Genomic DNA, 144,179 nt, shown 5'->3' with positions numbered 1-144,179 from the left:
CTTATAGTTTTAGCTTTTATATTTATGTGTGGGATTCATCTTCAGTTTTGTGTATGCCGTGAGGTACTGGTTGAGGCTCATTTTATTACATGTCGTTATCCACTTATTCTTGCACCATTTGTTGAAAACACTATTGTTTCCCAGATTGAATGACCTTGACCCTTTGACAAAATTCAACTTATCACATAAGTGTGGATCTATTTCTGGACTTTCTGTTCTGTTCTTACTCCATACTTTCCTATTTATTTCCTAGCTTTATTCTTCTTAAAGATTGTTTTGACAAGCTTAAGATCTTTGCATTTCCATATAGATTTTACAATTATCTTGTCAATTTATTTTTCTTTTTTAAGCTCTTTATTGGAATATAATTGGTTTACACTCTTGTGCCAGCTTTTGAGGTACACCAAAGTGAATCAGCTGTATTTATACACATATCCCCATATCCCCTCCCTCCCGCAACTCCCTCCCACCCTCCCCACCCCAGCCCTCTAAAGCATCACCCATCATGGAGTTGATCTCCCTTTGTTATGCAGCAGCTTCCCACTAGCTATCTGTTTTACAGTTGGTAGTGTGTATATGTCTACACTACTCTCTCACTTTGTCCCAGCTTCCCCTTCACCACCACCCCCAACCCCATGTCCTCAAGTCCATTCTCTGCATCTGCATCCTTATTCTTGTCCTGTCACTGGGTTCATCAGTACCTTTTTTTTTTTTTTTTTTTTAGATTCCATATATATGAGTTAGCATACAGTATTTGTTTTTCTCTTTCTGGCTTACTTCATTCTGTATGACAGACTCTAGGTCCACCCACCTCATTACATATAGCTCCATTTCACTCCTTTTTATGGCTGAGTAGTATTCCATTGTATATATATGTACCACATCTTCTTTATCCATTCATCTGTTGATGGGCATTTAGGTTGTTTCCATGTCCTGGCTATTGTAAATAGTGCTGCAATGAACATTACAGTACATGTTTCTTTTTGGATTATGGTTTTCTCTGGGTATATGCCCAGTAGTGGGATTACTGGGTCATTTGGTAATTCTATTTTTAGTTTTTTAAGGAACCTTCAAACTGTTTTCCATAGTGACTGTACCAACTCACATTCCCACCAACAGTGCAGGAGAGTTCCCTTTTCTCCACACCCTCTCCAACATTCATTGTTTCTAGATTTTTTGATGATGGCCATTCTGACTGGTGTGAGGTGATGCCTCATTGTGGCTTTGACTTGCATTTCTCTAATGATTAGTGATGTTGAGCTCTTGTCAATTTCTAATACATTAAAATGCATGCTGAAGCTCATGAAGCTTAATACCAAAAAAGCAAATAACCCAATCCACAAATGGGCAGAAGACCTAAATAGACATTTCTCCAAAGAAGACATACAGATGGCCAACAAACACATGAAAAGATGCTCAACATCACTAATCATCAGAGAAATGCAAGTCAAAGCCACAATGAGGTATCACCTCACACCGATCAGAATGGCCATCATCACAAAGTCTGGAAACAACAAATGTTGGAGAGGGTGTGGAGAAAAGGGAACTCTCCTGCACTGTTGGTGGGACTGTAAGTTGGTACAGCCACTATGGAAAACAATTTGGAGGTTCCTTTAAAAACTACAAATAGAACTACCATATGATCCAGTCATCCCACTCCTGGGCATATACCCAAAGAAAACCATAATCCCAAAAGAAACTTGTACCATAATGTTTATTGCAGCACTATTTACAATAGCCAGGACATGGAAGCAACCTAAATGCCCATCAACAAATGAATGGATACAGAAGATGTGGCATATATATACAATGGAATATTACTCAGCTATAAAAAGGGATGAGATGGAGCTACATGTAATGAGGTGGATAGAACTACAATCTGTCATACAGAGTGAAGTAAGTCAGAAAGAGAAGGCCAAATATTGTATGCTAACTCACATATACGGAATCTAAAAATGGTACTGATGAACTCAGTGACAAGAACAAGGATGCAGATACAGAGAATGGACTGGAGAACTCGAGGTATGGGAGGGGGCGGGGGGTGAAGGGGAAGCTGAGACGAAGCGAGAGAGTAGCACAGACATATATATACTACCAACTGTAAAATAGTCAGTGGGAAGTTGTTGTATAACAAAGGGAGTCCAACTCGAGGATGGAAGATGCCTTAGAGGACTGGGGCAGGGAGGGTGGGGGGGACTCGAGGGGGGGGCGTCAAGGAAGGGAGGGAATACGGGGATGTGTGTATAAAAACAGATGATTGAACTTGGTATACCCCCCAAAAAATAAAAAAATAATAATAATAAAATGCGTGCTGAGATTATATTGAATCTTTACACTACTTTGGAGAGAACCGACATTTTAACAATGTTGGGTCTTCCAATCAATAAATATGGTATCTCTTTCCATTTATAGGCAAGGCTGAATCTCTATTTACCTGAGAGAAGCAACACTATTTTTTAAAAGCAGATTAACTGAGACATAACTGATACTCAAAAAACCCTGCACAAGAACGGACCTGAGGACCTGGGGTTGGCAGGGGTTGAAGGGGAAGCTGGGACAAAGTGAGAGAGTAGCACTGACACAGATACACTACCAACTGTAAAACAGACAGCTAGTGGGAAGCTGCTGCATAACACAGGGAGATCAACTCCATGATGGGTGATGCCTTAGAGGGCCGGGATAGGGAGGGTGGCAGGGAGTCGCGGGAGGGAGGGGATATGGGGATATGTGTATAAATACAGCTGATTCACTTGGTGTACCTCAAAAACTGGCACAAGAGTGTAAAGCAATTATATTCCAATAAAGAGCTTTTAAAAAAAAAACCCTGCACATATTTAATGCTGCAATTTGATGAGTCTGGACATATGCATACACCCATGATACCACATTAGAATCTATAAAAGGAAAGAATGTTGTCAGAAAAATCTTATTCCAAGGTTAAAGGTGCTTTCTATTCTATTCTACCCTATTCAAAAACTTTCCAGCCCCTGTATTATTTTAGTCAGAGATTATCTCAAATAATAGTAATAATTCCAAATAGGAAGAAAATGTGTCCCCCAAAATGTAAATAGAGGAAATATATAAGAGCTAATCAAGTAGGATGGACACTACTGGGTTAAAATATATTTTGGTTTATTTGCTGTAAATATACATTTGCAGCTGATGAGGGGATGGTCACATAGTCTACCTGAAAGTAGGGGAAATCAGTCACACCATTGGAGGGCCTGAAGTGTTGGGACAACATAAGCGAAAAAAAAAAAAAGAAAAGAAAGTAGATGCTGGTGGGAAGATAATGGAAAGTGCCCTAATGATGGCACAAGATGGCCTCTCTAGTCAACAACAGCCAAGTGTGATCCGTTAGAGAAAAAGCGGCCGCTGGCGTGCTCTGTGCTGTCCTGCACTCTACTGTCCCAATTCAGCTCCTGTGACAGCACGAAGACTGAGAAGTGAGAGATGACTAGTCCTGTAATAGAAAAGGGAAAACCCTTAGCTCCTTGCTAAGGGTGTGGCCTCGGTGGTCCTTTCTACAGGAGTAACACCCAGCAAGGGTCACGTCTGTGTGGCCAAATTAATTCGATCCATGAGGCATTAATGAAATTTTGAATGTGATCTAGATATATCCTTCCCTTTGTGAATAAAAGATGCTTTAAAGATAACCAAACCAAATTGTAAAACTACTCTACGGTGTAGTAGGAACAATGTTGGCTAGGAACAGGAGCTTACAGGACAAAATGTCAATCTTTAATAATTTACAAATCATCCTAATTCTCTAAACATATGAATGGAACTATTAAATTACCCAGTACTCACCAGAGGTACACCAGCATCAACAATATAGTCTACATTTTAAATATCTGTTATGGTGCAGTGGTTAAGAATCTGCCTACTAACGCAGGGGACACGGGTTCAAGCCCTGGTCCGGGAAGATCCCACATGCCGCGGAGCAGCTAAGCCCATGCGCCACAACTACTGAGCCCTCGTGCTACGACTACTGAAGCCCACGCACCTAGAGCCCATGCTCTGCAACAAAAGAAGCCACTACAACGAGAAACCCGCGCACCACAATGAAGAGTAGCCCCCGATTGCCGCAACTAGAGAAAGCCCGTGTGCAGGAACAAAGACCCAATGCAGCCCAAAATTTTTTTTAAATAAATAAACAAACAAATATCTGTTATGTCAATCAACTCAAATTAGAATCATTACAAAATCAGAACAAATTCCCAAGAGAAGTGTGTAGGGGTGTGTGTGTGTGTGTGTGTGTGTGTGTGTGTGTGTATGTGTGTGTGTGTGTGTTGGAGGTGGAGGTGAGGGTCAGAGAAACGTCAGCTGTCCCAGAGCCCCATTCCCCAGTTAGATGTTCTTCAGCACTGCACTCTTTTCATTTTTCCCATAAAAGAAGGACTGGACCGACAATACCTCAAAGAAATGTCTCCAGGCCTAGAGAAATATGTGCTACTGCGTTAAAAGAACCACGAAAGGGTCGGGCTCGGCTCTGCACATGGCTGGCTTACTCATGCTCTGTCCACGGCCCCTCCCTGGCACAGCTGTGGAGCAGGCAAAAATTATCTTTAGATTCTCCTACTTCCCCGTCTGGGCCACGGTCCTCCCTCCGGGTCCATTCACGGTGCTCGATGTCTCACGCTGTCCTGGGTAGCACTACACCCGGGCCCGCCCTCCTTGAAGTAAGGCCTTGTCCTTAAAAGGCTGTTTCTCCCTCTCCTTCTACTTCATCCCAACCCTCTAATCAAGTTAAAGTTAAAATTCCCATCTCCTCACTAATCAGCTGGGAGGAAAGTAATGTTGTAAGTGAATTCACACTGGCACGTGAGTGACTAATATTTTTCATTCCTCCCCTGTGCACAGGCATTCCAAACGTCTGTTAACGTGTTCCTTAGAAGGAGAGCTCAATCTGAGAAAACGAGGAGCAGTCTGGACTTCCCCAAACCATCCCCGCACCACCAGACTGAGAAAACGAGGAGCAGTCTGGACTTCCGCAAACCATCCCCGCACCACCAGACTGGCAGAGTTCTGTCACCCCTGATAGAGGCAAAGTCACTGCCCCCACTGACTCCTGAGCAAAAGGCTGGTGGAAAACTGTGGCAGATGGATAGATTTTGAAAACCTATCAAAACGTGTAATGTAAACCTAAAAGATGAGATGTAATTCTAACAGTTTCCTCTTCTCAGTGTAAAATAAAACTGAATGATCAATAAGCGTGCCAAGAGCATTCAGTGGGGAAAGGAAAGCCTTTTCAACAAATGGTGTTTGCAAACTGAATAACCACATGCAAAAAAGAATGAAACTGGCCGAGAGGCACAAGAAAAGCTGCTCCACATCACTCATTATTAGAGAAATGCAAATCACAACGACAATGAGGTACCACCACACACCGGTTACAATGGGCATCATCAGAAAATCGACAAACAGTAAATGCTGGAGAGGGTGTGGAGAAAAGGGAACGCTCTTGCACTGTTGGTGGGAATGTAAACTGATACAGCCACTATGGAGAACAGTATGGAGGTTCCTTGCAAAACTAAAAATAGAGTTACCATATGACCCAGCAATCCCACTGCTGGGCATGTACCCAGAGAACACCATAATTCAAAAAGACACATGCACTCCAATGTTCACTGCAGCACTATTAACAATAGCCAGGACATGGAAGCAACCTAAATGTCCACCAACAGATGAATGGGTAAGAAAGATGTGGTACATGTACACAATGGAATATTACTCAGCTGTAAAATGCAGTGAAACTGGGACATTTGTAGAGACGTGGATGGACCTAGAGTCTGTCATACAAAGTGAAGTGAGTCAGAGAAAAATAAATACCGTATATTAACATATATATGCAGAATATAGAAAAATGGTACAAATCAACCGGTTTGCAAGACAGAACTAGAGACACAGGTGAGGAGAACAAACGTATGGAAATCAAGTGGGGAAAGCGGGGAGGATTGGGGGGGAATGAATTGGGAGATTGGGATACCAAATAGTACACTCTACATATATGCAGTTTATTGTCTGTTAACTGTATCTCAATAAAAGTTCTTAAAAAAAAAAAAGAATGAAACTGGACCCATACCTTACACCATACATAAAAATTAACTCAAAATGGACCAAAGACCTAAACCTGAGAGCTAAAAACTATAAACCTCTGAGAAGAAAACATGGGACAAAAGCTTCACGACACTGGGTTTGGCAATGAACTCTTAGGAATGATATGAAAACCCAGACGACAGAAGAAAAATAAATAAACTGGACCTTGTCAAAATTCAAAATTTTTCTGTATCAAAGGACACTGTTAACAGAGTGAAAAGGCAACCTACAGAATGGAAGAAAATATTTGCAAATCATATATCTAAGAGACTAATATCCAGAGACTTCCCTGGTGGTGCAGTGGTTAAGAATCCGCCTGCCAATGCAGGGGACACGGGTTCGAGCCCTGGTCTGGGAAGATCCCACATGCTGCAGAGCAACTAAGCCCGTGCGCCACAACTACTGAGCCTGTGCTCTAGAGCCCGCAAGCCATACTACTGAGCCCACATGCCTAGAGCCCGTGCTCCGCAACAAGAGAAGCCACCACAATGAGAAGCCTGTGTACCACAACAAAGAGTAGCCCCTGCTTGCCACAACTAGAGAAAGCCCACACACAGCAATGAGGACCCAACACAGCCAAAAAAAAAAAAAGAGAGAGAGATTAATACCCAGACGATATAAAGAACTCTTAACAACTCAACAAAAGAAAAACAAATGACCCAATTTGAAAATAGGCAAAGGATTTGAATACATTTCTCCAAAGAAGATATACAAATGGCCATAGTTTTGTGAAAAGATGCTTTACATCATTAATTATGAGGGAAATGCAAATTGAAAGCACAACGAGATACCACTTCATACCCATTAGGAAGGTACTATAAATGAAAACAGGGGGGCTGCCCTGGTGGTGCAGCGGTTAAGCACCTGCCTGCCAATGCAGGGGACACGGGTTCCATCCCTGGTCTGGGAAGATCCCACATGCCTCAGAGCAACGAAGCCTGTGCACCACAATGACTGAGCCTGCGCTCTAGAGCCTGTGAGCCACAACTGTTGAGCCCATGTGACGCAACTACTGAAGCCCGCGTGCCAAGAGCCCGTGCTCCGCAACAAGAGAAGCCACCACAATGAGGAGCCTGTGCACCACAATGAAGAGTAGCCCCCACTCACCACAAGAGAAAGCCCATACGCAGCAATGAAGACCCAACACAGTAAATAAACAAAAGACAAAAAAGAAAAAAAGAAAAAAGAAAACAGAAGATAAGTGTCAGAGAGGATATGGAGAATTTAGAATTCTTGTGCATTGCTGGAATGTAAAATGGTGTCGCCGCTGTGAAAAACAATATGATGGTTCCTCAACAATTAAAAACAATTACCAAACGATCTAGGATACGCTCCAAAGAACTGAACACGGGGACCCAAACAGGTATTTGTACACCCTTGTTCACAGCAGCACTATTCACAACAGCCAAAAGGTGGCAGCAGCCTGTGTCCGTTGGCAGATGAGTGGATAGACAAGACGTGGCACAGATACACAATGGAATACTATTCAGCCTTGAAAAGGAAATTCTGACACGCCACAACATGGAGGAAACTTGAAGACATTATGCCAAGTGGCATAAGAAAGAAGCTAGTCACAAAAGGACACATATTGTATGATTTCACTTACCTGAGGTACCTAGAGGCACCCACACGGGACAGAAACTCATAGACACGAAAAGCAGAGCAATGTGTGCCCGGGACTCGGGGCGGGGGGGGGAGGGGACGGGAAGTCCGTGTTTAACGGGAATAGAGTTTCAGTTTGGGATAATGGAAAACTTCCGGAAATGGACAGCAACGAATATGGACATGCTTTAATGCCGCTGAAGTGCACACTCAAAAAGCGTTAAAATGGTACATTTTCTTCTCTGTTTTACCCCAATTAAAAAAAAAAACTGTATCAGCTGTACCTGACAAGGTCAACTTTCTAATCTAAAACTGTGTTTCCAATATTTTTAATACGTAAAACTAATAAAAGGTGATACAATTCTTCCATTTTGACTCTGGAACATAGAACAACAAAAACATCCACGTCTCCCTGGAACCAGTTTACTAGCAAATTGCTTGGCAGGACTGGGCGGGGATGGGGCCTCGCAGGCAGAGGCCCGGAAGCGCCGTCTGCCCCTGAGAACCATCAGCCCCGCCGCTGACGTGCTGGCCCAGAAGGGGAGTCCTGGGCTTGCAGAGCCATCTGTGCGTGTGCCGCCCAGCACACGTGTGAGCAGGGCCTTTCCCCTCTCGGAGCACCTGCACCAGCGCCCGTCCTCCCCTCGCGGGGGTGGAAAACCCAACTCAGCGCACACGACAACGATGCCCTCCGCGACCAAACCTGAGTCGGACTCCCCTCCACCAGGCCTCGACCTCTGCCCTCGTCCTCGCTGGGATCAGGTTCCTCATCCACCACCTCTGATGTGTGTGTCCTTGACCTGCCTGCAGCAAGAATCCTGTTCAGTCGGTGTAGCAAGTCTCCCTACCCCTGATGGGGCCTCTTGGTCATTTTCCATGCCCCGACCCTGCCCCCTCGCTGCCTGGCCGGAATCCCCAGCTGTCTATTGTGTTTGGAGTTGAGCCTCATCTCCCTCCCTTACTGCCATGCTCTGACTTACAATAGTCTCGGAAAAGTTTGAACAAGCATCAGAATAATTTTTTCCTTAACACACATCAGCAGGAATCCTGGAAGTTTAAAAAAATTGTAGCACCTCAAAACCAATATCCCCACGGGGGGGGGGGGGGGGGCCACAGTTCCTAGCAAAGTAACCAATAATGTAGCCAATCACCGAAGCGCGTTCTGGTACATAAAACCCAACAGTGGTTGAGCCCATAGGTTCATAACCTTCTAAAAGCGAAAAAATGTCATGCTCACATCTGAGCTCTCTTGGGAGCATGGAAAAGAAGTCACTCATGGGGATGTAAAAAGCAGCGCCTAGGGCCTGAAATCCTGCTGCCGGCGCGCCACCGTCCAGACCCTTTACCAGGTCCAGCGGTCCGCCGCGGCCCAGGCCCAACACGTCCCCCCGCTGCTCTCGCTGTGACATAGGCATCAGCCCCCCCGCCCCGCCCTGCAGCATCCCGAGACCCAGGCCTGGGTGGCCCAGGGCCGGGGCGTCCGGCAGGGTGGGCAGCCCCGTCTGGGAAGCAGGACGGGCTGCAGGCAGCACGGGCCGCGGGCGCAAGGCGAGCCTGCCCGCCCGGAGGGGAAGGCGCCCGGGCCGCGGGCGCGCGCCTGCCTGCGTGACGCCCTGGGGGGCTGTCCCTCGGGGGGGAGCGGGCGGCAGCCCCTCCGAACTGCTTCAGGCCCGTGAAGGGCTGGGAACGGCCCGAGGACGCGGGAGGCGGAGGCCCGCGTCCGCGGGTGCAGAGCCTGCAGAGCCGAGCCGCTGGCGCTCCGCTCCGCGAGGACGGCGTCCCGGTGCCTGGTCGGGCGTCCCCGGGGCGCCGGCTCCCGCAGACGAATACCTACTTTGGGAGGGAGTTCTGACTAGGGATCAGCTACCTGTTAACCACCTAAACGTGTACAACCCTGCTGGTTCCCACTCTGCCCCCGCCTCCCCATCAAATTCTAATGTAATATTTTTCCTGTTTTAAAAAAAATAGTTTTCATTGGTCACAAGAATATATCTTTAAATAAATCCTCTATTTAAAAAAATAAAATAATTCAGACGTGTACTTGTGTTTCTACTCTATTAAGCAATGACATTTTTCTAAAGTAGGACAAGAACCATCTCTATACTTATCGGCAGCAAACACCACGCCAAGACAGCGAGTCAGCCAAAGCCAGGACGTTACGCGATGTGCTACATGACTTCCGTTTTTGGACCAGGAGGTAGCATGACAGTGATTTTAACTCCATGACACTGCATAAAAATGCATTTCAAAACCGAGAACTCTTCTTCTCAGTCATCTATGTTACATCATGTGATTCTTTATTCACAATTAAGTATTTAATGTTATCTGCCTTTATATATCTAATGGGCTTTTCCCCATCGAATGGTATTTTCAGATGAATAGTAATTCAATCAAATGTTCCCCTCTGTTTAAGAAAGAAAGAAAGAAAGAAAGAAGCCAGAGCTTGTTATGGGCTAAATAGAGCTTAATTATATTAGTTTGTTTATAAAATATATTAAGTAAAGAGCTGAAGGGAACATATTTTGGAAAAGCCTATTCCCAGTGACTTCAATGTCTTCTCATTAACTTTTTTTTTACTCAAGCCCTTAGTTTTCTCTTATGAATTAATTAACTGAAAACCAGATCTGGTTCTAATTCCCAAACCTAGCTCTAATTCAGAATAAGCTTTTAGTCACAGGACTTCAGACACAAAGGCTGCCTTACCCGCTGCCTGTGCCCAGGACAGAGGAAAACCTAGGTCAGGAAAGCATAAGAGAGAGCAACGGGACGTCAAGTGATCTAGTCAGGCATCACTAGGGTATGTGTTTCATAATGAAGTTCTAGGAGGAAAATTGCATCTTAAATTCATTTGTCTCTGACTCTGAGTTTTGCTAAAACTAGCATTAGCTAAACAATTTCCCTGGAAATTTTGCATCAAAATTGATGGCTCCTATGTCATACGAGACAAAGAAAGACTGTGGAAATGTTCCAGATTAGAGAGACATGATAACTTGACCCTATAGTAAAGAAAAAAATGCGTTAAGCTTTTGCATAGCAAAGGAAACCATAAACAGAACAAAAAGACAAGCCACAGACTGGGAGAAAATACTGGCAAACAATGTGACGGACAAGGGCTTAATTTCCAAAATGTGTCAACAGTTTATACAACTTAATATCAAAAAAAACAAACAACCCAATCAAAAAATGAGCAGAAGACCTAGACACTTCTCCAGAGAAGACATACAGAGGGACAATAAGCACATGAAAAGATGATCAACTTTGCCAATTTTTAGGGAAATGCAAATCAAAACTATAATGAGGTATCACCTCACACCAGTCAGAATGGCCATCATCAAAAAGTCTACAGATAATAAACGCTACAGAGGATGTGGAGAAAAGGGAACCCTCCTGCACTGTTGGGGGGAATGTAAATTGGTGCAGCCACTGTGGAAAAGAGTATGGAGGTTCCTTAAAAAACGAGAGTTACGATACGATCCAGCAATTCACTTTTGGGCATATATCCAGACAAAACTCTAATTTGAAAAGATATATGCACCCCAGTGTTCACAGCAGTGCTATTTACAATAGCCAGGACATGGAAGCAGCCTAAGTGTCCATCAACAGATGAGTGGATAAAGAAGATGTGGTATATTTATACATATATATGTGTGTGTATATATATATTATGTGTGTGTGTATGTATATATATATATATACATATATATATATATATATATATATAATGGAATATCATCCATAAAAAAAGAATGAAATAATGCCATCTGCAGCTACATGGATGGACCTAGAGACTATCAAACTAAGTGAAGTAAGTCTGAGAAGAAAAGACAAATACCATATGATATCACTTATATGTGGAATCTAAAATATGATACAAATGAACTTATTTACAAAACAGAAACAGACTCACAGACATAAAAAAACAAACTTATGGATACCAAAGTGGAAAGCTGGGGGAGAGGAGGGATAAATTAGGAGTTTGGGATTGGCAGATGCAAGCTACTGTGTATAAAATAGATAAACAACAAGGTCCTACTGTATAGCACAGGAAATTATATGCAATATCTTGTGATAAACGATAATGGAAGAGAATTTTAAAATGCTTTAAAGGACAATGTTAGACCAACGCATACAACTAGAATACAGATAATGGAACAGATATAAGTATTACATCAGTAATAAGTTTACCTTAGTTGCTGACTGTACTGGATTAGTAAAAGAGTATTAGCATTAGGAAAAGAGTAGGAAGTACACACGGAAGCATTTAGAAGTAAAGAGCTATGTTATACACAACTTACCCTCAACTGTGTGCGTGCGTGTGCGCGTGTGCGTGGGGAGGGAGACAGGGTGGGCACAGTGATAAAGTAAGCGGGTGACCTAGATGGGCTGGTAGAGTATCTATGAGTTTTCTCTGCGGTATTCTTATGCTTGCAATACTTTTATAAATTTGAAATTATTTCCAAATAAAAAGTTAAAAACTATCAATGAGGCGTAAGTGTAGTATGGTTTGGGGACAGGGACAACGTTGGCTGGCTAAGTTTTCAAGGCTCCTTCAAGACGTATCACTCTTGCAAACTGAGAACCAGAAGGTGCTTTCTTCAGAGGATTACTATAAAAATGATACAGCCCACTGAAATCTCTTAGAATCATACCTGTTGTTTAATGTAGGTTTTTCGTTCTTGTATCAGTCAGGGTTCTCCCGAGAAACAGAACCAGTAGGAGAGGATGAGATTTTAAGGAACTGGCTCACGTGACGCGGGGGCTGGCAGGTCTGAAGTCTACCTTCAGGGACAGTGGATACCGCATCTGGCGTGTGAGCTGCAGGGCGGTGGGCTGGGGACTCAGCCGGGCTTTCTGTGCTACCGTCCTGGGCAGAAGGCCTTCAGCTAATTAGGTGAGGCCCATTCACAGTGTGGAGAGTCATCTGCTTGACTCCATGTCCACTGATTGAAGAGTTAACCCTTCAGAAACATCCTGACTGGTGTGTGACCAGACGACCGGCCACCACAGCCTAGCCAAGCTGGTGCGTGAAATTCACCACCGCAGCTCTGGAAACGGGGTGTTCAGTGATCAGCATGGTTTAAGCTCCTGGGAAAATGGAGACAAAGCACAGAGTGGACCCCGTCTTCAAGAAGAGTAAACGGTGGGGACAAACCTGTACGGAGTCCCCCAATAACATCTGTAGAATAATTAAAACGTGACAGAATGAAAGCCTCCGTGCGAAGGCACAGAGCACAGGGACTCGAAGCAGGTGAGAAGGGCCTGGGGCGGGGCTCAGAGCCCACGGAGGCCGGACGCAGGGGCGAGACGGTTTTGACTGGGGGAAGGGAGGTTCTTCCAGATGAACTCAATTAACTCTTTTCTCTTCCCAGTCTTTTTACTTTGGGTGAGTTTTTAAACAAAGGAACAAAACAAACCCTCAGTGGGCAGCATTCCGTGCTAGGTCTATGCCTCCTCAATGAGCGCCCCCACGTAATACCTCCAGCAGATTTACAACCGAGCTCTCATACTCTGAAGGGCAACAGAATTCAACGTTTGGTTTACAGTTTTCTAATTGTCTTGATTATTTAAAGATGTGGGAAACTTCTGCTTGCCTTTAATTCACAATTCAATTTTTAAAATTCAGTATTTTTTACTCCATGAAAGTTTTCAGACCTTTGAAACTTTATTATGGAACTTTTATTTGATGAATTTGCTGTGGTTTTCCTAATAGAAAATCCAAGCATAATTTTAAAAGAGAATCGAATCACTATATCTAATTACTTAAAGAGTTTAAGTACTGACATTATTTCAGTTAACTTAAATACAACTTTTAAAAATAATGACTCTCAGATGGACAGGAAGCTGCCATTAGAACAGCTGGAGTTGAAAGACTCTTATGTCATTAAGGAACCCCTTTTTAAAATTTCAGCTTAATAATCCATATTAACTTTCCAAATTAACTTTGTAAACGCAGTCATAAAATATCAGGAAAAATTTCAGAGTGGCCTTTGACTCCTTTCTTTGTTATTAACACAAATAGCTCTTCCACAACAGAAACAAAGTTCTGTGTCTCTACAGGAGACATCAAACCCTCATGAAAATCTGCAGCTGCTTAATAAGCCAACGGGCTCATGGTGAAGTCTTCTTACATCACTCTTGCCTGTGCAGAGAGCAAACCCTTGCCCTACCCCGTGCCTTGCATGTATTATCCATAAGCATTTAGTCCTCCAATAATCATTTGTTACGTGCCTACTGGGTGTGAAACTTTACCTAAATGTTTGTTGAACTGAAATGAGTTAAGTACGTAGATCCACCAAGGCCAGGGGACCGTACAAAGCTCCGCAGGGAACCTTCCGGGACGCCTCAGAGGGCGGTGGGGAAGCATCCCCACGGCGGGGTGCCCTTTCAGGGGCAGGCCTAGACGTCACAGTGGCCAGGTTTAAGATGGCTGGATCTGTCAGATACCGGGGCTGCATCTGACCCTGTAAAATACTCTCTCAAAATCCTCTCTCCCTAAGTTTTCTGATCCATTTTCCCTTGTTCTCCTTTCTCTGCTCCTCTTTCCGCCCAGCCCCTGTCAAGGCGAGGGCAGACCTCCCTGGACAGACTCCCATCCTCTCACTGCACACATTCTCCCAGGGTGCAGTCGTCTGTACCATCACGTCACATCCTCTAGGCGCGAGAGGCGGGCTGATGGCTCCCAGGCCCCCCTCAGCTCAGGCCTCTCCTCTGCAACGCCCGTCCAGTGGTGCTGGGACCTCACCTTTCAGGTATCTCTTAAATGTCTCAGATGCACCATGGCCAAGGCAGACTTCATCACGCCCCTCCCCGACTCTTCTACCAGCTGCCACCATCCCTTTCCCGCCCACCATGGCCAGATCCACCCAGCGACTCTTCTCACCCTCTCACAGCCCAGCACCACACGTACCTCGTCAGCCACGCAATATTTCTTGAACCTGTCTAATCCTTTCTATCCCATGCCTTAGTGCAGGGCCTCACACGCCCTGTCTGGATCACTTCCATTACCTGACACTGTTCTTCCTGATTCCGGTTACAAGCCTTGCAATCAAGCCTCTACACCAAAGGACCCTTCCAACATGTAATTGCTTTCAGTGGTTCTGTACCACTACTGAGATTAAGGCCTAAAAAAACAGGGAGGGGGGGAGAGACTGAGAGAGAGAGAGAGAGAGAGAGAGAGAGAGAGAGAGTGTGTGTGTGTGTGTGTGTGTGTGTGTGTGTAATATAAGCATATAAGCACTGGATCTCCAGAGACAGGCCCCACCTACTTTCAAGGCAGAAGAGTAGGTTGAGGTGAACAGAGTCTGGAGTTTGAATGCCTGAATTCAAATTTCAGGTTCATAATTTATGAGTTACGTGACCTTGGGAAAGTGACTTCGTGTGTGACGCCTCCGTGTCTGTAGTAGTCACCTAGTGCTGCATACCAAATGACCTCAAGACTTAGTAGCTTCAAACAGCAAACACTTATTATCCCAGAGGCGTCGGGTGGGGGACGTCGGGAGCTGGGGAGCAACCGCGCTAGGTGGGTAGTTTTGGCTCAAGATTTCTCGTCAGGCTGCGGTCGAGGCTGGGGCTTCAGTTATTTGAAGGCTTGACGAGGCCAGACGGCCTTTCCCAGACGGCCCCCTCACACGGCAGGCGGCAGGAGGCTCTTGGCAGGAGGGCTCTGTGTCTCGCCACGTGGGCCTCTCCACAAGGCCGCCTCAGTGTCCCCATCATATGGCGACCGGCTTCCTCCCGAGGGAACGAGAAAGCATCGGGGGCCATAACGCCTCTTCCGACCGTGTCTCGGGAGTCACACGTCATCCCTGCTGCCAAATTTTATTAGTTGGAAGCAGGGCATCAGCCAGCCCACACCCAAGGGGAGAGGCATTGGGGTCTACTTACAGGGAAGCATGTCAAAGAATCTGTGGGTGTATTTTAATACCATCACCATGTCCTCTTCTGCAGATTGGAGGTACTAGTACATAGAGTTACATGAGAATTAAATGAGCTAACACACGTTCAGGGTTTAGAATGGTGCCCGGCACGTGGTAAGATCTCAGTAAGTACCAGCTGCTGCTATCATTCCCAGGTCTGCATGCCACCAGCCCTCCCTCATCAACTCCCCTCACAAATCCTGTCTCCCGGCGTTTCAGGGTTACCTGTCATTCCCGGAATAAGTCACGCAAACACCTTCGTGCCCTGGCCCTCTGCTCTATCTTCCTGGAAGACTCCCCCATTCCGTATTTTTCCTCCAACCCTTAGCGGGCCCTTCTCCAGCCACCCTCCCAGCACCTCTTAGGTGGGCGAGGTCCCCTGCGGCGAGCACCGCAGGGTCCCTCCGCCAGGCACGCACCGCGCACACCTGCTGCCTGCTGCTCCAGCTCACGGTGGCGCCTGTGTGCCCCGGGGAGGTGTCCCCTCGGGCAGGTCGCCCCTGACGTTCCCAGCAGAACCAGGAGCTCCCTCCCAGGAGACGCTCGGAACCGCAGGCACCCGTCTGCTGTCTGTCATCACGCCGCCGCTGTCTGTGTCACCCACTCACCCTAAGAGGGACTCTGTCAGCCGCGAGCACAGTGCCCAGAACACAGTGGGAGGGCAAGAGAGAATCTGTTGAACAAGTGGATACGTGCCTGAAACTTCAGAGAATATTCTTCATGTACAGAAGGAAGAAGAATCACAGAAAAATCAACAAAATGGGTCAAGCACCTCATAAATCTCACGAGGCAAGCTCTGGCCAAATAAGGTCACACAGCACTGTTCACTGGGGATGCTTGCAATTCTGTTTTCTCAGAATCTACGTCTGCCTTCATCACTAATTAATATAAGCTGAGCTTAAAAGTATACATTTATATAACATCACTATGTTTATAAACTACAAATAACCCTAAGAACTTTGACAGAAAACGTCCCCGATATTCAATACATTTTCATAATCTCTTGTTTAAACGTTTATTTCATCATGAATGCCTTTAAATGTAGTTAACACAAAGCACCCAGAGATGTGTAAGAAGGTCGCCTATAAACACACGGATGGCCAAAAATGGCATATGACTCAGATCAAATAAATATTTCTAAAAACAGGCAGAAAGTAAGTCTTAACCTGAAATCTATTTTTCAACAGCAACTCACACACAAACAGGCAAACTGAGAGATGACTTTGTGACTTAGCATTAAAGTATGGTACACTCGGTAACCCAGGAACGAACGGAGCGGAACATGCAGGTGCTGATGTACTGCTTGTGGGGTTAGAAGTCGATGCCCTCGGCCTCCTGTCAGAGGAAATACACACCGAAATAAATGCCCCAACGTCTCACTGAAGCCCCACCAAAGCTTTAGTTTGAACTTGACCTACTGTACTCTGTGAATGTTCCTGTTCCTCTAAGATTAGATGTCTTTCCATTTTTTTAAAGATGTGTTTTTGAAAAGCATTTGTGGTAGCTTTCAAGAGCCAAAGTGAAGCTTAATAATGTTGGACTAACAGGCAGTGGAGTATTTCTGAATGAAGCACCCTGTCTGGTGTCCCCTCAAATCACGCTAGCTACGTATTCTCTCTACTTTAAGGCAGGCTCTGGATGGGAGACTTAGGGGACTGTCACACGTTAGCGTTTCCGCTAAGCCGTCCCCGTGTAAAATAAAGGAACGCTCGTGCATGTGCGGCTGTGCGCTGCCAGGTGCCTTCACGGCTGCGGCTGGTACAAGACATCATCTTAGCGGTTCAGGAGCAGCTTCTATGCCCCCATGCCACCGACACCAACACTGCAGTACTTCCTTCTCTGAATAACTAAGGAAATAGAAGCCGTGGCCTCTAAGCTACGGAATCTGAAAGCAAACTTGAAAGACAAGGACCCACGAGCCTCCTGCTGTAGATACTGTTATGAAGGCGAAATAGGAGGGACGAGGGCAGGGCACAACCTTTAAAAGAATGAAATAGCCATTGAGAATATGACATCAACTGGCTAGGACCAACTAGGTCCAAGATGGCAGAAGATTCGACTTCCAGGGACCTTGAGCCTCATTATACACTCATTGTAATATATTAGCATATGCTAAATGACACACCCACAGGTGCCTGACAGTTCCGTGGCTGACCATAAAAGGCCAAAAAGTGGGTGGTGGCCCAATTCCTGGAAGTCCCCGCCCCTCCCCTGAAACAGCTGGAATAGCTTCCCCACTCATTAGCCTATGAAATTACCACGCCCGTAAAAACTAACCCCCCCATATTTCAGGGCCTCTCGCCTTCTGAGACGGCCGGCCTGCACTCTGTCTATGGAGTGTGTGTCTCTCTAGGTAAATCTGCCTCTTACCTGTCACCATGCAGCTCACTGAATTCCTTCCGCACTAAGACAAAGAACCTGAACTTCAGTTTAAAAGACAGTGGGTTCAAGTCTCAATCTGAGTTGTGTGGTTTCAAAGGGACACTGTGACCAGAAAAGCACCTCAGAAGCAGAAGGAATCTTAGACGTACGGGAGCCTCGTGACCCAGATTTTTCATTGCAAGCGCAATTTCAAATATTCTGCTGCTTTCAGATCATGAGTCATAGGTCATCTGGGCCACCACCTTAATTTTACAGGCAAAGAAACCGAGGATAAATAATTTGCCAAAGATCCCACAAGTCGTTAGTGCCAGATGGAAACGCTCAACCGTTCATTCCTCACTGTCCCTCTAACCAACCCCCAGGACAAAAGTCAAGGTCTCTTGCAATTTAGTTCTAGCCTTTTCTCACTATGCAACACTGAATATGCTTTTTACGAGTTGCATCATTACAAGACAATCTGAACTAAAAAAGGAAGGTTCAGATGAGGAAACATTTCCTCCTTTAACAAGAATGAAGGGTTTTAAGTTGGGGATTAGGAACTAAGAAGAGGCTGTTTCAATTAAACCGAAAACCTTTCAGCAACCAGTTCAAGTATGAACTAAGGAACAGCTAGCAAAATATCTAAATGTGTGACCTTTCTATTAGTTAGAAAACTTAACACACGTTATAAGGCACAAAAACAGATGCCCAGAATTGAGTCAATAAAAACCACAGAATAAAATGAAGAAGGGAGAAGCTAAACCTGGAAGGAGACAAGTGGGCAACACATATTCAGGGAGGTATGTTTAGACGTGGTGATTATTCACTACTGACTAAAATGAACTTTTTTAAATTTATTGGCTGTGTTGGGTCTTCACTGCTGTTGGGCGGGCTTTCTCTAGTTGCAGAAAGCAGGGGCTACTCCTCTTTCCGGTGCGCAGGCTTCTCATTGCAGTGGCTTCTCTTGTGGAGCACTGGCTCTAGGCGTGCGGGCTTCAGTAATTGCAGCACATGGGCTCAGTAGTTGAGGCTTGCCGGCTCTAGAGCACAGGCTCAGTAGTTGTGGTGCACGGGCTTAGCTGCTCCGTGGCATGTGGGATCTTCCCGGGCCAGGGCTCGAACCCATGTCCCCTGAATTGGCAGGCGGATTCTTAACCACTGCACCACCAGGGAAACCCTAAAATGAACTGTAGACTTTGGGGTTTAGAAATTTTGTCGCTCTTAATCAAAGAGTGAAAAGGGAAAGCGAGTCAGACGTAATAATTCTGGCTCTGGGAAACAATGCAGCAGGGTTTCCTGCCTCAGTACAAGGGAACAACCAAGGAAGGCAGAAGAGCTGCCAGCCTCAGATGATCCACAGGGTGACAGGTTTTGAAATCATTTAAAATGCTACTTATTTCTTTTAAAAAATAACCTTTTTTTCTCTCTATAAGTGTACTTATTATGCTTCTGTAGAAACTATACTTTGTAGAAAATTTGAAAAACAGAGAGAAAATAAAAAGAAGAAAAGCATAGGCATGTCCAGGTAACCTCTACTAATGCTTGCCTATGTTTTTCATTTTTTTTTAATCCTGATAGTATTTTTTTTATTGGAGTATAATTGCTTTACACTGTTGTGCCAGTTTCTGCTGTGCAACAAGGTGAAGCAGCTGTATTTATACATATATCCCCATATCTCTTTCCTGTTGAGCCTCCCTCCCACCCTCCCTATCCCACCCCTCTAAGTCATCACCCATCATCGAGTTGATCTCCCTGTGTTATGCAGCAGCTTCCCACTAGCTATGTTACAGTTGGTAGTGTATATATGTCTATGCTACTCTCTCACTTCGTCCCAGCTTCCTCTTCGCCCCATCCCCCAACCCCATGTCCTCCAGTCCATTCTCTGCATCTGCATCCTTATTCTTGCCCTGTCACTGGGTTCATCAGTACCATTTTTTTAGATTCCATATATATGAGTTAGCATACAGTATTTGTTTTTCTCCTTCTGGCTTACTTCGCTCTGCATGACAGACTCTAGGTTCATCCACCTCACTACGTTTTTCATTATTTTTCTCCAAATGCAGCAACATTTTATATGCGATAATACCACGTTTATAGATTTTTAACCTCCTCTTCAATTCAGTAAAGTACTATGAACATTTTCTTTTGTCGTTTAAACTTATTTTGCAAGTAGTTTGTAAATGGCTGCCTTATAAGCCTGCTCTAATTTATATAATGATTTTCTTATTTATAACTGCTACAAGTAACGCTGCTATCAATGTCTTTGTCCACATTCCTGGTTATTCCTGCAGAGAGGAGCCTCGAGTCTGAACTACTATGTCAGTTTGAACGATTGAAGGTTCTTGTTAACATCTGTCAAATTAGCTTTCAGAAAAGCCGTACCGATTTACACACCCTCTGCCGCGGTGAGCCGCCTGTCTTCCCACTGCCTTCGTTTCTCCGAGGACAGTCATTACAGACGTTCTATCACCTGGAAGGAAAAAGAGGTGCTACACTGCTCTTCAGTTTTGATTTGATTATGAGTGAGTTTTAATATATTTTCACATAATTACTAGCAATTTATATTTCTTCTTTGTGTCCTTCAACCACTGAGAGTTCTTTGGTAAAGTAGTTTAGATGTATGTGTGTGTGTATCCCGTTATCTTTCCTTATCATCTATTTTCACATACATTGGGCAAATTATTTTCCTTTAGAACTTCCTAAAGAAAACTTCATGAATCAATAAAATGAAATAAACTCTTAAACCTGTCACAACAGTACACATAATACTGTATGAAATAGCTATGAAATGACTAAATTTTCCTCAAATAAATCACATAAACATTTTGCAAAAAAAAAAAACCGGCTTTAGTCCTGGCTCTGCCTCAAGCTAGGATTTTTATCTTAAACAAGACAAAGTTTCAGTGAGTCTCATGTGTTCATCTGTAAAACAAGATACATAATCTTTAGGAACCTTTGCACTTCAAAACGAGCTGGGCCAGCCCTGGACATAAGACACTACAGAGCACCACCTAGCGGTGAAGGGCGATACTTTTATACATTTCCCCTAAGTTAACAAGGAATGTTTAGTCTTCAGCCAAATATCAAATCGATACATTTTATATTAGCAGAAGTTGCCTGAGTAAATGTATTAGAATTTTAACAGTCTCTATAATACAGGATCAAACTTTTAAGATGAATCTGTCTTAGCATGTGCAAGGGTTCTTAGGTCCTATGTAAATCTGGCTCATTTTTTCCTACCACCACTTTTTCAAGGGGCTCAACATTAAGAAAATTGGCATTGCTTGAGAAAACCCATGACACTACCTTAAGTCTGACTCTAAGGACCACAGACATCAGGATTACTTAATAATGTGATGTTATCACAGTGTACAATAGATATTTGGTGTACTGGAGGTATTCTTTACCCTTTGGGGCTTTGTGGACTTGATGAAAGCCATGGTCAAAAAACAATTTCTCCATGATTAAAACACAATGCCACTCCCTGGCTTCAACTTCAGAGAAAATGATGCCTGGGTTGAAAATGCAGGTAGCATCAGAAAATTCCAGTGGTGGTGCCCTGAATCTACTTGGACCTGAGGAAAGTTTTAATTTAAGGAAAGGTTTGAAGTCTACAGATGTCCAGTCGCTGTTAACACCTAGAATATTACAACACTTTGTTTCTACGCTGATATTAAGAACAGCTTCCTCTTTGTAACCCCCTCTGGAACGTCACTGTTTTCATTTGTACTTTCTAAACTGTTCTGTGTTCTCCAGCCTCATCAAGCTTAACCTTCCAACTAGACTGTAAGCTCGCCAAGTGAAACTGCATCTTCTGATGGCCTTGTGTCCAGCCCCCCTCCTCCCAGGCCTGCCATAATGGGAACGTTTCTGTGGACTAAGTGACAAGTACCTTGCTAGTGGCTATGAAGACACAATTCCTTCGGCAAATGTGAATGCACAAGCTAAGACAGAGCTCGGGCAAATAAAGGTTAAGTAATTGTTGTGACAAAGTTCAGAGAGACTGTTGCCTAAGATCTGAGTTTATCCTTCACTGATGTAAATCAGAGTTAAAAGAAAAAGAACAAAATCCTTTCTGAAACTGCCTTAAATTTGTATCATCTCCAATTTCTAACTCATATTTTGGGGAATAGATTCCCTTTGGGGAATTCCATAATCATACATTGTTCTTAACAGGGAAGAGAAAAAGGGACTAAAAGTTCTTCCCAACTTTTTATTCTGAAAGTTTTCAAACATCCAGAAAAGTTGCAAGAGTAGTATGATAAACACCCACACACCTACCGCCTACCTTTAACCACTGTGAACATTCTTCTTTATGCAACTGTATTTCTGAAACATTGAAACTGCATTACAGCTAACATAACATTGCACCCCAAATACTTCAAGCATCATTTAACAACAAGGATATTCTCCTTCATAACCCCAGTGTCACTGCCACACGCAAGAAAATTAACAAGAATGCTCTAATATCCAGTTGAAATCCAAATGTCCATAATTGTCCCAAGGATGTCCTTAAGAGCTGTTTAAAAAAAATCAAGCTCTAATCAGGGATTACAAATTACATACAGTTTATGTTGTTTCTGAAGCATTCATTTATTGGGTGCCTGCTATGTCCCAGGTTACATGCTTTCCTCTTTAATTTTCACAAGAAAATCTGAGATCGTTTTTCTTATATCAAATAGTGATAGTACCTCTGAATATTCTGATGTATTTTAGTTATTCACCATTACAGTCACAGAATTTAGCACAGAGCCTTGAACATACCAGGTACTAATATATAGCTGTACAGTAAATGAAACATGGTGTACTTGGCCATTCTGATGGAAAAACTATAATAAAAATGTGATGGTGGGCTTCCCTGGTGGCGCAGTGGTTAAGAATTCACCTGCCAATGCAGGCGACACGGGCTCCATCCCTGAGCCGGGAAGATACCGCATGGCACGGAGCAACGAAGCCCATGTGCCACAGCTACGGAAGCCCACGCGCCTACAGCCTGTGCTCTGCAACAAGGGAAGCCACCACAACGAGAAGCCCACGCACCACAACGGAGAGTAGCCCCCACTCGCCGCAACTAGAGAAAGCCCGTGTGCAGCAACGAAGACCCAACACAGCCAACACATAAACAAACAAATATTAGGTAAAGTACCTAATCTGCTGTGACAATACACTGAGGTAGAGGCAGCCCCTCTTCCACACTCCCCCGCTTTTCCGGGCACGGGAGGAAACACTGGAGCAGTCCACCATCAGCTGCCTCCAGTGACTTACTACAGGACAGCAATTACAGTGCACGTGCATTTTGCATCTATTCAATAGATCTGTTTTTTGGTTTAATATTAAAAATAGTATTTAATTTAGCATCATGGAGGAAAAGGCTACAGGGTGTATCAAATGTGGACACAAATTAAAAGGGAGCCAATAGCAAATATAAGTTTAGCATCCAGGCAATTTCTTTTTCTTTCTTTCTTTCTTTCTTTTTTTTTTTTTTTTTTTGAGTCACAGGATTTTGAGAACTCAGATTTACACAAAAATATAGATATAAATAGCAAACAATTTTTTAACCTTTGTGAGTTAGGGCAGCCTAATCCCTGACAGGATAAACACAGAACACTGCAAAAGAAGTGACAGAATGCAACAATTTCACCTTAATTTTGGTAACATTTTGGTAAGTATTCTCTGGCAAGAAGGCACGTCATTTATGTTATTTATTGGGTTAAAATATTCTCTGATACTTTGTCAGTCTCTTAGAATCTAAGAGGCATAACAAAGAACTGTTTCAGAAAAGAAAGATGACTAAAGATGATGATTTTTACCATGAATACTATAATCTCTATGACATATGAGTGAAGAATGGGAATAATTCAGTCTCCATGATAAATATTAATTACAGCAGTCCTGTACAGAAATGTGTAATTCTGCCTTCCAGTTGTTAGCAGAATCTGCTGAATAAAGCCAACTTTGTAAGCTGAACAATGGAGTCATTCATCTTATTTAGATTTGAACAGTTTGTCGTGATATCTTTTTGGTCCTCTATGAAGGGAAAGAGCTTACACCTGTTCAAGGAAATTCCCGCCAGTACCTTCCCCGAGCCAGCGTACACCTACCCAAAAGAGCAAGGTTTCAGTTACTTCTTTGTGTGACTGACTAGTTTGCATTAAAAGGCGAGTATTGATAAAACTGTATGCAACATTTACTTTTGCTTTTACACCATCCCACTTCACAGACTGAGAAAGCAGGAAGGGCACGTTCTCCGGGGAAAGGTGTCTTCAGGAAGCACGCGGGCAGGTGTGCTCGGAGTGTGCTGAGGGTTTGGCGGCAGCCTTCTCCACTCCTGCAGTTCTTTTCTTTTTCTTTCTTTCTTTTTTTTTTTTTTGCTGTCATAAATTTGGCCTCAGTTATGCAAATATCTGTAAATTTTTGCCCAGTGAATGCTGTGCTCTTTAAAACGTTGACCTTTGTTGAAGATTTCATCACCAGCAATCAAGCACTTTTCAAATAAACATGTGTTCATGTCCTCAGAAATATGTGAAATATAGACAACAAAGGCCAACTGGCCCAAATTTCATTAACAATCATGTAGAAGACCCTTAGCATCTTTTCGTAAAGCACTGAACCCAACAAAAAAATAACTACCTCCCTTTTAATAAACTAGAATATAAATGTCATGAAAACAGAGACTTCATGCTAGCGCACGGTGGGCGTTCAGTAAAGATCTACTCAATGGGTGTGTTGAATGTTTCCACGCCTGAGGCAGCTCTTGGGCTCTGGAGAGACAGTGGGCTCCGGCCGACCACCGAGTCTAAGCAGCACCACGAGACGGGTGCTTTCTGCCCCGCTCAGCTATAACCTGGGTCATCTCCAGAAGTCAGGCCCGCAACAGTGCATCTGAACGGAACCCGACAGGACCTGCGTGCACAGGTAGAGCGACAACGCAGGCGGCTTACACGGTTGGTCCACAGATGGTACCACACGCCTGCTCTTCTCTCAGGTGCCTGTGACCTGAGCTGAGGCTAGGAAGCCCCAGACCTACCAGATGGAGGGATGTGCCTTACCACATGTTAAGAACTCCTTTCAAGCCTTAATAACTAAGGCTGTTTTCCGGTGTGAGAATAAACAGACCCCCTGAGCAAAACAGACGGCTTAGAAATAGGCTTATATTTATATCGATGTTTGATATATGCCAGAGGTGACATTACACATCAGTGTGAAAAGGATGGAATAATCAACAGATGGTATTGGGACAGCAGGATAGCCATGTTGGAATAAATTTAGATCTGCACCTCACAGCCCATCACACATCAATCCTAGGTTAACTGAGAACCTAACTATGAAAGGAATCATTTTAAAACTCTTAGAAGGATAACTGCTACAACACAGATGACACCTGAAGACATCTGAAATAAGTCAGTCCCGAAGGAAAAACACCGTATGATTCAGCTCGTATGAGGTACCTAGAGCAGCCAGAGTCACAGAGGCAGGAAGGAGGCGGGTAATCGTCAAGCGCTGGGGGAGAGGGAGGGGCAGCTAATCTTTAACGGGGACAGAGTTTCAGTTTCGCAACATGATAAAAATCCTGGAGGTGGACGGTGGTGACGGCTGCACACCAATGTGAATGTACTTAAAGCCGCTGAACGGTGCACATAAAAGTGGTGGAAATGGTAACATTTATGTTATATGTATTTTACCACAATTTGAGAACTCAGAAGAAGATGTAGACAACATCCGCCACCTCAACATGGCATACTCATGTATACAGACAGTCCGTCTCACAGATAACTAAAAATGCTTAATAAATATTTAAAATATGCTTTAAAACACCAGCTGATGATTCCTGACGCCTCAAGCTACAGTTTCTAAGTGGTACTGGACGGGTAGAACTCTGAGCACCTAGCAGAAGTAGGTACAACACGCTTTGAGGGAATTCGCCCTCATCCAAGGCCTCACAGAACTGCCACAAATACTTTTCAGGGAAATGAGCAGCTTATAGTAAAAAAAATAAGCAAGAACACAAGAAACGAGGACTCATGAGTAAGAACCAACAGAAATGACAGACAGCAGAAAAGAACCCCTACAGATTGTTATTAACTAAAGGAGTTGTCCACATGGTCTGGAATGCAAAAAGAAGTGGCAAATTTATCGGTAAATACCGCACAGATATGAAATAATAATAATGGTTAATGGAGGAAAGAAAAGAGAGAATCAAATACACAATCACAATAACATAAATAAGAAGGAAGATAAATGACGTTAAAGTGTTCTAAAGTTCTTATGTTATACCAAAGGTAAAAGTACTGCTTTTTAGGACTTTGGTAAGTTAATACAGATGTTGAAATTTCTGCTCATCATTGAAGAAGAGAAACAGTATGCTCTACCTTGCAAATAAAGGGGAAAAACATGGAGTGATTTTTCCAAAAACCTCAATCAACCTAAAAGAATTCAATAAAGAAGAAAAAAATAAATTGTACAAATAGAAACCACAAAATAAAATGACAGATTTAAACCTAAATATATGAGAAATGATATTTAATGATAATGGACTAAATGCTCCAGTGAAAAGTTTAGATTACCAGACTAAGTAACATAAAAAAAAAAAAAAAAAAAAACACCCAGGGGAAAAAAAGATGGCGGCGAAGTAGAGAGACGTGGAGTGCATCCCTCTCCACAGATGCATTGGGAATGCACGGAAGGACACAGTCATTCCCACAGAGAACCAGCTGAACACCAGCAGACGGCCTCGGACACCGGAAAGGGCTGCGGAGAACCTGACATAGCCGGTAGGGAGGCATCGACGAGGGCTCAAAGAGGGTGAAGCAGCGGAGCTGTGGCAGACGGGAGGGAGTGAGAAACATACGGAGGGTCCGCAGCGCAGCTCAGCGTTCCCGGACCGAGACATCGATCCGCGGCTGAACGGAGGGTCCGGGAGCGGGAGCGTGGGAACCGGAGAGCTGGTTCAGGGGGAGAAACGTTGTTGCCGGTAAGGTGACGGACCGAGAGGACAGGAGGGAGGAGGTCCGCGGAGAGGAGTGCCGATCCCTGAGAGCTGCCCGGCCATGATGGCGGCTGGAGGCTGCAGGCTCCCGGGCGGGGGGGAGGAGCCGCGCGCATAGCCTCTCTCTCTCTTTCTGCGCCTCTGCAACAGGCAGCGGAGAGACGCCCTGCGGGGCCACATAAGGCGCTCAGGGATAACAAGCACCCTCAGGCGCTCGGGTGGGGCTAGATTAAAACTCCTTGCAACGCCAGCAGCAGGGAGGCTGCCGAGAGAAAAAAAAAAAAAAAAACCAGCATCAAAAAGAAAAAACCCCGAGAGAGGCCCAACTCTAAGACTTTCTGTGTACGCCTGAGCCACCAGCGCCCTCTGCAACAGGCACCTCCAAGCCTGACTGAAGCAACAGTGCGCCACTGCTCACTCCCTCCCAGGAGAAGGAGCCACTATTGCACCCTCTCCCTCCCCACACACCGAGGCTTACAGACGAACAATAAAGGACCTCTGCTGGTCACAGAATAACGCAAAAAAAAAAAAACCCAAGGCAAGGAAAAGGACACTTACAGCTGAGACGCTAAGGAAACAGAAATAGTAGTATCAATACCTATTGAACTGGTCCATTCGGGGATCAGTTCTGGATTTTTTTTTTTTTTTTCTTTCTCTTTTTTTTTTTTTTTTTTTTGATTTATTAAATACGATCTCAGCCCTAAGGGATCTACAAGTTTTACAACATAATTTTATAAGGATATTTTTTACTCTTTTTTTTTTTTTTTTTTTTTTTTACCTTTTAAAATACTTCTATATCTAGCTAAGTTTTTGGTAGTACGGACAAAATATCTTTCATACTTTCCTTTCATCCCTTTCTTTTATACACGTCTATTCCTTTCTTTTTCTTTGCATATTTCCAACCACATTACGCTCTTCTGTTCCCCTTTCTTCCAGCCATTTTAAGTGTATTTTATCTTAACATACTTATAAGCAACACTATCGGTCTGCTCAGACTCCTTGCTCTATTCTCCAGATGATGCACTGCCTTGGTATTAATATTAGGCTTTTGTCTTTATCTTAGTTCTTAGTACAGTTGTCTAATTACATTCTGAGAATCTCCATTCTCTCTGGTGGTACTCCAGCTCATTTCTATATTTGATCCTAGCTTACAAAATCTCCCTGGATTGATGTTTGTATGTGTAGGGTGTTATTTGTTGTTTGTTTGCTTTTGCTTTTGTCTCTGATTTGTTCTGTTTCAGTTGTCAATTTCTGCTGGGTTTCTCTCTGAATATCTGATAGCACACTGGGGTTCTGTCAGGTCTTTCTAGAGCCTTATGTCCTAACGGATTCAATAATTGTGTGTCTTATACATGTATGTGTTTCCTAGACTGAATATTCGTCTAATCCAATACTTGGACATTAGTCTGAGGCTTGGACAGTCTTCTATAAACACCTCTATCACCAAGACAAGCAACCCCAAAAGCTTGGACAACCATGAGGAAACAAAGAAACACCATGCAGGCAAAGGAGCAGGAAAAAAACCCACAAGACCAAATAAATGAGGAGGAAATAGGAAAAATGCCTGAAAAAGAATTTAGAGTAATGATAGTAAAAATGATACAAAATCTCGATAACAAATTAGAGAAAGTACAAGAAACAGTTCATAAGAACTCAGAAAAACAAACAGCAATGGACAACAAAATAACTGAAATTAAAAATACTCTAGATGCTCTAACCAGCAGAATGACTGAGGCAGAAGAACGAATAAGTGAGTTGGAAGATAGAATGGAAGAAATAAACGCCACAGAGCAGGAAAAAGATAAAAAAATAAAAAGACTAGAAGACAGCCTCAGAGACCTCAGTGATAACCTTAAACGTACCAACATTCGAATTATAGGCATCCCAGAAGAAGAAGAAAACAAGAAAGGGTCTGTGAAAATATTTGAAGAGGTTCTAGTGGAAAACTTCCCCAACATGGGAAAGGAAATAATGAACCAAGTCCAAGAAGCACAGAGAGTCCCATACAGAATAAACCCAAGGAGAAATACACCAAGACACATATTAATCAAACTAACGACAATTCAACACAAAGAAAAAATATTAAAAGCAGCAAGAGAAAAGCAACAAATAACATATAAGGGAAAACCCATCAGGATAACAGCTGACCTTTCTACAGAAACTCTGCAGGCCAGAAGGGAATGGCAGGATATACTGAAAGTCCTGAAAGAGAGAAACCTACAGCCAAGAATACTTTACCCAGCAAGAATCTCATTCAGATTTGAGGGAGAAATCAAAAGCTTTCCAGACAAGCAAAAGTTAAGAGAATTCAGCACCACCAAACCAGCCTTACAACAAGTGCTAAAGGAACTTCTCTAAGTAGGACACACAAGAAAAGGAAAACACCTACAAATACAAACCCAAAACAATTAAGAAAACGGTAATTGGAACACACATGTCAATAATCACTTTAAATGTAAATGGATTAAATGCTCCAACCAAAAGACACAGACTGGCTGAATGGATACAAAAACAAGACCCTTCTATATGCTGCCTACAAGAAACCCACTTCAGACCAAGGGATACATATAGACTGAAAGTGAAGGGATGGAAAAAGATATTCCATGCAAATGGAAGTCAAAAGAAAGCTGGAGTAGCAATACTCATATCAGACAAATTAGACTTGAAAGTAAAGACTATTAAAAGAGACAAGGAAGGGCACTACATAATGATCAAGGGATCCATCCAAGAAGAACATATCACAATGGTAAATATCTATGCCCCAAATATAGGAGCACCTCAATACATAAGGCAAATGCTAACAGCTATAAAAGGGGACATCGACAGTAACACAATTATAGTGGGAGACTTGAACACCCCACTTACATCAATGGACAGATCATCCAAAAAGAAAATAAATAAAGACACACAAGCTTTAAATGACACATTAGACCATCTCGACTTAATTGATATTTATAGGACATTCCATCCAAAAACGACAGACTACACGTTCTTCTCAAGTGCACACGGAACATTTTCCAGGATAGATCACATCTTGGGTCACAAATCAAACCTCAGCAAATTCAAGAAAATTGAAATCATATCAAGCATCTTCTCAGACCACAACGCCATGAGACTAGATATCAATTACAGGAAAAAAACTGCAAAAAATACAAACACATGGAGGCTAAACAATTCACTCTTAAACAACCAAGGAATCACTATAGAAATCAAAGAGGAAATCAAAAAGTATCTAGAAACAAATGACAACGAAAACACAACAACCCAAAACCTATGGGACGCAGCAAAAGCAGTTCTAAGAGGGAAGTTTATAGCAATACAGTCCTACCTTAAGAAACAAGAAAATGATCGAATAAACAACCTAACCTTACACCTCAAACAACTAGAGAAAGAAGAACAAAGAAACCCCAAAGTGAGCAGAAGGAAAGAAATCGTAAAGATCAGAGCAGAAATAAATGAAAAAGAAAGGAAAGAAACCATAAGAAAAATAAATAAAACTAAAAGCTGGTTCTTTGAGAAGATTAACAAAATTGATAAACCATTAGCCAGACTCATCAAGAAAAAAAGGGAGAAGATGCAAATCAACAGAATTAGAAATGAAAAAGGAGAAGTCACAACGGACACCTCAGAAATACAAAACATCATGAGAGACTACTACAAGCAACTATATGCCAATCAATTGGATAACCTGGAAGAAATGGATACATTCTTAGAAAAATACAATCTTCCAAGACTGAACCAGGAAGAAATAGAAACCATGAACAGACCAATCACAAGGACAGAAATTGAGGCAGTGATTAAAAATCTCCCAACACACAAAAGCCCAGGACCAGATGGATTCACAGGCGAATTCTATCAAACATTTCGAGAAGAGTTAACACCTATCCTTCTCAAACTCTTCCAAAATATTGCAGAAGGCGGAGCACTCCCAAACTCATTCTATGAGGCTACCATCACCCTGATACCAAAACCAGGCAAAGATGTCACAAAAAAAGAAAACTACAGACCAATATCACTGATGAATATAGATGCAAAAATCCTCAACAAAATACTAGCTAACAGACTGCAACAGCACATTAAAAAAATCATACACCACGATCAAGTGGGGTTTATCCCTGGGATGCAAGGATTCTTCAATATACGCAAATCAATCAACGTGATACATCATATCAACAAATTGAAGGATAAAAACCATATGATCATTTCAATAGATGCAGAAAAAGCTTTTGACAAAGTTCAACATCCATTTATGATAAAAGCTCTCCAGAAAATGGGCATAGAAGGAAATTACCTCAACATCATAAAAGCCATATATGACAAACCAAAAGCCAACATTGTTCTCAATGGAGAAAAACTGGAAGAATTCCCTCTAAGAACAGGAACAAGACAAGGGTGTCCACTCTCACCACTGTTATTCAACATAGTTTTGGAAGTGTTAGCCACAGCAATCAGAGAAGAAAAAGAAATTAAAGGAATCCAAATTGGAAAAGAAGAAGTAAAATTATCACTCTTTGCAGATGACATGATACTATATATAGAAAACCCTAAAGACTCTACCAGAAAACTGCTAGCACTCATTGATGAGTTTAGTAAAGTAGCAAGATACAAAATTAATGCACAGAAATCTCTTGCATTCCTATACACTAACAACGGAAGAGCAGAAAGAGAAATTAAGGAAACTCTCCCATTCACCATTGCAACAAAAAGAATAAAATACCTAGGAATAAACCTGCCTAAGGAGGCAAAAGATCTGTATGCAGAAAACTTTAAGACATTGATGAAAGAAATCAAAGATGACATAAACAGATGGAGGGTTATACCATGTTCCTGGATTGGAAGAATCAACATCGTGAAAATGACTGTACTACCCAAAGCAATTTACAGATTTAATGCAATCCCGATCAGATTACCAATGGCATTTTTCACAGAACTAGAGCAAGAAATCTTACGATTTGTATGGAAACGCAAAAGACCCCGAATAGCCAAAGCAATCTTGAGAAGGAAAAATGGAGTTGGTGGAATCAGGCTTCCTGACTTCAAACTATACTACAAGGCCATAGTGATCAAGACAGTATGGTACTGGCACAAAAATAGAAAGGAAGATCAATGGAACAGAATAGAGAACTCAGAAGTAAGCCCAAACACATATGGGCACCTTATCTTTGACAAAGGAGACAAGAATATACAATGGAAAAAAGACAGCCTCTTCCATAAGTGGTGCTGGGAAAATTGGACAGCAACATGTAAAAGAATGAAATTAGAACACTTCCTAACACCATACACAAAAATAAACTCCAAATGGATTAAAGACCTACATGTAAGGCCAGACACTATCAAACTCCTAGAGGAAAACATAGGCAGAACACTCTTTGACATACATCAAAGCAACATCCTTTTTGACCCACCTCCTAGAATCATGGAAATAAAATCAAGAATAAACGAATGGGACCTTATGAAACTTAAAAGCTTTTGCACAGCAAAAGAAACCATAAACAAGACTAAAAGGCAACCCTCAGAATGGGAAAAAATAATTGCCTATGAAACAACGGACAAAGGATTAACCTCCAAAATATACAAGCAGCTCATGAAGCTTCATACCAAAAAAGCAAATAACCCAATCCACAAATGGGCAGAAGACCTAAATAGACATTTCTCCAAAGAAGACATACAGATGGCCAACAAACACATGAAAAGATGCTCAACATCACTCATCATCAGAGAAATGCAAGTCAAAGCCACAATGAGGTATCACCTCACACCAATCAGAATGGCCATCATCACAAAGTCTGGAAACAACAAATGTTGGAGAGGGTGTGGAGAAAAGGGAAGTCTCCTGCACTGTTGGTGGGACTGTAAGTTGGTACAGCCACTATGGAAAACAATTTGGAGGTTCCTTAAAAAACTACAAATAGAACTACCATATGATCCAGTAATCCCACTCCTGGGCATATACCCAAAGAAAACCATAATCCCAAAAGAAACTTGTACCATAATGTTTATTGCAGCACTCTTTACAATAGCCAGGACATGGAAGCAACCTAAATGCCCATCAACAAATGAATGGATACAGAAGATGTGGCATATATATACAATGGAATATTACTCAGCTATAAAAAGGGATGAGATGGAGCTATATGTAATGAGGTGGATAGAACTACAATCTGTCATACATAGTGAAGTAAGTCAGAAAGAGAAGGACAAATATTGTATGCTAACTCACATATACGGAATCTAAAAATGGTACTGATGAACTCAGTGACAAGAACAGGGAAGCAGATACAGGGAATGGACTGGAGAACTCGAGGTATGGGAGGGGGCGGGGGGTGAAGGGGAAACTGAGAAGAAGCGGGAGAGTAGTACAGACATATATATACTACCAACTGTAAAATAGTCAGTGGGAAGTTGTTGTATAACAAAGGGAGTCCAACTCGAGGATGGAAGATGCCTTAGAGGACTGGGGCAGGGAGGGTGGGGGGGAATCGAGGGGGGGGCGTCAAGGAAGGGAGGGAATATGGGGATATGTGTATAAAAACAGTTGATTGAACCTGTTGTACCCCCCAAAAAAATAAAATAAAATAATAATAAAAAAAAAAAATAAAAATAAAAAAAAAAATAAAAAAAAAAACACCCAGTGATACTCTCTGTAAAAGACATCCATATACAATTTTTATTTGTAAAAAAAAAAAGAAAGAAAGACATCCAAAACATAAGGCAGATAGAAAAGTTTAGAGTAAAATGATGTTAAATATATACATTGTGCAAATACTAACCAAAAGATAACTAGTATATGGTGTATTAATATGAGACAAAATAAACTTTGAGGCAAGAAGACCTAAAGAGATAAAGAGATTCAAAATTTTCGATGGCTTACTGGGCAAGTTCTATTAAATATTCAAGAAATAAATAATTTCAAAATGTTTCAGGGCTAGCGTAACATGTAAGTGAGAACCTGTAGAAAGAGTAAGTGAAAGGACAATTACAGGACAATCTCATTCACAAACACAAATGCAAAAAATCTTTAGCAAAATAACGGCAAAGCAAATCAACCAAAGTATAAAAAGGAAAATCTAACACGACCAAGTAGGTTTTATTTCAGAAGTACAAAGTTGGTTTCACATTAGAATAAAAACTAAACAATGTAATTTACTACATTAACAGATTAAAGTCAAAAAATCATACAACTATTTCAATAGATGCAGAAAAGCATTGAATAAAATTCAACTTTTAAAGATTTTAGCTAAGTAGAAATAGAAAGGAACAACTATTCAACACTGCACTGAAGCTCTTAAACAGTGAAGCACAGCAAGAAAAACATACACATAAGGATTAGAATTAAAGAAACAAAACTGGGAACTCCCTGGTGGTCCTGTGGTTAGGACTCTTCCCTCTCACTGCTGAGGGCCTGGGTTCATTCCCTAGTTGGGGAACTAAGATCTCACAAGCCACATGGCAAAAACAAAAACAAGAAACAAAACTATCATTACTCATTATTTGAAAATATCTACATAATTCACCTAATACTGCAATTAATTATTGTATAGGAAAATCAATATACAAGGTTATTAGGTAGAAAAATCAATATGCAAAATTTATTTTCTTCCTTTATACTAGCAACCTGTACGTAAAAAATAAATTTAAAAAAAATTACCATTTGCAATAGCATAAAAGTATGAAGACTTGGGAATAAATCAAACTCTAAATATTAGATTCTATGGAGAGAATTTATGGACAAAATTTTCAAAGTTTATTTAAAATCTCAAAGAAGACCTACATGAGTAAACAGGGATTGGCAGATCTAACAACATGAAGATGCTGAGCAAAAAAGAAGTAAGTGGCACAGAACTCGCTCTTTCACAGTAAACAACCAGAAACCTGGACGAAAGATGTGAGACAGCTGTTTGCGAAGGACTCGGGAAGCGTCTAATCCCTGAGAGAAGGAAAATAAAGCGCTCCAGCTTCCTACCTAGTGGCAGATTTGAAACTACAGCACAGCAAAGAAACACTCACACAAAGCACAGCGGCCTCGCTGAACTGAGGAGGCCGAGACTGGACTTTGGGGAGGGGAGGGAGCTGGAAACTGTGGGGTCTGAAAAGCACCAGAGAGGAGGGGAGGGAACTATACAGAGAAAGAGCTTCCGAAATCTGCACAGGGGTCTTCTCCAGCCTTTGGCTGCATGCCGATCTCCACGCGCACAGAGTGAAACGCCACCAGGCTGGGCAGGGAACTACTACCAGAGTGGACACGGAACAGTCCTCAGCAAGCAGAGGATTAGAAGGTGTGCAAATTTTAGCCAGACAGAGGAGAGGGACCTCATGGAGCCACAGGGCAGTGAACAGGAACCCCAGAGGGGGTCAAGGCTTAGTATTAAAGATAAACTAGTCCCAGAATAAAGGCTATTCTAGGCACATTCCAACAGAGCTTAAAACAATCCTCAAGAATATCAGGTTGATCCGCCACTAACCTAATGATTAACCTGTGCGCCAACACAATCTTCAAAACTCTTTGACAAAAGACAACGAAAGGCAAAACATTCAACAGCATAACGTATAATCTATGAGTGCAAACAAAACCATCACTAGACACAGAAAGAATGAACAAGTTCAGAACCAGAAGACCTGAAAATGATATATATGAAATATTGTATATGTAATTTTCATATACACACAATATGTATGTGCATGTATTTATTATACACACACATACACTTTTTTTGTTCCAGCCCTTTTCACTTTGACTTAACTTCAGCGCTAATGCCATCAGATTTCCTGATAATGCAAAAGTGATCATTTCCTGTACATAAAATTTAGTTCCTTCCATGTTTACAATCAAACAAAAACAACACAAATATTAGTATGGAAAAGGGCAATCAGCTAATTTTGCTTATTTATGTGTGTTAAGCCCCTTAATAAGAGTATTAAAAAAAAATGATAAGCTTTTTTCTCCCTGTTTTCTTTGGCTGTACCTATTCTCAGCACACTGTCCTTATCCCAGGGACGCGCATCTAGTGGTGTGCTGGGACCTGCTCTCACCAGCTCCTGAGAGCCAGCTGGTAAATATTCAGGAATTTTGCAACCCAATTGCTAAACGGTTGGGAGCTTGAAATCAGCTATTTCACTGGGAGCACTTACACTCCCCAAATTGACAAACAGTACAAATCAGGGCTTTATTTCATTACGCTAACCTGCTGGTACACGACTGTGTGCTATCCAGTTTAAGAAGTACCCCCTAGGGAGTTCCATGGTGGCCTAGTGGTTAGGATTCCGGGCTCTCACTGCTGTAGCCACAAGCCACGCAGCACAGCCAGAAAAAAAAAAAGTACTGTATCCCCTGGAGAGTGAGCAAACTGTGGCCTCCAGGGCTAATACAGCCCATTGCCCGTTTTTGTAAATAAGGTTTTTTATTGGAAACCAGCCATGGCCATTTGCTTACACATTGTCAATGGCTACTTTTGTGCTACAACAGCAGAGTTGAGCAGTCATGACAGAGACCATAAAAGGCCAAAATATTTACTATCTGGCTCTTTACCAGAAAAGAGAGGGTAAACAAAAGCTATCTTGAGCAGAAGTAACAATCAGACATGGCAAATAATAATAAATTATAGTTTGAACAGAATTCATCAGAAATTGCCATCTTGGAAAAGTTCTTTTTACACATTCTGATACACAAAAACCCTAAAATCTATAGACATTCTTTTCATAGTCTCAGATGCCTAGCAGCAGTATACATTTGGTAGACTAATCCCAGGAAATACCATCATCGAAAACAACTCTTTCAGCTTTGGTTTATCTAAGAGTTTTGTACAGATATGTAATATTCTCTAATAACGTATATCCAATGATAGTGCCATTCTCTGGTTTTCTTATCTCAAAGATCCTACCAAGCATGGTCACACGTAGTTTTTGCTTCCCCTTTAATTTGAATCAACATTTGTATAAGAAAAGATGTGGCATAAAAACCGAAATTCCCGATGTCTTCTAAAAAGTCCAAATGTCTGACAACGTCAGGGCGCAGCTACCCACTGTGGAGGGGACACTCAAGTTTCCAAAGCACCCATCGCTCCCTTAAAACATCCCCATGCACCAGCCTCCCCCACCCCCACGGCAGCTGCTTTCATCTGTCCTTCCTCTCTACTCCCTAGCTTCCTTTGCAAGTTCTTTTCCGTCATCCATCTCTTAAACATTAGTGTTTCCTAGGGTCTCATTTTTGGCTGTCTCCTCATCTTTTATAACTCCCCCTGGACAACCTCATCTATGCCCACGGCCTGAACTTAAACCACCAGGCCCAGTGATGAGGTTAAACAGCAGGGACAGCAACCTCACACTGGTAGGGATCACCAAGAATCTCTTTTTTAAATTTATTTGGTTGCTCCGGGTCTCAGTTGCAGAAGGTGGGCTCCTTAGTTGCGGCATGCGAACTCTTAGTTGCGGCATGCATGTGGGATCTCGTTCCCCGACCAGGGATCAAACCCCGGCCCCCTGCTTTGGGAGCTCGGTGTCTTAACCACGGCACCACCAGGGAAGTCCCAGGGATCACCAGGAATTTTCGGAATCTTTTTCTCCAGTCCTACCTCCTCTCGGAACCCTTGTTCCACGTTTGTATCTGCAGACATTTCCCAGCAACTAAGACAACATGCGCAACACTAACCTGTTAGCTCTTCCCCCAAACCAGTTCCTCGTTATTTCCTCATATTGTTTAACGACAGCGTAAACTACTCAGTTATCCAAGACAGACTCTTGGGGTTCCCCTTTGACTCTTCCTTCGTGTTCATACCCATATCCAAGTTTTACTAAGTTCTCGCAATTCTATTCCATTAATATGTCTGAATATTTCCCCTCTTGTTCATGCCCCTCTGAATTACTTAGTTCAGACACTCCTTATCTTCATGCAGAGCTATAACAATAACTCCTTAATTTGTCTCCTAGCTTCCTGTTTTGACCCCCTTCAATTCATTCTCCACGTTGCTGGCAGTGTACACTTTCTAACGGCGCAAATCCGACCGTGGTGCCTCTGCTTAAACTCCAGTGGCTCCCCATCACTTACAGCGTCAAGTCTACGCGCCTCTGGATGAAATACAGGACCCTCTGTGATCTAACTGCTAACCATCTTTACAGCTTCACCGCCCACCACTCCCCCACGTGTCTTGCACTTCAAATACCCTGCACAATTTGCAGTTACTGAGTCATGAACTTTTTCACTCCCATCTTTGCACTGCATATAATGGTTTTCGTTTTTTGGGATTTTGGGTTTTGTTTGTTTGTTTGTTTTATTTTTACTATCTGGGATGTATCTTTTTCCTCCTCCCATCTGCTTTTTAAAGTCCTGCATAAACTCCAAACTCAGTTCAAATGTCACATCCTCCAGGAAGATTTCTGTCATCTTCAGAGTTAAGTGTCTCCTGTTCCCACCTCTTCTAGTGAACTTTCCACATTGTTTTAGTGATTTTTTATTTTAGTCGAGGGAGACAGACAAGCACTGTTCTTTCATCAGTGCTGAGGAGTAACTATGCCAGCTTCACTGTCTCAACTGGTACATAGTTCCAGATTTCTTAAACTAGGGTACCCAAATACTCAATTGTTTTTGAAACAGTTGTTTATCACTTATAAATTATTTCTCATCACAATTCACAGTTAAAAGGTATTTTTTATATAAAAAGCCTTTGTAGCTTATTAAGTCGATATTTCTCTGCTGACATATTCTTACAGATTTACAAGGAGTATTTATGGGAGGCCTGTTCCTTTCTCAAGTTTGAAAAACACTGTTCCGAATAACTGGCCGAATAACAACGTCAGTTTTTCTCATAAAAATCTAAGTGACCAGTACAGAATAAACCCCACACTAATCTCATGATTACTACCTTATTTATGGTGTACTACTCACAGCCACCTTTCGAGTACACTAGAGGTCAGCATTAACAAAACTGACACGTGAATGAAGTATCTCTTATAGGTTAATTCTTCTCAGTTTAGAAATCTGAGATGTTCACAAACAGAAAGAAGTAGATATGTTTAAGAAATATGATTATCAGCATTCTAATCTAAACTAATCCTATCAACCACAAAACAGAAAGCAGTAGTGCAAATTAGAATTATATCACTATATTAAAAGAAAATCTGGGCGAATGGGGAAAGACTAGAGATGTCCTTTGGAGAGAAAAGCATAAGTTACAAATATAAGTTTAACCATATGAGTGAGAGCTCTACACAGGGTAGGACTCTGAGCATCCCTGTTACCTGCACTGAGGGCATCTTAGGTGGCCACTGTTGAAGTGCAAGCATATTTCCCTCCTTCCCTCTATCCTTGGTAGCCAATGATTTCAAGTTCAAACCAGTGAATTCAAACCATTTAGCTGAAGGGGCTGGGAGTAGGTGGTGAGTGCAGCACAACTCCGGTGCTGCACCAAACGAACATGCTAGCTAACTAATGCATCAACCCGGCCCTGCTACCACACAGGAGAAGTGGGCCCAGCTGTCCCTTTGGAGCGTTCCCATGTGGATAACGCCTCAACCAACAAAAATTTTCCCTTTGCATTCCTCCACCTTGCTTTTTGTTCTTAATTTTTTCTTGAATTCGTATACCTCAAAATGTACAGGCGCTAAGTCCACTGTGATCTTTAAAATCCTGGACTATTCCCCTCCTCCAATTCAATTTTCCCTCGCTCAGTAATGACACAAGGGGTCATTCCTTGAGTAGACATTTCCTGAGTGCATACTGGGTGCCAGACACTATGACCAAGAGAGGCTTACTTCCTGTATAAAGGTGGCCAAAAAGTCAACAGACAAACTAAAGGAATATAAATCAGTACCATGTAGAGAAAAATGACAATGAAAACACAACGACCCAAAACCTATGGGATGCAGCAAAAGCAGTTCTAAGAGGGAAGTTTATAGCAAAACAATCCTACCTCTAGAAACAAGAAAAATCTCAAATAAATAATCTAACCTTACACCTAATGGAGCTAGAAAAAGAAAAAGAAAAAAAAAAAAAAACCAAAGTTAGTAGAAGAAAGAAATCATAAAGATCAGAACACAAATAAATGAAACAGAAACAAAACAATAGCCAAGATCAATAAAACTAAAAGCCGGTTCTTTGAAAAGATAAACAAAATTGACAAACCTTTGGCCAGACTCATCAAGAAAAAGAGGGCGAGGACTCAAATCAATAAAATCAGAAATGAAAAAGAAGTTACAATGGACACTGCAGAAACACAAAGAATCATAAGAGACTACTACAAGTAATAAAATGGACAACCTGGAAGAAATGGACAAATTCTTAGAAAGGTATAACCTTCCAAGACTGAACCAGGAAGAAACAGAAAATATGAACAGACCAATCACAAGTAATGAAATTGAAACTATGATTAAAAATCTCCCAACAAACAAAAGTCCAGGACCAGATGGCTTCACAGGTGAATTCCATCGAACATTTAGAGAAGAGTTAACACCCATCCTTCTCACGCTCTTCCAAAACACTGCAGAAGAAGGAACATGCCCAAGCTCATTCTATGAGGCCACCACCACCCTGATACCAAAACCAGACAAAGATAATTAGAAAAAGAAAAATTAGAGACCAACATCACTGATGAACACAGATGCAAAAATCCTCAACAAAATACTAGCAAACAGAACCCAACAACACATTAAAAGGACCATACACCATGACCAAGTGGGATTTATCCCAGGGATGTAAGGATTCTTCAATATACTCAAATCAATCAATGTGATACACCATGTTAACAAATTGAAGAATAAAAACCATATGATCATCTCAATAGATGTAGAAAAAGCTTCTAACAAAATTCAAGACCCATTTATAAAAAAAAAAAAAAAAAAAAAAACTCTCCAGAAAGTGGGCCCAGAGGGAATCTACCTCAACATAATAAAGGCCATGTATGACAAATCCACAGCAAACATCATTCTCAATGTTGAAAAACTGAAAGCATTTCCTCTAAGATCAGGAACAAGACAAGGATGTCCACTCTCACCACTTTTATTCAACATAGTATTGGAAGTCCTAGCCACAGCAATCAGACAAGAAAAAGAAATAAAGGGAACCCACATTGGAAAAGAAGTCAAACTGTCACTGTTTGCAGATGATATAATACTATACATAGAAAATCCTAAAGATGCCACCAAAAAACTACTAGAGCTAATCAATGAATTCAGTAAAGTTGCAGGATACAAAATTAATGCATAGAAATCACTTGCATTCCTATACGCTAACAACGAAAAAGCAGAAAGAGAAATTAAGGAAATAATCCCATTCACCATTTCAATGCAAAGAATAAAATACCTAGGAATAAACCTACCTAAGGAGGTAAAACACCTGTACTCAGAAAACTATGACACACTAATGAAAGAAATCAAAGATGACACAAACAGATGGTGACATATACCATGTTCTTGGATTGGAGGAATCAACATTGTGAAAATGACTATACTACCCAAAATAATCTAGAGACTCAACGCAATCCTAATCAAATTACCAGTGGCATTTTTCACAGAACTAGAACAAAAAATCTTAAAATTTGTATAGAAACACAAAAGACCCTGAATAGCCAAAGCAATCTTCAGGGAAAAAACTGGAGCTGGAGAAATCTGACTCCCTGACTTCAGACTATACTACGAAGCTACAGTAATCAAGACAATATGGTACTGGCACAAATAAGAAATACAGATCAATGGAACAGGCTAGAAAGCCCAGAGATAAACTATGGTCAACTAATCTATGACAAAGGAGGCAAGGAAACACAATGGAGAAAAGACAGCCTCTTCAATAAGTGGTGCTGGGAAAACTGGACAGCTACATGTAAAAGAATGAAATTAACACCATACACAAAAATAACCTCAAAATGGATTAAAGACCTAAATGTAAGACCAGACACTATAAAACTCTTAGAGGAAAACATAGGAAGAACATACTTTGATATAAATTGCAGCAATATCTTCTTTGATCCACCCCCTAGAGTAATGAAAATAAAAACAAAAATAAACAAATGGGACCTAATTAAACTTAAAAACTTTTGCACAGCAAAGGAAACCATCAACAAGACAAAAAGACAACCCTCAGAATGGGAGAAGATATTTGCAGAGGAAGCAACGGACACGGGATTAATCTCCAAAATACACAAACAGTTCATGCAGCTCAATATCAAAAAACCACCAACCAAATCAAAAAGTGGGTGAAAGACCTAAATAGACAACTCTCCAAAGAAGATATATAGATGGCCAAGGGGCACATGAAAAGATGCTAAACATCACTAATTATTAGAGAAATGCAAATCAAAACTACAACAAGGTGTAACCTCACACTGGTCAGAATGGCCATCATCAAAAAATCTAGAAACAATAAATGCTGGAGAGGGTGTGGAGAAAAGGGAACCCTCTTGCACTGTTGGTGGGAATGTAAATTGATACAGCCACTATGGAGAACAGTATGGCAGTTCCTTAAAAAACTAAAAATAGAATTACCATAGGACCCAGCAATTCCACTACTGGGCATATACCCAGAGAAAATCATATTTCAAAAAGACACATGCAGAGTCAAAGCCACAATGAGGTATCACCTCACACCGATCAGAATGGCCATCATCACAAAATCTGGAAACAACAAATGTTGGAGAGGGTGTGGAGAAAAGGGAACTCTCCTGCACTGTTGGTGGGAATGTAAGTTCGTACAGCCACTATGGAAAACAATTTGGAGGTTCCTTAAAAAACTACAAATAGAACTACCATATGATCCAGTCATCCCACTACTGGGCATATACCCAAAGGAAACCATAATCCCAAAAGAAACATGTACCATAATGTTTATTGCAGCACTATTTACAATAGCCAGGACATGGAAGCAACCTAAATGCCCATCAACAAACGAATGGATAAAGAAGATGTGACATATATATACAATGGAATATTACTCAGCTATAAAAAGGGATGAGATGGAGCTATATGTAATGAGGTGGATAGACCTAGAGTCTGTCATACAGAGTGAAGTCAGTCAGAAAGAGAAAGACAAATATTGTATGCTAAATCACATATACGGAATCTAAAAATGGTACTGATGAACTCAGTGACAAGAACAAGGACGCAGATGCAGAGAATGGACTGGAGAACTCGAGGTTTGGGAGGGGGCGGGGGGTGAAGGGGAAGCTGAGACGAAGCGAGAGAGTAGCACAGACATATATATACTACCAACTGTAAAACAGATAGCCAGTGGGAAGTTGTTGTATAACAGAGGGAGTCCAACTCGAGAATGGAAGATGCCGTAGAGGACTGGGACGGGGAGGGTCGGGGGGACTCGAGGGAGGGTGAGGGGGGAGTCGAGGGAGGGAGGGAATATGGGGATATGTGTATAAAAATAGATGATTGAACTTGGTGTACCCCCCCCCAAAATAATAAATAAATAAATAAAATTTAAAAATAAAAATAAATAAATAAATATGTAAAAAAAAAAAAAGACACATGCAGGACTTCCCTGGTGGTGTAGTGGATGAGAATCCACCTGCCAATGCAAGGGACATGGGTTTGATCTCTGGTCCAGGAAGATCACACATGCTGCAGAGCAACTAAGCCCCTGCACCACAACTACTGAGCCTGTGCTCTAGAGCCCAAGAGCCACAACTACTGAAGCCCGCGTGCTGCAACTAATGAAGCCTGTGGGCCTATAGCCTGTGCTCTAAAACAAGAGGAGCCACCATGAGAAGCCCATGCACTGCAACAAAGAGTAGCCCCCACTTGAAACAACTAGAGAAAGCCTGCACGCAGCAACAAAGTCCCAGCACAGCCACATAATAAAATAAAAATAAGTAAGTAAGTAAATAAATAAAAGACACATGCACCCTAATGTTCACTGCAGCACTATATACAACAGCCAGGACATGGAAGCAACCTAAATGCCCATCAACAGATGAAGAGATAAAGAAGATGTGGCACATATATACAATGGAATATTACTCAGCTGTAAAAAGGAATGAAATTGGGTCATTTATAAAGACATGGATGGACCTAGAGACAGAGTGAAGGAAGTCAGAAAAACAAATATCGTATATTAATACATATATGTGGAATCTAGAAAAATGGTACAGATGAACCTGTTTGCAAGGCAGAAACAGAGACACAGACGTAGAGAACAAACATATAGACACCAAGAGGGGAAAGGGGGGTGGGATGAGTTGGGAGATTGGGATTGACATACATACACTAACATGTATGAAACAGATAACTAATGAGAACCTGCTGTGTAGCACACGGAACTCTAGTCAGTGCTCTGTGGTGACTTAAATGGGAAGGAAATCCAAAAATGAGGGGATATATGCATACATACAGCTGATTCACTTTGCTGTACAGCAGAAACTAACGCAACATTGTAAAGCAACTATACTCCAATATAAATAAATAAATAAATAAACAAACAAATAAATAAATAAATTAGTACCATGAAGGAAATAAATAATAATGGGACGTGGGGCACTAATTAGATGGCCAGGGTAAATTTCTCCGAGGAGGCTGAGAGCTGAAAGATGAGAAGGAGCTAGGTTTGCAATGGATGCTGGAGGAGAATGTTCCAGGCAGAAGGAACAACTTGTGTGAAGGCAAGAAAGGTCTTGACCTGTGATAGAAACTGAGAAGTAAGGTTTGGCTGGAGCACAGTGAGAGAGAAGAACAGGACAAGGATGAGGGAGGATGAGAGAGGAAGGGACCGGCTCACCTCAGGTCTTATGGGCCTAGAGACCGAGCTTGACTTCCAGAGCCACGGGACCCCATCAGACGGGTTTTGTGCGAGGGGAACGGCCTGATCTAATTTGTTTTGAGAGGATCACCCTTGCAGCTGTGGAGAATGATTAGAAGGGGACAAAAATGAAACCTGATAGAACACCTAGGTACATTGCTTTTTCACATTAACATGCATACAAATCACCTGGAGATCTTGCTAAAGCGCTGTTTCTAGCATGGGCAGAGGGAAAGGCGTCTGAGATCCTGCATTTCTACAGGACAGTGATTAGGAACCGGATCATGACGGAGAAAAGTAGGTATATCCAAAATATATTTCATGCTAGAATGGAAAAAAGGAACATCAGGATGGGTTGTAACCTTCTCCTCCCCCCCCCCCCACCCCCTTCAATGAGAATTCTCACATTGGGAGGATGGATTTTAGGTCAAAAGCTCTCACTAGGACTACACAGAAGACTCATTCAAATGCTAGAGAAACTTCTGGACCTCACTGCACTAAAAGAGCATTTCTTCTATTGACTTTTATTGAGATTGCCATTCCCAATCACTCTTCCTACCTCCTAGGATTCCCTCCCCATCCACAGTGGAAAGTATGAAATTAATAATACCCAGAACAGTAGTTCTCAAGTGTGGTCCCCAAACCAGCAGCAGCAGCTTCAAATGGGAACGTGTCAGGAATGAAAATCCTTGGACTGTACCTTACATGTACTGAATCAGAAAATCTGAGAATGGATCGCAGAAATCTGTGCTTTAACAAACCCTGCAGGTGATTCTGATGCTCATTTAAGTTTAAGAACCACTGAATTAGAAAATTAGAAAATATCCGTGTACATGTTAGTGGACATTAACATCAGGGATTCAGGACGTTTCTGAGTGGATCCTTTGGGAAGATAAAGCAAAGAAGATAGAGCAACCTTAACCAAACAAATTAGAACACCTGAAAAACACAAAAATAGGCCATCCGAGCATCTTTGATTATGTGTCTGGGCAGCTCTCACTATTACCGTTCACTCCTTCTGTGTGCTATGATGACAAGAAGAAAATTAGGAAAGAAAAAGAAAGCCCTGTCTTCTTCCCTTTAAAATGTTTAATAATTTTCAGCGTAAGCAGATATTTGATATTTGCTCTCCGTGCCTCTCCTTTCTCTTAGCCACAATTATGGATTAGGTGTATGAGGAGGGAGGAATGTGAGAATCACCTTAGAAGCTTTCTCAAAATATGTATTTCCCTCTCTCTTCCCCGACTGAGATGTTGATATAAGAGTGTGGGTGGGACGTCCCCGGTGGCGCAGTGGCTAAGAATCTGCCTGCCAATGCAGGGGACACGAGTTCGATCCCTGGACCAGGAAGATCCCACATGCTGCCGAGCAACTAAGCCCGTGTGTCACAATCACTGAAGCCCGCGCACCTAGAGCCCGTGCTTCACAACAAGAGAAGCCACCATAATAAGAAGCCTGCGCACCACAACCAAGAGTAGCCCCAGCTCCCCACAACTACAGAAAGCCCATTCACAGCAATGAAGACCCAACGCACCCAATAAATAAAACAAAACAAAAACAAAAACAAAAAAGAGTGCAGGTGGACTAGCACATATATCCTGAGGAATCTTCCTTGTGATTCCAACCTACTTCCATCCTCGACTCTCTCCACATCCCCAACCAGCTCTTCTTCAGCCTCTTCTCAACGCAGGAGGAAGTATCAGGACCGACAAATCTATCCTCTATCCTCCAGTACTTACAAATCTGCACCCACTATGAGGTGAGGTATGGTCTCAGCCCTGAAGGCTGCTGTATTCTAGACAAAAGAAACAACCAGTGAAAAGCATTACACTAAACGCAATCAAGTGCTATACTGTGTGATGGAGACTATGAAATTTGGGGAAGAAGATCTAGGCTTCCCGCTCATTTTCATCACGTTATCGTCTCATCTCAGAATATTGGGGCCAGACGGTCTGAGCTGCCAAAAAGACAAACATACAGTCACATTCCACTCATATATATGAAAAACACAGAAGGGAAGGGTAACAGAATTACTTTATGAAACACACCTGAAAATTACAGATGCATTAGGGCGAAAGCAACCAGAAAGAAAACAAGAAAAGTCTTTTAAGAGCCACTGTTGAGCTTGTACGTTTTTCATGTTTCTCCATTCCTTTCTTGTGGCCTGATTCTTAACCATTTTGCTTCTTGTTTATTCTTTCAGTAGTGGATAAGTAGGACAGGGGAAACAGCAAATAAACTTTAGTATACTATATCTTATATCCTTTAATAATAAAAGGTCTAGTGAAGAGAACATTTCAAAGTGTTAACTAAGCTTTGTGTAGGGATATGGATGTGAATTACAAGATATAGTTAAGTTAAAAAAAAACACAAAACAAAACCCAAGGTGAGAATAGTGTGTATGTCATTTCTGCTAAAAGGGTGAAAAAGAATATTTATATTTATGTATAAATGCTTTGGTAAAGATACACAAGAAACTGGTAACATTAGTTGCTCCTGAAAAGACCGATGGACAGGGTTAAAAGGAGAGTTTTCACTGGATACCCTTTTGTTATTTCTTGAATTTTGAACCATGTGTTTATATGACCTATTTTTTTTTTTTAATAAATAACCTTTTTTAAAAGTATTGGCTAAGAGCAGATTTGGGAATCTCAATCCTTTCTTCTAAGAGGCTTCATGGTATAACAGAAAGAGCGTTGTTTGGGGAGTTTAAAAAAAGACCTGGTTCCCAAAACTGGTCTGCTACTTAACTAGTTTTATGACCTTGGCCAAGTTCTCAGTTTGTGCATCAATAAAATCAGTAAAACAAAAGCTACTCTGTGAGGATTAGACATTATATAAAACTGCCTTGTGCTTACTAAACGGTAGCTATTATTCTGTGGATTTCAATCATCCCTGTTATTCATTTCCACCAATTATGTGCTGGACGTTGATTAAAGGGAACCTGAGGTATGAACGAGGTCTAAGAGTCTTAGTTTACAGATATCAATTAACTACCTCTGGGAGAAAACCGACTATTCTTTTAAAAATTGTATTCCGGTGCTTTTTGGGTCTTTGGGTGCAAAGGTCCAAGGGCTTTTGAAGGCTTCTTAAGGACTATTCCAAGAGCTCAAGCAAGCAATGGCATTTAACAGTGACCGACTCCATAACGCAAGTTCATATTGGTTCTCCCTCCTCCCGCGCTTCACTCTTTTTCTTGCTCCTGTTTCTTGGACCATCTTACCCTCATAAAGGGATAGCACATAAGCCTTTTGCCTCAGGCTCTGTATACTTGCTGGGGAAACCCAAGCTAAGACTGGGGCCTGTTGAAGGCTACTGAAGAATCTGGGACTGTGTACCAAGTACTGCTGGTGCCCTGCCCATGTGCCTTCAGGCCTCAATATTAATAGGGCTTGCTTTCCTGACTGCCAGCATTTGCATCTCTTGCTCTGCTAGAGGGCTTTCTTTGCCAGCCTCAACCAACATTTCCTCCCATTCTATGGGATGTCTTTAAATTTTCTTGATGGTATAGTTTGCCTTATAAAAGCTGTCAATTTTGGCGAAGTCCAATTTATCAACTTTATTTTTTATCAATTTTCCTTTTGTTGTTGTATCTAAGAAATCACTGTCTAACTCAAGGTCACTAAAATTTAGTCCAATGTTTCTTCTAGTAGTTTTATAGTTTCTTTACATTTAGATCTAGACTGTTTGTGGTTAATTTTTGTGTACAGTTGAGGTAGGGGGTCCAATTTTCTTCTTTCATATGTGGATATCCAATTGTCCCAGCACCATTTGTTGAAAAAACTATTTTTTCCCCATTGAATTGTCTTGGCATCCTTGCAGAAAATCAATTGACCACAAATGTAAGCGTTTATTTCTGGATTCTCTATTTCCTTCCATTAATCTATACGTCCATCCTGTGCCAAAACCCACTGTCTTGATTACTGTCGTTTTGTAGTAAAGTTTGAAGTTGGGAAATGTAAGTTCTCCAATTTTGGCCTTTTTCAAGATTGTCTTGGCTGTCATCTTTGCCTGTTGATTTATACTTTTTGGATCTTCTTTAAGAAACCCTTTTGGACTCCAAAGCCATAAAATATTTCTCTCTATGGCTTTCTAAAAGTTTTAGTATTGGCCCTTCTCAGTTAGATCTTTGGAATTTATTTTAGCACATGGTGGGAGCTAGGGGTCTGATGTCATGCATTTAAGTTGTATTAACACTTTTTTCTTAAAGTCTATTCTTTCTTCAGCTGATCCGCAAAGCAAGCCTGTTACAAATCACCCCTTCAGTTAGGCAGGCTTATGTCTGGGTATCCTATTCTGTTCTGTTGGTCATTTTTCCTATCCCTGAACCAGCACCACCCTTCCTTAATTACTAGAGATTTTAATAAGGTAACCTGTAAGGCAGTTCTCCCCATCTTGGTCTTCTTCATGAGTGTATTTTTGGCTCTTACATATAAATTATGGACACAGCTTGACAAGTTACACGCATATCAATACATACACACACAAAACCTTCATTTAGATTTTGACTGAAATTGCACTGAATCTATAGATCAATTTGGGAAGAAATGATTTTAAAAATAATATTGAGTCTTATACTCAGGAAACACAATACATCTCTTTCTTCCCTTACACTGGGCCACAGCGTGGCAAAGTCCCAGGGGGTCTCTCAGCCTGAGATCCATTTATATCTTCCCTGCTTTATGCCACCCATCTTGTTTCTGAGTTTAAAGAGAATGCTTTCCACACATCAAATTAAGAATACTGTGGGCTGCTCTATCTGGCAGATAACTTTGATCTGGTTAGAAAGGTCCTTTTTATTCCTTGTTTGTTAAGAAGCATTTTTAAAAAATCATAAGTGTGTTGAATTTTACCACACATGCTTTGCTTCTAATATTAAACTAATCCTGGAGTAATGATGTATTATAACTTTTACATATGTCAGATTCCATCCCCCAACTGAACTTATTTAAGACTTTCACTATTAAGATTCTCACTCTGGTCATGACAGGTCCTCTACTTTCTTAGGTTACACTGACATATTGATATCAAAGCTACATCAGTTTTATAAAAAGAGTTGGGGAGCTTAACTCTTTTCCTATTCTCAGACATAGTTTATATAACACTGGAATTGTTTGTTCCTTGACTGGTAGAACTCTGGGTCTGAAGTTTGATCTGCAGGAAGATTTTAATTTACTGACAATGTATTTCATGGCTGTAGAACTACTTTTCAGAGATTCAATTTCTTCTTGAGATAGCTGAGGAAGTTATATTTTCTAAGACTATCAATTTTAATCTAATTTTCAAAGTTTTTAGCAGAAACTTGTTAATATCTTGTTATCTTTTTAATGTTGGAAGCATTTCTAAGCCTCCTTTTTCATTCCTATTATTGTCTACTTGTGCATTCTCTGTTTTTCCTGATTAATTTTGTTAGGTTTGCTGTTGTTATGACTCTTACATTGGCCTTGTATAAATTTTTTTTACTATGTTATTACTTTCCTCTCTTATTATTAGTTTCCTTCCATACATTTTGTTTATTCTGCTGTTTCTTTTCTAATTTCCTAAGTTTTATGCTTTGAGCATTAATTTCTAGCCTTTCTTCATTTCTAATAGAAGCATTTAAGACAATAAATTTCCCTCAAAGCTCTGTTTAGCTGTTGTTTTTCACTTACAGAACTCCCACTTAATTCTGTTTTTCTAGTTTCCATTTCTCAACTGAGATTCCCCATCTGTTCACTCACACTTTTCCAGGAAAACATCACCTTTTGCTTTAAACCCTTGAACATATTTATAACAGCTGCTTTAAAGTTCATGTCTACTTATTGCAGCTCCCAGGGTCACTTTCTATCAACTATCTTACCTCTTGATTAAAGGTCACATTCCCCTGCTTCTTGAGTTCCTTCTCTAGTAGTTTCTTCCTGTATGTGGAACAATTTTGGCTGCTGCATTGTGAGGTACTCTATGATACCGTCTTCCTTTAAAGTGTGTTGAGTTTTTTTTCGGGCAGGTTGTTGATTACACTGATTTACCTTGATCTTATTCTGGTTTTGTCCTTAATCTAGGGCATGAACCTTACTGGAGTTTCAACTGAACACCCAAGGTACTCCATAAGATCCCCCAGTATGAACCGACTGGAATTCCACAGTCTTCCAGCACTGGTATTTCTGTTAAGTTCTCAGTCCACTAACAGTCACTGCTGGCAGGCCTCACATGTTCTTGGCCTGCACATGTGCAGTCAAGCACTTAGCCATCACCCTGAAGATAACCTCCTACGAGATTCTCCTCTTCACAGCTCTGTCATTTGGAGGACACTGACCCATAAACTGCAGCCACCTCAGCACACCAGATCTGATCTCTGCTCTTCTATTTGGCAGTGCTGCTGCTCTGCACTTGGGCCCACCTCCCTGCACCACACGTCAAAGGTGCCTCCATTCAGAAAGGCAAGGCAAACACAAAGGTCACCTCGCGTCTCCCTTATGTGAAGGATCATTGCCCTGTGCTGTTGGCCATTGCCTGAGAACACTTGCTTTGTATATTTTGCTACTTTCATAGCTGTTTGTAGCATAAAGGTAGGCCCAATATTGGGGCTTCCCTGGTGGCGCAGTGGTTGAGAATCTGCCTGCCAATGCAGGGCACACGGGTTCGATCCCTGCTCCAGGAAGATCCCACATGCCGCGGAGCAACGAAGCCCATGCGCCACAACTATTGAGCCTGTGCTTTAGAGCCTGTGAGCCACAACTATTGAGCCCGTGTGCTGCAACTACTGAAGCCCACACACCTAGAGCCCATGCTCCGCAACAAGAGAAGCCACGGCAATGAGGAGCCTAAGCACCACAACGAAGAGTAGCCCCCACTCACCGCAACTAAAAGAAAGCCTGCACACAGCAAAGAAGACCCAACACAGCCAATAAAAGAAATAAATTAAAAAGGAAAAAAAAAAAAGGTAGGCCCAATATTAGTTACTCCAACACGTCTAGAAGCAGCAATCCTCATTGTTTTTGTTGTTCTTGTTGTTGTTTGGCTGCGTTGGGTCTTCATTGCTGTGAGCGGGCTTTCTGTCGTTGTGGGGAGCGGGGGCTACTCTTGGTTGTGGTGCACGGGCTTCTCAGTGTTGTGGCTTCTCTTGTTGCGAAGCACTGGCTCTAGGCACGTGGGCTTCAGTAGCTGCAGTATGCAGGCTCAGGAGTTGTGGCGCATGGGCTTAGTTGCTCTGCAGCATGTGGGATCTTCCTGAACCAGGGCTCAAACCCATGTCCCCTGCATTGGCAGGCAGATTCTTAACCACTGCGCCACCAGGGGTGTCCCACCTATCATTTTTCAATATGCAGTATTTTTATCATTCAGTTTAAAGGTTTTCAAATTCCCATTATTTTCTAAGGGTTCATGAGTATGTTTCTTAGTCTCCAAACATGAACTTTTTATATTTTTTCAGTACATATTTCTTATTTAATCCCAGTGTGATCAAAGAAAGCAATAGGTATGATATCATTCTTTTGAAATTTGTTGACTTCCTTTCTGTACCTCAATATATGGTCACAAATATTCCTCTTAAAAGATGTGTATTCTGCAGTTTTGGGGTGGAATGTTCCATATGTGTCCACTGAATGAAGTGTATTCATTGTTCTGTTCAAATTTTCAATATTCTTGTTGATTTTTTTTTTTTTTGTCTGCTTGATCTATCATTGAAAAATGGGTGTTAAAATCCCTCATTATGACTGTGGGATTTGTCTCCAAGTCCTTGTTGCTCCTGGTGATTTGATTCTTTTATCATATCTAGTGATCCTCTTTATTTTTAGTAATGCTCTTTGCTTTAAAATCTTACTTTTTCTGATATTAATAGATTTATACCAGCTTTTCTATTTGCCTGATATATCTTTTCCATACTTTTTTCCCAACCTTTCTATACGTTTATTTTTAGCTATAGCTTTTGTGAAGATTTGTAGACATTCAGTTCAACCCTGTTTCATTACCGTGAATCAGGTATCTGCCAGCAACGTTTGGCGATAATAGTTTGTGATAAAAATATGCTTCTTCCTTCATAATATTTTCTCATTTTTTTGTCCAGTTTTGGAAGTTAGTAAAACACAGGGAAGATTAGTAGCTAGAGGGTAGGAAAGTGATTGAATATATTAGGGTCCTATGGAGGAAAAAAAGCATAATAAATGAAGAAAATTTAAACTGTGGGAGTGATCCTCAGATGAAATCAGATATTACATGCAAGATTTAAGGATAAGAGAAAACAAGAAATTATGGTTTTAGAATCTGTAAGAAAGGGCAGGCTTTAAATAGTGCAATTTAAAGCTAAAGCCAGTACAACAGCCAATGCCTCAACTAAAAGGATCTGAAATGTCCATGAACAGGACTGTAAAAGACCACTAAAAGGACAGAAATATCCAAAACGTATAAAGCAAGACTTGGGGATCAAGTAACAGGCATAATTTTGATGTGGACCTGTGTTTGCGCAGCTACACGTAAACTGCACCCTGAGATTTTTGTATTGTAAATGGCTCACTGTGTATGCTGTGTGCTGGTCTACTGTGATTCACGACTCTCCTTCCCAAACCGTCTCTTCTTCCAGTATTCCTTATCTAAGTAAATGGCATCCACCCGTTGGGTTAAGCCATAAATCTGGAAGTCAGCCTTGATGTATCTTTTCCTCACGATCAAATCCTACTGATTCTGTCTCTTAAGTATCTCTTGAATCAGTCCACTTTTTCTTCCTCTTCTCTGCCAACGTCCTAACCCATTTCCTCTAATTGCCTCCTAACTGGTTTCTCCACATATATTTGTACAGGATCCTCTCCTCCATTCTGCACAGAGTGCCTAGAACGATCTTTTAAAAAAATGCAAGTGACTATGTCACTTCCCTGCTTAAACATACAAAACAAAAAAATAAACAAAGAGGAAACTCCAGTGGCTTCCCTCCCACTACTCTCAGAGGAGAGACCAAACCTTCAATGAAGGCTCCGAGCGAGGCTCCTGTCTCTCTCACTGCAGCCCTGTTGGCTTTCCTTTCAGCACTTCAAAATCAACTCAGTGTGGTTCCCTCTGCCTAAACCACTTTCCCCTCTATTCTTGGCCTAGCCCACTCCTCTCATTTCTCATTTCAGCTTTGCTATCTCTAAAATCCATCCTGACCTCCCAGATAGGTTACATAATCCCCTGTTGAAAGCTCCCACAGCACCCTGTACTACTTCTGTGTGATCTCAGTGCATGTGTAGGTACTTGTATAACGTTGGTGTCCCTTGCTCTCTCGTCAGTCTATAAGACTGATGACGGCTGGACCTTGTCTATCTCATTCCTCTTCGTGTCATCAGTCCTTAGCATACTGCTTGGCACATGGGAGGATCTTAATATTTGGCAAATGGTAAACACATGAAAAGAAAGAAAGAATGACCGTTGAATAGAGAATGTGTGATATGATAAAGGCGTGAGAGCAAAGCTCTTGTCCTCAGGTAGAAATCTAAGGAAATTCTCCCTTCACAGGAGGGTTAGCAATTAACACAGGGAACGACCTGCTTAAGGGCCACATGGATGGTTCTTCTACGGCTCTTTATTTGTTCCGGTTTCGTCCTGGAAGAGCCAGGCTCAGGATTTTAGTATACTCAAACCACACCAGTGAAATGCACAAGGAAGATAGTCTACGTCTCCGTTTTTTCAGATGAGGAAATTGAAGTTCAGAGATCAAAATGACTGTTGCTGGTCTCAGAGCAGTTTTGTGACCTTTGAACTGTAGTGATGCTGTATGTTTTCTGTGTTTGACACTGAGGTGTGGCCTGTGAGTAGACAGTCTCACACTGAAAAACTAATCATTCCAAATCCTAAAACTGTTTCCACGGGTAATGCAGTGATCCTTCCTTCCTGAGGTAAAAACAGTGTTCTCAAACTAGAGATTTTGCCTCACAAAATACGTCATGACTAGGGTGAACTGAAGTATGAAAACACAACTTTTTATGCGTCAGCCTTTCAAGTTATCCGTGTCACTGAAGTGCAATTCTCCCTCAGTTGGTGATTCTCTTGTCTTTGGCCACAGCTCTTCCAACCTAGCTCCCCAGCAGCGTCTGGCTGCATGACTAACGCTGACCCATTTGCCCTGGACCAGCGTCTTCCTCACTGCCGGACGAGGCCTGTCACCGCTTCCCTGAAATGCAGGGTGGCTCAGTGACCTCTCAGGAACGCTCCTCCTTGGGGCCTAGGTGTGGCCTCACCATTGAGCCAAGTAAGTTTGAGAGAGTCCAGTAAACTCTTTGGGCTGAACCAGGCTGACTTCATTTTTTTGGCTTCAACCATTATCATCTAATTGTTAAGACACTTGGTCATTTTAAGGAAAAACTGACAGAATTTACTCAAAATGTTTGTGCAATGTAGCCTAGTTCCATGGCAACAGAAAGTATGAAAGAACAAAATGTTTAGTGGAAGAATCATGGCACATATGTGACTAAGAAAAGTCTCTATTTAAACCGCACCTCACATCAGCCAATGACCTGAAAAAAGTACCTAACGTGTTTTTGAGCCAGCTCTCTAACCCTCAGAACTTTTCAGTTGCTTATGGATGGACTATTTTGCGCAGCTCACTTTTTTCTTTCTTTTACAGAAGCTTTCTTTGCTTCTCAACACAGCAAGATGTTGTAAGAATGACTAGGGATTGATATATTTAACAAAGTCATCACTAAGTTTTACTTCTCAATCTATAACCTTCATAGAGAATGTACAATGTGTCTAATCACATTAAAGAAATGATAGAAAGGGAGATAAAAAGGTAATGATTAAGAGTTTAACAAATAATAAGAAGAAGACTAACACACACACGTATGCAGGGAGAAACAGCAATACGTAATCGCTAGACTGTACACACCCAGAGTTAGCGAGGATGCTGACGAATAAACACATGAAAACATTGTTTCTGAGGAAGTAAATGGATAAAATCTTTTTTTTTAATTGAGAAGATCTATTAAATTTTCTATCATGATTTTGCTTTTCCAAAATGCAGGTATAAAATCTGGATGTGGGTTTTACAACCAGGGCTACTTTTTGGTTGTTTTTTTTATTTTCATGGAAAATTTTAGACACATATGCAAATAGAAAAATGCATTTTCATGTACACATCACCAAACCACACTAATCGTTTTATTTTCTTGAAACACTCATCCTCTAGAAATGATCACAAGGCCTACTTTTCATACCTTTCAGAATTTAACTCAAATCACCTCATAGAGGCCTTTCATGAGCATTCTATTTAAAACTGTATCCCCAAAACACCCTTTACATTTTCCCTATTTCTCACCATAACATTTATTACGTTCTAACATATTATACTTTAAAAATATTATATTTCCTATCTGTTTGCAATACATTAAACTGTACGAAGGCAGGGATTATCCAATGTTTCCTTCCTTGGTGCACCCCATATCTAGACCAGTGCCTGACACGTAGAAGGGCTTACGAATGAATGAAGAATGAATGAATGGATATGTACTCATTCACTGGAGAGAGATCCACGATATGTTAAGTTTAAAGGAACAGAAAACCTACAACATCGTTTGAATCCTATGCCACGCTGAGGAGAAAGATGTAGACAGAGGCGGTAGCCCTCACCAAATATTCCTCCCTCCACACTCCACGTCTCCCAGCTTACTTGCAGTTAGGGCCAATAAATTGTTATTTGAAGTGGAGAATGACGCACTGAGGCCGTAAAAAGTCCACGTGAGGTTTTTACAGCCTCTTTTCACTGCTGTGGTGACTAAAGGGCCCTGTATTCCAGGGTGTGACCAGAGCACGGTGGAATCTCCAGTACCCTGGGCCCCTGCGCGACTGCACGGAGAAACCACCCTGCCAATCTGTGTAAGACATGCAGCACTGCCAAGAGGTAAACGTGTGCTGTGCTAAATCACTGAGACTTTGGGAGTTGTTTGTTATTGCAACATAATCTATAGGCTATCCAGATGAATACAAATACAAAAAATAGTATGAATTAAGCACTTACTATATGCCAGGAACTATTACCTTACGTATTATCTTATTAAACCCTCACAAACCCCTGTCAGCCAGTACTGTTACAACGAGGAAATCTGAGGCAGCATGAGGACAAATAACTGGTCCAAGGCCGCCAGCTAAATGAAAAAGCTGGAAACGGAACCCAGGCAGTTTGGAGTAAGAGCTATCAAGCTGTTAACAGTAGTTATCCCTTACAAAACAGAAACGACTCACAGACTTCGAGGACAGACTTGTAGCTGCCAAGAAGGAGAGGCGTGAGGGCGGGAAGAACTGGGAGTTTGGGATTAGCAGATGTAAACTATTAGATACAGGACAGAGAAACAACAAGGCCCTACTGTGTAGCACGGGGAACTATACTCAATATCCTGTGATAAACCGTGATGGAAAAGAATACAACAAAAAGAATGTCTATACGTGTATAACTGAGTGGCTGTGCTGTACAGCAGAGATTGGCACAACACTGTAAATCAACTATACTTCAATTAAAAAACAAACAAAAAACCCAGTAGCTGTTCCTGAGGGCAGGGTTATGGGGACTTACCACTCTTTGTTCTGCATTTCTGTAATGCTGCAAATTTTTAAATAATCATTCATTACCTCTGCAGTAAGCAGTAAACAGATGGATAAATTATGTTTCAGATACTTCAAGACTATGAATTCAGAGATGGAAGTCAAGGGACCACTGGAGCTTGGCATAATTAAGAAATGTCTAAAAATGGCCCTCTACCATCTATAGACATACCTGGTTTGATAGGTGAATTTCAGCAAATAAAGTGAACCATATTTCACAATAAAATTGGATTCATTTCCTAGGAGAAAAATACCGTTATATATTTTAACTTTTGGCAAGGAAGGAATTAATCAATTGGCCACGCCCACAGCAGGATGAACGTTGTAGTTCTGGGGATGTTGTGAAGGTTTTCCAGTACTGCCGCCCCTCAGTACCTGCGGGGCGTTGGCTCCAGCACCCCTTGTGGACACCAAAATCTGCAGATGCTCACGTCCCTTATATAAAACGGCATACTGTTTGCACATAAGCTACACACATCCTCCCCATATACTTAAAATGATCTCTAGATTACTTGTAATACCCAACACGATGCAAATGCGATGTAGATAGATGCCAGTGGGTGGCAAATTTAAGTTTTGCTTTTTGGAATTTTCTGGAATTTTTTTTTTAAGTTTTTGATCCACGGTGTTGGTTGAATCCATGGATGCAGAACCCGTAGATACAGAGGGTCAACTGTACTTAAGAGTGCTCTTTAAAAGAAAAGCAATAATAATAAAATAATTCCTTATAGTTAAACATGGCTTTATTAGGTGCATACTTTAAATGTTGTATTCAGCCATATTTAAACAAAATCTATATGGCACAATACGTGATAATCCAGGATACACACAGTTTTGCTGGCTGCCCAGGACCTGAATCCACATTTTGGGAATTAAACAACATATGACTTTGGGCAGGAGGAAACTGAAAAGCCAAAATACAGGTGGTCCCACACTCTGGGCAGCTAACTGGGTTCTCAGCTACATGGACTCTCTTGGCCTCCATCACTGTCTGAGCCTGGTTCTCACCAGCCTTCCCATCAATTCTGGAAACTGACAGCTCTTCCAGAATTGGTTTCTTTTGCCTGGAAGCAAGAACCTGACCGCTAACCAGGCAGTCGCTACTGACAGCCATGTAGTCTGAAGGCACAGTATTAGAGAAAATGAGCCACCTTTGAAGGATTCAAGATCAAGACCTAAATCTACAATATGATAACAAATGCCATAAAAGCACTTTACCAGACTTGAGATGCTTTCCATACCACCACATTTCTCCCAGGCTTGATCTTTTGCTTCCTCTCCAGGAATTTCTGTCACATCTGAGTATTCCCTGACTCGACACATAGAACACCTATGCTTAACTCCCATCTTTCATCTTTCATTTATAATATCCTAGTTTCAGAGAGGTGTCATTATGAAACATGATCTACTCAACAGTGAAAATGCTTTAAATTTGTGGTTGAATGTTACAGAAAACAAATCACTGAACTATTTTTTAGGTTAGGTTCAAACGTATAAAATAAACCACAAGCTCATCTATAAGAAAATGAAAATTACCTGCGTTTCATTTGCTGTATCTCATGGTTTTCATATGAGAAGCACATGAGACAATTTCTGAACGTGTTCAGAGAATTGTTACTTTAAGGTATGAACCACATTTCATCAAATCTTTGTAAGATGAACTATTAGTTTATTATATATCACTAAGAAAAAAAATGGCTGATTAAAAACTATAACATGTACTTTCTTACCACTTGGGACATTAACACTTAGTAAAAGAACCCTTTATACTTAACTAGACACGGATTGTTATATCTAGCTCTTGCGCACACATTGAGAGAAAAATATAGGTTTAGCTATTCTTAGAACTCCTGAGTCCAACATTCCTGACTCATTTCTCAATTTGATCACTGATATTCATGTTTTCCCACACGATATCATTACCTCTTCCATCAAGAATGCTGGTGATGCAGCATTTCTTATAAGAATCCGTAAAATGTTTTTCTAGTTCAAAATGGCACCATGGGGTGGGGGGAGGGCAAGCCGGGACGAAGTGAGAGAGCAGCAGTGACATATACACACCACCAAACGTGGAATAGATAGCTAGCGGGAAGCTGCTGCATAACACGGGGAGATCAACTCGATGAGTGCTGATGGTCTAGAGGGGTGGGATGGGAAGGGTGGTGGGCGGGGTTATGGGGAGGTATGTAGAAACAGTGGATTCATGTTGTTGTACAGCAGAAACTGGCACAACAGGATAAAGCAGTTATACTCCAATTAAAAAAAGAAATGGCAGCACAGAAGAACCCTGAACTTATCTCTCACAGACAACTGAATCTGCAGCTACACACAGAGCAATTTTGCCTTCGAAAGATATCCAGAAACTAGCTGAGCGACGCTTACATATCACGTGAACCGAAACACCCGCATCGAAATGGGTGGGTGAGACGCAATCTCACCCCAGACCTCACCTACAGGAGGTGACATAAAACCAGGAGAGACCTCACAACTCTCGGCTTCTCCCCGAGTTTGGACCCGACAGCTGGTGCCACAGACTGAGACATGGACCCCAAAACATCCAGCTCTGAAAGCCCACAGGGCTGGCACACATGAGACCCACAAGGCTACAGTGAACTAACTGAACAGACAGTTCTTAGACTGTGTGGATACTCTGCGGCTAACCCCGCCAGGGCCCAGCACAGAGGCCGCAGACTGAAATGCACCCAGTCTTTCCATGAAAGAGGTGAGGTGCTTACCTTACAAGCCTGAGGGACAGTCTTCTAACGTAAGTCACTTCTAGGGCCCGACGGCAGTGCTCTCCAGAAACCACAGAGGCTGCGGCTGCACCTCTCCGCGCTCCCTCTCCTCGCTGCAGGTCGCCGGTACCTCCCAGAAAGGCGCTCATGTACGTGGCTGGTGGCCCCTGCTGTTAGTGGCTGCTGCCCGGAAGATGCCACTCGATCTCCTGGTGGCCCGTGAGGCTTCGGCTCAAGGGTACCACAGGACTGTAACAGAGAGAGAACCAGTTCTTCACCAGCTATCCCTCCAGGGCCCAGAACACAGGCAGCAGGCTGAAATGCCCAGTCTTTCCAAGAGGGGTCTAGTAGCTTGTTAACAGCTGCGGCCTGAGGGGCTGGCTTGCACTCCTCTCCAGGGACCAGGGAGGCCAGTGGGGGCCATCTTCCTGCTCCCTCTCTGCCCCGCCCCAGACTCCTGGTGTCTCTGAGAAAGGAGCTTACACACACACACACACACACACACACACACACACACACACACACACACACGTCTGCCCCCTGGGGGGCGTGGCTGCTTCCAAGACACACCTCTTGTTAGCCTGGCACTGGTGACCCGCGGGACTTGTGTGCATGGTTTCAGTGGGATGACAGCAAATAAAGAAACAGTTTTAAACTGGCTGCCCCCCTAGGGCTCAGCGCAGAGGGAGCAGACAGATGCATCTCCTAGTCTTCCTCGGAAGGAGGTATATTTACATATTCTAAAAGGTGCTGCCTGAGGGTCTGACTTCCATTCAGTCTCTTCTAGGTGCTAACTGAGATCCTCCCCTTTGGGACTCTGACAAACCTTGGCACACCCTCAACTACTGGGAGCTTATAAGAACACAGAAGGCTGCTTGGGTAACCACAAAGGTTTAAGCGAAAAGCATGAGCTAGGGCAGGGGTGAATGATTAAGTTTCATCTCCTAAATGAGACCACTCCTTCAAGACTGAGAGAGGTGGCATTCAAGCCAACACAGAGAGTCAAGGAAAATGGAAACACACAGGAATACTTTCCAAATGAAAGAACAAGATAAAATCCCAGAAAAAGACCTTAATGAAATGCAGTTAAGTTCAGAATAATGTAATGTTGTAATGGTGGTGGGTTAATCACTTATAAACCTAGAAAATAACTGCAACTACTAGAACTTGTTAATGTGTACATGAGATAAAAAGATGTAAGTTGTGAAATCAAAACTATAAAATGTGGGTGGGGGTAAAATGTAGAGCTTTAGAATGTGTTCAAACTTAAGTTATTATCAACTTAAAATAGACTGTTACAAATATAAGATATTTCACATAAGCCTCATGATAACCACAAAGCAAAAACCTATAGTAAATACACAAAAGATAAAGAAAGAAATTTATGGTTACCACTGCAGAAAATCATCCAATCACAACAGAAGTGAGCAAGAGATGAACGGATCAAAGGAATTGCAAAACATCCAGAAAAAAAATCAATAAATGGCAATAAGTTCATGCCTATTGACAATTACTTTATATATAAATAGACTAAATTCTCCAATGGAAAGATACAGAGTGGCTGATGGATTAAAAAAAAAACAACCAAATATATGTTGTCTACAAGAGACTCAAATCAGCTTTAATAACACTCACACACAGAAATTGAAGATATGGGAAAAAATAGTCTATGCAAACAGAAACCAAAAGAAAGCTGTGGTAGCTATACTTATATCAGACAAAACAGACTTAAAGACAAAACTGTAATAGGAGATGAGAAGGTCTTTATATAATGATAAAGGGGTCAATTTAATAAGAGGATATAGCATTTGTAGATTTACATTCACCCAACATAGGAACACCTAAACATATAAAGAAAATATTAACAGACCTAAAGGGAGAAACAGACAGCAATACAATAATAATAGGGGACTTCAATACTCACTTTCATCAATGGATAGATCAACTAGACACAAAATCAATAAGGAAACATTGGAATTAAACAACACATTAGACCAGATAAACTTAACACACATTTATAGAACATTCCATCCAAAAGCAGCAGAATACACATTTTTATCAAGCACCCATAAAACATTCTCTGGGATAGATCATATGTTAGGTTACAAAACAAGTTTTAATAGATTCAAGACTGAAATCACACCAAGCATTTTTTCCAACCATGGTATAAAACTAGAAATCAATTGTAAGAAGAAAACTAGAAAATCCACAAATACATGCAGATTAAGCAACATGCTACCAAACAATCAATGGGCCAAAGAAGAAATAAAAAGAGAACTCAAAAAATATCTTGAGAAAAATGAAAATGGATATACAACACACAAAAATGTATGAGCTACAGCAAAAGCAGTTCTAAGAGAGAAGTTCATAGTGATAAATGCCTAGAGCAAGAAACAAGAATGATCTCAAATAAACAACCTAACTTTACATCTTAAGGAACTACAAAAAGAAGAACAAACTAAGCCTTTAGTTAGTAGAAGGAAGGAAATAATAAAGACCAGAGTGGAAATGAATGAAATAGAGAATAAAAAGATAACAGAAAAGATTGATGAAAGTAAGAGCTGGTTCTTTGAGAGGATAAACTAAATCAACAGCTTTAGCTAGATTAATGTAGAAAAAAAGGAAAGAGGGCTCAAATAAGGTTAGAAATGAAAGAGAAGAAATTATAATCGATACCACAGAAATACAAAGGGATTATAGGAGAACATGATGAAGAATTATATGCCAATAAATTGGACAACCTGGAAGAAATGGACAAATCCCTAGAAACATACACTCTATCAAGACTAAGTCATGAAGAAATGGAAAACCTGACTAGACTAATTACTAGTAAGGAGATTGAATCAATAATCAAAAATCTCCCAACAACAAAAGTCCAGGACCAAGATGGCTTCACTGGTGAATTTTTTCCAAATTCAATACTTTAATACCTATACTTCTCAAATGCTTCCAAAAAATTGAAGAAGAGGAAATGTTTCCAAATGAATTTTGCAAGGCCAGTATTACCCTGATACCAAAACCAGACAAAGGCATCACACACAAAAAAGAAAATTACAGGCTAATATCTTTGACAAACACAGTCACAAAAATCCTTAACAAAATATTAACAAACTGAATTCAACAATACATTAAAAGGCTCATACACCATGATCCAGTGGGATTCACTCCAGGGATGCAAGAATGGTTCAAAATCTACAAACCAATTAAGTTGATGCACCACATTAACAAAATTAAGGATAAGAATCATATGATCATCTCAGATGCAGAAAAAGCATTTAACAAAATTCAACATCCATTCTTGATAAAAACTCTCAACAAAGTGGGTATAGAGGGAACATACCTCAACATAATAAAGACCATATATAACTAGCCCACAGCTAATATATTCAATGATGAGAAAGCTTTTCCTCTAAGATCAGGAACAAAAGAAGGATGCCCACTCTCATCACTTTTACTTAACATAGTCCTGGGAGTCCTAGCCAGAGCAATTAGGCAAGAAAAATAAAGGGCACCCAAATCAGAAAGGAAGAAGTAAAACTGTCTCTATTTTCAAAGGACACCATATTATATATAGGAAACGCTAAAGTCTAAAGACTTCACATAGGGACTTCCCTAGTGGTGCAGTGGTTAAGAATCTGCCTGCCAATGCAGGGTACACGGGTTTGATCCCCGGTCTAGGAAGATCCAACATGGCGTGGAACAACTAAGCCTGTGTACCACAACTACTGAGCCCATGCACCACAACTACTGAAGCCCATGTGCCTAGAGCCCAGATTCCGCAACAAGAGAAGCCACTGCAGTGAGAAGTGTGTGCACCACAACAAAGAGTAGCCCCGGCTTGCCATGACTAAAGAAAGTCTGAACGCAGCAATGAAGACCCAATGCAGCCAAAAATAAATAAATAAATAAATAGAAATTAAAAACAAAAGCTTTAAAAAAAAAAATGAAGACTTCACAGACACACACACACATACACAAAACAACAGTTAGAACTAATAAATTCAGTAAAGTTCTGGATACAAAATCAATACATAAAAATCAGTTGTGTTTCTATACACTAGTAACAAACTATCAGGGCGACTTCCCTGGTGGTCCAGTAGTTAAGAATCCACCTTCCAATGCAGGGGATGCAGGTTTGATCCCTGGTCAGGGAACTAAGATCCCACCTGCCACAGGGCAACTAAGCCCATGTGCTGCAACTACTGAGGTCTTGCACCACAACTAGAGAGAGAAGCCCATGTCCCGCGAGGAAGAGCCCGCATGCTGCAACGAAGATCCCACGTGCCACAACAAAGACTTGATGCAGCCAAAAATAAAATAAATAAAATAAATATTAAAAAGAAAAGACAGTTATTAAAAAAACTATCAGAGACAGAAACTTAAGAAACAGTCTTATTGCATCAAAAGAACAAAATACCTACAAATACACATATCCAAGGAGGTGAAAGACCTGTACACTGAAAACTATAAGACACAGATGAAAGAAATTGAAGAAGTCACAAATAAATGGAAAGATATTCTGGGTTAATGGATTGGAATAATTAATATTGTTAAAATGTTCATAGTACCCAAAGCAATCTACAGATTAAATGCAATCCCTATCAAAATTTCAATGGCATTTTTCACAGACATAGAACAAATAATTCTAAAATCTGACCCTGAATAGCTAAAGCAATCCTGAGAAAGAAGAACAAAGTTTCAGGCATCACACTTCCTGATTTCAAACTATATTACAAAGCTACAGTATCAAAATAGTATGATATTGGCATCGAAAACAGACACATAGATCAATGGAACAGAACAGAAAACCCAGAAATAAACCCACAATGTATGATAAATTAATTTACAACAAAAAAGCAAGGATATACAATGGGGAAAGGGTCGTCTCATCAAGAAAAGGTGTTGGAAAAGAGACAACTACGTGCAAAAGAACGAAACAGGGCCCCTATCTTACACCCTACGCAAAAATAAACTCAAAATGGATTAAATACTAGAACATAAGACCTGAAACCATAAAATTCCTAGAAGTAAGCATATGGGGTGAGCTCCCTGACATCAGCCTTGGCAGTGATTTTTTTGGATTTGATACCAAAGGCAAAAATCAGCAAGTGGGACTGCATCAAACTAAAAAGATTCTTTACAGCAAAGGAAACCATAAACAAAATGAAAAGGCAACCTAACAAATGGGAGAAAATATTTGCAAACTATATATCTGACAAGAGGTTAATATCAAAAATATATAAAGAACTCATACAGTTCAATAGCAATTCCCCACAAAACACACACAAAAAACTCCAAAAACAAAAACCCAACTTGATTAAAAGATGAGAAGCAGAATAGACAGTTTCCAGTGTACACATATGTAAGGCCAACAGGTGTATGAAAAAGTGCTCAGTTGTCACCAATCGTTAGGGAAATGCAAATCAAAACCATAATGAGATATCACCTCACACCTGTTAGAATGGCATTATCAAAAAGAGAAAACAACTGTTGGAAAGGATTTGGAGAAAGGGGAACACTTGTGCACTGCTGGTGAGAATGTAAATTGGTGCAGCCACTATGGAAAACAGTCTGGAGGTTCCTCAAAAAAATTAAAAATAGAACTGTCATATGATCTAGCAATTCCACTCTGGGTATTTATCTGAAGGAAACAAAATCATTATTTTATATATCAAAAGATATATGCACCCCCCGCCCATGTGCAGAGCAATGTTATTGACAGTCGCCAAGACACGGAAACAACCTGTGCATCCACTGACAGATGATTGGATAAAGAAGTTTAGGTATACACACACAGAGACACACACACGATGGACTATTACTAAGCAATTTAAAAAAAAGGAAATCTTGCCATTTGTGACAACATGGATGGACCTTGAAAACATTATGCTAAGTGAAATAAGTTAGAGAAAAACAAATACTATATACTCATTTATATGTAGAATCTAAACAAAACAAAAAACCAGTTCATACGTACAAAGAACAAATTGCTGGTTGCCAGGGTGGGGGGTAAAATGAGGGGAAGGTGGTCAGAAGGTACAAACTTCCACTTATAAGATAAATAGGGCCCAGGGTGATACATGGTGACTCCAGTTCACAGTACTGTATTATACATCTGAAAGTTGCTAAGAGAATAAACCCTCAAAGTTCTCATCACAAGAAAATAATCTGTAACGATGCGTGGTGATGGCTGTGAACCACACTTACTGGGGTGAGCATTTCCCAGTATACACATACCCCAAATCACGATGTTGTAGACCTAACACAATGTCACAAGCCAGTTATATCTCTACGGAAAAAAGAATCCCACTGAGGTAACATTTAAACAAAGACGGGCTGAAATGTGTTGAACGTGCGGGGAAAGACAGCTCAGGGGGTTTTACTGTGCAGATCACGATTAACCTGTCTTTGAAAGGATACGTTAAAAAATCAACACAGAAAACGAAAACAGACGCTAAAGAGAGACCCCCCTCCGAGGGCCGGGAGCAGCGCGTGCCGAGCGCAGAGGGCGCGGGTGCCCCCCGGCGGCCGCGCGCCAGCGGCTGCCTCAGGCCGACGCCCCGGAGCGCGCGCGGGAAGCGCTCCTCGTCCGCCCGGCGCCGGGCCCGACCGAGCGCAAGGCCGCGCGCGTGCTGCGGGGGGTGGCGTTTCCGCTCTCCCGGGTGTGCGGGGGTGACACCGGGACGGGCGCCGGGGCCGGAGCTCTGAGGGCACGGCCGCCAGCAGCGGAGCCGCCTGCAACCGTCTCCCAGGTGGGCAGGAGTAGCCTCTGTGCAAGCCTGCGGGTGGGTGCGTTCCTCCCACAGCATCGAGGGCCGTTCCAGCACAGCCCCCCGTGCGGCGCGAGGCCACGAAGGGGCGCTCCCCGCCTCGCAGCCCGTCCCCGCCGGGGCCCGGGGCCGGGCTGAGGGGGAGCCGGGGCGCCCAGCCCGAGCGGCCCTGCGCGCGCCGAGGCCTCGGGCAGCGCCGGCAGCCCCGCGCCCCACCCCGCGCCAGCCGCCTCCGGGAGGCGCGCCGGGATGCGACTCCGAGAGCCGGGGGCGGCGCGCCCAGGGCGCGCGCCCAGCCGCCGCCCGCAGGGCCCCGCTCGCTCCCGGCCGGAGCCGCTTCCCGTCCCACCCGCACGCCGAGGCCCTGCGCGCGGCCGGGGAGGGCGGCTCGGGCCCCCGCACGCCGGCCCCGCCCCCGAGCCTGGCCCCGCCCCGCCTCGGGTCCTGCCCCGCCCCCGAGCCTGACCCCGCCTCGCCCCCGAGCCTGGCTCCGCCCCCCCGAGTCCCGCCGTCGCCTTGGCTGCCCGCGCGCGCCCCTGCGTCAGCGGGCGGGGGCGGGGCAGGGCGGGCTGGAGGCGTCGGCGCTGCCACGTCGGGGCCGCGGCTCGCGCAGCGGCGGCCGCCGGGAGGCCGCGGCGCGCGCGGCGGAGGTGGGGCTGGCGCTGAAGCCGGATCCCGACCCGGATCCAGCGCCGTGCGCCCGCGCGGCCGAGAGTCCGCCGGGCCTGGAGAGGAGCGCCGGCGGCGGGCCTCCGCGGGTGAGGGCCCGGGCCGGGGGGCGGGCGGGCGAGGGTCTGCTCGGGAGCCGGGCGCGTCCCTCGGCGGTCGGGGCGCGGGGTCCCTCGCGGAGGCGGCGGGCCTGCGGCGCGGGGGGCTGGGGCGGCCGCTCTCGGCCTCTGCCGCCGTCGGCCCCGCGGAGGGCGCGCACGGCCCGGCCGCCCCCCGCGCCTGTGCTGCCCGCGCCGCCCGGCCGGCCCGGCGGGTCCCGCTGCGGCAGAGACGGGCCCCCCGCCTGGCGCGGAGCCGAAGGGCGACGGCGGGACTCGGGGGGCGGGGAGCGAAGCCCGGAGGGCCCTCGGCCTCCGGAGCCGGGCTGGCGGGCGCGCTCCCGGGCGGCGCGGGCACCGCCGGCCTCCTCGGGGCGCGAGCTGGGCGCCGGGGGCCGTCCCCGTGCCTGCGGGCCGTCGGCGGTGGCTCCCGGGGCCGCGCCTGAGCGCGCCGCGCTCCTGGGGAGGCCGGGGGCCCGTGACCCGCCGGGGGTGTTGCCGCCCTCGACCGACGTGCGACCGCGTGGTTGAACACAGAGAGCCAGGCCTGCGAGGACCGCCACGAGCGAAGCGTCCCTCAGATGCCAGACTCAGTGGAACGACTGTAGACATGGTGGTGAGATGCGTGTGGACAAACCCCGAAGCCCGAAACGGCGCGAGGGCCCCTTCCGGCCTCACCCGTGTGCTGGAGTCACCCAGTAAGGCCCCGGGGGCCCTCGAGATACGTAAAGGCGGTTTAGGTTTGACCTTAGGCGATGCTTCGCTTAACTTGCACATCCGCTTGGGAAGCTGTCACCCGCGCAGCTGTCACCTGTTGCTCCCGGCTGCGCGTGTCCAGCAGCCCTGCCCGCGTGCGCCCTAGGGCGCTCCAGACGCTGGAGACCCGCTGACGTTGGGGCCAGAGGACGGTCCACCAGCGGAAAACCTGATGCGAGCTCCGTGAAGATGAATTTGCTGTATGGTTTTTGTGATATCACTTGTAGCAGTTTGGGAACCTTCTTGATTTTCTGAAATGTGACCTCCAGATAAGTCTTACACCATTCGTTATTCATTCACCAGGCATGTCCTGGGCCAAGGTTAGGCATATATGGGCCTTTAAATGCATGCTGACTTGGTAGTTAAACAGAAAAGTACTTGAGAAATGCTTAAGAAGGGTTAGGGTTTACTTTTTAAAATTAATCTGAAATCTTCAAAATAAGACCCCACTGAGGGAATTTCCCGGCGGTCCCAGTGGTTAAGACTCGGTGCTTTCACTGCTGTAGGCCCAGGTTCGATCGTGGTCGGGGAACTAAGATCCCACAAGCAGCGAGGCCAAAAAAAAAAAAAAAAAAAAAGACCCCAATGATAATGGTGAGATTCAGCTTCAAACAAACTGCGGTTCTGTTTGCTCGAATTTCCTAGTTCTGTGGTACCTGCGGGCACTTTAAGATGGTGAAAATTATTTCTTTTGTAAACCAAATAAATTTACCTGTGTTGCTCTTTTCTGAAATCTTTTGAAATTTAGCATCAAATCACATCTTACTTTAACTTGCCCAGCGTATTATTTGGGCACCAGCAGAATTTTAGTGTATGGGGACAGAGTCATATAAAAGAAGGTAACCTTAAGTATGGCTCTGTTTTGTAAAATAGCTCATATAAACATTGTTATTTTTTTAAAAGATTTTTTTTTGATGTGGACCATTTTTAAAGTCTTTATTGAATTTGTTACAGTATTGCTTCTGTTTTATATTTTGGTTTTTTGGCCGAGAGGCATGTGGGATCTGAGCTCCCTGAGCAGGGATCAAGTCCGCAGGCCTGCGATGGAAGGCTAGAAGGCGAGGCTCCCCCGCTGGCCCGCCAGAGGTCCCGTGGTAGTAAGTTTTGATTGCCATAAGAATATGGATTCTTCTCTCTATCCAGAATGCTTTAAGTATTTTAACTAGCATGAAATTCTTATTTTCCAAGTATAGGTTTTATGTGCTGCTTTGACTAGATTTTAAACGCGTGCACAGTAGAGAATTCACCTTCACTAGTGCCTCTTCAGTAGTGCAGAGTAGAGTCTGGAGTCATGCAGGAATGGTTGTATAACTTGTGGTAACCCATGAAAAATGGAAATGCAGGGCTCTTCTGTTTGAAAATTATTAAGAATTTTGACGGGGGCAGCAGAGAATTAAAGCAAGTGCAGGGCCCTGTGCAGCTGCACAGCCCAGGGCCCTTGAAGCTGGCCCTGCTGCCTAATGAAAATCCTCACTGTTCCTTACTGGCTCTGTTATCTTGAGCAAGTTACTGTGTGCCTGCTTTCTGGTCTGATACATCTTTCATTGTATTTTCATTTGTATATAAAGTACTCAATAAATATCAGCCAGTATCCTTTATTTTTATGATCATTCATGGAATAAGTCCATGGGTTAAAGAAAAGCACAGGAAAACACTAGTATTTACTGTTTGAAATTCTTTAGTTAAAGGCTTCATAATCCTACTTCTTCAGTGTACCTCTCCCCCCTCAGAAATTATTAACCCTATTTTGCGGGTGCTCTAGGCACATTTCATTGTAAACTCGGGCAGCTTTATAGGAAAAAGAAATATAGTTAACTTTAAATTATCTTCATATCCATCCAGATTTCCTTCTGAGCGTTCTGTAAGCGTCACCGTATGTCAGACAGCATGGACACCAGCATGTTTAAGTGGTGTGCTGCCCTGAGGAGCTTACGTTTTTAATCCTTTCTGACTTCTGCACTTAATGTACACATTTTACTTTATGGATAAATATTTAGCCTATCTGCACACCTTAGAAACAATGTTGTTACCCATCTTTCAGATTAGAGTACACCCAAAAGCCTCCGGGGGCCCAGTTATCAAGGACAAATACTAAAGTGCGTGCGCTGAAATGAATCTACAAAAAAATTTGTTTCAGACAGACCATAAGCCTGTTAAGTTTTATGAATGATTGTTCTAATCATCACAATTTCCTTCCTGTTCTCAGATCCAGGCATAGTGTGTACAGCATAACACGATCTGAGTCCTTTTTGAGGGAAAGAAAACAAACCTCTCGGTATTCTGCACAATAACTATTGAAGTTTTCTTTTCTTTCCAAGAATACTAACTTTCAGTTTAACACAAACATAATAGGTAACCTTTGTGTGGCTCCGTACCCAGCACAGTGTGCCCGACTCAGAAGTTAACTTAAAGGTGAAAAAAGTTAACATGAATGTATAAGAATCACTTTTAAATGAGTTGCTACCCAGAGTATCAGTATATCTTGTTGAGCACCTGCAGCGTGCCAGGCACTGTCAGGTGCTTGCATACAGTAATTCATTTCTTCCTTCCAGCAATTTCATCTCCATTTCACAAATGAGGAGACAGATTCTCAGTTTCACTTCCTTAGCCGTGATCACACAGTTGACATTTGAACACCAGGTCTGACTCCAGAGCTCATGCTCTTTCCATGCCTACGTTTCAGTCTCGGCGTTGCTAATTTTGTGCCCTTTGGGCAAGTTACTTGTCTGCGCCTGCATTTCCTCATCTGTTAAAATGGAGATGGAAATCATCCCTACCCTGAAGGGTGGTTATAGCAAGCGAACTAGTGATGTGTAAAGTTCTTTGAACAATGCCTGGCACCTAAGTGCTGAACAAATGGTAACTTACTACACCACAGCACCTTCCCACAGCCTCTGCTATACTGCAGCGTATGGTTACATCCTGTTAATCGACCTTTAAGGAAAAGTTAAGAATAGTTGCCGTTAAGCATATTATGGCTTATGAAATAGGGAACATTTGGGAGTTGGGTTATTGGGAAAATTGTTCTGTTATTAAGTGGACTTTAGTTTTTCCCGTATTGCTCTCTTGTTTTACGGTAGTACGTTATGCATATATATCTTTAAATTGTTTGTTTCAAAGAACTAGAGGCAGGTATCAAATAGAATACAGTTGACCCTTAACACAGGTCTGAACTGCAAGCATCCACTTATGTACGGCTTGTTTTCAATAGTAAATATTACAGGACTACACATTCCAAGGTTGGTTAAATCCACAGATGTGGAGCTGCAGACACAGAGGGCCGACTGTAGGTTATTCGTGATTTTCCTGCTGAGCATTTTTGACTTCGTGGAGGATTGGCTCCCTACACCCGTGTTGTTCAAGGGTCAACTCTGGTTTCTTTAACTGGGGGTGGGGTCAGAAATGAAAGTTCACGGCTGCCTTACAGGCTGCTAATAAGAATTTAGAAAGACTTTCCTCCAGCAGCGCTGTTCCACAGAAGTGTGTCTCCCCTGCACCACCCATTTTTATGCTTCATGTTTTTCATTCTTTCTATCGTTATATCTTTTATTTAGTCTCAGTTTTCTTTAGACCACATCTAGTAAGAACCTGACCATTTTGAATGTTCAACAAAAGAGAGGAAAATACCATAATTGATCATTTTTCAATAGCATGAAAAACACTACTGTTCTTAAGCTGCTTACATGCAGCTGAGAACCTTACAGATTTTTAGAAAACTGCTGTGAAAGCAAAATCTAATAGATACTCTTAGTGTGAATCTATCACAGCTGAGACCAGATAGTCCAGTGAATGCAGAGAATCTTCGGTTCATGGTTCCTATTTTTCAAAAGTCACATGCCCACTAAAGTCTTCTTTAGTGTCAGATAAAACTGACAAATTATTCCTTAGTCCAATAATAAAATCCAATAATATCAAAAAAAAAAAAAAGTGAATTCCTGAAAAGTCAGCTATATTCACAGTGCTACTAGTGTAGCACTGACCCATAGGAAAAAATGTTTTAAAAGTCCTGTAAGAAAATGGAGTTTTAAAGTGTAAAACTTCTAAATTTAGTCACTTGTTTACTATCTGAAAATTTGTGAGTTTTCTGAATTACTCTAGCTGTGGCATTTGATGTTAGATTCAGGATAGGCTAAAATAAAATATCTTGCATACCTGTTAAAGAATTTTTCTAACTGCATTCATTTTTATTAAGAAGTTGACATTCTTGCCAATCAACAATTTTCTATTAAGTAAAATGCCTTAACATTTAAAATTTTATTTTAGACCTTACAGCAAATATGAAGCCTGATGAAACGCCTATGTTTGACCCAAGTCTACTCAAAGAAGTGGACTGGAGTCAGAATACAGCTACATTTTCTCCAGCCATTTCCCCAACCCATCCTGGAGAAGGTTTGGTTTTGAGGCCTCTTTGTACTGCTGATTTAAATAGAGGTACGGACTCATCTTACAACTCCTGGTTAGACTTATAGTTAGCATTCTGTTTTCTCCACAAACATGATGACGATGCCAGTAATTTTTAAAAATACTATTTGACTTTTATATTTTGTGTGCTTAAATTTTAAAGTGACTGAGAACTCAATTCCAATGTGTATAGACCAGATATTACTGTATTACAGTGCGGTATTACAGTATTTCAGATAACTTAAGTACAACAGTGCTTCTTCCTAATTCAGCAGCCGAAAGGGGAAGATTACAAAGGTGAGTCAACAATCACCCGCGCTCTGCCTGTAGAACTTACAGAAGTTTTAATATAACCGGAATGCGGGTAATTGTTGACTCACCCTCGTATCTTGTATGATGACACATAAGGAAGAATCTTCTCCAAGAAGCTGGGTGGGGAATGAGAATGTAGATAATTTGCCTTGGATAAGCTGCAAAAGGTTTTGTCTACATGTGTTCCTTTTTTTAACAAATAAATTCTCCAAAATGATTTCCTTAAATTTCACTCCTCAAAAATCAACTTTTTGCAGTTTTCTTTTTGGTAGGAAATCTTAAGGAACTATTGGGTGTATAGAAGTTAAGATTCTCAACGTTCTATGCTGTTCACTTTAACATAACATTAATGAGAGTACATTGAAAACTGTAGTCTCAACGATATAAAATTTATATTTTATTTTACAAATAGTATATTTGGTCATAATCAGAATCTTGCATTTTTAAGTAAAACCAAAGCACATATTTGGGAAAATTTGGCATCCCTTGCATTGACTCTAATGCAAATTACACTGAAAACTCTACATGCTGGTTCTGTAAGTACTGAGTACTAAGGTCAGCACTATTCCAAAAATCTTACACAGGCAAAAACACTGCTAAAACCTATTATTATTTGTTTTACGTAGTGACTATAGAAAAGTATTGGGTTTCAGTTTAATTTTTTAAAACAATTTTAAAATGGTTCATTACAAGTACATGAAATTTTGAGAAAATAATTGCCCACCAGTTTGACACATTTCTTCTTTTGATGTATATTTCATTTGCTCTTCTCATGACCTGAAATCTCTTTTTCAAAACTAGGTTTTTTTAAAGTACTAGGTCAGCTGACAGAGACTGGAGTTGTCAGCCCGGAACAATTTATGAGTAAGTCCTACAGCCTTTTTCCTGAAGGAAAAGAAATAAAGAGAAACAAGATTTTATTTTTGTTTAGAGCTCTGTTCAGTGTCTACTTGTGTTTTTGTTCAAATAGCTAGAAATTATTCAAATAAAAAAATTAGCTGTTTTCTTATTTAAATGTTTGATGTGGCTAAACTGTTCCAGAATCCAAATGTAGCAGCTACCATGTTTTACAAAATACCTGGCTACTTTTAGATAATTACTGTAGTATAGAACCTGAGTGGCAGCTCTAGAGATTGTTTTTTATTGTAGTATTTTCTTTTCATGTGGTTAGGTTCTTCCACAGAAATTTCATCACCTAATCAAAAATATTAAGAAAATATGTTCTAAATTTATTTTTTGGTTCATTTATATTGAATTTTAAGGTTAGCAGGTATCTTTTAGTTCATCCTACCCCTTTTTTTAATACATATGAGAGGATGGGAATCTAGAGAGGTCAAATGACTTAGCCAAGATCACAGGTAGTTATTGCTAAGGAAAGAACTACAACCATCCTGACTCCATCCAATGCTCGTAACACTGTCTTCCTAGTTTCTTCATTTCCTTCAATAGATAGTGATTTTGTACTCTATATGACCCTCCTGAGATAAAGATTATTTTCTGATTCTCATTGTTTGTTTTCCTTCATTGAATTTATTCCTTCCCACTCCAGAACAATTATTAGAACAAGACTTTGGAAATAAACAGTATGTTGGGACTGTTAGCCTCAGTTTTTATTCCGGAATTCTTCTTTGCAGTCATATTGGATTAAATAAGAAATCATGTTATTTCATTAATATAAGTACTAAAAGTCAATTTGAGGGGAAGGTATTTATTCCATTTTTGCTCCTATTTGCTATGTGGCTTTGGGGAAATTACTGGGAAATGGAGACTTTTTTTTATCTACTTTACAAGGTGCTTTCAAAGCAAACAAAAACGATGGTTCTGTATCTATAAAACAGGTCATGTAATCATTACACACTTGAGAATACAAAGGGAAAACTGAAAACGACTTTGTCAAGTTATTTAAAACCAAAAGACTAAAAATTACAGAATAGAGACATAAACAGTCACTTGTTAAAATTTGCAGTTTTGTTCTGTGTGAATATCTGTTGAGTGAAAAGGTTAAAGGAATCGATTTAAAGTAACTCATAATGAAGATATGAAAGTTTTCATTTACTAGTCACAGAAATGGCAACATGTACAATTTGTATTATAAGTGCTGTTCATCTCAAATAGCTATATTAGTCATACTTTATTTTGCTAGCAGATTCTTCTTAAATGTATGGACTGTGTTCCAGTTGATACTGATTGCTCATATTTCAACTAGTTGGTCATTTTTAATAATTGATGTTTTCTTTAGAAACAAAGTTGTAAATTACTGTGATAAAATAGCTTTAAATATTCAATAATGAAGTCAGCTAATTCCGGTGTTTTTCTGGCACCTAATAAAAGTTTAATGTGTACCACATAACACCGTTTTCTGATTTCCACAGAATCTTTTGAGCACATGAAGAAATCTGGGGATTATTATGTTACGGTTGTGGAAGATGTCACTTTAGGACAGATAGTTGCTACAGCAACTCTGATAATAGAACATAAATTCATCCATTCCTGTGCTAAGGTATGTGCTCACGTTCATGCTTAAGAGTAAAGTGGGTTATGTGTTTTCTAGCAAAAACAACTTTGAGTTTCCATTTGACACGTCTGTTCTCCCACTGCTTTTTACTGTAAAATGAGAGAGCTAGATACTGTCTGGAATAAAGTTTTGCTTCTTAGAACCCACTTAGTTACAGTCATTTTCCCACTGTCTTCTGAGAGTTATGAGGAAGAAAATGTGTTAACAGTGTGAACTGTTTGCTAAAAATTGTTCTGTACGGTGTTAGAACTGGTATAGACAGAGAGAAATCAAGTCAGCATGGTGGAATTTGGCAGTAATGTTTGGAATCTCTAATGCTAATTTTTTTCAGAAAGAATACTTTGAATATACTACATTAACACAAATTCCCCTTCATTTTCCCAGTGCTAACAGTGCAGAATAACACATTCTGTTCTAATTATGACACTAATAGTGCCTGTAGACTTCCTTCACTCCTTGTGACGTGAAATAGTAAAGAAAACAAAACCTAGGTAATCCAATGAGAGTATGATAGAAACCCTTGGAATTATTTTCTGAGGTATGAATTTTGATGTGGTTTCTGTACTAGAAATTAATAAATTGTATTTGGATATCTGAAATAAATTGCCATTAAGCAAGGAGTAGGATGATGGATGTAGTACATTCATGACAAGATTACATTTTGGTGATGTGGATTCTGAGATTTGCTTTAACATAATGGGGTGGGAAGGTTTAGGGTGTAGACAGAACAGAATTAGGACACACACTGATTTGTTGTGTTATTTCCTCTATAATAATGTTTAAAAATTTTGCATTTTGCAAAGTTCAGGTTTACAAAACATTTGTTTCTCAATGAATTCTTATCGTTTGTTGATTTAACTAAAACAAAACCACATGCTTAGTCCTTTGAACACTGAATATTTTCAGAGAGGAAGAGTGGAAGACGTTGTTGTTAGTGATGAATGCAGAGGGAAGCAGCTTGGCAAACTGTGAGTAGACTAACAAGGTGACCCTGGGTAAATCCACACCCTTTGTGTTTCAGTTTACAGCTTCTTGCCCAGATACTTGTTAAAAAATGTTTTCCTTTTTGAAGTTTTTTAAGCATCATTAATTATGAACCCATTCTCACTCCATAACTTAGACTGAACTTAATGAAGAAATAAGGTATTTTTAATTTTTACCAGAAAGTTTGGAAATTGGAAGTGTACTGTTAAAACAGCAACACCTTAAAGTTATTAATTTGTAATAGCAGTACTCTTATAATAATAGTAGGAAACAGAAATTTTTGGTGAGTCAAGTAATTTGTCTGTTTCTCTGTCATATTTAAAAAGGAAATGTTCTCAGTTGTCTGAGTTTTAGAACCATATACTGAAATAGCCTTCACAGTAGAATCCTCTATACCAGCAGTCCCCAACCTTTTGGCACCAGTTTCATGGAAGACAACTTTTCCGTGGGGGGGGGATGGTTCCTAAAAGCACGGACCAGTACCAGTCCGTGGCCCAGGGCTTGGGCACCCCTGCTGTATACGTGTATCTAAATCTTTTAAAGTAAGTTTCATAGGTTTATTGTCTCTTTATAAAATAGAACTTGCTTTTGAATATCTCTTCTGAGTTTTAAGGAATTCACTCTGTAAATACGAAGCACCTGCTATGTGTCAGATACTATTCAAGGTATACATCAGTGACAAAACAAATTTCTAGTATTTCTAGTCCACGTAACTTAGTCATGCCTTTTATAATTGTGTAACTGCCTTCAGAATGATAAGATTTTTCAATCTATGCAACATGAGAAAACCCTTCAGGTAAATTTTTGTAGGTCTTTCCTAGTTTTTTGTTTTTTGGTTTTTTTCTTTAAGGCAGTTAGAATCACATTCTTACACTGGGTTTGGATTCTTTGAGGATTTGTCAAATATAAAAGTACAGGTATAAAGTATGCGTTTTTGCTTTGTTTCCACTTCATACTCATTAGACCAGTCCAGAGCTGAGCTGACGCATTCTTTCACAAGTATTTAAGTAGCTTTAAACATGATAAAGAACAAGCAATCATCTGCCCACTTCCTGCTGGCTGTTCCTAAATAGTTTGAATACGTTTAGAGAAAAAGATTAACTTTGGCCATATTCTGTAAAAGGTTGCCAGTCTTTGGTGTTAACTTTAAAACCTGTTTTTAAAGAGGACATAGGGTGAGTTTAGGGTAATATGTGTTCTATGTATTAATGCACTAGAGATTGCTAGATAAAGTATATTTGAAACAAAATCAAATGCCTTGGGTGATTTAAATGTTTACTTATCATTTGAATATTTAAATGAATATAGTGGGAAAGGCCAGGATCTAAACCTGTTTGTAATATAAACTTGAAGTTTTATGTAATATTCACTCACATTGTTACTAAAATCCACTTTTATTAACAAATGCTCTATTCCTCCCCCTCCTTTTTTTTAAATTTCAGGTTATTATCAACCCTTACTTTGCTAAGCAAGAAACTGAACTGTTATAAGATTACCCTTGAATGTCTACCACAAAACGTTGGTTTCTATAAAAAGTTTGGATATGCAGTATCTGAAGAAAACTACATGTGTCGGAGGTTTCTAAAGTAAAACCTTTTAAGAAAGACATCTGTCAAAGGAGCTGATGCAACAAGACTATACTCTCTTCCTAGAGTTAAAACATTTTGTTGCTGCAACCCAGTGACCTCCATAAATACTGGACTGAAAAAAATTATAATAGAAGTATAATGACATTTAGAAGATTACTTTTGGGCTGGTGGGACATGGTGAGTTTAGATTACAAATGAAATTATTAAGGGGATGATTTTTAACCAAAGGAGTATATTTTTAACTTGAATCTTTTCTTGCATTGTATTTTTCTAAAGTTTGGCTTCATTTCTTAGTAGTCAGAGCATAGGTAGTAAGGAGTTATATGTCTGCTATCTGTACTGCTCATTAAAAAAAAAGCATACAGTGAATAAGGCTGTTTCTTATCACATTCATAAAATTAATATTTTTGTTTCAAAGAAATTAGCTAAATACCCCGTAGGGGGTGTAACATTTCACATCTATTACATGAAATTGGATGTTAGATTTAACTAAATGTAGGGCAGTCCAACACTTGCTGACCCTAATAGTATACTGGCAGACAACTTGGGAAGCCTTTCAAATAAGTATAAATGAAAATTAACTTATAAAATGTGACAATTTAAATGTACATCTAAAAGTTGATATAAAGCTGAAGTACCACTTGTCTTAGATATTTTAAGTGAATAATTATATATTTCACATATAAGAGGAATATAAGGTACTTTTTAACAGTGAATTAGTAAATCCTGGCATATTACGTATTTCTAACCTGATTTCTCATCTTTCCAGGGGTGTCCAAAGCCTCTCTTCTGAGTAACATTTTTATGAAAATGGATTACAAAATTGAGTGGAATACTTTAAAATGTATCATACTGCATTTATTATTATTACATTCTTAAAATGTTGATGGGAGCTTTTCTATTTAATGTAATTAATGGTACTGTTATTCTGGTCACTATCCTACTTTGGTTTTATTTATTTATTTTTAAGTTGAAATAAGAATTAGATACTTCACTACTGGTTCTAATCTTCTGCATTCCATGTTACATTAAACCTGTTCACATGAATAGTCTTTTGTTAGAATCCTAATGTTTTCTTTGCTTTTCTTGAGTCATCTATTGAACTATTAGGTCAAGTAATGGTTCATAAAATTTTAGTTTTGTGTGCTCTTTGTAAAAGGAGCTTAGAAAGTAAAGATCACCTTTTTCTCATTCCTTTGACTCACACCTACCTCAGCTAGATTTCAGATTTCTCTCCATGCAATAAAGCTAAAGTTGGCTTTCTAAAACAACAGAAATTTTTCACCAGTAGAGGGTGCGCTGCTTACCTGCTGTTGACCTAGGCAGATGAATTGATCTGTTCCTAGTGAACGCAACAGAGCTAAGTTTTGCTTTTTTAGGAGTCCTATAACCTTGACAACAGTAACTTTATTAGGTACATTCTGGTAATTTAAAAACCTATGTTAGAAAAATAACCCTAATAGGGGCTTCCCTGGCAGTCCAGTGGTTAAGACTCTGCACTTCCACTGCAGGGGACCTGGGTTCAGTCCCTGGTCTGGGAACTAAGATCCTGCATGCCTTGCGGAGTGACCGGGGTGGGGGGAACCTAATAAAAGGCTAAATTGAATGCTTTATTACACTTCTTACCACTGAACAATTTCAAGTAAAACTATAATGTGGCTATTTCAATAAATCCCTTTAAATAGTGTTCTTAAGGTCTTATCTTAAACCCCCCCCATTGGAAATACAGTTGTAGGTGACGTATAACAAAAACTGTGTCATTGAGGAAACTGATGATCTGTATTTAGCTTTAGTTAAGCTGAGAAGTTTGATTTTTCTAAGCCATTTTGTAGGTAAACTTGAGCATGAAAAAAACTGCATAGAACATTTCACTACATACATTTTCGAGCACGGTTTACTTTTGAAAAGGTATAGTGAGTTAGCAGCTGTGACTACGCTGCTCCGTGTATTTTATATGTTTGTATTTCACTGACTGTAACAGGCACATTTTCTTACATGTAACATTTGGAAATCTGGATGCATTGTATGATCAGTGGCTTGTCATATTTATTCAGCAATATTTTTTGCCTTTTAGTGGGGTCAAAAAGATGGTGCAGTGATGCTAATGGTGACAGATCTGATGAAGAATACAGTGTAGGTAGGCTAACAAGGGGAAAACTAAAAGCTAGAAGTATTTTTTTAATGAGCTGGACCCTGTTCTATGGATGGCCTTACCCTTTCCTTCAGATACAAATTCCCTCATTTTCAACTGCAAACTTGTTCAACTAATTTTTAAAAATATACTTGAGCTGAAACTTGGGCCTTTCCTGCACTGACCATAATTTTTGTGTGTGTGAACACAGTGTTTTAGAAAATACCCTTAAGTGCTTTTCGATATCCAGTGTTCGTTCATTCTTCTTAATCTGGGACTAAAACTGGGTTACTCTTACCTAGAAGACAACAATCTAACGAGGTTCTGAGGCATAAGCAGTATAAATGAGCTTTTCAGTTTTTTTGAGGTATAATGGCACAACCATTTTAACACAACCACCAGTCTTCACAAAATGATTTTAATACTCTGTGCCTGAGCTAGCAGCATCTCCCACTGTGACATTCCCATACATACATGAGCATCTCATCCAAGTCCAAGTGTTAAAAGCAGAGGAACGTAAGCAATTGTCTATACAAAGGTAAATTAGACACTGTAGGTTATTTTTTCTTCTTGAATCATTTTTGCTGCATAGTAAATTGCAATTACATGTCAGTATAATGTTACTGATCTATAGAATACACTTTGAACTGTGAGGTATGGCAACTCCCTAAGAGAGAGAGGTAACATGTAAACCTGAATATTTAGAGTGATTTTTTTTTTTTAGCTGCCATGGATGGATAAGACAAAAAAAATCCAGCATTCAAATACCCTAGAAACTTATTTTTCTAATCAATAAAAAAAAAATAAAATCTTTTAGTACTTTTCAGCTATTTCCTATCATTTCCTTATTGGAGCACTGATGAATGGACAAAATAAATATTGAAGTGAAGCTAAGGATGTTATGGAATATATGGATTAAACAGTTATTTGAAAAAAAAAAAAAAAAAACCGCCAGGTAACTGCTCATTTACTTTACATCAAGCTGAGATTTTGATATATATCTCTATATATGCATCCCAACTTTATAATTCAAGATTGCAGTTAAATACTTCTAAATTCACTTAAATTACCATGGTAATAAGACAATTATAAACCTTATATTTTCTTTAAAAGGACATGCTTAACATTTCCTGACATTACTTCTAAACTCAGATGAAGCACAAAATCCTCCCCAAGCAAATATTCTGCTCTGAAGTTTAAGTGGTTGAGAGTTGGTAGCAAAAGCTTATCATGGTTTAACATTTCCACCACAGAGCAGATACAAATAAACAGAGGTACTACTGTTTAAACATCTGGTAAGAAATTAACATGAACTGATGAACTGAAATTACAAGGTAAGAATACGGCCACTCCAGTTAGAGTAGTTTCAGTGTTTAAGTTTCATACTTGCAAAATGGACAATAAAGCAGTTCTCCTATGTTTTGATGTGATATTTTAAACTCTGTGCCCAGGTTAATATTTAATGTTTAAAATTGGGTGCTGAGTCGCTCATACATTATTCGAATAGTCTAGAAGATAAATCATGATTGGTTAAATGTACTGTAGTTAGTTAGCTATCACAAAACATCAGTGGAAATAGAGGAATTATAGAAATGGAACCAAATAGAAGACTAGGAAGAGCTACCAGAAGAACTAGTTGAACATTGGGTGGAAGAAGGAACCCAAGATAAAACAAACTTGCAGTGTCCTTATGTGAAAGAAAGAATAAACTTTTTGTCCATATTAGTTTGTACTCAAGAAGATGACAGTCCCTTTTTCTAGTGTTTGTGACAGCCTTTAATATACAGTGCTGGGCAGGCACTTAAGTGACAACGTAAAAATCACAGTGGTTAGAAAAGGTGGAAAATTACCAACTGTAAATTAATAACCAAACCTGTACTCTTGGCCAGACTACTAGAGAGGATATGTGTACTTAAGAAATTAATTTAGAAAATCTTAACTGCCTCATTTTTAAAACCTAAATGGACTATTACGAAGATTCTCTTAAGCAGTTTTTGCGGAATGAAGCATCATAGATTATTAGTTTGCAAAAGATATCTTTGCTGACCTATCCAATAGTGATCTATATACAGGAAAGCTGTGTTATCTGGCACTTTACCAACTGGAATTTCTGAACACTCAATGCAAATCCTGACTATACTAGACCACCACACCCAATGACCTAGGTCACAACAGAATACAAGACCACAATGGGAATGACAATATGCTGTTTTTTAGGGTGGTAAACTAGGGGAAGGGCAGGGAAATCAGGAGAGGAATACCACCTGGGGCAACAGAATTAACAATTAGCAAAACAGTTTTGATTCACTTCCACTCTCCTGCTACGCTGGATAAAAAAGCTTTTACTGTATTATTACACCTTAGGGAGGAAAGCAAAATAGGTAACTTGGTATAACAGGTTACCTTACATAGTACCTCTTGGTACCAAAGGAAAGTATGGAAATCAGCAAAGCACCTCAAGAGAGGACTGAGAAAAGTGAGATACGAAGGAGTTTTGTTTGTGCTACCCTACATCAACTATAAAAAGTTAAAAACACTCCTCTCCTCCCCAACATCATACTTAAAAAGAGCAAAAATGTTTTTCTTAGAACAATTTTTATATGTATAAATAAGAACATGGAGAACCTAGGAGCCATAAAGTGACTTTGCTAATGCAAATTATGGGGGAAATTTGGATTCACTCAATGCAGAGAGCTGATTACAACACAAATTTATAATACACTAAAGTCTTCCACAATCACTTTTCCCAAATAAATGCATCCTCAAAGAAAAGCTTCTGAGCCAGAACAATCTCACAGAATCATTAAGACAACATAAAATGAAGGAGTAAATGTTCCATATTCCAAATAATTTACTAAGGTTTCTTCAAGCCTTAAGACTTTCAGTTTGAACTAATTTATGGTTTTAAAAAAAAAGAAATTACAGAAGAATGTTCAAAACTTCACTGTTCTACATACTAATTTAGAGGTCATGAGGATTTATTTTCTATTTTTTCTAATGAGGCAAGGCACTTTTCTTTTTGGGGCTTAGTTTAGAAAAAAAATAGTGCTACATTGGTTTATATTCTATTTAGAACCATTCTGGACAAAGAAAAAATGGGCTATACAACTCTGAAAAGAACAAACACAACATTTGGTTTCTAAGAATGCTAAAGAAAGTCACGTGAAAGTTTAAAACTCTCCTTGTTTTTGAGCATCTGGTATGATAAAGCAAAACATGTTCCTTTGTTCATTTAAACTTTTTTTTTTTCTATAAGGTAATAGGAAAAGAAGCAATACTTGGATCATGTTAAAGTAAGGACAGCTGGCTAATGTCATGATTTAAAGATTATTAATAAGGGATCAATAAGTTTAAAAAAATTAAAAGATAATTAAGCTATTGAATTATACTAAAAAAGAAATGTGGCAGATTCCTGCATTTGTTAATGTTTCTGTAAGAGGCTCCATCATAAAACCGAACTGTAAAATTATTTTTAAAATGTAATATGTAGAACACAAAATGAATTTTTAGCAAACTTTAGGAAATTCTTTTGTTATAAATTACCCAGATTTTATAAACAAATCCCCCCTAACTTGCATTTTGTTTAAAGTAACAACTTTATATCATACAAATAAATTTCAAGTATGAAAAGTGCATTATTGCAATAATACCTCTTTGCAAGTCCAAAATTCTTGGTTTATAATAAAACTGTAAAGAATTAAAAAAAAAAAAAAAGGAATAAAACCATCAGTGCCATCTATTGCAGAAGTTCAACATCTTAAAATGTTGCTCAACAAGTTGCAGAAAGACACGTCTGGAAGCAACATGTAATTGAAAAGAAAATACTTCTTGTGTTTTTGCCATTATACATTATTACTGTCTGTAGTACTTTCTCCTTCCCAAACAGAAATTCCCATCCTCTATACTGTTGCTCTTGAATCAGCCATTCTGCGCAGTCGCCACTTGCATGTTTCCAAAATCATCTTCCTCTTCATGCGTTCTCTTCAAACTGCCTAAAAGTTATTGCATGAACATAACATAAAATGGGAACTTAAATAAATTCATTCATCAGAATGTTACAGCTAGCAAAAACTTCATTTTTCATGAAGTGTTACCATATATATGACTATGAAAATTCCATGGCTGAATTTTTAGTAAACTTTTGTAAATTGTTTTGTTATAAACTACCCAAAGAACTTCATATCTTCATAACAATTTCCCTCTTAAGAATTAAGTATTAAGGTATTTTATATAATGAATATTAATTTTTAAAAGAGTTTGAAAACAGAATTTTTGAAGAGAAAATGGTTCATAAATGTTTGGTTACTGAGTTTATGTTTTTTAGGCACCATAAACGTGACTTAGGACATAATATTTATGAAATGATAATTTGCACAATTTTATTTTATAGATGTAATTATCCTTCTGCTTTCACAGATGCTGCCAAAAATAATTTTTCCACTGAAACTGTGATTTTATTACCCATAAGTCTAGAGTTGGGAGGAAGGAAGGCACGTAGCAGATACGAGATTTTCTTTTATCTACTCTTCACGTCGGAGCCTGCTAGTACAGAGATTTCCCACACAGAACCAAAGCTATCCCTATATGCCCAACAGTTATAATCAAGAAATTTGAGTCTCAATGGAGGAAAACTTTAGGGGAAATTAAACTGGTAAAGGGTTTGCTGCGTTATCTGCCTTACAATCGCATGACCTTAAACTTATGCCCTAAAGATTGTGCTAAATCATGGTAATAATATTAATACAGAAGGTGGATTCACTATAAGGTTAAAATTAAGGATAGAAATATAGTACTAATGGAATAAAGAAGAAAACATGCTAGCCATACGTCTAAATACAGCTGTTACAACAGCTTCAGATGCAGTGCTGCCCCCGCATTCTACTAAGGGAGGTAAGAGACAGGTAACTAATACAAGGCAGAAAGTGAGGAGGTACAGATGAAGCTCTATGGCAGTTTTGAAGAACTAGAGAGTAGAGGAAGAATCAGTTAATTATCATGTTTTCTTGAGAGATGACATCTGAACCAAGTTTTTATGGACAGACTGAACATTGTGATGCTTTCTAGGTGGAGAATAGAAGACACACAGGAAACCATCAGTAGTTCTGTCTTCTGGAGAGCATATAAAGAGGTACAGTGAGAGATACAAATAAAGATCAAAAGGGCCTTTAATTACTACCTATGATGTGTTTTCTTCCGTAGAAATTAAGCCAATGGAGAAGACTTTTATACAGAAAGAGTATCACTGTTAGAACTATCTTTCATGAAAGTGGCCACAATGTACAGAACAGACTAAATAACAGGAGTTGGGAGAGGAGGCCAATGTGGAGCTGACCTAAACTGAGACTAAGGTACTACAGATGAGGGAAGGGATTTTAGGTACTGAGGAAGCATACCCTACCATCTGGGAAAATAACTAGATGGAAGCTGCAACATAAAGAGTCAGTGACGACTCGGAAGCTGAGCCTGAAGGATGGGTATAGAGCGTCATCACTAAAGCAGTGCAATACAGTGCTGGACTGTGGATCCGATCACCAGTGTTCAGCCTCCAGGTCCAACACTAGCCAGGTATGTAACCTGTTCTTCCTACCTCACAAGGCTGCAGGTGCAAATAAGACTGATAGGAACTCGAGAAGAGAAAAACCATAAGCTAAAAAATTCCATTCATGGTCTAACAAGCAGAAAGGAGACAAAAAAGGGCAGCAAGGTTGTGGAGAGGAAGGTAAAAGGAGATTCTGAGAGTGTGCCTGGATCGTTAACTTTTAAAATGGGGGAAGCGGTCACTCTGAAATAGGGCAAGGAGAAAGGATGCAAATATTTATGGCAAGAGAAACACCGAGGCAGCTTCATTTAGTCACCCTGCTTTCACTTACTGACCACCTTTTCTTTTTAATAGGATCACCGAAGTGTATTTAGGGGCTCATCTCCAGACCCCTCTTATTTTATTCTTTGCCACACAATTATACTACTTAAAGATTTAAAATTCAACAAAGTAGAAATCTGATCTTCCAACCAACTAGTGGCATACACACAGACGCTCGATACATATTTAATTCTAAAATTAAAATCTGAAATTATTTTAATTCAATAGGCCATCCAAAAGTTTTCTAAACAATTTAAATTGCTTAGTGTAACTTGTTAATGAATAAAAGATGCTTCTGTTCTACTCCTCATACCATCATCTTTCTTCCCAAATTTCTCCAAAATGAAAAACTCCTTACCTGTGGTGCCAGAATGTACAGATAACGACCTTTCTATCTGAAGTGGCGACATCATCTGTATTGTTAATTTTGCTAGGTAGATGGCTTCATATTCCTAGAAAAGATTTTAATTAACTTGAATATGTATTTAAACTCTTGGATACGCAAAACAAAATTTTAGAAGTGGTTAATGCATACATACATTATTGGTATTCTTAGTTTTTACTGAAACTCTGGTGCCAAATTGCTGTAAGAGAAATGCTTAAAATTCCTATCTTATAATTTCACATTTATTGATGAGACTATACATCACGTCAAGCCAATAGCTTGCACTAGAGCATCTCACACTGAACTGCCTGTCAATATGTATTCTCTGCCACCGGGGCATAAGCTATCTGTTCTCTGACTTCATCTGTTAAAACACATACACACCCCACCAAAACCCAAACTGGCAATCTCATAGAATGATTATAAGAATAAATAAGGACTGTGAACTCATGTACTTGCTTCTGCCCTTACCCCAACAACCCCTACAGCAGATACATAGCATATGATATTCAACAAAGCAGCAGGGGATGTGAAGGTAGTCCTTCACTTGAAATAAAAACCAAAGGCCTTACTTACAATGGCCTATAGGCACCTATCCCGTGGCCCCTTACACCTCCCAGCTTTACTCCTCTACTATTATTTGCTTACTCTGTTGCAGCCACACTGACCTTCTTATACTTCTTGAAAATACTATGCATACTCCCATCTCAAGACACCTGCACATATCCCCTCTATCTAGAATGCCTTCCCCCAAACAGTAGCATAGCTTGTTCTCTTAATTTCTCCAGGTCTTTGCTCAAATACACTTTTGCAATAAGGCCTTTTCTGGTCACCCTTTAAAAATGGTATGGCCTTATTTCTCTCTCCCTTATTTTTCTGTGACCCATTACTATCTGACCTACTATATTTTACTTTGCTTATTGTCTAATTCTCTCATTATAATAAATTTCATGAGGTCAGAGATTTGTTTTGTTCTCTGCTTCACTGTCACTGCCTAGAACAATGCCAAATAAACATTTAATAAAACAATAAAGCATGGGAAAGAGAAGAAAAGCCTGAGAAAATGAAGCCAAAAGAGAAAAGAGGAAAGTTGAAAATAATTAGAGATGGCAGATATGGAAGAAAAAGGGAACCAACATAAAATATGTCTCTGGGAGAAAAAACAGGCAAATGAAACAGAACAACAAAAACAAAAGCCGAATACATACTAGAAGAAAACTTCCTGAAATAAGGGAAGGTGTGAATCTGTTAAGTGCTAAGGGCATACTCTGAGAAGAAATTAATACAGAGCAATCAGCAAGATATATCCTGATAAAGCATCCCATGCTCATGCAGACAACACCCCTTCCTCCTAATCAAGTCTCTAAGGGGGAAATTTTAAAAATTAGGCTCCCCTCAGACTTCTCTGGAGCAATATTCAATGTCAGAGCTATATACAAACCCAGAAGGGAAAAAGTATTAAACAAAACATTTTGATCTAGCCAACTGTTACTCCAACATAAGAGCAACAGAAAAATATTTTCCAAAATTCCAGGACTTAGGGAATATACTTTCCAAGAACTCTTCTTGATAATAATGCCCAACGACAAACCCCGGTAGTGGACTAAAGGAGCTAGAGTCCTACTTACATGTAGAACTAAGGATGAACAACTGGAAAATGTGGTGATAGGATAGAATGTAAATATTATACTCTGTAACAATGTAAAAAAGTATAATCTTTTTTTTAAAGAAAGGAGGTGGCAGAATATATAACATGAGGTAGTTTACGTAGATGATTCTATATTGCTAAGGAACAGGAGGTATAATATTTAAATATTTTTAAAGGTATAAGAGGTAACTCCTAGAAGAACTAAGACTAACAACAACAAAACAGGTAGTGGAGGGGAAGGAGGAAAAGAAGTAAAGGTATATAAATTTTTTATCTTTTATAGTGGAAATCAACTGATAGTTATTTAAATGTGAAAACTCAAGAAACATATGTATATACTATAAAGTTACAGCTGTGCCCTTTAGAACTAAAAACAATTTATAAACTTAAAAATTATCAAAAGAATACAACCATACAAAAAATTCATAAACTTTATACTGAAAAGTTTAAAAAAAGATACATTTAAAAGAGAAAGCATGACATGATATAAAATGACAGACAAAAGTATATGTCATTTTTAGTACAAGAAAGTGGGATAAATTGTCCTATTAAAGAAAAATACCAAAAACAAATCAAACAGCAAGATCCAGCCACAGGCCCCACACAGGAAATGCATCTAAAACAAAATGATATAGAAAGGTGGAAAGAAAAGGAATGAAGAAAGTCACAGGGCAAATGCAAACAAAAAAAGGATCACAGTATTAAACAAGGTTAATTTCAAAGTAAAATATCTGAATGGAGGAATAATAAATATACAACTACAGTGAAGATCTAACTTGACTTTTATCTACCAAAATTGGCAAAGAAACTAGAGGAACTAAAGAAAAAATAAACAGAAGCATTATATAGCAAAGGAGTTTCAATCCACCTCTCATCCCAAGACAGATGAAGTGAACATACACAATCAGCTCTCTGTATCCATGGATGTAAAATCCACGGATACAGAGGACTGACTGTACTATGCCATTTGTGTCACATTTGGAATCCATGAGGAGGGGGGAAAGGAAGGGGGATCCTGGAACCAATCCCCCACAGATACTGAGGGACGACTGTATATTGAACTTTATGCCCTGAAAACAAAGAACATATCCTCTTTTCAAGTGCCCAGGAAATAATAGTAATAACAGCTGTATATTAGGCCATGAAGAAAACATTAAAAAATTCAAGAACAGTATCAGAAATGAAAATAGAAAATAAACCCTGTCACCTATATATAGTTTAAAAAAAAAACTGTCAAATAAGTGTTAAGTAAAAAATAAAATAAAAAATGAAATCACAGAATATCAAGCTATAACAATAATAAAACTATTACATAGCAGAATCTATGTAGGGTATGTAGAATATGGCTAAAGCAATGCTAAGAGGATAATTCTTGAAAGAATGAAAAACTAAGCTTTCAACTTAGGAAATTCATAAGATAATAACAGCAGCAGCAAAAGCAACAAAAACCTAATGAAAGCACAAAACAAGTAGAAGTTTAAATAAAGAAAAGTTATATAAACTAACCAGATCGAGGAAAAAAAGCAGCACAGATATACAAAATTAGAAAAAAGAATGCAAAAATATTTGCCTCAATTTTACCTCAAATCCTATGAAATGAATGATTACACAGGAGATTATGAAACCATCCAAAGTGACCTGAGTATATGAAAATCAGACTTAACCTACCAAATGAAGAAAGCTGTCCAAGAATTGGTCTACCCTCAAAACATACAAATGAATGAAATAAAGAATAACTGAATTAAATTAAAAAAATCAAGGTCCAATGATCTCCCAGGTACCATATATCAAAACATCAAGAAGCAGGTAATTCCAATCTAATTTACTTTGTTAGAGAGCACATAAAGAGAAAGCAAGTTTCCATTTTAAAAATGAGAACACCATGATAAACACCCAAACCAGAAGAGGGTAGTACAGAGAAAAAAAAAACTTACAAACCAATATCACTTATTCAACTAATTCCAAAATTTAAAAAAAAAAAATTGACAAATAGAATCTAGCAACCCATTAATGGAACACAGCCTACCATAACCAACTGAGACCCATTTGTGCACCAAAATCATGATTCAAAATTAAGAAATCCAGCATAATGTGATTCAATAATTCAACTCACCATATTCATGGCTTTAAAGGAGTAAAATTACAGTCATTACATAAAAAATTTTTAAGCTAAAAATCAACACCTATTCCTAATAAAAACTCTTTACATAGGCACAGATGAATACTCACACACACACACAGTGCAATACGAGATGCACTGACATTGAAATCAAGAATAAAGTACAAGTACTACACCACAGTACTTATCACTGTTCTAATACAACAACCATTCAATAAGGAAAAAAATATTAGAAAAGTGGCAAAACTACTATGATTTGGAGATGCAAATCTAAGACAACCAACTAGAAAATTTTTCAGGATTGTTTAGAGTGTAATAAGGTTGTCAACTGAAAACAATAAAAATCAATAGTTTTCTTATATACAAATAAGCAATCAGAAAACATACTGGAGGAAAATAACTTTATAATACAAATAAAAGAAAATAGCTAGGAATAACTTTCATCAGAAATGCATATGTTCTAGAAGAATGTATCAAGATGGCAGAGTAGGAGGCCGTGTGCTCACGCCCTCTTGCAAGAGCACTGGAATTACAGCTAACTGCTGAACAACCATCGACAGAAAGACGCTGGAACTCACCAAAAATAACCACCCCACATCCAGAGACAAAGGAGAAGCCGCAATGAGACAGCAGGAGGGGCACAATCGTGTTAAAATCAAATCCCATAAATGCTGCGTGGGTGACTCACAAGCTGGAGAACAGTTATACCCCAGACGTCCTGAGGGTTCTGAGCTCCACATCAGGCTTCCTAACCTGGGGGTCCAGCAACGGGAGGAGGAATCCCCAGAGAATCAGACTTTGAAAGCCAGCGGGATTTGATTGCAGGACCTCCACAGGACTGGGGAAACAGAGACTCCACTCTTGGAGGGCACCCAAAAAAGTGTGCTCACCAGGGCCCACGGGGAAGGAGCAGTGACCCCATAGGAGACTGAACCAGACCTACCTGCTGGTGTTGGAGGGTTGCCTGCAGAGGTGGGGGACAGCTGTGGCCCACCGAGGAGACAGGGGCACTGGCAGCAGGGGTTCTGAGAAGCGCTCACTGGCGTGAGCCCTTCCAGAGTCCACCATTAGCCCCACCAAAGAACCTGTAAGCTCCAGTGCTGGGCCACCTCAGGCCAAAGGACCACCAGGGTGGGAACACAGGCCCACCCACTGGCAGACAAGCAGATTAAAGTGTCACTGAGCTCCATCCACAAAATCAGATTAAAGTTTTACTGAGTTCCGCCCACCCACCCCAACCCACCATCAGTCCCTCCCATCTGGAAGCACCCATGAGCCTCTTAGACAGCTTCCTCCACAGAGGACAGACAGCAGAATCAAGCAGTATCGGCAGTATTTCATCTCGTGGAACTGAAAACCACAGCCACAGAAAGACAGAGAAAATGAAACGGCAAAAGGCTTTGTACCAGATGAAGGGACAAGATAAAATGCCAGAAAAACAACTAAATGAAGAGGATACAGGCACTCTTCCAGAAAAAGAATTCAGAATAATGATGGTGAAGATGATCCAGGACTTTGAAAAAAGACTGGATGCAAAGATCAAAAAGTTGCAAGAAAAGTTTACCAAAGACCTAGAAGAATTAAAGAATAAACAAACAGAGATATGCAACACAATAACTGAAATGAAAAATACACTAGAAGGAACCAATAGCAGATTAACTGAGGCAGAAGGGCGAATAAGTGAGCTGGAAGACAGAATGGTGATAATCACTGATGCAGAAAAGAATAAAGAAAAAAGAATGAAAAGAACTGAAGACAGCCTAAGAGACCTCTGGGACAATGTTAAACACACCAACATTCATATCATAGGGGTCCCAGAAGGAGAAGAGAGAGACAAAGGACTCGAGAAAACACTGGAAGAGATTATAGTTGAAAACTTCCCTAACATGGGAAAGGAAATAGCTAGCCAAGTCCAGGAAGCACAGAGTCCCAGGCAGGAGAAACCCAAGGAGAAACAAGCCAAGACATATAGTAATCAAACTGACAAAAATTAAGGACAGAGAAAAGATATTAAAAGCAACAAGGGAAAAAAGACAAATAACATACAAGGGAACTCCCATCAGGATACCAGCTGATTTCTCAGCAGAAACTCTGCAAGCCAGAAGGGAGTGGCACAATATATTTCAAGCGATGAAAGGGAAGAACCTACAACCAAGAATACGCTACCCAGCAAGGATCTCATTCAGATTCGACAGAGAAATTAAAAGCTTTACAGACAAGCAACAGCTAAGAGAATTCTGCACCACCAAACCAGCCCTACAACAAATGCTAAAGGATCTTCTCTAAGCAGGAAACATAAGAGAAGAAAAGGACCTACAGAAACAAAAGCAAAACAATTAAGAAAATGGTAATAGTAACATACATATCGATAATTACCTTGAATGTAAATGGACTAAATGCCCCAACCAAAAGACACAGACTGGCAGAATGGATACAAAAATAAGACCCATATATACGCTGTCTATAAGAGACCCACTTCAGACCTAGCGACACATTCAGACTGAAAGTGAGGGGATGGAAAAAGATATTCCATGCAAATGGAAATCAAAAGAAACCTGGAGTAGCGATACTCATATCAGATAAAATAGACTTTAAAATAAAAAATGTTACAAGAGACAAGGAAGGACACTACATAAAGATCAAGGGATCCATCCAAGAAGAAGAGATAATTATAAATATATATGCACCCAATATAGGAGCACCTCAATACATAAGGCAAATGCCTACAACTATGAAAGAGGAAATCGACAGGAACACAATCATAGTGGGGGACTTTAACACTCCACTTACACCAATGGACAGATCATCCACACAGAAAATTAATAAGGAAACATAAGCTTTAAATGACACAATAAATCAGCTTGATTTAATAGATATCTATAGGACATTACATCCAAAAACAGCAGATTACACATTCTTCTCGAGTGCACATAGAACATTCTCCAGGATAGATCACATTTTGGGTCATAAATCAAGCCTTGGTAAATTCAAGAAAATTGAAATCGTATCAAGCATCTTTTCCAACCACAACGCTATGAGATTAGAAATCAGTTATAGGAAAAAAACTGTAAAAACCACAAACATTTGGAGGCTAAACAATATGCTACTAAATAACCAAGAGATTACTGAAGAAATCAAAGAGGAAATCAAAAAATACCTAGAGACAAATGACAATGAAAACACAATGATCCAAAACCTATGGGATGCAGCAAAGGCAGTTCTAAGAGGGAAGTTTATAGCGATACAATCCTATCTCAAGAAACAAGAAAAATCCCAAATAAACAATCTAACCTTACACCTAAAGGAACTAGAGAAAGAAGAGCAAACAAAACCCAAAGTTAGTAGATGGAGAGAAATCATAAAGATCAGAACAGAAATAAATGAAATAGAAACAAAGAAAACAATAGCAAAAATCAATAAAACTAAAAGCTGGTTCTTTGAGAAGATACATAAAATCGATAAACCTCTAGCAAGACTCATCAAGAAAAACAGGGAGAGGACTCAAATCAATAAAATTAGAAATGAAACAGGAGAAGTTACAACGGACACCGCAGAAATAAAAAGCACCATAAGAGATTACTACAAGCAACTATATGCCAATAAAATGGACAACCTAGAGGAAATGGACAGATTCTAAGAAAGGTATAACCTTCCAAGACTGAATCAGGAAGACACAGAAAATATGAACAGACCAATCTCAAGGAATGAAATTGAAACTGTGATGAAAAATCTCCCAACAAACAAAAGTCCAGGACCAGATGGATTCATAGGTGAATTTTATCAAACATTTAGAGAAGAGCTAACACCCATCCTTCTCAAACTCTTCCAAAACATTGCAGAGGAAGGAACACTCCCAAACTCATTTTATGAAGCTACCATCACCCTGATAGCAAAACCAGCAAAGATACTACAAAAAAAGAAAACTACAGACCAATATCACTGATGAATTTAGATGCAAAAATCCTCAACAAAATACTAGCCAACACAATCCAACAACACATTAGAAGGATCATACACCATGATCAAGTGAGGTTTATCCCTGGAATGCAAGGATTCTTTAATATACGCAAATCAATCAATGTGATACACCATATTAATAAGCTGAAGGATAAAAACCACATGATTATCTCAATAGATGCAGAAAAAGCTTTTGACAAAATTCAACATCCGTTTATGCTAAAAACTCCCCAGAAGGTGGGCATAGAGGGAACCTACCTCCACATAAGAAAGGCCATATATGACAAACCCACAGCAAACGTCATTCTCAATGGGGAAAAACTGGAAGCATTCCCTCTAAGATCAGGAATAAGACAAGGATGTCCACTCTCACCACTACTATTCAACATAGTTTTGGAAGTCCTTGCCACAGCACTCAGAGAAGAAAAAGAAATCAAAGGAATCCAAACTGGAAAAGAAGAAGTAAAATTGTCACTCTTTGCAGATGACATGATACTATACACAGAAAATCCTAAAGATGCCACCAGAAAACTACTTGAGCTAATCAACGAATTTGGTAACGCAGCAGGATACAAAATTAACACACAAATATCTCTTGCATTTCTATACACTAACAATGAAAGATCAGAAAGAGAAATTAAGGAAACAATCCCATTCACCATGGCAACAAAAAGAATCAAATACCTAGGAGTAAACCTAACCAAGGAGGTAAAAGACCTGTACTCAGAAAACTATAAGACACTCATGAAAGAAATCAAAGACAACACAAACAGATGGAGGGACATACCATGTTCTTGGATTGGAAGAATCAACATTGTGAAAATGACTATACTACTGAAAGCAATTTACAGATACAATGCAATCCCGATCAAATTACCAATGGCATTTTTCGCAGAACTAGAACAAGAAATTTTACGATTTGTATGGAAATGCAAAAGGCCCTGAATAGCCAAAGCAATCCTGAGAAGGAAAGACAGAGTTGGAGGAATCAGCCTTCCTGACCTCAGGCTATACTACAAGGCTACAGTGATCAAGACAGTATGGTACTGGCACAAAAAGAGAAATACAGATCAATGGAACAGGACAGAAAACCCAGAGATAAACTACGTCAACTGATGTATTACAAATGAGGCAAGGATATACAATGGGGAAAAGGCAGCCTCCTCAATAAGTGGTGCTGGGAAAACTGGACAGCCACATGTAAAAGAATGAAATTAGAACACTTCCTAACACCATACACAAAAATAAACTCCAAATGGATAAAAGATCTAAATGTAAGGCCAGACACTATAAAACTCCTAGAGGAAAACACAGAAGGAACACTCTTTGATGTAAATAACAGCAAGATCTTTTTTGATCCACCCCCTAGAATAATGGAAATAAAAACAAAAGTAAATAAGTGGGACCTAAGGAAACTTCAAAGCTTCTGCACAGCAAAGGAAACTATAAGCAAGACAAAAAGACAACCCTCAGAATGGGAGAAAATATTTGCAAACGAATCAACAGACAAAGGATTAATCTCCAAAATATATAAACAGTTCATCCAGCTCAACATCAAAAAAACAAACAACCCAATCAAAAAATGGGCAGAAGACGTAAATAGGCATTTCTCCAAAGAAGACATACAGATGGCCAAGAAGCACATGAAAAGCTGCTCAACATCACTCATTATTAGAGAAATGCAAATCACAACTACAATGAGGTATCACCTCACAACAGTTAGAATGGGCATCATCAGAAAATCGACAAACAATAAATGGAGGGGGTGTGGAGAAAAGGGAACGCTCTCGCACTGCTGGTGGGAATGTCAATTGATACTGCCACTATGGAGAACAGTATGGAGGTTCCTTGAAAAGCTAAAAATAGAGTTACCATATGACCTAGCAACCCTACTGCTGGGCATATACCCAGAGAACACCATAATTCAAAAAGACACATGCTCTCCAATGTTCATTGCAGCACTATTTACAATAGCCGGGACATGGAAGCAACCTAAATGTCCATCAACAGATGAATGGATAAAGAAGATGTGGTACATATACACAGTGAAATATTATTCAGCTGTAAAAAGCAACGAGGCTGGGACATTTGTAGAGACATGGATGGATGTAGAGACTGTCATACAGAGTGAAGTGAGTCAGAAAGAGAAAAACAAATATCGTATATTAACACATACATGTGGACTATAGAAAAATGGTACAAATCAACCCGTTTGCAAGGCAGAAACAGAAACACAGATGTAGAGAGCAAACATATGGAAACCAAGTGGGGAAAGCAGGGAGGGTTGGAGGGGAATGAATTGGGAGATTGGGATACGAAATTTTACACTCTAAATATATGCAGTTCAGTGTAAAAAAAAATAAAAATAAAAAATTCAAAAAAAAAAGAAATGCATATACTCTATATACAAAGACAACTTCAAAACACTAAAAAACATAGAAATTGACTTGAATAAATGGAACATACTCTTAGAGAGGAACATACTCTTAGAAAAATTTAAAGGTGTCAATTCCTTCTGAACTGTGAATGTAGAGATAATATTATTAACAACAACTATAGGACTCTTTTCAGTAAAGTTCACACCAAAACTTAAGTGTTAAGATCTTGCCAAGAAAATTCCAGAAAGAACATTAATGAGGGGATCTTGATTAAATTACTTGCAAAAAAAATAAATAAATAAATTACTTGTTTAATGTAACACAAATTACTTGCATAATATTATAGTATTGAAAACTGTTTGATACAAGCGCAGCAATAAGTAGATTAATGGAATACAAAGTCAGAAACAGACTCAGGTATAGATCAGAATTTGGTATATAATAAAGATGGCATTTCAAATCAGTTGGCTAAAGAAAAGTTTTCTTAATATATAACGTCCTTAACAAGCCAATGAGAAAAAGACCAACAAGCTGACAGAGAAACGGGCAAACCATACGGCGTCGCCCCTCCTACCACCATGACAGCCATGATCCAGCAGCCCCCTGAAACACTTTGGTTGTCGGTGCAGATGAGCTGTGGGCAAGCAGGCGCTCCCCATTTCCTGGGGCCCTTCCCGAGGCAATCTGGCAACATCAAATTTCAATGTCCTCTGTCTGACCTAGCAATTCTACTCTGATCAATTATCTTATAGGTACATTCAAGCATGTAAACAAATATGTACCTCCAGAATATTCTTTCCAATGTTGTTTCAAATCATGAAAGGCTGGAAACAATCTAAACATGTATAAGGAACTGGTCATATAAAACTGTGATACATATATACATCTATGTACATATATGGATAAAAATATTATGTAGGTAGAGCTACATATGATCTTCAAGATATACTATTAAGGAGACTTACTTTTCAAGTATTCTTCTTAGGCATTATTTTTTATTTTTTTAACCACGAGTATTTTTTTTCTCTTCTAAATGAAGTAAAAACTAAAAGTGAATTAAAAATAAAAATGAAGTAAAATTTAAAGTTTGGTAACTGAGACATTTTGTAGTGCTCTGGATGTCTCAATGTGAGATTTATTTCTGCATAACTGGATGGAATCAGCCAGAGCACATTCTTCAACCTATGATTTTCCTTCTTGGAGAAAAATTAAATAAATTAATCAGATAAACCCACAGGTTTATTTTACTGTCTTTTTTAGTGCACCTTCTAGACGTCATCAAAATGTGAAAGAACAGGGAAAAGATAAAGCATATAAAATAGTGGGCGCTGCTGTGTGTAATACACTGAGAAGCAAAACTCTCTTACGCTCTGTATGTGTGATTAAAATAGAGAAATAATTGAAGACATTTGTAGCATCAATTATTTTACTTTAGAGTTAACAATGTGCTTTTGACTCTTTTCTTGTTAACGGCAGCTTTTAAGAAAATATTTATACTTTTAAATAGAGATGCAAACTTGAACAAAGAATCAAATTAGTCAGATTATGGCAATTTTTAAGTATTTACAAAGTAAATATTACAACTAAATTACATGAACATAAGATTTTACTTATGCCATTTTGACGGCCTTAAAGAGCTGAAGAAGAGAGAAGTTACCTGAAGTTGATGGACAAATCCAGCATTAGGATTAATACAGAATCTTCTTTCTTGAACATAAGCAAATGCATCTCTGAAAGCAAAAAAAACAAAACTAAGGCAATAATATCTCATGAATTAACCTCAATTTTTCCAGAATTTATCTAAAATAGGAACTTACCTAACAATTTACCTAAAATAGAAAATCATAATCATACAGCTTGTACTACAGAGAGGTAGTGAATTGTAGTGGAAAAACCGACAGCACGGTCAGACTAAATATCACAATTTCTTTGCTTACCAGCTGTGTGTTCTAGGGGACACTTCTCAGCTTCTCTAAGCTTTATTTTTCTCATCTGTAAACTGGGGATTATAATAACTCTACCCTGGAGCACTATTGTAAAGACGGAAGATAAGTAGAACACATCGTGTATAGCCCCTGTCACACAGTACATGCTCAGATATTATTACTGGTTAAATGAGAAGTATATGGACCTCCTTGTGTTGTTGAGATAAAAGTGCCTAGAACAGTATCTGGCACATGGCAGAAACCCAATAAATGGAAGTTATTTTCACTATTATTATTACTGACACGGCATCAAACAATAAAGAGAATATATGAAACAAAATCTACCAAGCATTAATCTTTTCAATTAAATCAACCAAGCATTTGTATTCAAATAATATTTAAGAATTAACACTTTGACAAACTTTTCCATTATAATTTTAAGATAAAAAATACCAAACTAAAGCATATGAATGTCTACTATATGTCAGGCATGTGGATCCAACGCTGAACATAGCTCAAGTGGAGAGGGCAACGGGGAACACAGCATGAGAATGGAGAGGTTGATGGGGGCATGTCATGTGAAGCTTCCTTGGCCATGTTAAGAATTATTAAGGATTAGAAACCTTTGTGAGTGTTTCAGGGTAAGGTAATATATGATCAGATTTCTCTTTCGAAAAAAATCATTCTGACTGTGGTGTGGAGAACAGAATAGACTAGAGAAGGAAAGAAAACATGAGACCACTAAGAAGGTGACTACTGGAAGAGTCCAAGGGAAACGTGACTAGAGCTTGGATTAGGGAGATTAAATAATGATAAAGAGGAAGAGCCAGATTCAAGGGATGTTTTAGGACAAAAAACAGATAGGATTTGGTAATGGATCAGTTTGGGAGACGAGGAGTGAAAGAGAAGGAGGTATCAATGATTACAATAGATTTCTAACTTGTACAAGACACACTATGAAAGAAAATATTGTACACTGGTCAGCTTCTTTTGTTTGTTTTAGGGTGAAAAGCTCATCAGTCTATCTCTTTCTCTTGATTCTGTCTTTGCAATATGCTTGGAAAAGATGATTTTGGATAAGACAGACAATGAATTGTGAATAGACACTAAAACAATTCTTAGGTACTTTTTTATCCAACTATTGTTAAAGGAAAACATAATAAAGTAACCTTTTCAACAAAGCAAGCAATTACATCTTTGTCTAAGAGTTTTTAAACTCACATTAACCAAAACTCCCTAGTAGTAAGCAAGAAGTTGACCGTGGCTTATTCCAACTATAATTATCTTGGGTTTTTAAAATAACAACAGTTAGCACTAGCTCCATAAAATAACAAAATGTTAGCCTAAGTGGATCTATACAAGGTAGATAAACTACAAAGATGAGGAGCTAACCATGGGATTAAAGGGCCTGCCTAAATCAAACATGACTATGAACTTCAAACTCCCAAACTGTCTCCATTAAGTTTTATTTTAATGAGAATTTAAATTGTGGTTAGGTTTCAGAGTACTTTCTTACCTGTACTTCATTCCAAATGTTTCCATAATGTATGCAATAACAAAGGCAGCACTGAAGAGGGGGAAAGAATTTTAGAAAATAAAACAGAAAACACAATTCATTAATTAAATGCTAGAGAAAGAAAGATTATCTCTAACTTCATACCTCCTGGAGATGCCTGCATTCCCATGGACAAGAACTTTTCCTGAAAAACAAGAAATAGTTATTCTGATAGAAAGACACCTGATTCAGCAGCTAAAATATACTGACACTATGTATCATACCATAATAAAATAAATCTCTTCTTAAACATTTTATGTATTTTATACATACAACTTGGATACTTATTAATCTTCAAATCCTTGAATTCATTTATATTAACTGTGTGGAGATTACAATAGACTTTTAGGTTAAAGAGATTTAAAGCTGAGCCAGAATATAAAAACTAGTTCTGTACAGATATCTAAGAAAGCCTATTCAAAAGAAACAAGAAGTCAGGAAAATACAAATTTGGGAAGTCTATTATACATAGTTACAACTTTCATATTCTTCATTTAAGACAGATATGAACTAAAAAATTAACTATAATAAATAACTTCCTAAAAAATAAACATAAGCTGAGTCAAGGAAATATCATTTACCTCCACTTTGTAAGCTCCCATCAATAAATTCTTTAGTCTGAAGGCAAAAGACAACGTGTTATAATAAAACACGTGGAGTAACACAAGCACAAAATACATACATACATACAGTGAAACAAAATATGTTGAAAATAATGTCCTGCTACTTTATATGAGCAAAAATTACCTTAAGTCAAAAATCTCCAAAATGCTACAAACACAACTCTTAGAAGTTTAAATATTAGTTTGAATTTGAGAAATTCGATATGTGATTTCTCAAATATTTGGAGATCAAAAAAAAAAGGTTTTAAAAATAATAAATTTTCTTTAAAATATAATCCCACAATTTTCAGACATAGCAAAGTAGAAGTAGTATAGGAGAAAAACGTTTCATTAACTTTTAGAACCACGATTAAGAGGTCAAATCATAAATAAATTTTAAATGATATAAAAATATTGATACCTACCATGGGGAAAAAACGTATTATATTTTCAACTGGATTATCTGCAATATCCAAGACTAAATATCTGAAAACAAAATATTTTGTGATAAGCACACTTTCAGATAAAACTCTCTTCATGTATAAAAAATATGAAAATTTCTTGGCAACCATGAAAATAATGCAAAACAACTTTCAAAATATCATATTCCCAAGAACTGAGCCATAGATTTTATACTGCCTGAAAGCATAGCATTTAAAGCCTTAAATAACACATTAACATTTCTCCGATATCTTAGTATAAAAAAAAAAATCTATCTGCTTAAAATAGAAAAATCACAAGTAGGAAGAAAACTTCCTCTAGATCAGAGTGGACCTAGAAAATAAAGACAAAAATTGCCTGTTTTCCTTATTGTCATTCTTCTATTTCTACCAACTTCCCTAGGACTATAAGATTTTTCTCTGGAAAAGCTGTTTGAACTAAACTTCAGTAGAGCAAGAAGCAATCAAAAGACCTCCTGTCCTGGAATTTCACACCTTGAAAAACATTTAAAAGAAGTCATTTTAATATACTAGCCTTACTTTGTGAAAAACTTCCATTTCTGGAAAGTCCCTGGTGATTCAGTGGTTAGGACTCGGCGCTTTCAAGTGTCAGGGCCCAGGGTTTGATCCCTGGTCGGGGAACCAAGATCCCACAAGCCATGCAGTGTGGCCCAAGAAACCCCCAAAAAACCAAAAACTAAAGCCAAAACAAAACACAAAACTTCCATTTCTAACTTATCCAAGACCACTTGTCTATTAACACCTTAGTTAAGTAATTAAGTTATAAAATTAAAATTTAAAGTCAATACTGCTTTCTTTAATGATCATTTTGGTGGTAGCAACTTCAACAAATTCAGGGCTTATCACAGAGAAGCTGTACCCAGGACATTTTGGCACTAAAAACAAAAATTCTACACAAATTAGAAAGGTACAGTATGGCATTTTAAAACATGACCTCTTCACTGTCTTTAATACACACACGTCTATATGTGAGTACGCATGATACACACATGCAATGGGAAAAGTTTAGAAGGAAATACACCAAAATGATACAGTTAAATTCCTCTGGGTTGTGGAATTATGGATGACTTTTAAAATATTTTTCTTGGTGTCATTCTGTATTTTCTGAAATATCTATAAAGAACAAGTATTTCTTTTGCAATCAGAAAAATTCAATCTATTTTATTTTATATTACAGATACTCCCTTTTTAAAACCAGTTTTCATTAACTGAAAAATCTGTACACACAGTAAAAAATTGTAACAGTATAAAGATACCTGCAATGAAAACCAGGTCTCTTTACCATTCCAGACCCTAAACTTCCCTTCTCAGAAGTAACTACTGTCAACTTTCCAGTATGTCCATCCAGAAATCTTCTAAGCATATACAAGAATGCATGCCTAATGTACCGCAGTATTTTTAACCACTTTGAGAGTACACACATGGCTCTGCACCTTGCTGTTTCCACTTAATAAACCTTAAAGATTAGTCCACATCCGCACACAAAGAAACATTTCATTCTTTTTCATGGTCGCAGCAGTCTGTAACTGGGGACTCACATGGCATATTTTAGAGTATCTTATACTGATGGACATTCAGTTTGCTTTCATTTTTACAAACAACAAAGCAGAACATTAAACTATTTTTAACATACATGCTTTTATACAAATACTTCTAGAATGACATCCAAAGAAGAGCTAATAGTAGCTGCCTCCTAAGTAGAGATAAAATAGGTAGCTGGGTTTAGGGGAGAAAAGAGACATTTTCCTTATATACCTTTTTGACACTCTGGCCTCTGTATCAGGTACAATATACACCTTATTTTAATAATGAAGCTATAATAAAGAACATTAAAAACCATCAGATGCTCAACCTCATCATTTTAAGATAAATGAGAAAGGCAAATTAAAACTACGCAAGACACCATTTTTACTCCAGGAGATTGGGGAAAATTTTAAATGTTTTATCATTCTGTCTTAGAGAGATACCAAGGTAAGAGTCACTCTCACTCACTTCACAGTGGGAATGTAAACGGACACCACTCACTGGAGGGCAACATGTAGCATCTGTTAAAATTTGAACGCTCACACTCTTTAATCCAGTGATTCCACTTCTACACATTTATTCTACTGATATATTCACATATGAATTAAATGACATATACAGGGATCCTCACTACGTTAGCAAAAGTATGGAAACAATCTAAACGTCCAACAACAGGAGATGGGCTGAATAAATTTTAGTCGAGTAATACAACGGATTACCGTGCAACTCAAAAAGAATAATGTGGGAGGTTCCCTGGTGGACGTGTGGTTAGGATTCTGAGCTTTCACTGGTCGGGGAACTGAGACCCTGCAAGCTGCATGGCACAGCAAAAAAAAAAAAAAAGAAAGAAAGAATGCAGCTAAGTAATAATATGAAGCAATCTCCAAAATACATCATGTTTTCAAAAAGCTAACTTGATCTGTAAGAATATGTTTATATATATAACATAACTCTGGAAAGATACTCAAACAGAAGTAATCTGTAGGGAGGGGAACTGAGTACCTGGGGGGCAGGAACAGGGAAACCTACTTTCCAGCATGCATTCTTCTGAACACTTAGAACTCCACATTATGTGCATGAACTACTTATTTAAAATATTTTAAAGGAAGTTTACTCTTTAAATTATGTACTGTATGAGCCATCTTTATAAAACATGTATCTAGAAGGAAAGTCTGACATAACAAAATCAACTTGAAATAAAAATTACATTACATGCTTGCTACTCTTAACATTTTTATAAATTACAGCAACAATTCTTACCTAAATAATTGTTGAAAGTTGGGTTTAATAAAGTTTGCTTCAATATTTTGTCTTATACATATTATATGAGTTATTCCATGTTTCTGTAGGATAGGTAGCTATAAAAAAAAAAGGGAGAGAAATATCGTTTAAAATACAAAAACATCACCTTACTGTAACACAGATGTTTGAAAATACACAGGACTCATCTTTAGAATATAGCCACAGCTGAGATTTAAGTACAGGGGATCAAAGCTAATTTCATAATAATATACCTGAAGTGCTCAGCAAAGTATTTCAATGGTTCAAGATTAATACACCACATGTCCTCAAAAGGCCAACAGGATTATTCTACATCTATAATTTTACACCTCGATATGACCTTAAAGATAATTTATTTGGAAACAATACCATACCTTCATTACATACTTTATTGTACCCTTTGACTTTTGTATCATGTGTAACATACTTTATTACTTATTTATAATTTACATTTATATACTCTTCATTATTTACTTATAATACTACACTGTGGTTAAAGGCATGCGCTTTGGAGTCATGAGAGCCCAAGCTCTAGATCCCAGTCTGCTCATTACCTGAGCATCGTGGCTCAATTTTCTCACACGAAAATGAGGAAAACACCACCTATTCACCAAGTAGTTGTGAGAATTACAGAAGATAATATGTTTGGCATACTGCCTGGGACACATGGCAAGTGTTTTTAGTAAATGGTAATTATATACAGTGACTACGATTTTTGTTTTTTAGAGAAGACTGCTATGACATAAACAGTTGTTCAACATCACTGACCCAGTTAATAACAGTACTGGAGCCCAAATCTCCAGACTGCTTCCTGCCTCTCCCAGTACACTTTTTCTACCATAAGCCAGAATTAATTTATACAATTCACAAAATCTAATTAACATTTTAGGGTTTAAAAATTCTCCTAAAGTTAAAACTGGAAACTCCAAAGGATATTATATTCTGTGATACTTTTGTCTCTATATTTAAAGCAATTTAACATGACAACTCTAAAAACTATCAAATTTTTATTTGTGACTATAGGTTTCAGTGAAACTTACAAGTGACATGTTATTTTAAGAGTTAGAATATAAAATTCCATGAGAATAAGGACTTTGTTCTCTGATTCATCCTAAGTGTGTGTAAAACAGTGCCTGGAACACAGTAGTTGTTAAATAATCATATGTTTAAGAAATGAATGAACAAATTATGAAGAATCAGAATTAATAATCTTGAGTTTTCTATTTTCAGATTATAATCCTATATATTTAATTCCCTTTCTGTATTAAAGAGTCCAGAACAGCAATACTAATAATTCATGAAAAAGGTTGAAACATAACTTCTATTTGTTATAGACCAAATGTTTGTGTCTCCCTAAAATTCCTCTGTTGAAGCCCTAACCTCCAAGGCAGTGGTATTACTTGATGGGGCTTAGGGAGGGAATCAGACACAGGTGAGGCTATGAGGGTGGAGCACCCGTGATGGAATCAGCGCCCGTATAACAACAGGAAGAGACATTAGAGCTTTGTCTCTGCCATGTGAGGATATAGCAAGGAGGAAGCAAACCATGAAGAGGTCCCTCACTAAAACCTAACTGTGCTGGCACCCTCATCTCAAACTTCCAGTCTCCAGAACTGTGAGAAACAAATGCCGGTTGTTGAAGCCATCCAGTCTATGGTACTTTATTACAGCAGCCTAAGATAAGAAAATGTGGTTTTTAAATGTTAATTTTTGTAGCAAAGTTTCCTATGTCTGGCATAGATTAGAGTTCAATTATCTTTGTATTTTCTGAGTACATCCTGAGAAAAGGGAAAGGAGGTAAACATTTGGTAGGATTAATAATAAATCAGGGACTTCCCTGGAGGTCCAGTGGTTAAGACCTCACCTTCCAATGCAGGTGTGTGGGTTTGATCCCTTTTTGGGAGCTAAGATCCCACATGCCTCATGGTCAAAAAACGAAAACATAAAACAGAAGCAATTTTGTAACAAATTCAATAACGACTTAAAAAAAGAAAATTGGTCCATATGAAAAAAAAATCTTAAAAAAAAAATTCATGTTCCATATTCACATTTAAGGAAGTTCCAAAGTGAATTCAATATTCATTCCTTTGTTTATGATTGATCTATGATGTGAAGTTTTCACATCTATGCTACTAATGTGAGAAACTACAAGAAGACATATATAATTAGGGATAAAAACCTGTTTTAACAAGCTTGGAAGGCATATTAGATTACTAAGTAGAAACAAACCTTAAGATAGAACCCAAAAGTAACAGAACACAAAATAATTTTTACTTTTCAACAGACTTTCATTTATACAAAGCAAATTATGCAGAAAAATTTGCAAAAACTACATTAGAAAAAGAAATAGTTCACTACTTACAAAGAGCCTAAATATGTCCCTTTTATTAAAACTGTATTTGAATGTAATAAAAGACAGGCTAAACTAAATGAGTTTATTAGAACACCTTATTCCCTAAGGTTTCTTTATCTCCGTTATTCCTTTGTTATATTTTTGAATAATGATATGAAAAGAAACACGAGCTATACTATAATGACTCACAGTGGGAAATCATCAAATTTTGCCATAGAAGCTTTACTTCAGTCTAATGAAATCAGGGGGAAGAGGTTTGAGACGACAGATCTGTAAACAAATACTTATAAATTAATGTGACAAAGAGTATAATAGGTGTATTTATAAAGCACAGAGAGAATACAAGAAGCAAATAGTCCAAAATCATCCTGAAGGCCAGTATTTGTGAGTATTACATTATTTGGCAATAACTTTACTTTTAAAAAGTAAGTTTCAGTTAATTCTGTAGTTATGCACCAGCTACATCCTTCCCTTAGTATTTATTTACGTACATACTTTTACCACCTTCCGCCCCTCCAGCTTAGCTGCAGGCCATCAAGATGACTAGGGTTACTCAGACATGCCTCAATAGTCAAAAAGCCTTCCAGTTCCAAAAGGAATGACATTAACTTTAAAAAACTTCCAATCACCTAAAATTCAAAATTCATAAATACAGCAAATTATTCCATAAAAGTTTTAAATTCTATAGGTTTTATAAAACCTACTGCAGGTAAGTATCATACATAAGAATACTGGCTTCTAAATATTTGTGATACAATGTTTCACATTATAATTCAAGGAGAATTAAATTAGCATTGTCTAATTCATAGGGCTGCAACCTCTAGGAAGTGACAACACTGCTACATGTATTTGAATGAGATATACCCTTTTAACTGTGTAGCTGAAGAAATACATTTCACTTTAGCTACACAGGACATCTAGACATACAGTACAACACTTTACAACCTGGAGCACCCAGACCTCTAAAGTCTGGAAAAAGAGAAAGAGGATTCGAGTCACTTCAACTGAAACATGTGGGTGTGTATGAGTGCGTTCATACACTCTCGTGTGCACACACTCTCTCTCACCCTTTAACTAAAACGTTAAAAACTGATGTGACAAAGAATATAATAGGTATATTATTTTGGGATTTAATTCTCACTCACATTTTTCAGAAACTATGATGAGCAATTACAGATGTGCAATATCTTAGAGGGTAAATAAATTATTAGAGGTCAGTTTTGGGTAAGTCTTTTAACATAAGGGAAAAAAATACAAAAACTCATTTGTGATTTGTAGTTAAACATGAGAATCACTGGTCCAGTAAAATTTGGAAAGTAGGTACTCTAGAGTGACAATTACTGTTAATACGCAGTATCAGTGGACCCTTCCTCAAATAAAACTCTTTCTACTAAAAAAATTTACTCCAAATAGTTGGTTAATAAGGTCTCTTGATGAATCTTATCTCAAGTTCTTACCTTGCTCTTCATGGCGGAAGAATATGGGCCTAGAAACAATCCGGGCAAAATTTCCTAGAAAAAGAATCAAGCTATTTACCGTCAGTGACTCAAATCTACACAAAACGCACCACAGCAGTGGGTTCATGCAGTGTTCTCATAGCTTTCATAATAACTGCTAAGAAGCCTGTCATTTAGGGGGTTATCTTCTAGCCACACTGAGCAATGATTCGGAAGAGAAATGCAGATGTGCTTTATATAATCAAATGATACATTTAAAGTTTAAATACAGTTCTGAAAAGTCAGGTATTTGAACTTCCACAGTGCTTTTTATAAGCAGTTTGGGTAGAATTAGTATATTGTATTGTTGTCTTCTAGATTACTAAAACACCTCTAATTTTACTTTTATTCACTGCTAAAGTCTACAAACAAGACAGGTATAAAGAAAATCATCCCTTTGGAATTACTCAAAACCCTACTCAGTCAAAACAAAAGTAGTACAAGATAAAACAAGATTACAACTGTTACCTATGCAAAGTATTACTGCACAGTTTTAAAAAAAGACTTGACTATTGACAGAGTGTCAGCAATTTAGGTAAATAACTTCTGAATGGTGAATTAAAATTTACTCTATGTGGATTCAATACAGGAAGCTCTCAGCGGTGCTGGGTCATGCCCTATACACTAGCATGACTTTGCAGTTCAGCTCTATGGGACATGGGAATTATTTGTGTACAGGTCTGACTTCTGCTAACAGCTTCTTGTGGGCAGAAACTAAATTTTACTCAAATTTACATTCCCCATAGCATCAAGTAAAATGACCCATGCGTAATCACATATTTTTAAAAAGTGAATTTTCACTAAGAGAGAAAGGAAACAGGTTTTTAGAAGTCAAGGGATTCCTGAGAAGGGGAGACATTGCTTGATCTTTGGAGTAGCAAAGTTGAAATGCAAAACAAAAAAGTACTGCTGTGTGGGTTAGCTATCACCAATTCATTCATTCCATACGGTGAGTATTCAACTCAATCTTCTGGAGAACTTCACTAGGAAAGTTGATTGGAAATCAGAAACAAAGATGAACAATTAGTCAAAAGGGCGATCTGCTGTACAGTCAACTCTCTTGAGTTTATCTAAACTAGACAAACAGAAAGTAAACTGCTTTCAGAAATTATACAAATATTGTACCCAATTTTTCAGATGAAGAAAAACAGGTGACTCATTAAGCACATACGTATATTACCATGTCCATGGTTCTAAGAAAGAAATTTCATCTCCCATCCTTTTAAGAGCCACGATTAACTTTAAATATGTTAATATTTAAAATACTCAGTGATGAACCTACAGATCATGAGTCAACAGGACTCAAATCCTTTGTGAAATTAGGTTAAATTATTTAATAATGACAGTAACAGTAATACAGGTTGGCTAGAATAAATGGTAATGTTGTCATACCTGCATCTCTCGTCTCATAGGGTAGGTCCACTCCTTAAAAATGGAAGGAAAACATAAGAAAAGTAAATAACATCATGAAAAATGCCACCCAGTTAAACATTAAAGATGTGATACACAAGTGTATGGATTTTTAAAAAATACATTATTCTTAAAAGAATAGTCTATAAAAACAGCAGATTCAATTGGCTTCACAAACACCTGAAAATTTAAGTGACAAGAAACAATGAGTAAGGTAATTCTTTAAATAATTGGGCTCTCAAAATTATTATTATGTTACTCCATAATGGATCGAATAGCTCAATAATTATAAGAATAGGTATTCCAGAAGTTTCTCCCAAAAATGATGCTCTAAATCAGAGATGTCAAATAGACTTTTTGTCATTCACGCCAACTCTAATCAACTGGCAGTAGATACCTGAAACCCTGTGTGGAGAAAGACTAAAGGAAGAAGAGTGCTGCGATCAATGAGCAATACCTGCAGTGGATTAAAGAACAGAATGTGAGAGGTATTTACTTGCCATTCTTGATCTAAACTGCCAGAAGCTTATCAAACAGACTTTCCCATATTTTCCTTGGACTTAAGATTCTGCCTAAATCAAATCCCTTTAAAGATACACGTCACAAAAGTACAGAGTTCATTCTTGGAATGCAGACCAAGAGAAAGAAGTTGGAAAATAATGCAAAATGCCAATGCAAAATGGCAAAGGCAGAAAATATTTTAAAAGTTAGAAAAAGAGCAATTACAATGAATTGAAATGAACAATCAAATATAGTACAGGGACTTCCCTGGTGGTCCAGCAGGTAAGACTCTGCGCTCCCAATACAGGGGGCCCGGGTTTGATCCCTGGTCAAGGAACTAGATTTCGCATGCATGCCGCAACCAAGAGTCTGCCTGCCACAACTAAGAGTCCACATGCCACAACAAAGAGCCCATATGCTGCAACTAAGACCTGGTGCAGCCAAAGAAATAAACAAATATCAAAAAAACCAAACAAATATAGCACAGATAGTCCTCATTTGCAAATGGACTACATCCCAAAAGTTTCTAGCTTGGTTGCTTAAAACTCAGAAATATAAATAGTAATTAGGTTTCTAAAGTTAAAACTGCAGGGAATTCCTAGGTGGCACAGTGGGTAACAATCCCCCTGCCAACGCAGGGGACATGGGTTCGAGCCCGCCCCAGGAAGATACCACATGCCACGGAGCAACTAAGCCCGTGCACCACAACTATTGAGCCTGCGCTCTAGAGCCCGTGAGCCACAACTATTGAGCCCATGTGCCGCAACTACTGAAGCCCACGTGCCTAGAGTCTGTGCTCTGCAACAAGAAAGGCCACCACAATGAGAAGCCCACACACCACAATGAAGAGTAGCCTCCCACTTGTCACAACTAGAGAAAGCCCATGTGCAGCAACGAAGACCCAACACAGCCAATAAAATAAATAAATAAATAAATTTTAAAAACTGCAAAACGTTTCTTTTTTAAAAAGAACCTTTTATTTTGAAATAATTTTAGAATTACAGAACAGTTGAAAAAACAGTGCAAAGAAGTCCCTTCACCCTCCATTCAGATTCCCCAAGCCAGAAAAGTACCTTTTTTTCTTAAAATAAATTTATTTATTTGTTGGCTGTGTTGATCTTCGTTGCTACACGCAGGCTTTCTCTAGTTGCTGTGAGCGGGGGCTACTCTTCGTTTTGGTGCCTGGGCTCCTCACTGCTGTGGCTTCTCTTGTTGTGGAGCACGCGCTCTAGGCGCGTGGGCTTCAGTAGTTGTGGCACACGGGCTCAACAGTTGTGGCTCACGGGCTCTAGAGTGCAGGCTCAACAGTTGTGGCGCACGGGTTTAGTAGCTCCGCGGCATGTGGGATCTTCCTGGAGCAGGGCTCGAACCCATGTCCCCTGCATTGGCAGGTGGATTCTTAACCACTGCACCACCTAGGAGGCCCCAGAAAAGTACTTTTAACACATAAGGTAAAAATGTTATACCTCTCTAATGGAAAGAGAGAATAGTACTCCTACAATGAAAGTCAGCAATTTTTTTAAAATAGAGAAACAAAATACATCTTCTGTTTTTAATCTTGAAAACTGGTCTCAGCAGTGGACTTATAAACCCTGAGAAACCATCTATGAAATGACAGTTAAAATACATTTTTAAAAGTATCTTTAAATGCACAGCTGAACCAAGTAGTGAGGGAAATCCCCAGATAGACACACACCCATAAACACAAGAAAGCACAAACCCAGGAAGGGTAGTAAGCACTGAAACAGAGCATCCTGAGAAGATCTGCTGGTCTTTTCGTGGCCTTATATGTCTTTCTGTTCTTTTACAATGGAGGTATAAAAGAACTTATAATGAGGTGCTAAAATGCCCAAATCTGAAGGCTGAGCTCAATTAATTTGTACAAACATACATGCACACATAATCACCACTCAGATGAAGATTTCCATCATCCCTCTTCTCAGTCAATATTTCCTCTTTTCCGAGGCAACCACTGACTTCTATCACTACAGAGTTTAGTTTAGTCTGTTCTGAAACTTCATGTAAGTGGAATCATACAGCAGTGCTATTTTATGTCTGGTTTATCTCACCGAACCTAATGTCTGTGAGATGCATCCATGTTGCTGTGTGTCAGTAGTCTGCTCCTTTTTACTGCTGTGCAGCATACTGCTGTATAAATACTCTACAATGTACTCGTTCTCCCGTTGGTGGAGATTTAAGTAGCTTCCAGGTTTTGGCAGTTATGAATAAAGGTGCTATGAAAACTCTTTCATATGCTCTTTGGTGGACAAATGCATTTATTTCTCCTGGATACGTACGTGGCAATGGAATGACTACATCACAGAGTAGGCCTATATTTGGCTTTCCCAGACGATGTCAGAAGTTTTCCAAGAGCGATTTACACCCCCACCGACAACGTACGGGAGTTCTAGTTGTTCCACATCCTCACCATAGCCTTCATTTCAAACGGCACTGCACATGAGACAAAGCCTAGGACCTGCTCAAAGTGCGGAGTCATATCAAGACCCAAGAGCTGGGGCCCCAAAGGGCAACACCCTCAGTGAAAGAGAAACTGGCGGGAGTGGGGGCTCACTTCACCCCCACAGAAGGGAGTCCTCTTGCCTTTTCTAGCTTTGGTTCTGAGCAGGTGGTGGTGGTAGTGGTGGGGTGGGTCTTCCTAACCAATCTGTGTTTCATTCAGGTTTGGCATTAGAATTCATTTATCTTTGTGAGGCCAGGTGAAAATTTAACGTCAAGTGGTCCTGGGTAAATAGTGTCCCTGGGTTCCTGAGAGAAGCAAATGCATTTTCTCTCTGGAGGAACACACCCTAAACCTAGATCAGACACAATTCAAACGTGTAAGTTCCAATTAATTCCCAATAAAAAATTATTGAAAAAAAAAGAGGAAATAAGCCACCATGAAAAGCGATACAACCGAATCACATCCACAAAGACCTCACATATTAATTACAACAATGAAAAATACAACACACAATATATTTAAAGAAATGAGTACCATAAGTCTGACCAAAAATTAAGAAACTAATTTTTAAAAGAGCCAAAAGGAATATGTAGAACTGAAAAAGTACAACTGAAATGAAAAGTCAATGGGCTAAACAGAAGTAAGGACATAGTTAAAGAGAGAATTTGTGCACTGGAAAACACAATTAATGAAATGAACTAAATTCAGAGTTGGAAAGTATGAGCAGTTAATAGACATATAAGATAGAATTAAATGGTCTAACATCCATAGAATCTAAGTTCCAGAAGGAAGGGTGAGAAAATAAAGGAGAGATACTACACAAGATATTAATGAGAATTTTCCAAAACTAGTTAAAGATACCTCAGAAATATGCAGCCCGGTAAATCCCAAGCAGGATAAGGGAAAGAAATGCACAGGTAAATTAAACAGTGAAACAGCAATACAGCAAACACAGAAAGAATTTCTTTTTTCAGACTAAAAGCAAATAGAAGAATGGAAAAGAAGACAGGACAGAAGACCTACATATATGCAGTCAATTAATTTTCCTGAAGACATTAAGTCAATTCAATGGAGAAAGAAAAGTCTTTCAACAAGTGGTGCTGGAATAAGTGGACAAGCACAAAGCAAAAACAACTTAGTAAATTTGATTTCATGAAAATTAAAAACTTCTGCTCAATGAAATACACGAAGAAAATGAAAGATCAAGCCGCAAACTGAAAGAAAATATTTGTAATACATATATCCAACAAAAGACTTGTATCCAAAATACAAAAGTACACACCAACAATAAAGTGAAAACCTAATTTTTAAAATGGGCAAAGAAGTGAACAGGCATCTCATTATGGAAGATCTAATTGGCCAACGTCACATGAAAAAGTGCTCAACATCATTAGCCATTAGGGAAATTCAAATTAAAAACACAAGATACCACTGCATGCCCACAATGATTCAAGTTAAAAAGTGACAACACCAACTGTTAGTGATGATGTGGAGCAACTGGGACTGAGTATAGACTGAAATGTTAATACACCTACCCTATTCACCTAGCAATCCCACTAATAAGATTTAGCAGGGAGAAATGAAAACATGGGTCCACAAAAAGACTGGTACAAGGATCCTCAAAGAAGCTTTATTCATCATAACCCCAAACAACCCAATGTCCACCCGCGGGATGCTCATACAACCAAACAGCACTCAGTAACAAGAGTCAACTACTCACAAACACAATATAGATGAATTCCACAGATACTATGTTCAGTGAAAGAAGCCAAAAGCAAAACAGTCCACTTTGCATGATTCCATTTCTATGAAGTTCAAGAACAGACAAAACTGAACTATGGTTATAAAAACTGTCATATTCGTTGCCGAATGTGGGGTGGGGTAGGGGTTGCCTGGAAATGAATATGAGATAACCTTCTACGTTGGGAGAAATGGTCTCCATATATCTTGATAGAAGCAGTAGTTACATGGTGTCTATATTTAACAAAACTCACTGAATTTTACACTTAATACTGTGCATTATACTCTATGTAAATTTTATCTCTGTTAAAAAAAGGGAGAGCATCCAGACAAAAAAAGACAAGATTATATACAAAGGAAAGACAATTCGACTGACCCTGACTTCTCAACTACAAGAATGGCAAGCCAGAAGACAGAAAAATAATACATTCAAAGTGGTGAAACAAATGTTAGTCTAGAATATATATTGAGAAAATCATCTTTCAAGAACAAGCGTGAAATAAAAGACAATTCCATGCAAACAAACAAACAAAAACAAACAAAAGAGAGTTTACTACCAGCAGACTTTTATTAAAGGAACTTCTAAAAGATGTTTTTTGAAGAGAAGGTACTATTGTCTCTATTTTACATTTCTATTCTAGGCACAGAGAGCCTACATAACCTGACTTCAAATTCAAGTAGTCTGACTCGAGTCCATTCTCCTAATCACTACACTATACAGGTCTCTCAATGTAAGAAGGGACTATATGGAAAACATATAGTTGCATTTAAACAAATACTGACTACACAAAATAATAATAATGATTAATTTATAGAGATTAATAGAAGAAATATAAACTTTACAAGCCAGTAGAGGGGGAAATCAATCAAACTGTACAAACTGAATGTTTACCTGCTTTTTTAACTTACCAGTATGTTATAACCTTTTTATACAGAAAAATTTTTAAGGAAGTTAGGTCAAAGACTCTTGTCATTGTAGTCACAGAGCACACTGCCGGCCACATGCCAGGCATCGAGGTGATCGACGGCACCAGATTCTATGGATGTTACTTCTTTTTCTTTTCTTTCTTTCTTTCTTTTTTCTTTTCTTTTAAAGATTCTCTAGTAGTCTAACAGTCAGCCTTATCTTCCTAAAAAAACTCATCAGGGTTGTGAGAAAGAAGAAAGCAATTCAAGAAATGTGTACTTTTGAGTTCACCTAAGATGAAATCTCTACATTACTGTGTGATGAAAGAAGAAAAACAGAGGAACATATATAGGGAAATGGACATATATTCCAGGGAACACTACCCAATATGCCAGATGGCACTTAAAGCCACAGGATGAACATGTGCTTCTTTCTGGTGTATCAATTTTATCAGAAGTTTGTTTTTTTCCTGGAGAAAAAAATATTTTCACTAATTTAAAACATTTATATTAAAACAAACATGAACATATGGAAGAGGATGCAAAATTCACATGAATTTTTAAGTGAAACAAGAGGCTTCCAATAAATTTTGAGCTTCTCATAAGGTTGTATTCAATAGAACATGTATGCTGTATTTATAGAACAGAGATTACAGGAGTAAAAAGCAAGCTGTACAGAAGAGAATGAAAATTACTCTTCACAGGACAGACAAGCACGCAGCCTACTTCAGCAGGCATGACTTGCTGTAAGAAGCACGGATCCTCTGAAACCTAGAAAGCTTTTTCTCACAGAAAACTTCACGTGGCACATTTCCTGGTGCTATCATCGGATCCTGATCTTGGGAGTCTACCCTCTATGTTTATCTAGCCCTGATGACTACCTACGTAACAAATCAACCCTGCCTTGTCTACCAATTCTGCATTTAGTGGACTAGATCAAGATTCTGAAAGTCATTCATGCTTACCGTCTTGCTCTACCAGACACGTATCTGTCTGAACACGTCTCTAATAACCAAGTCTTGCATGTATCACACTCAATCTTAATCTCAGCCTGCCCACATGGTTTCTAAAATCCATCACTTTAGAGATGGTCGTATTAATGGGGCAGACTCCCATTATAACTGCCAATGATCTATTTTGAGTTACTAGTATAGTTAATCAGTAAAATCAATTTCCCAAACTTCGATGATTAGCAAAGCAGTCCAACTATATTTCTCAAACCAAAGCAAGCCAGCTAAGCTAAAAATATCCTCAACTGTTAAATACACCATGCTTCTGATAGAAATTCAAAAGTGAAAATCCTTCAATCATCACTATGCGCTAGAAGGTACCACTGAATAAAACATCTTTCAGGCTCTCTTCTTCCTTCTCAAGCAAATGCAGTTACATTATATATAAAATCACATTTAGGGGACAGAAAACATGCTATAAAAATGTTCAAAGACCAATAAACAAGTAAATAAATGCACCAAAGGCTATAGGCTGACATTAATTCTTATCACCAGATGCATCAGGCTGGCTGAAACACATAACTTTTAGAAATACTAAGAGGATTTTTTTTTTAAATATAGGTTGGGGGAGTTTAGAAAAAACAAAAACAAAACATCAGAATACTATACCTGAGCTGGGACACGTCACAAAACAGAATCAGAAAAGAAAATAAAACATTATTTTTGAATTATAAAACCAACAGCCCTGTGTAACTAATTTGTTTAAAAACTGTTACTGTAAGCTGCTTTTTTTATTCACATGTAAAAATACTACTGTAATCTTGCCACAAGACTCTACTATCAAAACCAATCAAGATTCTTTCACTAATTCATCAACCTTACGATATATATCAGACACTGTGAAATGAAAGAAATAGTGGCAAACAAGACAGGAATTTACTGGTGACTAAGCGCCCTTAAGAAACTTTCAGGCTATCATGGAAAACAGAGACCGACCAAAATTGTACGTATGATACCTGTTACAAAGGTAGGTATGAAAGTAAAAGTACCAAGTGCTACAGAGGTTTATAAACCTGGGGGATTGAACTAGTCTGGAGAATGGGAGAGGAGACAGGACGAATTGACAAAATCAGGGAAGTGAGATCTAACCCAAGAGCAAGTAGTTAATTAGGAGAGGGCAAAAGGAATGCTGGCAGTCATGGCAGGGTAAAATAGTAACCTAAAGGTTCTGAGGCAGGGGGACAAAACTGAAGCATTCCAGAAACTAAGAGAAGACGACTATGGACAGGGCACACAGAGAATGGAGCAAGGGGAAGAGTAGCTCCTAATGAGATTAGAGAGGCATGTGATGCCAGTTCACACAGGACTGTGCAGATGACAAGTTAAGGGTTTGAACTTCATCCTCAAAACAATGGGAAATCACAGCAGTTTTAAAGGAATGACAATCTTCTTGCAAACTGATCTGAACAGCTAAATTTTTGCTAGGAGCTATCCTGTAAAGAGTGCTCTGACCAGTATTTCCAGAAACTTGGACGTAATCTTCTCACAGAAGTGACAGGATTATCATAGCCAGATCACATCAATCATTAAGAGTCGTTACTGAAGTCTCTGTACTTGAATTTCTTTTTTATTTAAGCAAGATTTGGACTGTGCCTGTTAGTGCTTCCTGTGTGGAAGGAACTATGCTGACTGCTCACCATAACCATGTAAGACTATTTGCTGCTTTACAAATCTCACTGGAAATTAGAAAATCAACCTTCTGTTTTATTAGTCAGTTTATCATGAGTAATTATATGCCCTATTCAATGGTTATTTATAATTCTGCGTGCCCAGAGAGCATTCTGCATCTTCTGTGAAATACTCCTACGGTTTATGGTGGGAGGGCTAGCAATGATAAACTCCGCTCCCCTAGCCCAGAAAGTGAGTATCTGACCTAGACTGGACCCCTCACTGTATTCACCCCTTCCTGGCTCTCTTGACTGATCCAAAGGATGGGCATGTGACCTAAACTGGGCCAATCCTCTAGATGTGAAACACTGAAGCTTAGAGAAAGGCACTTTTATTCCTCAGTGTGCATGCTGTAAGGGTGTGACCCTCAAGCAACTGATGGCCAAACTGCATAACTGTGAAGAAGGCCAAGAAAAAGAACACCCTGACAGAAAGTAGAGAGAAGCACTAACGAAAGGCAGCGGCAGTTTTGATGCATTGTAATACAGTCCAGTCAAGTGCCTGGGACCAGCTGCACTCCCAACTTTCTGGATTTAGTTACTTCTTTTCTTTTTTGCTTAAGCTCCTCTGGTTTTTGTCACTTGTAACAGAGAGATAACAAACATCCAATGCCATGAAATAAGCGATGAACAGGCTTTCAGTAGATAATATGTACATCCTTTTACACTAGGTTTCAGCATTACTTTTGTCCGACACAGGAAAGAAGTAAGCTATATCCCTCATAAGATTTTATAATCTTTGCAAGGATAAGCTATGTTATTTACACAATAAAAGATTAAATGCAAAGTCTGTAAACACTGTAAACTAGAATTATTCAGATTAGAACAGGGAAGAAGAGAGGTGTATTAAGACTGAGGAGACCAAGGTTCTCACTAGTGTCTTGTGCTAGGTCTATCATTTATTCTTAGAAAGCTACATTTTTTTCACCTTAAAAGTGGGAATGGCTCTGCATTATTTCTAATATTGCTTCCAGTGCTGAAATTACGGAATCATTGTGAGGATGTAAAAGCATACTCCTCATTCACATTAGTCCGTACAAAACAAAGAAAAAAGTGTGAATTCATTTTTAACCTAACGTAAATTCTACTTTTTTTCCTATTTAAGAGTCTACTCTTCGAACATGACATTCTCAAGGATTATCAGCAGCAGCAAAAGATCCCCCCTCCAGTAAAAAATGTGAACCACAAATGAAGGCATTCCACAGAGTGAACATCTGGTATAAACGGAATGATCTCTTAAAAACAGAAATTTTAGGTTTCTTTCTCTTCGGATCCCACTAAAGCACCACTGAATATCCTTGTCCTGTTAGTAATTTAGTCTTCGCAAAAACCCGAATTGAGACGTCTGCAATACCACACAGTTCTCTACACCGGCAACAAGAACGCAATGCAGACGTCAGGGACGGGAGACCTGAGACGGGGTGAAACGGAACTCGAGTCACTTCGAGTCGGGAGAAGACGCGGTGAAGACTTCTCCTCCCCACCCTGCCCCCCGCCCGAGGGCACGTTTTCCGAGTGGCACGAGCCGGCGCTGGGACCCTCTCCTCGGCTGGTCCCGGCTCGCCTGCAAGCGCCAACCGCCACCCCCGGACGCCCCAGCCACCCACGACTCGCGGCAACTTCCCGCCGCCGCACGTCCGCGCCCGGCCGCACCCCTCCCGCGCGCGCGGGGCCCCGGCGGGCCGGCCCTCGGCGGAGACGCGCGGCGGCGGGGCCCGCTCCCCGCCCGCGCGGGCGCAGGGCCCGCTTCCGCCCGCTCGGCGGCTCGGCGGGCCGGGCGCGGCGCCGGGAGGGCCCGGGGCGCCCCGGCCGAGCGGCCGCGGCCGCCTCACCTCGGCGTCCTCTCTGCCCTGCGGGAGCGAGGGGAACTCCGGCTTCACGTCCTCCATGGCCCCGGCCGCGCCGGGCGGGCCCCGCCGCGGGGAGAGCGAGGAGCGGGCGAGACCGCGGGCTGACGGGGAGGCGGCGGGCTCACGGCTCACACGCGCAGACCCAGGGGCCCCGGCGACTCCGGCGGCGGCAGCCGGGAGGAGGAGGGTTGGGCGCCTCGCGCCCGGCCGCCATGCCGCTGCCGTCTGCCTCCCCCCGCCCCCCGAGCCTCCGCGCCCCGGAGGCCGCCCAGCCGCCCGCACCCAGCCGAGACCTGCACCCGTATGCCCGCCCCCGCGCCGCCCCGCCCCCCCGCCCCGCCCCAGCCAATCCCGGCCCACGCTCGCCTCCGGCCCGCCCCCCGCGGCCGCCAGGTGTCAGCGCGCCGCCGCCCCGCCCCCTCGCGAGAGCGCAGACGCGGGGGGGCGGGGCCGCGGGGGGCGGGGCCGGAGCTCACCGCGTGCGGAGGCGGCGAGGCTGCGGTCGGAGGGGACGCGCGAAGGCCGGTCCCGGGAAAGGCCGTGGGCTAGCCCGCATCAGCGCTGCCCTCTGCGGATCGCACGCAGATCCCTCTTCGGTATAAGAACAGGGCAGACATCCCAGCCACGGTACACGGGCAGGCGAAAGGAAACGATGGTTCTCTCCCCTCTCACCATCCTGAGTAAGGAATGAAGACTTCACCTGAAAATCACCTCATGCCACCCAGAGAATGAAACACCATCGCCTTCCAGCCAATCGAAACGGTGTGCTTTTCAGAATACTTAGCAATATGGCAACGAAAATGTCAAGGAAAACAATGGCGGACAGAAGAAACCCTAGAAACAGTTGATACCCACTAATTTGTACGTAACACTGAAGAAAGGTCTCTTCCTTTCATTCTAAGCGTCAACATTTCAACGTATATGCCTTTTAATATCTTTTTTTAAAGGCGTTTGAGTCAGTTAATACTATATTGGTAATACAGTTCAAGTATATAATACCTTCTCCGGGCCTACGGAGATGACGTTATCTTTCTTTTGTTGTTAAACATGAGGAAAATCAAGCTTAGAAGTGGAAGAACCCACACATAAACTTTCAAGATTTGTACACCAAACTGATTCTTTACAAAACCACCACCACCACCACCACCAAAGTGAAAAAGCAAGAAAGTCACTCAACTGAATTGCAAATTACAATGGACAAAATAAAAAGGATCACACGGATATCTGACCTGGACCTGACACACACACTATTACTTTTTATAATCATATTTATGAAATATACTCCTAAACATATATAGAAATAGAACTCTTCAATAGTTTGTGTATTAGATGGCTAGTTTGAGGCCTCCATTTTCTCTACCACTATGTAAACTGTTCTCTCCCTTTTAGTTATAAAAAGGTACACATTCTTCAAATTAAAAACTGGCTAGCAGAGTAATGATTGTATCATTAGCTGAATCACATATCATTCATTCTTTAGTATTTATGAAACTGAAGACAGTTTCTTTTTTTAATAGCACCTTTAATAATAACATAATCTTAATTGATACCCAATGATGACTTCTATTGCAATTTGTTAAAGCTTTAATTGCCACATAATGTGAGAAAGAATTGTGTATAGGTAACAAAACGTTTGTTTTGAACATTTCTGACATCAACATCCCCTACATCAGACACTCTTATGCTGGTATCCATAGATACCTATAGTGTCCATGGGTGAGCCTGGGAAATAATAAATCTCCTAAGTTTTAACATATGCAAAATTGTGTGTATGTATGTGTGAATTTTTCTGAGCAGAGTGTACAAACCTCCTCAAAAGGAAACTATCATCTCACATAAATCAAGAAAACCAAGTCACATTTAATGCAAATATTACTTTTAATCATAATCTAAAAAAAGGGTTATGGGTGTGCATATAGCATTTTAATTAACTATCACACAGCCTAATCATAGTAGGTAGAGAATAAATAGAGACTTTCTGGAAGGAGGAATATACAGATATAGACACACATCTATGTTACATATGACAAGATACTCTCATGAACAATGAGTGTAGGTACTGTTTTAAAATAAAATTCAAAAGTCTACAATCTAAATACAACTTCATCTTGGTTATTAATAGTTTATACTTACTAAAGAACCTAATAGACCATAGTAAATTTAGTCTCATAAAAGACAAGAATATATGGAGGAGGACTGAATCAAACAGATTTTATTAAACTTTTTAGGATGAGGAAAACAAATGATATAAAATAAGTCATAAGAAATGCTCTCTGGTACTACTATCTCAAACCATTTTTACAAAATACTCACACAGCAAATACGAAAAGCTTCAACATACTCTTCTTCTATAACTTTTGCTGCAATAAATGCAACATTAACAAACATACAAATTTCTTCCATACTTCTTAAAAGTAGAATTACTGAATAACTAATTTTTACAATGTTATTCATACATATTTTTATTCATATGCTTTTTAAGAGATCATTGCCAATACATACATTATTTTCCTTAACTTCATTTTTACATTAAGCCAATATCTGTCATGCAGTCAGCAAAAACCTTACAGTAAATTACACAGGTTTGTAGTCCAATTTAGACTCTAGCTTCTTAGAATCAGCCACTTTTCTGACTGCTTTCATGAAGTCTTCCTGTACTACAAAATCATGATCAGCACGAATTGCAAACATACCTGTGGAAAATAAAACAACATGACTGCTATATTTAATATGTGAATTATTCAAGAAAACTAAGGAGGGGTAGGTGAAATGGGTGAATATGGTCAAAAGGTACAAACTTCCACTTAAGAGATAAATAAGGCCTGGGGATGTAATGTACAGCAAGGTGACTACTTATTAATACTGCATGGTATATTTGAAAGTTGCTATGAGTTGATCACAAGAAAAAAATATTTTTCTATCTGTGATGGTGGAATGTTAACTACACTTATTATGGTGATCATGTCATAATATATACAAATACTGAATCATTATGTTGTACACATGAAACTAATATGTCAATTATATCTCAATTGAAAAAAATTTTAAAGAAAACTAAATAATGTAATATTATTCTATGGGATTAATGTGAAGGAGCCTAGATGTACTACTTCTCAGCCAGCAGTTCTAATTTGCTAAAAACCATTATAATTGTTCAATTCATTTCCATAACTATAGTGAGCATTATTTTCCAAACCAAAAGCTAGAAAACAATAAGACAATTATCTGGATACTTAAATTCCAGCTCACACAGTCCCTGTATCCAATGGCATCTTGAAAAAAACACAACAAAACAACCCAGCTATCAGCAATACATACACATTTTAGGCAGAAGCTTCCTAACTCTACAGGCAGCAGTCCCCTGGAAGGAGGGAACACATGTATGATTTGGAAAAACACAAAACACCTCCAAGTAATTTCGATAGCTTTTCCTTGTTAATAATCAAAAGCTTAGAGAGTGAGAATTAAAGAAGGTCAACAGTGGGCTCTAACAAAACTCAATGTCATTATTCATGTAAGACAATTTACCTTTTTTATATACAAATTGATATTTTATATGACTTTCATATTCAAGTATCACAACTGAATTTTTGCTTTCAAGTTTTTGACAAGTTACTTGTCAAATACTATTTGACAAGGAGGTAAAAGTTTTGTTTGTGGTTTTCTTTAAACATTAGTTGTGTCATGAATATGGGTCACAGATTTTGAGATAATCCTAATTTCATGATAAGCTAAAGCTAGTAAATTATCACTTTCTACTAATTAAATGAATCCTACTACTATTTTCTTTGAGGATCTGCTTATACTGAATTTCCACTAATATAAAATGAGTGGGTGCAAGAGAAAATTGCAAGGGTTACTTCCTGTCTTTCAAGATTTCTACATAAAGAATCTTGGCAATAGTCATTGTTTGCTGTCCTCAAAAATCAGGTGAATGGAAATGACTAGTTTTTTACATAGTGAAGTTTCAAGACCTGTTTAGAAGGCTATAACTAAAGTAGGTAAGTTATTTTTTCAAAGCTTGTGCATATTACTTGTTTTCAAATCATTATTTAGTGAAGGAGTAAATCTAAAATACGTTCTAATCCGAAAAGGGTGACAATCTCAGGATTTGAATGGGAAAAGACAACTATAATTGAATCAAGTATATTTTAACTCATAGAAAGATATGTTAACAAAAAAGGCCTGAAGACTGATAAAAAGAAAACCAAAGAATTTCAGTATGTCTCCATATGAGAAGTTTAAAAAGCTTAAATTTTAATCCACACCGAAGTTATAGTTCTTTATTGGAAATAGCTAAAAATAAACTTTTAAAAAATATGTGGGAAAAAGAAACAATATAATTTAATGGTAAAGATTACGATACTGCTTTTGTTTGGATTCCAATTTCACCAAAGCAATCTTCTAATAATAATTTGGTCCAGTGTAGATTTTGAAAGGAGAATAACATAAGTTACCTCTAGTAGTTCAGGCTACTGACTGTTTACCTCTTAATATTTTTGTTTATTACTAAGTCTTTGTGAGCATGGTTTATTGTGATCTGACTGTGAGTTTATGGACCTGCAGATCTTTGACCCAGACACTGAGTCACATACACCCGTGAAGATGCTCCTATGGAGAAGCCATGTCTGAGCAGCCTCTTTAAACACAGTCTGTTGAATTTATAAGAAATGTTACGATATGGCTAAAAGGTGATATGAAAACAAGAGGAACTCACATATTATAATACTTAAAAACTGTTCATATGCAACCTGTGAAAGTCAGTAAGTATCAAATCTACTGTAGATATTAATTTTTTTAATTTTAAGATTCTGTGTGGAAGACAAAAACTAAATGACTCTATGTATAGTTTTAAAGCCACTTGGTATCAGAAATAAAAATAAAATCACAAAATCCACAGAGAAAATTATACTAAAAAAACTACTACATTTCCACAAGTTGCATGAACACAAAATTCATAAATCCATCTTTCAAAGCTAACTACTGACAGATTAGTATCAGAAAGCATGTCATCCATTTTGCAGCAGACACCCTGATGCTGGCCCAGTCGGATTTGTGCCACAGGTGTGGCAGATATTTCTGTAGTCTCAGACTTACTCCAGGGTGACAAGCGTGCTATCACATGCATGTCTTTCCACATTCTACTGTAAGGCATCCTTAAGTGCAAAGGAGTTAACATCCCCAAGGGGAAATCTCATCCCATGCAGGAATGGAGGATGCGAGCTGGTAAATAAATGCTCCACTCTCCCATATTTCAGGCAGATAACCTTGGAAAGAATTTCGTATGTTTCTCTGAGGTCTCATCAGAAGCAAACCCCTCTTGCCTACAACAGCTACTTTAATGATGCATCCTCTTTACAGCTTTCCCTCTTCCCATCTCACTTGCCCTATTCTCTGCTGCTTCTTGGAATCAATTTCCCAGAAAATGACAAGCACTCAAATTCTTGCAAAGCCCAGGCTCTGCTTCTGGACAAACCCAAACACATTTTTAGCAAATTAAACAAATCAACGTCAATAGTAAAAACTGTACTTTAAACCCTTACCTGCTTCAGTACAAACATTTCTCAGGTCTGCTCCATTAAAGCCGTCTGAAAGCTTCACAATTGCTTCATAATCTGTTTAGGAAAAATACTGGAGATTAGTTTTAAAAAATCATAACAGTAGACCTTTTCTTGGTTTATGCTCACACAGAAAATGTAACTTAAGAGCTTTCTTTGAATTTACCTCTGTTAGGCATCATCTCTGTTAACATTCCACAATATTAACAACTAAAATCAATACTTCTGTTAAATAAACCAGCACCAAGTAGAAATAAGCATACTTCTAAAACTCTAAAACCAAGAAATATCAAGATTTGAAAGCATCTTAACCTGTTTCTACACAGAGAAATAGTTAAATGCATGTGAACTTTAGATATCTTTGAAGCTATGACTCTTACTAAAACTGTAACCAAGTATCTAGTTTGAGTAAATCTAGAACATTCAAAACCAACTGTAACCACAATGGAATTTAATCACATAAGGCAAAAATAAAATATACCAAAAATAGTCTTCAGATATCATTTTATCACACAAAATTTTTAAATGCTAGCATAAACACTGGCTAGCTTTTCTGGTTTCTGTGAAAGCTCCAAGTGGTGAGGTATGAGATCTATGATAACAATAACAGTCAAGTGACCTTTCCATCCACATGACAGACTTGAAATGAAGAACTGCTGGTTTAGGGCAGCAGTTATGGACTTGATGTAGAATAGGGAGAGAACGACACACAGGCTACTACAATGTGAAAAACTACAATAAGGCACCCTTGTCAGGCAATCTAGAGTATGTCAATCCCTACTTGAAATCCCATAGATAATTCATTAATTGGTCTTCATTCACATTCAAATTCACATAAGCTTCTGGAGAGCCGAGATTCCCAAGGTTAGCAGTCTCTGGCCCCTAGCAAGAGCTCAGTATGGGAAGCCTATAAATTCAGCTCAGTCTTTCCAATTCAAAACCCTTTCACATGAATAATGAGAAGGACAATGATCAACTATCTGTAATTGTTCTGGACTAACTTTTAAAAGGTTTTTAAAGCTGCTTGGCAATTATACTAGATTCCTCTAGTTTAGGGGTCAGCAAACTTTCTGTAATGGGCAAGACAGTAAATATTTTAGACTTTGTAGGTCATATGGTCTCTGTCAAGACTACTCATTTCTGCTGTTTTAGTGAGAAAGCAGTCACTGACAATATGTAAATGAATGGGAGTGGTTGTTACAACAAAACTTTACTTACAAAAACAGAAGGCAGACAGAATTTAGCCCACAATAGAATACATGGTATGCTGGCCTTTACCCTAGTCCAGTCTCTCATTTCTATACATAACTATTTTATAAGTTCTCTTTTCTCAAATCTCTAACAATACTTTCCCACCTTCACGCTGAACTTGCTTTCTATTTCACTAAGAAAATAAAACCATTCAGAAGAAAAATTCTCTAAGTACCTGCCATATTTAAGAACCTGTTATCACCAGCATCTATATATGCTACCTTCCCTCCTATTCTCCTGAGAAGTCTATGCTCATAGACAAAGCCAACGTGTTTTCAAAAAATAGCACACTATCTTATATCTCTCTCCTAGATCATTCCCATCAACATAAAAAAGTGTTGTAAGCTCATCCACCTTAAAGAAACACCCCCCCAAGTCCTAATCTCCATTTCTGCTGCACCTCCATTGTCTCTCTTCTCTGCTTTGCTAGAGAGCTCCTTGAAAGAGGTGTCTAAATTCAATGTCTCTGTCCTCATCTCTCTGATATCCATTTGAACGAGGCTCTCTACTCCTACAACTCCAAAGAAATTTATTTTCATGAGGCCAGCAATGATCTTCACATAGTAAATTCAATCTCAGAACTCTTCTTCTCAGACCCACTGTCAGCATTTGTCAGGAAATTAATTCCTCTCTATAATAACTTCTTCATTTATCTTCTAGGACACCACCAGCTCCTGGTTAACTCCTACCTCTGTGACTATCCTTTCTCAGTCTCCTTTGATGCTTTTTCCTCTCAACTTCTTAATACTGGAATTAGCTCAGTTTTTGAATCCTTTCTCTGTCCACATTGATTTCCTTGGAACCATTTTTATGCTGATATTACCCATATTTATAACTCTAGCACAGACCACCCCAGTGAACTACTGAGGCACACAGAATTACTAATCAACATCTTTATTTGGCTATCTAATTGGCATCTTAAATTAATAAATACTGCCAGAATCAAATTCCTCATTCTCCCTTTAAAACCTAATCTTCCCAGTCTTCCCTCACTTTAACTGATGGCAATTCCATTTGTCCAGTTGCATGAGTTAAGAACCTAAGTCTTCCCTGGTTCTTCTCCTTAGCTCACACCCTACATCTGATTCATTAGCAAGTCCTGTCACCTCTATTTTCAAAATATGTCCAGAATCTCATTATTTTAAAAGATTGTGCTGCCACCTTGGATCAAGCCCCCTTCATCTTCTGCCTGATTACTGAAATAACCTCCTAATAGATCCTCCTGTTTCTATCCTTGTCCCTCTAGTTGCAGCCAGAATGACCTTATTTAACATAAGTGAATTCTGAAATATTTACAGATGAAATGATATAATGCCTGGAATTCTTTTTAAAAATCCAGAGGGAAGGTAAGAGATGGGATTACAGATGAAACAAGATTAGCCAAGAGTTAATTACTGAAGCTGGGGGATGAATACCTGATAAGGTGATACTCATCTCTACTTTTATGTTATCTCTAATTTTCTGTAATAGAAACTTAAAAATAATGAAAAGTAAGGTCATATTATTCCTCTGCCCACAATCCTCCAATGGCATCCATATCACTAAAAATAAAAACCAGGGACTTCCCTGGTGGTGCAGTGGTTAAGAATCTGCCTGCCAATGCAGGGGGACACGGGTTCGACTCCTGCTCCAGGAAGATCCCACATGCCCCAGAGCAACTAAGCCCGTGCACCACAACTACTGAGCCTGCGCTCTAAAGCCCATGCTACAGGACAAGAGAAGCCACTGCAATGAGAAGCCCTCGCAGCACAACAAAGAGTAGCCCCCACTCGCTGCAACTAGAGAAAGCCTGCACGCAACAACAAAGACCCAATGCAGCCAACAAATAAATAAATAAATTTATATTAAAAAAACAAAAGCCAAAGTTCCTACACAATGGCCTCAGTAAGGCTCTACACAATCTGATCCCCATTACTTCTATGATTTATTTTGCTTGCTACTGTCCCATTGACTCTGCCACAGACACCGTGACCCCTATGCTGCTCCTAGAATGTTCCACACACGCACCTACTTTAAGGCCTTCTTACTTGCCGTTCCTGCTGCATGATATCCCCTTGAATATCCACACCTAGTTCCTTCATCTTTTAGGGCATTGCTTAAGAATCACCTTGGTAAGGACTTCCCTGTGCTTCCTCCTTGCCACCTCCATTCAAAAACATATATACTCATGCCTGATCCTGGCATTACCTAGTCTCCTTTCCTTGTTTATTTTTCTCCATAGCACTTCTCATCTAATATACTGCACAGCTGACTCTTGGACAACATGGGGGCTGGGGCGCCAACCTGCTGCAGAGTCGACAAATCTGCACGTCAGTCAGTCGGCCCTCTACAGTCACAGTTCTGCATCTGTGGATTCAAGCAACCCCCATCAACAACCCCCATCAGGTGCTACTGCAGCATCTGCCAGCAGAAAAAGCCCACGTATAAGCAGACCCACGAAGTTCAAACCCACTTTGCTCAAGGGTCAACTGAATATTTTACTTACTTCATCTGTCTTTCCTGACAAGAATGTAAGTTATATAAAGGCAGGAATCTGTCTGTTTTGTTCATTGCTATATCCTCAGAACAATTATTAGTGTATAGCAGATGCTCAATAACTATTAGCTAAATTCAAGACCATCACGTTTCCTGAACTTAAAATTAGATTTGGTAGACCATCAGTAATATCTTTACTTCATTTACCAAACGTAAATGTATATGAAATAGGTTATTTACTTACCTATTTCCCCATGCTTTGTAATGGGGCCTGCATGGATTTTCAATATATCTAACCTTGCTTGTTCGTTTGGTAAATCAATATCTGAAAATAAGAAAAGTAGAAGAAATTCTTTTGCAGTCGGGTTTTTTGTTTTTTAAATAAAGTAGGGGTTGAGGAGGAGGTATGGGAAGAGAAACGGACAGCAGGCAAAGAAGCTTAACTCACGTATTTTTCTATCTAATCTGCCTGGACGAAGCAAAGCAGGATCCAGTGTATCTGGTCTGTTTGTAGCCATGATCATTTTAACTCTATGTAGAGTATCAAATCCATCCATTTGATTCAGTAGCTAAGAATACAATTGTGAATATAAATCAAAGGCTCATTTAATAAAACATCCCAACCATTAAAAAACACATAGCAGACACTTTTATATGCCTAAGACCATGAAATGTATTGCTTACAGATAGATAGGCGACATGCAGAGTGATCATTTGATGGAATATTTCTTTCTCTTATATAAAGGGATATATTTTCCATCCTAAACGTTCCAAGATAGATTATTTAACTATGTACCTTTTTATAACTATCAGACAGTTTTAATAAATCTGAAGGCATCCATCCAAGTCAAGAATTATGAAATTAAACTACGTGGATCTGATTTCCAATGTTCGAATTTTTTTGATACAATTACTTTTAAAATAAAAATAATAAAAACTGATGTTTCAAGTGCTTATGGTATGCCAGACATAAAATTTACATTAGGATAACTGGACAGAATGATTTTCCACAAACTTGACAATAAATCCATTAAATTCCTTCTCAAATAATTCTACTATACATAGAAATACTGAGATACCTAACATATTTCCTTCTATTCCTAAAGTTTTCTTCAATAAATGTTGAAAAATCTAACTGCATTCAACAAACTCTTTAGAACAAAGCTAGCCTGACAATACATCTACTTCTTTATGTCAATATGTCTAACATTCCCAAAGTGTTACCTAACAACATATCAGCTACATGAATAAAACTAGCATCTGTGTTTTTAAAAAAAATACCTCAATTTAAGGCTTCTAAGAGACTCTACAACTAATTTTAAAATACTGTGTATTTTCTGAGCACACCAGTATAATTCATAAAAATTAATTTTCAAATACCCCTACTGAGACAAAAGCTGACAACGCGTTACTTATGCTACCTAGCTATTTACAGAAGTGGAAAAATGTGTCTGGAATCTTGCCACCACTTTCACAGAATTTGGAGTGGGAAAAGGCTTTTATACACATTTCAAAATCCCATCACCCATCTTCAATAACTGAAACTATTTTAGTTTCCTTTTGTTCTCAGCAATAAAGAGAGGAAAGTATTAGTAATTTTTAGAGCAGCCGCATACATAATTACAACTCAGTTATTGCCACCAGTTTTAATATACTTGTCACTCATAAAATAACTTAATAAAACTAACACAAGATCACATTCACAAAGTAAGTACAATATATAAATATCTCAGTGGCCAGTCTGCCCAAAAAACGTAGAAGAGTACCGCTGTAAATCAAGTGAAGTTTTGTAGATTTCCCTATTATTTTCTAGTACTCATTTTCTCACTAGAGATTGTGGTAGAGAAAAGTGTTCGTTCCTGTCAAAACTGTATTTTCAAATTTCACACTTAAGCACATTCTTCATTTAAACCATTGTACACATTTTGATCTTCAAATGTTCAATGTTCACTTCTTCATTTTATAAACACTGATATCTTTGTAAATCGGCTCTACCAAACATTACCTCCATTAGAGTTCTCTGAATCTCTCTATCAGCTGAAGTACCCTCAGAAAACCGACGACCACCTAAAATAATGATATGGAAACTTATATGCCTTACTCTTTTCCTCCTGAAGCATCATTTAATAAAATACGAAAATTAGTGTCTGGGGTTTAAAACATTAAGATGAAAATTAATTAGCAAGAATTATACTGACAAAATTAGAAATGATTTTGGTATAGTATTTCTCATTTTCTCAATTTTAAAGGTTATTGATTAAGATTGGTTAAACTTCCTTAAGAATATTTTTAAAGTAACATTCAATTCATTTTTGCTACTTCACACAGGTTGCAATTAGAGGTGAAAAGAGAGGGAAAAATTCTTTTAGATTTAAAAAACATTCCTAACACTTTCAAGAAAAATTTAAAATAAATTTTTAAAAATGTTATTCTTACCAATAGCATCTATTTCATCCATAAAAATTATGCACGGCTGATGGTCCCTGGCATAATTAAACATTTCTCTGATCAAACGAGCACTTTCACCAATGTACTTGTCTACAATAGAACTAGATACAACCTGATTAAAGGAAAAACATTAAGGTAAACATAAGACAATTCAAATAAAATTTAATTTCAACAGCTACAGAAAGAATCTTCTCTTTACCTTTAAGAAATTGCAATCCAGCTGGCTAGCAACAGCTCGTGCCAAGAGTGTTTTTCCTGTACCTAGGAATGACAAAAGAAGTCCTCATTAGATGGAAAGTAAAAACAAATTTTCAAAAAAACTTAAGAAAGTAATCCTTTAAATAGTAAATTTTGCAAAATGGAGGCTAATTCCTAAATAGAATTTCCATTTAAAATCCCAAAGCACTTCTTACTCTCAATACTAAAACTTAAAATTTTATTCATAACATCCCTTCTATTTTAAGCAAACCAAATACATAACTTTACAAATATATCATACTCTACTTACAGACTATGATACAAACTTATACATTTAAAATCCACTGGTCTACTGAACACTAAGTGGACCTTTGCCTACGTATATATTGTAATATCAAGTATTTGTTATTTGGAAACTAATGATTCAGCAGGTTACGAAAATCTTCCAAATACTGGCATTTTCCATTACATAATATTAAAAAATCACATCTGTTAATACTATCACCGATCTCATCCTGTCTTGTATTATCACAGTTGAAAGTTGTCAAGCTCATCATACTAGACATAAAGTTTTCAAAAACTCAAATGTTCACTTAAAAGCTCAAATTTTATCACTGGCTACAGATGGTATCAGTTTCCTTTAACATGATTGGCTCACTTCATTTTTTTAAAAATTGTGTGCAAGGTAATCAATTAACAGACTGTAAATTATCCTTTCAAGTAAAAACGGCATTCCATGAAAAGCAGCTAATTCAGTAGGCAACTCAAATAATTGCACAACTGCTTTCCTTGGAGGTATCTATCTTATTCAGTATGCAACAGAAGTACTTTCTATGTGTCTTCCATTTCATCACAGAATAAAGACATTATTCAAGGATCAAAAGTTAGTATTTTTACTGCTTTAGCAAGGACATTTTAAGGTGAAACTGGCATGTTTTTTTTAAATACTGCAAATGTGAGTGGCCATGGAGACGATGACTGCTGTATCATCTTGTGCCACTGACTTAACTGATTCATGCGACATAAGCAGTTACACCCTCGAGGCTTTGCACCACCTGCACAGATGTTAGCTGCCTTTTTCTTTTTCATTGTGCTGACATCTTAGTATTACAATATTAAGTTTTGACCTTGCAGATGCCCTGAAAGTGTCTCTGGGACACCCAGAGGTCTGTGAACCACAGGATACCACTGACTGGAATCACATGGCACGTTAAGATATATATACCTACGAGACACAAGAGGACTAAGCAAGCCTAAGAAAATAGTAGACACACATCCCCAATCCCATCCTTACTATGAACAGAATGAGGGCTGGAATTGCCACGTTAAATATTTCCATCTCATTTTTTTATTCCTTCCTTCACTCATTCCCTTACAGTGGGGCAGACATAATTTAATACCAACCTGGTGGTCCGTATAACAAACAGCCTTTGGGAGGTATTATTCCTACACGCTGGAATAATTCTGGGTTTGTAAGAGGTAATTCTATTACCTAGAAAAGAAGTTGCATGTTTCTTAAACAGTTAGTAAAGACTTTCACGTACTTTCAAATATTTTAAGTAAAATATCAGCAGGGTTATGTAAACACATCATAATTCATAACAGATCTAAGATTCCATGCTGTGTAAAACCATTTATATTAGAGGATTTTCTTCAAGCAGATTTAAGATATCTCTTAAATCTAAAAATCTTAAAATATTTTTAAAATTAATTAAAAAGCATGTGGTAATTTGAACTGTTTATTTATTATTTAACACACTTGTTAAAATAATCACACACTTGACTAGAGTGATGGCTGCATAGGCATATAACCTGTCAAAACAGATTTGAACTGTACACTTAAAAACGTGCATTATATTGAATGTAAATTATGCCAAGAAAAAAATTACACTACAAAAATATCAGTTAAGCAAAAAACACAAAAAGATCTGTACTATATTGTATTTGAATATAACAAAAGCTAATTATAAAATGGGGAACTTTAGTAAAATATAACTGCCACTAAGAGAAATGGCATAAAAAATTTTCTTATGTTAGCATTTTGTCATAGTTGTCTTAAAAAAACCATAAATTCTGTTCTCAATGTTCTAAGACTGATTCAAAGAAAGAAAAGTGGAGATCAGAAAAAGTGAGGATGTGACTGCTCAATTCAACCTCTTTACAATACCAGTAACTTGAGAGATAAACCTCTACTGAATAGTTCTGTCCATAGGTATGATTAGGGCATGCCAAAATTGTGAGAAATTAATATTCTCAATTGTCTGCAGATGGAAAAGGGTGCTGCATGCCCATGGCACGTGCGCGTGTCTGTGCATGTGAGAGAGTCACTCTGCTCCTATGGCTGATACAGTAAAAGAGTTCACTGTTCCATGAAGTACTTGTTCTTCCTCTTTTGCCCTTTCATTAAATACAAAGTGAAAAGAATAGGCTTTTACTTATGCTTAGGCCAGTGCTTCCTCAAGTATGGTTAAAAAAAAATAAAACAAGTTGGTTCCATAATCGCCTGGAATACTTGTTTAAACGCTAATTCCTGTGCCCTACCTCCAATCCACTGCATCAAAACCATGCAGAGGGCCTAAGAATCTGTATCTTTAATAAGAGTTCCAGAAAATCTAAAGTGCTAAAGTCTGAAAACTATTGGGTTAGGGCTTACATCAGATAATGTAAGCCATTCCAACTAACCAAATTCATTCCTGAATATTTCCATCCTAAATTAAGATGAAATCAATAGGACAATGTAATTTGCTTAAAAGAGAATTGTTAAGAAGCCATCTGTGCTGTGAAGCAAGGCCATTCTGATTTGATTCTTCACCTAAGAACTTAAAGTTTAAGCCACCCTAGAGCCAATGTTTTTTTAAATGATAGCAAGCAGCTTTATCAAAATAAAGTATTTAAGGCACATACAACTTAACTCTATTCAAGGGTAATGGGAAATCAATCAGGTTATGGTAAAAACTACATTACACACACTATCCAGCTGTGCTCTGACCCAAGTAAATTACTAAGATAATCTAAACAACAGATGGCATGGGCATTGGATATCAACTATTCTCAGCTTTTTTTCCTTCTCTGTCATAAAAAGAACAGGATTCTTCTAACACTAAATTATCTTCAAACTTAACCAAAAAACCCCATAATTTTCATACCTAAAGAGTCAGTCCTATTCTTCTTTCAGCAAAAATACTCTACGTATATTATTCAGTAAACACTATTTGGACAAAGTAATTTTACATCCTCTTTCTCCCGTTAGGCATTTTAAAACCAGTAATGTTTCTCAGTAAGTTCAGAGAACAAAGCATACCAACCTCTCTTAATTCCCGAATCTGTTCTGAGAGCCCTCCAATCTCAGAATAAGAAACATTCCCAGGGTCCTCATGAGACATGTTGTAAACCAGTGGATCTACCTCTCTTGGCAAATACCTGTAATGATAAGGCGTGTATTTTTCTTTTAAAAGATATATTTTCTCTCAGCCTACAAACAGAGTATAAATGACTTGCTTATGCAAGCACCTGTAGGTGATCTTATATCATGTTTAATTTGAAATCAGTAAAAGCAGAAAAGTGGCAAAAATATTTGGTGATCTCAAGAAGCATATATTTTGGATAAAATCTTCCCTTCATGAATATAAGTGGTAAACTGAAGAGTGGAAGAAACCTACCTCATGATAGTTAGTGTAGTCATATCCAAAGCAACTCTTGTTCCTGGCTTCAGCTTACTCTTGTCAAGCTAATTGTATAAAAATAAGGTGTTACATAAACACTTAAAAAGGGGAATGACACTAACAAAAACATAGAAGCCAAATAATCATTTTTATCCTTCAGAGAGCACTAATATTAGATTATAAACACCATGCCCAAGGGAAGGGTTTATAAAAAGTAGTAATTCAAAGTTATTTCCTTCTGCTCCTTAAAAGAGTGCCCCTTTTATGCAATCTTGCTGTGAAATGTGAAATCACTAATACACAAAGTTTGAGGTGGCAACAACCTTGTTTTTGAAGAAGGAAGTGACTGCAATATTTTACTTTCAAAGGCTCACTATTTAATATTGTTTTGCTCATTATTTTTATTTAGACACTGTAGTACAGTGACTTTGGCAATTGGTACCAAAGCATTTATACAGAAATCCCATAATGAACATTTTGGGGAAAGGAAAGGAAAGGAAAGCATCTTGAAGGTATGTCCATTAAATTTATTTTAAAAACTATAGTTTTGGGAAGAATGTGTTATGTGATCACAGGAGATAAGGTGGATATGCACTCTATTTCCCCTTTGAGATTTTTTATTGCAATTCTAAAGAACAAACAAAAAACCCCAGCAACCTTCATTCATGCCTTTGCTACATGCCAGACATAACAGTAAATATATTACTATACATTTTAAGCTGAATCATACTAAACAATTTATTGGCATATTTAGGCAGGGTAACTTATTTGGATAAAACTGGATACAATCTATCCAAATAGATTCAAATCACACTCAGGTTTTACTTTTCAAAAAAAAATAAAGTTTCTCATCGACAGTTTAAAAAACTGCTTGCCAATACATTTTCAGAATCATACAAATTACTGACCACTTTTTACAGGATTTTGCAAAGAGCACTTAATTTAGGATTTAACACCTATTAAAATGAAGTGGAGATAACCTAAATTTTAAGTTTAATATAATGGATTAAACTAAAATAATTGCCAGGTACAATAGTCCCCCCGCTCCCCCATCCACATTACAGTTACCTGAAGATATTAAATGAAAAATTCCAGATATAAACTATTCCTAAGTTTTAAATTGCATGCTGTTCTGAGTAGCATGATGAAAGCTATGTCCTTGGGACGTGAATCATCCCTTTGTCCAGCATATCCCTCCCGTTAACCACTCAGTAGCCCTCTCTGTTTTCAGATCCACTGTCCCCCTGTCATGATATCACAGCACTTGTGGTCAAATAATCCTTACTTTCCTTAACAATGGCCCCAAAGCGCAAGAGAAGTGATGCTTGCCATTCCGATATGGCAAAGAGAAGCCACAGATACTTCCTTTAACTGAAAAGGGGAAAGTTCTCGACTTAATAAGGAAACAAAAATCATATGCTGAAGTTGCTAATCTCCTATCCGTAAAATTGTGAAGAAGAAAAAAGAAACCTGTGCTAGTTCTGCTGTCACGCCTCAAACTGCAAAAGTTACGGTGACAGTACATGACAAGTGCTAAGCCAGGATGGAAAAGGCATTACATTTGTACAAGATATTTTGAGACCACATTCACATGACTTTTGTAACAGTATATTTTTTACAATTGTTTTACTTTATTATTATTTTTGTTAATCTCCTTCTGTGCATAATTTTTAAATTAAACTTTATCATAGGTATGTGTGTACAGGAAAAAAACAGAGCATATATAGGGTTTGGTATATTCCCAGGTTCCAGGCATCCACTGGGTGTCTTGGAACACATCCCCCACAGATCAGGAGGGACTACTGTACTTGAAAAAGAGCTTAAACAGAGATCAATATGAAGTTATTTCAACATTCACATCTATAGGGAATACTCTGGCTTTTCTAATATTTTCCAGTTTTCAAATACTCTCCTGCCCTCAGACAACCACAAAATATCTTAGAAATAAATGCCAACTTCTGGCATCCAGAGGGCCCTGAAAGGGACATAAATAATCCTTTGTCGGATCAGGCCATCTAAAATTTTGATTCAGAAAATGTCATCCCACTTACATGCTAGACAAAATCTTTAGATTGAATTTAGTCCCTGGGTAAAATTCCATTCCATAGCCATGTCATACCGATGTTTTAAAACCTGAACCTGATATAACAAATACTCAGAGAAAGCTCTTCCAATGAGTTTGTAAGAATCAGCTAAAGATAACTTCCTAAACAGTAGCACATAAATTGGCTTCAGAGGCTACTAAATGATCCAAAGCCATTTGTCGGCATTTTTGATGACTGCAAAATAAAATCTGAAATTATTTCAATTTGCCGATTCTAATTTAAATGAACCTCATACAAAATCAATTTAACCTACAGTAAGCCTATAAGTAACATTTTTGAATGTTTAAATATAAAATGTAATTTATAAGGTCTAATACTTTTAAGTCCTCTTCAAAGAAGACATTAAAATAAAATAATCTGAGATTTTTTTTCAGTTCTAAAATTCTTTGTTTTCTCAGTGTGTAGAGCTGACTGAGGCAATGCGACAGAGTAGAAAAGTAGAAACTACCAAGAGTCAAACCCATGGTTTGACTTCAGGCTTTGCTAATATTCACTCTATCTGAACAAGTCACCTTTGGGAGTTACGGGCATAATGCCTCACTTGCTTACCTCAAGAATTAAATACCATATGAAAGCACCTTTGTCAATTATAAAGCAGTATACAAATGTAAAATGTTACCTGTCGACGACAACCCACAACATATCTTGGTCCATTTGTAGCTTTAACAATGACTAGAAGAAGAAAATGAAAATGCAAATTGAAAAAATAGTAAAAAATAAATACACCCACACTGATGGCAGGTTGAGTTTGATTTCTGTTCTCCAAAAGACAAGAGTTGAAAGACAACTTAGTCTATGCAAGGATACCATCTACTTTCATTACAGTCATTAAAATAATAAGCATTTCAAAACTTGGTGGTGGGAGGGAAGGAAGTCTGCTCTCTTTTTCTTTACTGACAATCTAATACACTTACATTTTTCTTCAGTTAATTGCTTAAGTACTTCACCCACAATCTAAGAAAGAAAGAAAAAGGCATTACTTTTTGCTAAGAGCTAAAAAAAACAAATCAGCATCACCCTCTACATCCCAAACTCCATCACCTACCTGCCCAACACTTTGTAGGGCCTTCAGGTCATTCTCAGACTTTTCATACTGCTTGGTAAGTTCTTTTAATTGTTCCCTTACTGAAATAATATAATTTGAACATTTTAAATTAAATAACCTTAGCGAGTGTACGCCACTAAGTCAGACTTTAAGTTTATTTACGTCTGTTTCAGCTTACATATATCTTATATCCACTACACCAAACCACACACACACACACACACAGAAGTAACGCCGTTTATAGATGACACGTTTAAGAAGGAAACGCTACAGAGAAAGCACCAGGCTTTTATTTTCTTGAGGGGCAACGCTTAGGTGTTTGAGCCCATTTTAGGTTACGTTCTTAACAGACAGGGACAGTGTGACACGTCCGGCCTGGAGATTACAAGTCCGAATGACAGGAGAGTCAGAGGCCCTTCCTCGCGTCCTCACCCACTGCCACGGGCCGCTGGGCTGGCTTTCTAGCCCAGGCGTACACATTCCGCGGATCTCGCGGTGCAGGCCCCGCTCCACGACTTCCACCGTGCAGGACTGTCGGGGGCGGCGCGCTGAGCTAGCACAGGAGCGCTCTCAGCTCCGGAGGCAGGCAAGCTGCGTGCCCGAGGCAGGCCAGCGCCAAGCACGGGGCACGGACAGGCGGGCTGCCCGCCGCTCACAGGCCGGCCGCCGGGCCTCGCCGCCTGCTGGGCGTCCCTGCGCGCTCCGGGGCCGCGCGCCGCTCCTTCGCCTCCGCCTCCCCGGCCGCCTCCGCCCGGGGCCACGCCTGATCCCCTCGCCGCTGCCCCTAGCCGCCCCCCACCTCCACCTCAGAAGGGCGGCGTCCTCCCCGCGCCCGCCCCGGCTCGGCGCCCCGCGCTCCGGGCGCGATGACAAAGCGCCTTCTCCCTGGGCTCGGGCCTCCGCATGCCCGCGGCCCGGCTCCCGAGCGCGGCCACAGGCCTCCCCTGCGTCAGACGCAGAAGCGGGTCCACGCGCGACACTCGGTGGAATGAAAGGCGCACTCACACTCCTTGAGACGGCCGTCGATCTCCTTGTGCTCCAGCAGCTTCTTGCGGTAATCCTGAAGCGCCTTATCTCTAGGGTCCGCCATGATGAGAAGCCGCCGCTCATAGGGGATGCCGGGAATGGCCATGGCCGCCCGGGCGGGGGAAGGGGCGGGGCGAGAGAGGCGCACCTCCCCGAAGGGGAGGGTTCGCGGAAGTCCCCGCCCCTTCCGGTCGCCCCCCCCCCCCCCACCCACCCTCGGCTTCTCCAGCTTCCGCGTCTCGGTGCGCTCCGGGGGCCGGCGTGCGCCGAGGGAGGCCTCCGGCGACAGCGTCCCCTGCAGGTCAGCCTGGGTAGAGCAGGGCGCTGTGCCCCGAGAGGCCTTGGTGTTTTCAGTCGCTGCCGCCCTGGGACCCCAGAAGACTTTGCGATAAACCAAGATGAAAGTGAAGCGGGGAATATAGGTATCTCCCTGCGTAGCTCTGATGGCGTATCTCTGCAAGACAGACAGACTCTCGGTGTGACACAGTGCTGGCGAACCCTCGATCTCCAGGTGCAGAGGGTAGGCTCTGCCTTCCTGTATCCCCTCAGGGAGTGAGGGGCTACGAGTCCATCGGGTGGGGGGGGAGGAGAGAGAGAGAGAGGAAGAGAGAAAGGAAGGAAGCAAGGAAAAAAATCAAAACGATGAAAAAATCAGCACTGTAAAAAATTTACAAGGAAAAAATCTTATGGGTATTGTGTGACTATTCTGTCCTGTTTTTTTCAAATATAACTGGGAATTGCAGTTAGACAATAAACAAGGAAGGTGGGTTGAGCGGGCTTAGTCCCTGCTCCAACTCAGCTGCCACTATTCTGGTCAAACTAGCCCATCCTCACCAAAGTATATCACCGCTGACATCAAGAAGTAAAGAAGAGAAGGTGAGGCAAACAAAAAATGTATATAGCTCCATTTGACTCAATTCAATAACTGTTTATAAGCACACAGTAGTGTGTTATTTCAACATGACACACCAGTGTTTTAAATTCCCTTGACTTATTCTTCTTCTGTCGCCCATGTGGCAACGTTCCAACTTCAGTGGAACCTCCTGTCTGTTTTCCATACGCCTGCAACAGAACAGCCTGTTCCTTTTTTTATATGCATCTCTAAGACTGTATCCCTGTCCATCATAAAGTGTAGCTTAATTTGTAATTATATGGTTCATAAGTGTGCTTGAATGTTTAAATGCAATTAAATGTGTCTTTTCCCCCTAGAAGACTATAAGCTCCAGGAAAACAAGGACTATGACTATTTCCTGCTCATTATTGTATCCCCAGAAGATGGTTTTATATATATAATTACATATATATAAACTATTGAATGAATTTGTGAATGTGTTAGACACTATTATAGGTAAGCAGAGATACAAAAGGACTAAGAAATGTCATCAGTTCTCAAGGAACTTAAAATATTGTAGAATAGAGAAGAGGTGAGGTGGGAAGGTCGGGTATATCTTAGTTTTGGAGGGAGGGGTCATTAAAAGTGGTGTCATGACAAACCGTGATGAGATGTATTTAGATCATCAAAAAATCATTTAAGGATAGTCTCCTAACCTACTAAGTATAATGGAGCATTGATAGGTGTTGTGGTTTTAACATAGGTATGCAAACTCTTTGGTACTTCCCACTTCAGGAAGTGGAGCCTAATTTCCCTCCCCTGGATCTAGCGACTTGTTCTGGAGAAATAGAATAAAGTGGAAGTACAGCACACAGCCATTGAGACTAGGTCATAAAAGGCATTGGGGCTGCTTCCTTACTCTGCCTTGGATCACTCCCTCGGGGGGGGGAAGCCAGCTGTCATGCCAAGAAGACACATCAGCAGATCTCTGGAGAGACCCACATGAAAGGGACAGCCAGCAAGCACCTGAGGCCTCCTTCCGACAGCCGTGTGAGTGCGCCCTTTTCAAGGCAGAGCCTCCAACCCTAAGCAGGCTTTCAGATGGCTCTAGTCTTCACTGCAGCATCATGAGAGACTGAGTCACGCAACCCACGTCAGCTGTCCCTGAACTGCTGGCCCGCAAAAACTTGAGATAATAAATGTTTGTTGTTTTAAGCCACTAAGTTTGTGTTCATTTTTTACATGGTGACGGATAACGAGTGCAACAGGAACTGATATTTTCCTAGAGAGAAATTAGGAGACAGTACCAGGTAGGCAAGTTGCAACTACTTCTGCTCACACATCATCTATAACACTCAAGTTTTTAGAAATTTGTCATTCCAAACATCTACCCCCAAATACTGACCAGAATGCACTTAATTGAATGCGTCTGTGGCTGAGCAGTAAGATGATGAGGTACGAATAGAAGTTCGAATTCCTAGGCTTCTGGGAAATACTCTTCTTTCATCCAAGTAATACATAAAGTTTTTTTAAAGTACTACAAGGGTTCGATTGAAAATGAACCCCAGTCCACCACCCCACCCTATTCCATCCCTGAGACCCATTCTCCAATTCCTTAACTTGTTTTTTTGTTTTATTTTTTTGTATTAACCTCCACATTTCTAAGTAATATACTTATGCTGCTATTTCTTGTTAGATCAATTTGAGGCTTTATCTTTTGTAAAATAGCTTTTTTTTTCCCTTGGCTGCGTTGGGTCTTCACTGCTGCGTGCAGGCTTTCTCTAGTTGTGGCAAGCAGGGGCTACTCCTCATTGCAGTGTGAGGGCTTCTCATTACCATGGCTTCTCTTGAGGAGCAGAGGCTCTAGGCGCACAGCCTTCAGTAGTTGCAGCACTCAGGCTCAGTAGTTCCAGCTCGAGGGCCCTAGAGTGCAGGCTCAGTAGTTGTGGCACCCAGGCTTAGTTGCATGTGGGATGTCCCCGGACCAAGGATCGAACCCGTGTCCCGTGCATTGGCGGGTGGATTCTGAACAATTGTGCCACCAGGGAAGTCCCACTTATTTTTTTAAATCACTTTTTTCTACCCAACTTTGCAATACGATTGTAAACTTCCTCTGAATAGTGTTTTTCAAAAAGTCACATCAGGTATCCCTCTAGTCCTGATTTAACTAGACACTCCTACTGGAGGCCTCTATCTTCTTCTCTAATCTGAGGTCTGTAGGGATGCTGCATAACTCTCTTCTAGAACTTCCCTAACTCCTCTTTTGTGTACTGTCTTTTCTTTCCTGATACCCAGGTCTCCTCATTTTTGGTTTATTCCTTTGGTTGGATCATATCCTCTCAGTGATTTTTCTGAGAAAGGATCTAAAGGTGTTTGTTATTCTTTGTATCTAACAACATCTTAATTCTACTTTCATACTTGATGAATAGTTTTGCTGACTATAGAATTCTCAGAATTTTGAAGCCCTTGCTCCACTGTCCTGTAGCTTCCAGTGCTTCTGTAGTGTCCTTCTGATTCTCAATTCTTTGCCGGGAACCAAGATTTCTTTCTTCTTTTTGAAATTTTTATCTTTGTCAGGGGCATTTTCCATCTGCTGACTGGGCATTCAGTGTGCCCAGTGACTCTAGATAGCCATCCCTCCATTTTGGCTATTTTCTAGAATTACTTCTAAGATTATTTCCTATGTTTGCATGTTCTCTCTTAGTGGTACTCTTACTGGTCAGACTGTTCTCCTTGAATTAATCCTCTATTTTTTTCTATCTTTTCTCATCTGTTCCTGCCTTTTTGTCTTTTTATTTTACTATCTAGAAGATTTTGTTACTACTCATAACGTTTCTGTTGAAACTTTTTATTTCGTCTATCATATATTTAGTTTCTAAGAACACTTTCTTGTTCTCTGGTTGTTCCTTTTTATAGAATCTTGTTCTTTTTTTGATATATATATTTATTTATTTAATTTATTTATTGGCTGTGTAGAATCCTGTTCTTATGACTTTGATGATATTGGTTATAGCTTTTCATTTTTCTTCCTTTCTTCCTTCTTTGTTTCCTCAAATTTCCCTTTTCCTATTTGTTTTGGTCTCTCTATTTCATGTGAGAGGATTTCATTAACAATCTGATGTGCCTTGGTTTTCTGATCATAGAATGAGTGAGGCACTAAAATAAAAAGACAGTAGAATTCTGAGCATGTGAGTGAGAGGGACCAGCCGTTTTATTTTTGATGCCATCGTTTATTCCTGGGAGAATTCTCCAAGCCCCCTTTAGAATGGGAGGGAAAGGGATCAGGTGTAATGGGACAGGTGGAAAGCAGTGTATGAGGGCTGCAGAGCAGGAGCTGAGCGTTACAGCTGGTCTGCCGGAGGGGCGGGAGGAATTTTAACATTCAGCGTGTTGGAACGTCACTTCATCTACATGTCTCCATTTTGGAACTTTCTCTCTCCCCTCTCCTTGCAAGCGTGCTGAGTCTAGAGTCCTTGAATTTGTAGCCACTCTTGTTTCTTGACTGGATAGTCCTGACCTTGAAATGTTTTCTAAATGAATTTTAGATAACTTTCTTTTATGTTTTCCTAATGAATTCATTCCTAAGGAATGAGTCAACTGGTAGTTGAGACTGCACGGTGCCGTCAGGTTTCCCACATCTATACCCTTTGTGAATTTTCTACTGTCAATTCCAATTCTATTCTGTCCTCTCCCTGATCCAAAATTACTTCTGCCCAAAATGATCACTTTACCGCTAAGTTCATAGTGGTTGTTTGAATCCTAACCATACACTGCCCTGTGACATCTCATGCGGTTGAAATCTTTTTAAGTTTGTTCATTAGTTAATTTGTTCGTATATTGGTTAATTTACTCATAAGTCATCTTGTAAAGCATATCCACAATGTTAAGTTCTGGGGAAACTGAGACTATCAAAGCAAGTTCCCTACCCGTCTGTTGAATGTGGAAAACCTACACACAAACGTATAGTTGATTCCACCTGACACCATTATATGCCCTTATGGAACCAAAGAAGAGGAACCTAATATAACCACAGAGGAGGGGGTTAGGGAGGACTCCCTGGCAGTAGCAGGAATGAGCCAGGTTAAGTGAGGGGGACGCGTGTGGGACAAGGGAGAAAACATTTCAGGTGTGGAAACAGGGTGAGCAAAGACATGGAAGCTGGAAACAAGGTCTCTGGGGGAGTCGTTATTAGTTCACTAACTGTAAGGCAGAGAGGCATTGGAGATGAAGTTGGAAATATCGATGGGGACCTTGAATGTCCTGCTGAGAATCTTTAGTTTAATTCTTCAGAAGGATCA

General features: G+C 39.6%; 5 protein-coding genes across 15 annotated transcripts; 3 read left to right on the top strand and 2 right to left on the bottom strand.

The window, feature by feature from the left end:
- Positions 1-44,973: 44,973 nt before the first annotated feature.
- Positions 44,974-68,035, top strand: LOC130844733 (basic proline-rich protein-like). The gene is made up of 5 exons (XM_057720814.1): positions 44,974-44,986; positions 54,771-54,887; positions 60,012-60,186; positions 66,428-66,729; positions 66,774-68,035. Exons 1-5 carry the CDS (start codon positions 44,974-44,976, stop codon positions 68,033-68,035), a joined length of 1,869 nt encoding a protein of 622 aa, XP_057576797.1.
- GNPNAT1 (glucosamine-phosphate N-acetyltransferase 1) lies at positions 66,612-78,283 on the top strand. Of its 4 annotated transcripts, XM_057723935.1 has the most exons (7): positions 67,372-67,495; positions 68,042-68,202; positions 72,524-72,691; positions 73,775-73,837; positions 75,346-75,473; positions 76,395-76,456; positions 77,915-78,283. In XM_057723935.1, exons 2-7 carry the CDS (start codon positions 68,115-68,117, stop codon positions 78,060-78,062), a joined length of 657 nt encoding a protein of 218 aa, XP_057579918.1. In that variant the 5' UTR covers positions 67,372-67,495; positions 68,042-68,114; the 3' UTR covers positions 78,063-78,283. The 4 variants fall into 4 exon arrangements, with proteins under 4 accessions (XP_057579919.1, XP_057579921.1, XP_057579918.1 ...); XM_057723936.1 differs by lacking the exons at positions 67,372-67,495; positions 68,042-68,202 and adding an exon at positions 66,612-66,719; XM_057723938.1 differs by lacking the exon at positions 68,042-68,202 and having other exon boundaries at positions 67,339-67,495.
- A 2,311-nt stretch (positions 78,284-80,594) lies between these two features.
- Positions 80,595-120,120, bottom strand: STYX (serine/threonine/tyrosine interacting protein). 7 transcript variants are annotated; one of them, XM_057723932.1, is made up of 13 exons: positions 119,264-119,583; positions 114,758-118,842; positions 109,129-109,161; positions 107,698-107,751; positions 105,752-106,869; positions 103,867-103,964; positions 101,047-101,107; positions 100,601-100,637; positions 100,125-100,164; positions 99,981-100,031; positions 98,197-98,269; positions 86,411-86,504; positions 80,595-84,184 (listed from the first exon to the last, which is right to left on the bottom strand). In XM_057723932.1, exons 5-13 carry the CDS (start codon positions 105,803-105,805, stop codon positions 84,111-84,113), a joined length of 582 nt encoding a protein of 193 aa, XP_057579915.1. In that variant the 5' UTR covers positions 105,806-106,869; positions 107,698-107,751; positions 109,129-109,161; positions 114,758-118,842; positions 119,264-119,583; the 3' UTR covers positions 80,595-84,110. The 7 variants fall into 7 exon arrangements, with proteins under 7 accessions (XP_057579915.1, XP_057579916.1, XP_057579913.1 ...); XM_057723933.1 differs by having other exon boundaries at positions 105,752-106,510; XM_057723930.1 differs by lacking the exon at positions 105,752-106,869.
- On the top strand, positions 119,319-119,972 carry LOC130844732 (uncharacterized). The gene has a single exon (XM_057720813.1). The coding sequence runs from the start codon at positions 119,319-119,321 to the stop codon at positions 119,970-119,972; it is 654 nt and encodes a 217-aa protein (XP_057576796.1).
- Positions 120,121-121,467: 1,347 nt separating the features above from the next.
- On the bottom strand, positions 121,468-139,160 carry PSMC6 (proteasome 26S subunit, ATPase 6). 2 transcript variants are annotated; one of them, XM_057723924.1, is made up of 14 exons: positions 139,029-139,160; positions 138,024-138,103; positions 137,893-137,932; positions 137,598-137,650; positions 134,871-134,938; positions 134,517-134,631; positions 132,616-132,703; positions 131,213-131,274; positions 131,002-131,125; positions 130,571-130,632; positions 129,014-129,134; positions 128,810-128,890; positions 124,825-124,896; positions 121,468-121,974 (listed from the first exon to the last, which is right to left on the bottom strand). In XM_057723924.1, exons 1-14 carry the CDS (start codon positions 139,153-139,155, stop codon positions 121,856-121,858), a joined length of 1,212 nt encoding a protein of 403 aa, XP_057579907.1. In that variant the 5' UTR covers positions 139,156-139,160; the 3' UTR covers positions 121,468-121,855. The 2 variants fall into 2 exon arrangements, with proteins under 2 accessions (XP_057579907.1, XP_057579908.1); XM_057723925.1 differs by lacking the exon at positions 128,810-128,890.
- Positions 139,161-144,179: the final 5,019 nt, after the last annotated feature.

This window comes from Hippopotamus amphibius, chromosome 2 (genome assembly GCF_030028045.1).
Source record: "Hippopotamus amphibius kiboko isolate mHipAmp2 chromosome 2, mHipAmp2.hap2, whole genome shotgun sequence".
Classification (NCBI taxonomy): domain Eukaryota; kingdom Metazoa; phylum Chordata; class Mammalia; order Artiodactyla; family Hippopotamidae; genus Hippopotamus; species Hippopotamus amphibius.
The sequence above is the reverse complement of the archived record's forward strand: the minus strand, read 5'-3'. Positions and strand labels throughout refer to the sequence as shown.

Coding starts and splice junctions, on each gene's coding strand:
- LOC130844733 (XM_057720814.1), top strand. Junction 60,187..66,427: donor ACTCGATCTCCTGGTGGCCC/GTGAGGCTTCGG, acceptor CAGACGCTAAAG/AGAGACCCCCCTCCGAGGGC. Junction 66,730..66,773: donor CGTCTCCCAGGTGGGCAGGA/GTAGCCTCTGTG, acceptor TTCCTCCCACAG/CATCGAGGGCCGTTCCAGCA.
- STYX (XM_057723928.1), bottom strand. CDS start 119,320: ATGGAGGACGTGAAGCCGGAGTTCCCCTCGCTCCCGCAGGGCAGAGAG. Junction 100,165..100,600: donor TGGGAGCTTACAAAGTGGAG/GTAAATGATATT, acceptor CTTGTTTTTCAG/GAAAAGTTCTTGTCCATGGG. Junction 86,505..98,196: donor GATTTGTCCATCAACTTCAG/GTAACTTCTCTC, acceptor AATCTTTTCTAG/GAATATGAAGCCATCTACCT.
- PSMC6 (XM_057723924.1), bottom strand. CDS start 139,155: ATGGCCATTCCCGGCATCCCCTATGAGCGGCGGCTTCTCATCATGGCG. Junction 131,126..131,212: donor TGGATTGCAATTTCTTAAAG/GTAAAGAGAAGA, acceptor TCCTTTAATCAG/GTTGTATCTAGTTCTATTGT. Junction 129,135..130,570: donor TTCAGAGAACTCTAATGGAG/GTAATGTTTGGT, acceptor TTGTATTCTTAG/CTACTGAATCAAATGGATGG.
- LOC130844732 (XM_057720813.1), top strand. CDS start 119,319: ATGGCCCCGGCCGCGCCGGGCGGGCCCCGCCGCGGGGAGAGCGAGGAG.
- GNPNAT1 (XM_057723935.1), top strand. CDS start 68,115: ATGGTGGTGAGATGCGTGTGGACAAACCCCGAAGCCCGAAACGGCGCG. Junction 72,692..73,774: donor TACTGCTGATTTAAATAGAG/GTACGGACTCAT, acceptor TTTCAAAACTAG/GTTTTTTTAAAGTACTAGGT. Junction 75,474..76,394: donor TCATCCATTCCTGTGCTAAG/GTATGTGCTCAC, acceptor GAATATTTTCAG/AGAGGAAGAGTGGAAGACGT.